This window comes from Peromyscus maniculatus, chromosome 8, assembly GCF_049852395.1.
Source record: "Peromyscus maniculatus bairdii isolate BWxNUB_F1_BW_parent chromosome 8, HU_Pman_BW_mat_3.1, whole genome shotgun sequence".
In the NCBI taxonomy this organism is placed as follows: Eukaryota; Metazoa; Chordata; class Mammalia; order Rodentia; family Cricetidae; genus Peromyscus; species Peromyscus maniculatus.
Genome location: NC_134859.1, coordinates 18,400,875 through 18,540,193, shown reverse-complemented (window position 1 = coordinate 18,540,193; position 139,319 = coordinate 18,400,875). Strand labels below are relative to the sequence as shown.

The 139,319-nt window shown below is 55.0% G+C and overlaps 4 protein-coding genes across 7 annotated transcripts; 3 read left to right on the top strand and 1 right to left on the bottom strand.

The window, feature by feature from the left end:
• The first annotated feature begins 18,400 nt into the window (after positions 1-18,400).
• Positions 18,401-20,138, top strand: LOC143266740 (tryptase beta-2-like). Its single transcript, XM_076577739.1, has 6 exons — positions 18,401-18,441; positions 18,662-18,722; positions 18,874-19,039; positions 19,151-19,416; positions 19,556-19,719; positions 19,795-20,138. Exons 2-6 carry the CDS (start codon positions 18,662-18,664, stop codon positions 19,957-19,959), a joined length of 822 nt encoding a protein of 273 aa, XP_076433854.1. The 5' UTR covers positions 18,401-18,441; the 3' UTR covers positions 19,960-20,138.
• Positions 20,139-31,333: 11,195 nt separating this feature from the next.
• On the top strand, positions 31,334-33,087 carry LOC102914947 (tryptase beta-2-like). Its single transcript, XM_015997533.3, has 6 exons — positions 31,334-31,382; positions 31,603-31,663; positions 31,817-31,982; positions 32,092-32,357; positions 32,499-32,662; positions 32,737-33,087. The coding sequence occupies exons 2-6, from the start codon at positions 31,603-31,605 to the stop codon at positions 32,899-32,901; spliced, it is 822 nt and encodes a 273-aa protein (XP_015853019.3). The 5' UTR covers positions 31,334-31,382; the 3' UTR covers positions 32,902-33,087.
• Positions 33,088-37,011: 3,924 nt separating this feature from the next.
• On the top strand, positions 37,012-41,035 carry Tpsg1 (tryptase gamma 1). The gene is made up of 6 exons (XM_006978957.4): positions 37,012-37,109; positions 37,722-37,748; positions 38,945-39,116; positions 39,693-39,958; positions 40,283-40,428; positions 40,527-41,035. The coding sequence occupies exons 1-6, from the start codon at positions 37,064-37,066 to the stop codon at positions 40,842-40,844; spliced, it is 975 nt and encodes a 324-aa protein (XP_006979019.3). The 5' UTR covers positions 37,012-37,063; the 3' UTR covers positions 40,845-41,035.
• On the bottom strand, positions 41,026-100,555 carry Cacna1h (calcium voltage-gated channel subunit alpha1 H). 4 transcript variants are annotated; one of them, XM_015997530.3, is made up of 36 exons: positions 100,264-100,555; positions 99,655-99,971; positions 64,694-64,805; positions 64,480-64,613; positions 64,192-64,289; positions 62,231-62,390; positions 60,644-60,959; positions 60,408-60,500; positions 58,700-59,489; positions 57,967-58,406; positions 56,118-56,269; positions 55,339-55,524; positions 54,797-54,914; positions 54,510-54,665; positions 54,230-54,320; positions 53,693-53,901; positions 52,278-52,700; positions 51,689-51,789; positions 51,404-51,527; positions 51,255-51,323; positions 50,976-51,160; positions 50,649-50,775; positions 50,332-50,457; positions 50,139-50,228; positions 49,734-49,926; positions 49,376-49,393; positions 48,023-48,174; positions 47,436-47,545; positions 47,155-47,288; positions 46,855-46,925; positions 45,592-45,670; positions 44,524-44,645; positions 44,147-44,392; positions 43,893-44,061; positions 43,573-43,721; positions 41,026-42,854 (listed from the first exon to the last, which is right to left on the bottom strand). In XM_015997530.3, exons 2-36 carry the CDS (start codon positions 99,951-99,953, stop codon positions 41,826-41,828), a joined length of 7,071 nt encoding a protein of 2,356 aa, XP_015853016.1. In that variant the 5' UTR covers positions 99,954-99,971; positions 100,264-100,555; the 3' UTR covers positions 41,026-41,825. The 4 variants fall into 4 exon arrangements, with proteins under 4 accessions (XP_015853016.1, XP_076433638.1, XP_006978864.1 ...); XM_076577523.1 differs by having other exon boundaries at positions 43,893-44,066; positions 44,152-44,392; XM_006978802.4 differs by lacking the exon at positions 49,376-49,393 and having other exon boundaries at positions 100,264-100,554.
• Positions 100,556-139,319: the final 38,764 nt, after the last annotated feature.

The window sequence follows — 139,319 nt, the reverse complement described above, 5'->3', positions numbered from 1 at the left end:
GCACAGATGGACATCCCTTGTCTCAGAGGACCTGTTTCTCCCTCGTTTGCCGTCCCCAGTCCGTTTTGTTTTGTCATTTGAGACAGGGTCTCACTATGCAGCCTTGGCTAGCCTGGAGCTTACTATTTAGACCAGACTGGCCTTAAACTCACAGAGATCCACATGCTCCTGCTTTCTGCTGGGATTAAAGGTGTGTGCCACCACACCTGGCCAGCTGTTCCCAGTCTGGATGGTCCATGTAGGTTTGGAGGCTACTCCACAGCAAGGCTTCCTTTCAGGTTGAGATTCCCACATCACAGCCCCGCTTTGCTTCTCTGCCCCAGTGTGAGGGTCCCAGAGCCAAACACTCCATGTCCTGATGCTAGGCCTACACTACTCTCCCAAGTACCCTGTGTTGTTGCATTTTAAAAACGACCGGAAGGAGTCACATCATACAACAGGGCCCATGTAGGAGGTTTATTGAGGGGAGGGTGGATAAGGGGCAGAGGAGGTGAGCCGAGACCGGTCCCTGGGGATGAGAGCAAAGGAAGAGAGAGAGAGAGAGAGAGAGAGAGAGAGAGAGAGAGAGAGAGAGAGAGAGAGAGAGGTGTACAAGGCCTGCTTTTTATAAGGAAATGTAGCGAATGCACACGGGGGGTGCTCTTAGTGGCCACAGCTGAGGTATATCCTGTCAGGACCCTAAGGGCAGACCAGTACAGATGCCTAAATGCTAACATCCTGACCACCCTGGGGCCCCTGGACTCACATTGTCCCCATGCACAGACGCTCTGTACCCTTAGCGTAAGCACTCAGGACTTGCTCTCACTGTGCGAGGACACGGCCCGATACGAGTCTCCCTTGCTTCCTCCATACTCCCCAGATGCAGACAGCCCTGAGCGATTGGACATGCCGTTTCAGGAGCACTGCCCAAAACTCTAAAGCCCACTCTGGTCTTAGAGCTTGGAGACATCAAGGACTGAGCAGGGACTGTCATTGCTTTCTGGGTCATCTCGGGAAAAGAGCAGGGACGTGTTTCCCCCCCATGACTGGTGGGGCCCTTTCTGGGAGAGGGTATCATGGTGGCTGAAAAAGAGGAGCCTGGCCTGGTTCTTAGGGGGCTGGTGTGCCCACACGAAGGAGCCTCATTCTTCTGCGTAGTGCAGGGAAAGGAGCTGATGCTTGGCAAACCTAGGAATCTGACCCTCAGTATGGGGGCCTAGGCCCCTTAGCTTCCCATATGGGGCCTTGAACTTTCCCCAATGTTCCAAAGCTAACACTGTAGGTAAAACAACTGCCAGAGGACCAGGTGGTGGCGCACACCTTTGACCCCAGCACTTGGGAGGCAGAGGCAGGTGGATCTCTGTGTTTGAGGCCAGCCTGGGCTATAGAGCGAGTTGTCAGCCTGGTCTACAGAGCAAGTCCTGGGATAGCCAGGGCTACACAGAGAAACCCTGTCTTTATCCCTCCGCCCACCAAAAGAAAAGAGCTGCCGGAGGCTGGGAGTGGGTAGAGTACTTGCCTAAAATGCTTGAGGCCCCAGCAATGCATAAAACCAGGCATGGTGGTGCACACCTGTAATCCCAGTACTTGGGAGGTGGAGAGGTAGAGGCAGAAGAATCACAAGTTCAAGGTTATCCTAGGCTGCATACTGAGCTCGAGACCATCTTGGACTACAGAGAACCCACCCACATTTTCCTCACATACAGAATTACTGACCACAAATTGGGAGAGCTTTCCACCAGAGCCCATGCTGGCTCCAGGGCACATCTGATACCAAGATTTGTGGAGGAAACACAAGAAAGAGTTACTGGTGGCGGGATGTGAATGTGGGAGTTGCTGGCAAGCTTCGGGATCCTTGGGCTTCATACTCCCAGCTGCTGCAAAGAACGGGTCCTGGGTTCAACGCCACAAGCTCTGCCTACAGGTGTCTACGAGGGCAAGGGGACATCTTCAGCATGACAAAAGACTTTAGCCAGTGCCAGTGGCACAATGTGCTTGAGTGACTCACAGGAAGTCCCCATTCTTCCTCATCATGTTCATTCTATGCCAGGACACTGTAGACTTGCGTTCTCAGACCGTATGGATAAGGTCACCTGAGGAAGACGGGGCTGGAAAATAAATACCTGCCTCAGCACCCCTCAGCCAGAGCCCTAGCCCCAGCAAGAAGATGTCCAATCAGCCTGATGAGAGGTCAGCAGGCCAGGATGGGGCTGGCAGCAACTAGTCTCATCTAGGGCAGATTCTGAGTTTCCCAAGGAGGATGCCCACAGGCATGGGGCAGTGAACTGAGCGTCAGCTCCATAGTATGTAGGGGACAGGAGGGACAGGGTGGTGGCCTGGTTGGGACTAAACCCAAACCAAGAGAGAGTAATACAAGCTGCAGGGGCCTGAGAAGAGCTCCAGTCAGGGTTCACTTGGGGGATGAGAAGGACGGAGGATTGCAAGGGTGGTCGTGTCCCTGCTGCATACACCTTTCGGTATCTTATTGAGCAGGGCAGTGGGGGTGGGCTGCACTCAAAGGGGACTGGGAATCAGCCAGTTCTGTGGCCAGCTGCAGGCCCCTAATATCGCCAAACAACCACCTGCCTGTGTCCACCCCTGCACCAGCTCCCGGTTCTCTAGCAGAGGCCCACCCTAGGGTCATTGTTCCTTCTCTGTCCCACACTTCAGGACTGAGGGAGGCCGCTGGGGAGGGTGAACCCTGACACCCCTGCACACCTATCTCTGCCGGGAGTGGCCTGGAGGTGGCTTTAAGGGGAAGGGCAGTAAAAGGAAAGGTATTGGGTATTTGCTGAAAGCAAAGCTGGACAAGCTCCCAGTGGGCTGCAGAGCAAATCCTTGGAAAGCGCTCTTTGCTGTTGTTCATTTAGAGGGCCTGTGGGTAGTGCTGCAGGACGTGAGGAGGACACTTGGGGTGCCTGCCTGCTGGGTTTGCAAGGGGCCTGGCCATAGGCAGAAGGCCAGCACCTTCTGGTGCGGGGACTGTTTGGGTTCAGCAGGTAGAAAGCAGCCTTTCCTACTCCTATCAGGGTCATTTTGTTTCTAATTTTATTTCTTTTGGACAAGGGAGATCTATGTGGCCCAGGCTGGCCTCAAATTCCCATGCCAAAGTTCTTGCAGGAGGGTGTTGTAGATGTAACCAACCGTCTTATTAAATAAGAAACACAGAACCAATGTAAAAGAGAAAGCCAAGAGGTCAGAGCTCAGAGCTAAAATATCACCCTTCCTCCTGCGGTGGTCCTAGCTCTCCTAAAAAGAGCTACTTCCTGTGTGTACGTCTTTTCATAGTCTTTTTGTTCTGCCTTCTCATTGGTTGTAAACCCAAACATGTGACTGCCTCGTCACTGTCTGTATGTACAGCCCCCCAAGTCTTAAAGGCATATGTCTCCAATGCTGGCTGTATCCCTGAACACACAGAGATCTACCTAGCTCTTCTACCAAGTGCTGGGATTAAAGGCGTGTGCCACCACCGCCACACTCTGTCTATGGCTCTATTAGCTCTGACCCCCAGGCAACGTTATTTATTAACATACAATCAAAATCACATTTCAGTACAATTAGATTACCACCACAGGGTGTCTACTCTTTTCACTGGCTTTTACTTGCTATTTTACTGGTTGCTGGCAGAATGAAGGTGGATTGCCCAGCAGTTACTCAGACTGCACTGGGTCTGGGATGGGACAGAGAGGGCAGCGGTGGGAAGCAGGGTTTGGGGACCTGGGACCTTTCTACATGAAAACAGGGTGTGCCCCGTGACATGCATACTCAGACTCCGGGCACCCCCCTACCTCCTACAGTCCTACGGGACCACACAGGCTGGGAGTTCAGAAACACAGATGTACCTGTGGAGCACTCAGGATCCCGATAGAAGTGGATCGTATCAATCTATTGCATTCGGCCTGATGCACACTCTGCAGCTCCTGATTCTCAGAAGGCCAGATTATTGGCAGGAGGCCAGATTGTTTCCTGGGGAGTGACCACCTTCCTCAGCCTGTGGAAGCCCCTAGGCCTGTCCAGCAGGATTCAATTCACTGTCCACTCCAGGGTCTTGCATGTATTGGGCAAACACTTTACCACTAGGCTACATCTCCAGTCCTTTTTGACATTCTGAGACAGGCTTGCTAAGTTGGCCACGCCGCCTTTGAGCTCATATGGCCGTCCTCCTGCCTCAACCTTGCAGGTGGCTGAGATGGCAGGCTTGTGCCTCCAGGCCCAGGTCTCTTCTGCTTACTGCTTCTGAGCACATGCACGTGACCCAAGTGTCCTGGCTCTTCCCTTGTGGCTGATACAGTCCGCTGAAGGAATCCACAGGACTTACTAGTCTGGGTACAGGTTGGTGGACATTTGGGCTGTTACCAATTAGGGATCTTAGGAGTAACACTGCTTTCAACAGTTTGTGTTTTGTGTGAACACATGTTTTCTCTTGGAGGAACACCAACTGCAATTGTGGACTCACACAGAATGTTTAATGGATCCAAGGCTCCCAAATCCAGGACCGTGATTACAACCTGTTGACTGTGGCCAAGGCTGGAGTTCTCCTCAGTTCTTGGTATCCACCACCTCCTTGGCTTCAGGAATTCTAGGGGGTTGTTCGGAGTCTCTTCCCAGGTTTTATTTGTGACGGAGTTTCTTTCTGTAGACCAAGATGGCTTCAAACTTGCGGTGATCCGCCTGCCTCAGCCTCCAAGGTGCTAGGCTTACAAACATTAAGTCACCATGGCTAGCTCTGTGTCCTTTCTTTCTTTGGAGATAGAGCCTCATGAAGCCCAGGTTGGCCTTGAACCCCTGAACCTCCTGCCTTCATCTTCTGAGAGCTGGGATTACAGATTTGCATCATTATTCCAGATTTCTTAGTTTCATATTTACTGTTGCTTTGATAAAAACACCTCAACAGAAGTAACTTAAGGGTGGGGGTGTTTGTTCTGGTTCCCAGTTCAAGGTATACTCGGTCACTGTGAGGAAGGCATGGAGGCAGGGGCATGAAGCAAGTAATCACGTGATAGTCACAGTTCAGGAGCAGAGCAACGAATGCATGCTGCCCAGCTCTCTTTGCACAGTTCAGGAGCCCGGTCAGGGAACGGTGCCTCCTACAGTCCGTAGGTCTTCCCACCTAAACCAACACGATAATCCCTCCTGGAATGCCCAGAGGCCTTTCTCTCAGCTGATTCTGTCAAGTTGGAAATCAACACTATCGCATTCAGTTTATTCTGGCCTGGGGAGTCCGACCCAGCGCCTCCCGAGTGTTAGACAGGCACTCTACTAACTGCGCCACACCCCAGCTCTGCTCTCCCCGTTCCTAATTAGCATTTTTTGTCAGGGCTAGCAGTGTACATTTCACCACATGTCCATATTTCCTATTTGCATATCCTTTTTGGTGAATGTGCAAATGTTTTTTATTTTGTTTTTTAATTGCTTCCTAAGCTCTACATAATATATGTCTCAAATCAAAGTCTTCTAAACATTTAAACATTCTATGGAGAGCTATTTTCGTTGTACAGAATGGGGAGGATAGAGGACAAGGGACAGGAGTAGAAGGGATCTGAAAGTTCTGAAGGGTCTAGTCATTTCTCAGTTTGGACCAGAGAGCCGTGGACTCTGTCTGTTGTGGGGACAAGACCACCCGGCCAGCCCTGGGCCTTGTATCTGCTATAAGCTGGGAAGAAGGACAGGTGAGGTCCACTGACAGCTCCCCCCCCCCTCCCCAGTCCTGCTGCATATGGCGGGGAAGAGCTCTTACCTCCTTTTGTCTTCATATGGAGTCTGCAGCCCAGAGTGCCAGGGACCAGCTCAGAGGCAGAACACATTGAGATAGATAGGCTGGACGGAGTGGTCTTCACTGAAACCTGACTTTCTTTTCCCCAGTGTGGGAAGGGGGCAATGCCCCCTCCAGGCAGCCTTCCTGGTTCCTGCAAGACACACTCCCCCACATCTGGGAGTCCAGCTTCAGGGGCTCCTCAGAAAGTTCTAAAAACACCTTCCTCACTGTCCCTATTCCCACATCCAGCCCTGGGTCTTCCTACTCCACCTCAGGTCAGAGGGGTCAAGTCTCTAGCTGCCTGAGCAGGACTTCCTGTCTGGCTGGGGCCTAACGACCAAGGGTGTGGCCAGAATGCGGAGTATAGGACCTTCCTCAGTTCCAAATCTCAGGTCAGAGTTGGAGGGTTCCACTGGCACCCTCTAGATCAGAGATCCCCTCTAGGTGTGGGGGAACTGAGGCTGGGGACAGGTGTTTGGTCCTCCTCCGGTACATGACGTCATAGGGCAGGATGTGGCTGTTTCGGCCCTGCCTGTCCCACAGCCAAGGCTCAGGATGGCACAGTAGGTGCTGGAGGGCTGACTCAGCAGTTAAGAGTATGAACTGCTTTTGTAGACAACCCAGGTATGGGTGGTTTACAACGGCTGTAATTCCAGCTCCAGGGCATCTGATGCTCTCTTCTGGCCTCTGTGAGCATCTGCACTCATGAGCACATATAAGGCTCTCCCCACATCATTAAAAATACAATACATCTTAAAAAAAAGAATGCACACTAAGTGTTTGATCTAGTGATGCATGAGCCCACTCTGGAAGACAGAGCATTGTCTCCCTCAGGAGCAGATCTAAGGAGGGGCTATTTGGGGAGGTAGGCGCTGTCAGCTCATCCCAGTACAGATGTGTCCCCACAGGCCATCCCACCTGGTCCAGGAACCTGATGTCACCTAGTTTTAGGGACGTAGCCTTCATGTAACATATCCCCCAAATCCTGAACCCCAGAGCCATCACAGGTCCCCTTTAGGGCCCTCCCCTGTCCTACTTCCGTTTGCCTCTAATATTAGGGACCTGGTCTCCTCTTCACTCTGTCACTTAGTTTCCCACAAAGTTCTTGACACTCTGGATTCCAGGTCTGCTGTGGAGGAAGAAATTCCATCTGTGCATCTTTGCATTTCCTCAGCAGCCGGTGACAAGTGCGGCCTTTGTCCTCACCGGATGGAAGGACAGAGGGAGGTCACAACCTGGCTGTGGTGACCCCGTCCCAACTATTGGGGTCTCCCAGGGTCATGGACTAAATAAGTCTGCTGTGGACCACAGTGGTAACTTGCTCTTAGGGTCCTGGTCTTCCTGTCTCCGGGATTCTGTACAAGACTGAGGCTGGAGCTGTCTCCTCCTCCAGGCTGCTCACTGGCCTTGGCTGCCCTTTGATCCCAGCCAGGAGGGTTGAGCATGTGTCTGTAAATGATTGCTGGGCTGAGGTGTATCTCTCTGACACACACAGGGATGAAAGCCTAGTGTAGTGCCTGCCCTGTGCCCCTAGCCCAGCCAGTCTGTGGACCTCATATTAGGAGCTCCAGGTTTTTAGGGCTTAACCTTTGTCCTCTCTGATCCCATCACACACACTATATGGCAGGATTCTCAGAAAGTTGTCGTCCCCCCCACATGGACAGTGACAATCCACGGAGAAGAGGATATGAGCGAAGGCACCCTCTTCACATGATTGGGTGTTGCAGGGTGTTAAGGATGTGCACACAGAGCTGTCTGTTAGAGTAGGCAGGCTGGCTGTGTAGAGTCAACCCAGGTCCTCCTCAGGAACCTAAGTCACTGTTCTATTGCTGTGAAGAGACATCATGACCAAGGCACTCATAAAATAATTAATTGGGGGCTTGCTTACAGGGGTTTCATTTGTTTTATTTTTTCAAGACAGGGTCTCTCTGTGTAGCCCTGGCCATCTTGGAACTCACTCTGTAGCCCAAGCTGGCCTTGAAGTCAGAGATTCGCCTGCCTCTGCCTCCTGAGTGCTGGGATTAAAGGTGTGCACCACCACTGCTCAGCTTGATTACAGGTTTAGAGAGTTAGTCCATGATCATTATGGCACAAAAAAGACTATGGTGATGAGCAGTATTTGAGAGTTTTACATCCTGATCTACAGGCAACAGGCAGAGAGAGGGAGAAGGAGAGAGGGAGAAGGAGAGAGGGAGAAGGAGAGAGGGAGAAGGAGAGAGGGAGAAGGAGAGGGAGAGGGAGAGGGAGAGGGAGAGGGAGAGGGAGAGGGAGAGGGAGACTGGGCCTAGTGTAGCTTTTGAAACCTGAAAGCTCACTCCCAGTAACACACCTCCTCCAACTAGACCACACCTCCTAATTCTTCCCAAACAGTTCCACTTCCTGTGACTACGCATTCAAATAAATGAGCCTATTTGAGGCCATTCTCATCCAAACCAGCACACACAGGAGGAGACTCTTCCTGTACAGTGAAAAGCAGACTCCTGGAAGCCTCTAACTCGACCCTTTGGCTGGCTGTGAGGTCGTTTGTTAGTTGGGGACAGATGTTGGTGCCACAGAATTAGTTCCAGAGAGCCAGAGAGATTGGGGGGGGGAGAACACTGCCACAAAAACTGAAATCTTCTGTCTCCAATTGCAGCCCCCTCCCAGGCTAAGAGCACAGGAGAGGAAGGAAACTCAGTGCCCAGAAACAGCAAGGGAAGCCGTGCCGTTGAACTGGTTTAAAAATCGAGCTACTTTTTGAAGAGGCCAATGATGTGTTCATCCTATTTTGGCAAATACCACTGCATATGCTGCAGTATGTATGAGCCCCATTATGCAGGCCCAATTCATGTTGTCTTGTTATGCCCAGATCTCGGGGAACCCTCAAAGACCACCACAGAGACCGAATCCCATATGGAAAAGCAAAGAGCCTTTATTTCAAGCTCAAGCTTGGTATCTCTGTCTGTCCAATGCAGTAGTGAGAGCAGACAGCCCCGGCACTGGGTGGGTGTGGGAGCCCACAGAGGTTTCCCAGTGAGATCAGAGCTTGCCTTACCCAGCAGGACTGCATAAGGGGATGGATTGACCATGTACATGGTTACCAGGTGTTTGGAGGGGTCTGCACTTGGATGTGTGGTATGCTTTGATCTAGCAAGGGGGAGGTCTTTTGCTCTGCCCCTTGGCATTCCTATAAAAAGCCCTTTTGAGCCGGGAGGTGGTGGCGCACGCCTTTAATCCCAGCACTCGGGAGGCAGAGCCAGGCGGATCTCTGTGAGTTCGAGGCCAGCCTGGGCTACCAAGTGAGTTCCAGGAAAGGCGCAAAGCTACACAGAGAAACCCTGTCTCGAAAAACCAAAAAAAAAAAAAAAAAAAAAAAAAGCCCTTTTGAGCCTAGCGGTGAATCCTAGCACTTGGGAGGTAGAGGCAGGCAGATCTCTGTGAGTTCTCAAAAAAACCAAAAAACCAAAGAAAAAAAAGCCCTTTTGAAGAGATAGAAGGGGCAGGTGGATTTTGATCCATGTCCTTCCAAAGCTATCCTGTCTTTCTGTCTGTCTCCTCTCTACTATCTTTCTGTCTACTAATACCTTATGCCTCTCTTCTCCTCTTAGAAACCCTGTAAAAGGTGGGGGTGGGCCCCCACAGGTGGGGTAGGTTTTTTTTTTAATATTTTTAAATTTAACTTTATTTTATGTGCATTGGTATTTAGCCACTTGTGGCAGGGCCCCTGGAACTGAACTTACAGAGAGGTGTGAGCTGCCATGTGGGTGCTGGGAATTGAACCCAGGTCCTCTTGAAGAGCAACTGGTACTCTTAACTGCTGAGCCATCTCTCCAGCCCCCCCCTCCTTTTTTGGGGGGGGGGTAGGGTTTTTATCATGGTAGAGGTTGGGGGTGAGGGGATTTCCAGGGTTCAGGACCCTGATTGGCTGACATTTGTCTAGGGTTATCTTGGCAAAGGGGGAATAGGTGTGTGCTGGGCTCAGGGACATGTGTTGACCTTATCTAATGGTTAGAATGTTTGGAATGTCGGGTACGTTCCCTTAGATGTTGGTCCTTCCCTGGGTGGTGTCAGTTTATGGCTTTTTCCTGGATCCGGGTGCTGCCTGCCAATAAACCGAAACTCAGGCCTACTTTTTAGCTGGTTTTTATTGTTTGTCATGGCAGCAGTGTGACCAAGCTGTCCTGGGTCATACAATCTCACATTTGAATCCAATGCTGGCCAATCCAGAAACCACCTGAGTGGCATTGTCATAGAATTCACTGGAGACCTGCCAGCAGGGGGGCAGCCTCAGACTTGAGCAGCCCTAGGATCTCCAGCAATCCTGTTGTTATTTATAAGGATGTATCCCAGGAAGCCCCACAAATGTCTAATAAAGATGCTGGGTGTGATGGGCTGGAGAGATGGCTTGGCAGTTAAGAGCACTGACTGCTCTTCCAGAGGACCTGAGTTCAATTCCCAGCACCCACACAGTAGCTAACAACTGTCTGTAACTCTAAGATCTGACACCATCACATAGACATACATGCAGGCAAGGCACCAATGCACATAAAATAAAAAGATATTGGATGTGGTGCACATCTGTGGTCTCAGTACTACTGGATGTGGTGCACATCTGTGATCCCAGCACTGCTGGATGTGGTGCACATCTGTGGTCCCAGCACTGCTGGATGTGGTGCACATCTGTGGTCCCTGCACTGCTGGATGTAGTGCACATCTGTGATCCCAGTACTGCTGGATGTGGTGTGCATCTGTGGTCCCTGCACTTGGGAAGCTGAAGCAGGATGATCATGAGTTGGTTGTCAGCTTGGGCTACACAGTGAGATTAGATCTTAAAAAAAAAAAATCTAATAAAGAAGCATTGGGAGACAGGGGACAACTGGTACATGTGTGACATCAGATGAGACAAGCATGAGGACATGGTCCTTTGGGTATGAAGTTCAGGCAGTCAGGGTGTGTGTGTCCCACGTGACATTTCCTCAGTGTCAGTAAAACCTCCAATGGACCACAGCCAGGGCCGGGGGATGGCGCAGCTGGCAGAGAGTGTGTCTTGTAAGAGTGAGGACCTGAACTTGGCTTTCAAGAATCCACATAAAAGCTGGGCACGGCGGCACACCTGTGATCCTGTGGCTGGGAAATGGAGACCTTTGGGCACACGGATGAGCCAGTCTAGGCTAACTGAGCAAACCCTGGGCAAGAGACCTTGTTTAAAAAAATGACACAAGCCAGGCAGCGGTGGTACACGCACGCCTTTAATCCCAGCACAGAGCCAGGCGGATCTCTGTGAGTTCCAGGCCAGCCTGGTCTACAGAGTGAGTTCCAGGACAGGTATCAAAACTAAACAGAGAAATCCTGTCTCGAAAACAAAAACAACAACAACAACACAAAAAGAAAGGAAGGAAGGAAGGAAGGAAGGAAGGAAGGAAGGAAGGAAGGAAGGAAGGAAGGGAGAGAGAAAGAGAGAGAGAGAGAGAGAGAGAGAGAGAAAGAAAGAAAGAAAGAAAGAAAGAAAGAAAGAAAGAAAGAAAGAAAGAAAGAAAGAAAGAGAGAAAGCAAGCCCGAGGTTGACTTCTAACGCACGGAGAGCACACACACACACAGAAATGACGAGGGACAGTCATTATCAGCAACAGCAAGGACAAGCACTTGTCACTTTTCTGACTGTTGGAGAGAGGTGAAGAGACATTTCCCCGGGGTAGTTTTCTGTTGTCTAGACAAATGGAGATCCAGCACCCCAAGATCCCAGCCACATCCCCTGCCAGTGGGTTCCAGACACAGTACACCTAAGTGCCCAGTAACAGCAGTCACCTGAGAACCTCGAGTAGGAGTACAGCAAAATCCATGGCTGCTTTCACGTGCTTTAATGAGCCATAGAGGACGGCTGACTGCACACTGTAGGTGCCTGGGTGGCAGGGGCAGGAGTGGTCAGGGATGGCGATGGGGAGCAGAGGGACAGGGAAGGTGGTAGGACAGGAAGGCAGGGATGCCACCTGGGCAGGAAGCAGTGTGTTGGGAACAGCAGGCATCTGGTTCTTCCCTGACCCTGGAAGTGATTCAGGAGTCCTTGGGGGACATAGTGGTGGGTCCAGGTCCAAGTAATGTGTGACCTGAGTGTAGACGCCAGGTCTGTTGACTGTGCACAGCTGATGCTGATCACATCTACCTGCAGCTAGGTATCTTTTATCTGCATGCAGACCAAAGTCCTCTGGAGTCACCCTAGAGAGAACAGGGGTCAGTACTCTTGTTAAGGCTTGGTAGAGGTGGCAGGAACATGAGGGGACAGGGGATCACCTCTCAGGAGTTGTGTTTTTCTTTCCCAGCACACAGCATGTCGTCATGGACAATATGAACATTGTCCCCTGTGTTGAGACCTTTGTGACACTTCAAATCACAAAGGTGGTCTCCACAATGGGAACTTGCACCTTCCTTAGGGAAATGGCGGTGGCAGTCTTACTGTGGGTGAAAGAAAGATTGTTGTGGTGGGCAGGGTCCCGGGGGCTGGGGTGGGCTCAGCTAACCCTGTTCTCTGGGGAGAATTGTGCTGGTGAGTGTCTCCTTGAACCAGGCCTGCTGCACTAGGCTCTGTCAACCTGGTTTCTTCCTCCAGGATGGACCTGGATTTCTGACCTTAATCAGAGAAGGAGGACATCAGAGAGCCATCTGGTTGGTGGAGGGCAGGGTCAAAGGCCATCATTTGCCCTTAGCATGGCTGACTCCAGCTTAGCTTGGGTAGAAGAGTCCAGTGGAGCCCCTGGTCCTGGACACCGTTCGCCCTGACCTCTGTGTATGGGGAGATTGGATCCTGTCCCAAGGATCCCACCAGGATGCTGAGGTCCAGAGCCAGGGCCTGCTCACAGCCCAGTCCCTAAAGCTCTGCTCTGACTTGTCAAAAAAAAAAATGAAGAGGAGGAGGAGGAGAGCAAGAAGAGGAAGAAGCAGCAGCAGCAACAGTACTTGGGAGAAGAGAAACTGGTGTTGGAGGCACCCAAGGGCCCTGTCCACTCCCACACCACATTTGTGGCCTGGGTGACAGTCCATGAAATGCTGATCTTCCCATAGTTGAGGCCAGCTTCTTTCCTCAGGTGTGTGACATTGTTGATAAGAGCTGTCTCTCTCTTCCTCAACCAGATTCCTACAACACAAATTGATTGTAGCCTCTTCAGACATGGAGAGACTAAGACTTCAGGTACCAAATGGTTTGTCCTAGCTACCCTGGCGTATCCTGGCTTATGGGACTTGAAAGCTCTGTTCTGATACCTTCCCACTTCCTAGGTCTTCAGATTTCTACTCCCCAAGTCAGGTTGTTGGAAGGAAACCCCCAGTGCTGGGGATGTGGCATGACCAGGCCCTCACCTGTCTAGCCCTCAGCTGTCCCTGCCACATACCATCATTGGCAATATCACCCAGCCTATCACCCAGTACAGTGTCCCTGAGGGGAGGTCTATGAGGCAGGGGGCAAGGAGCTAGGGAGACAGAGCTGGAAATGTTCACAGGGTCCTTGAGTTCCATCAGGGTGATGTCTGCCAGATCCTGAACAGTATAGAACTCAGGGTGTGTGATGAACTGGCCCACACAGAGCAGGTGGTTATGGTAATAAAGGTACTACTTGAAATACTGTACTCTAACTTGGTTGGGGTCAGTGATAGTCCTAGAGAGAGGAGAAACCTGTGTCACTGTGAAGCCTGAGAAAGAACCCCTAAGATGCATCCTCTTTGGGCACACTGGGATGATGCTAGAAATGAATAAGGACCATTGTGTGTGCAAGGGGATTAAGATTTAGGGCATTAATTAAATCAGGTATGGTGACCCACACCTTTAATCCCAGCACTTGGGAGGCAGAGTCAGGAAGATCTCTATGTATTTGAGGTCAGCCTGGTTTACAGAGCAAGTTCCAGGACAGCCAGGGCTACACAGAGAAAATCTGTCTCAAAAAACAGATTTATTTTATTTTATTTATTTTTTCATGACAGGGTCTCTCTATGTAGCTTTAGCTGTCCTGGAACTCACATAGACTAGGCTGACCTTGAACTTACAGAGATTCACCTGCTTCTGCCTCCCGAATGCTGAGATCAAAGACGTGTGCCACCACTGCCCAGCCATCACAGACAGTCTTTTTTTTTTTTTTTTTTTTTTTTCTTTTTTGGTTTTTTTCGAGACAGGGTTTCTCTGTGTAGCTTTGTGCCTTTCCTGGAGCTCACTTGGTAGCCCAGGCTGGCCTCGAACTCACAGAGATCCGCCTGGCTCTGCCTCCCGAGTGCTGGGATTAAAGGCGTGCACCACCACGCCCGGCCTCACAGACAGTCTTAATCAGTGGGCCAAAGAAGAAATCACAGGTAAAGCTAGAAAGACAGAGAGATACGCGAAATGAAAACACCAAGATATGGAAACTTGTGGGGTGCTGACAAACCACGGTGAGAGGAAACAAAGCTCCACAAGCGCACACAGAGCACCAAGAACTCAGACAGAGCCCCAGAGGCCAGAAGCCGAACTCTGCACTCACATAAGGAAGGGATAAACCACCACAGGAGAGACTGAAATTCCAAAGCAAGGCGGGGAAGCGAGGCTAGGGAGTGGAGTAACATGTTCCCACACATGTGTCAGGATAAGCAAGTTTGGGGTCTGGAAGGCATGTCTAATGTGGCCATCTCTCAGACATCCATGAGATGACATTACACCAGAATCCATGATGACAAGTTACATCTTGTCTTCTAATGCCCAGTCCAGGTGGCCCTAAGTCATTGGATGACTTTTGTCTCCCTACACCTGGTTTAAATACCTGGTCAACAGCAGAGTTGTAATGGGGTTTTCCAAATGCTCGTATTTTCTCCTTTGGTATTCCCTTGTCTTCAGACTCTCCAAGACTGCTGGCCAGAGCCTGATGCTATTGTGAATGTACTGCATTTGTCCAAAGGCTCTTTGTGCTTAGATGGCAATTATAGATCTGAGGGCAATCCCACAGAGGAGAAATACCCTGGCATCATCCCATCAGGGGCACCTGTTATCATGGGACTCTGTTGGAGACATTGGCCAGCCTTGTCCATGGTGGAGGGCAGATGCATCTCTTCAGGGCCACTCTTCTGCTGCTCTCCATCTGGTAGGATGACAATGAGGAGACAGGGTCCCCAGTGCTGGAGGAAAACTTCTGAGAAAGGTAAGGACCTCCTCCTCCCGTGGCACCCACAGAATAACCAATTTCTATGAGTCCTTGACCCCCACCCCATGACATCAGATTTCTGGTTCCCAGGTAGGGGTAGCCAGGGCTGGGGACAGCTGCACTCTCCTGGCTGAGGCAGATTCCATGCTCCCTGAGGCACATCCTCCTAATGAGAGACTCTCCAAGAGAGGGAGGGTCCTGCTTGTCAAGTGTGGAGCTGAGGCGTGCGCACAGTGGCACAGCACTGTCACACATGGAACACAGCCTTATGAGTAGAGGCTGAGGGCCACCAGGGGCTGGTGTGGAGGCCAACACTGCATCTCGTTTATCTGAGACGCGATCCGACAACCCAGTCCCAGCAGGGAACTCACCCTGTACCCCGGGCTGACCCTGGGGATGGGTGCTATATGGAGCTCTTGAGGTGTCTGCACTTTTGTCCCTTCTCAGGGGACACAGTTAGGAAATACACGTGTGTGTGCACACACAACACACAGACACATACATGTGCTGATGCGGTGCACACGGGCACACACACTGTCAAGTGGGCTCTTTCTCTGGGGAGATTTAAACAAACTCCAACCCCCTCCTCATAAGTGCACTAAGCACGAACCAAAGTATAATTCCGAAGTCAGACTTGGGGAGCCAGTGTGTTTCTTGGACTTGGGTACAGAATGTAGATAGAGGATTACTTATGGGAGGGGACGTGACCCCAAAGCAGCTGTCCATCTAACATTCTCGCCTCAACATTCCCCCTCCCCCAGTTAACCTGCTATGTTCTATATATAGTAGTACCTCCACAACCCATGGGGCTATGTGCAGTTGGGGTACAACTGCATACAAATCAATGGCCAGAGAGACCAATGACCCTCCCTATCCCTCCTTCTATGGAGGAATCAACAGTCAAGCCTGATCTCGGAGGCTCATGTAATCAGTTAGAGCTGTTCTGATGAGGATGCTGGCATCAGGCTGGCAGGTCACCGCTCTACAGCACACACGTGGATGTGCACAACATCCACGCTCACGCACTCATGCCTCATATCCATGTTTCTATAGCTACAATGGAAACTGCAAGCTCTTGGTCACAATTCTCCCCTAAAGGGTCCCCAGGTTTACTTCCTTCCCATCTTGGACTGCTGGTTCTACATCACCCTCCTGCCCCTCCTCCAAGCAAAGAGGAGGGCAAAGGTCACAGGTCATGCACTGGGTAAGTTTAGAGCGCCAGCAGGCCTGGTTCTGCCTCCAGCTCAGAATCTGGGTAGTCCTGCCCTTTCTTTCCATGGGGGAAACTGAGGCTAAAAGTGCAATTACCTGCCACGGTCTCATGTAGAGGGTCTGCCCATCTTGGTTCATCCATTTATGCTTGCTCACCCTGGGGGGTTCTATTACAAGCCCTCCATGTAAGAGTCGGGTGGCCTCGGGGAGCCCCAGTTAGTCTTGCACCTGGGCAGGAGGCCCAGTGGGTGGCCCACAGTCTCCTCCCTGGTCTGGTATGCTCTCTTCTGGAGACACTGACAAGTGTGGCATGAGGCACAAACCAGGCTTTGCAGATAACTCCAGATGGTTGTGGCATAGGAAAGCCTGAGGGTTCTGCAATTGGAAAATAAACTCAGAAGCCAATACGATTTGCTAACACCAGGGGTCTTGTCCTGTGGTTACTTTAACACATCCATTATTTTCAGTTACATTTGGAAAGTTCACATTTAGAGAGCTTTCCACTTTTAGAACATCTTTGATGCCGATCTAGATCATGTTATCTATCATCCTCTTTTTGAGGGGGAAATTTCTCTTCAGATTCCAGGGTAGAGAGATACTAGCAACACATTCTCTCGGCATCTGCGAGGCTGAGAAATCGAGAAAGCCCTGCTTTTTTTTTTTTTCTGTTTTTTTTTTTGGTTTTTTTGAGACAGGGTTTTTCTGTGTAGCCCTGACTGTTGTGGACTCATTTGTAGATCTGGCTGGCTTCAAACTCACAGAGATTCGCCTGCCTCTGCCTCCCAAGAGCTGGGATTGAAGGTGTGCGGCACCACCGCCCGGCTAAGCCTTGCTCTTTGATCTTTGTTTTGAGCCAGGATATTGCTGTGTAATCCAGATCTCAACCATCCTCCTGGGATTACACCTGTGTGGGCCACCACGCTCACCTCCTTACATGAGCTCCTAACTGGTTAATCTCTTGGGCCTGAACCAATCATAATTCCTTGGAATACCCAGATCCACAGCCCCTGATTCAATGGTGCTGGCAGGCCTAACCCTTCTTGGCCCTCCAGGCTTGGAGCCTCCTGTGTGTCCCTAGGAAAACCTCTCCTTGACACCTCTGGATTCCTGCAGTTCCATCTTGACAGCATCCTGTTTGAGAACGCTGGGGGCATCTTGTTAGAGAGGGAACCTGCCTGCCCTGTGCTGTCCAAGGAATATGTCCAAGTTGAATATACTTCTGGGGTGTGCAGAGAATAGGTCCAGGCAGTCCTCAGAGAAACCCAGGCGGCGGCAGTGGGGACCACGGTGGTGATGGACTAGAGCTCAAGGTGAGGAGAGGGCTGTAACCCCTGACCTGCAGGCCAGAGGAGCCAGGTGGTGGGGTGGATGGGCAGGCAGGACAGTGGTCATCCTGGTCCTGGAGGGGTACAGGGGTGGCTACGGTGGAGTGTCTTCTGGGAGGAGGCTGGTAGCCTCTTCTTAGATTTTCCTCCTCTGCAAGTGTTGCCCCTTACTGATGAAATGCTTGATGAAATACTCAGCTTATCAGATGCCCGATAAACAGCCTTCCATATCAGGAGAGCGGGGCAGATAAGGCCCAGGACACACTGCGGGATTTATCTGTAGAGCTGGGTCTGATGGGGGAGCAGGGTCCCTTGGGCTGGGACACTTGGTCCTGTTCCCTGACAAGGCTGATTCCTATTCTGACAAGGTCCCTCATGTGACCCTCTCCCTAAAACTGTCCAGGAAAGCCGAGCCTGAGCCTGAGGACTCGGGGGACTTCAGATGAATGGCACTGTTACCCTTACTCCTTTTGGGGTCGCTCACAGACACTACTATCTCCTGTTCATATCCCTCTTGGGAAATGTGTTAGAGTGTGTCAACTTGTCATTATAGGTGACACTGAGCTAGGAGCTTTTTTGAGACCTCCTCTGAATCCTTGGGCAAGGGACAGGGTCCTCATCTCAACAGTTGGAAGGAGTGTCATCTCGATGATGTAGGGCACTCAGCTGATGGGACCTTCAGTGTGCAGTGCTCTGCCCATGGTGGGACCCCCTGGAATCTCCAATACCAACAGCAGCCCTGGTGGACCCTGAGCAGAGACCAGTTGGATCTCAAACTCTGCCTTCCAATAGCCTGAAACACCAAAACCCCATGCGGGGTGTTTGTTGCTGGTCTTCTGTGATCAATCTGTGACTTGTGGGACTCAGAAGGTCATCTTGGTGGTGGGGGCATTGTTACATGAGGGCCTTTGATCTAAATCATTTCCTTCATGTCTGGATTGGAGGGCGGTATGCCCCTCCTCTCATGAACTCTGGTCTGGGAAAATAAAAGGGCAGACAGAGGACAGCAGGCAGAGTAGAGAGCAGCAGAGACCACCAAGGTAAAGTCCTTTCCCAGAGCCCCTGGCATCTGCTCATCACCCTGAAGCAGAGTGACCAAGCTTGTGACCTTAGTGACCTGGAGCACCAGACCCCAGACTCCCCGGCTGAACCTACTCTCCATTTCACAGGCCCTGGCTCCATTTGGACTCGATTCTCTGCTAACCCCAGTCCAGCCCTGTCTCCCAGCTGGACTCAAGCTGAATTCCTCGCCTCTTCCAGATGCTGAAGCCGCTGCTGCTGGTGCTGTCCCTCCTGGCCAGCCTGTTGCATGCCGCCCCTCGTGAGTTGTGTCTTGAGCCCTCCCTGTCTCTCTCTCTCTGACCTTCACAGGCCACAGGCTATGGGAGAATGTGGAGGATCCCAGGGATAGTTGCTCCTGTACAGGGAGGAGCAAGCCAGGATGCTGAGGTTTTCCCCTTGTCCTGTTGCAGGCCCAGCTGAGCAGCGAGTGGGCATTGTGGGAGGACAGGAGGCATCTAGGAGCAAGTGGCCCTGGCAAGTGAGCCTGAGATCAAAGTCCAACTACTGGAAACATATCTGCGGAGGCTCCCTCATCCACCCACAGTGGGTGCTCACTGCAGCACACTGTGTGGGACCGTGAGTTTGCCTGGGCCTGACACGGGGGTGCGGAGTGGGGGTGGGGGTGGTCAAGATTTCTCCCACAGTCCCCAGTGTTCAGAGCCTCCCAAACAGGGCTGTTTCTTCCAGGAACATCCGAAGCCCAGAGCGCTTCCGGGTGCAGCTTCGTGAGCAGCATTTATACTACGAGGACCAACTCCTGCCTGTGAACCGGATCATTGTGCACCCCAACTACTACTTGGCTCAGACTGGGGCAGACATTGCTCTGCTGAAGCTCAAGGACGCTGTGAATGTCTCCACCCATGTCCAGCCCATATCCCTGCCTCCTGCCGCGGAGACCTTTCCCACAGGGACATCATGCTGGGTGACAGGCTGGGGTTACATTAATAATTCTGGTATGTGTCAGGGATGGCTGCCAGCTAGTTGGGCAGGGACTCGATCTCACCCAGCCCCAACATTGGGGGGTGGACAGGGGTTCCCAAGGCTGGCCAGTCCCTGATGAGTCCCCCAAATGCTGCACCTCTTTCACCGCAGTGCCCCTCCCGCCGCCCTATCCCCTGAAGGAAGTGAAGGTGCCCATTGTGGAAAACAGCCTCTGTGATCAGAAGTACCACGCTGGCCTCTACACAGGGGACAACATTCGCATTGTCCGTGATGACATGCTATGTGCTGGAAGTACTGGGAAGGACTCCTGCCAGGTGGGTCCTGTGTCCTTCCCCCATACCCCACCCCATGCAGTCTCCATATGGAGTACTAGCCCCTGTCTTCCCCAGGGTGACTCAGGGGGGCCGCTGGTCTGCCAAGTCAAGGGTGCCTGGCTGCAAGCAGGTGTGGTCAGCTGGGGTAAGGGCTGTGCAAAGCCCAACTATCCTGGCATCTACACCCGGGTGACGTACTACTTGGGATGGATCCACCGCTACGTCCCTAAGAAATCCTGAGCTGCTTCCAGGTCAGAGGAGAACCAGGCCCTATTGTCTTGAACTGGATGCTTCCTGCCCAGGTGGAACCTCCACCTTCCTGTCCTTCTGCCTCCCCTGTCCCTCTGAGCCCCTGGCCACCCCCATCCCCTCTGCTTCCCACCCCAGGTGACTGCACAGGGTACTCATTAAAGCACTTGTAAACAGCTATGGGGGTTGCTCTCCTCATTGTGGGTGTCACTGGGGGATAATGGAGTACCTTGGCCAGGCTGTGATGCCCTTGCTGTGGGGTCCTAGTCACGTGACTGGCATACCGTAGTGGGGTTGGGCCTCTTACCAGGCCCTGTCCCCGGGACTAACGTCTTTCCACACAAGCTCACTTTCAAAACGTATTTTAAACACATGTCAAACAGACACTTGCTTGCTGCGCATTGGTGGCGCACGCCTTTAGTCCCAGCACTCGGGAGGCAGAGGCAGGAGGATCTCTGTGAGTTTGAGGTCAGTCTAGTCTACAAAGGGAGTTCCAGGACAGCCAAGGCTGTTACACAGAGAAACCCTTTCTTAAAAAAAAAAAAAAACACAAAAACAAACATGTGCTTGTTTAATATATGTGCATGCCAAGGTGCGTGTGTGGAGGCCAGAGGACAACTTTGTACAGTCAGTTTTCTCCTTCTACTTTTTTTTTTTTCTGGTTTTTTGAGACAGGGTTTCTCTGTGTAGTTTTGGTGCTTGTCCTGGATCTCGCTCTGTAGACCAGGCTGGCCTCGAACTCCCAGAGATCCGCCTGCCTCTGCCTCCCGAGTGCTGGGAATAAAGGCCTGTGCCACCACCGTCCGGCCCTTCTCCTTCTACCTTTACGAGGACTCTGGGCATCCAACTCAGGTCCTCAGGCTTTGACAGTCAGCACCTTTACCCACTGACTGTCACCTTGCCTGCCCACAGCTCATTTCTTTTATGTGAGAGACATCATGTCCTTAAGACATGGAGAACAGCATGGACACCTTAAAAGACCCATGTAGGGGCTGGAGAGATGGCTCAGAGGTTAAGAGCACCGACTACTCTTCCAAAGGTCCTGAGTTCAATTCCCAGCAACCACAGGGTGGCTCATAACCATCTGTAATGAGATCTGGTGCCCTCTTCTGGCCTGCAGTCATACATGTTGTATATACATAATAAATCTTAAAAAAAAAAATAAATAAAGACCCATATAGAGGGAAGCCAGACTCACTGCAGCCGGCCCAGGGGATAAAGCATGGCCAGTGCACCCCCACCCTCTGCAGGTATTGCTCAGCCATCTTCACCCTGCAGTGGCAAAAGACATCTCCTTTGCCTCATTGACGGCTCCGTGACCGCCCTGATAGGAACTCCTTGCCATCCTGCCTTCTCATCACACTCTGCATAGAGTCCACGTCATTACTGCCTCTGCTGCCCAGAATCCCACGTGGTGGGGCCTAGGGGTGTAGCTCAGTTGGTGGTATTTGACTAGCAGGCAGGGAACCTTGGCTTCGATCTCCACCATCAATATAAGCAAGTGTGGTAGTATACCCCTGCAATCCTGGCACTGGAGAGGTGGGAGCAGACCAAGAATTCAAGGTCATCTTTGTCTTCAAATTGAGTTTGAGGCCAGCCTGGGATATGTGAGACCCCATCCTAAAAGAATAAAGCTCAAAAATAATTTCGCCTGATGTGGAACCCGCCTTTAATCCCAGCACTCGGGAGGCAGAGCCAGGCGAATCGAGGCCAGCCTGGTCTACAGAGTGAGATCCAGGACAGTAAGATACCAAAACTATACAGAGAAACCCTGTCTCGAAAAACAAAAACAAAAACAAAAAGTTCATGCAGTGGCACATCTGGCTGTTAGAGTGGACTTTACTTTGAGGGGCTCTCAGTTGAGGCTCTCGGGATTTGGGTGTTCATGGCTATTCCTAATCACACAAATGCCTGTTTCTGGAACATTCAGCTGAAGGGAGCTGTTGGCTGGAGAGTGGGCCCCACTGGAGCAGCCATTCCCTGTTGGAATGTCACTTATGTTTCACAATCATATGCCAGCAATGCTGCCCCTTTGCCCCCCTTGTCTTGATTCAGCTTCTGTATTGGAGGTAACATCTGGTGTGGGGTGACATCCACGATTTTACAATTACTGCTGAGGGCTGACCGTTCCCTTGCTTGGATAGAGCCCTCATCCTTGATGGGGAAATGAAGTCAGTTGTCTCATCCAGTGCTTGGTACCATCTTTTGGTGGTGGTGCTGGTGTGTGTGTGTGTGTGTGTGTGTGTGTATGTGTGTGTGTGTGTGACACTCTTAACTGCTGAGCCATCTCTCTGGCCATCTGCTTAGTTTTAATTTTTAATGTCAAACATAATACACATCCACCACAAAAATAAAAGGTAAAGCTGGAACTCGGTTCCTTGTTCCTCCATGCCACCCATCTCACTCTCTCAGGGTCACTGTGGATCCTGCCTGGTAGGTGATGACACTCTGTCTGATAAGTGCTTTTAGCCATTCTTCAGTGGAGGCCATGCAGAGTCGGAGATGGACCAGGATTCTAGTGAGAAGCATCTAGGGCCAGGCAAGGGGTGAGGAGGAAGGGTGGGAGGGGAGAGCAGCCTAGGCTCCTGATGGGCTTTCTCCTTATCTGACCCTGGCAGAGCAGCTCTGCTCAGCTCGGAGTCAGTTGACAGATAAAACTGATCACTGGCTTCACCTCCGGCCATGGGCTACAGGGGTCAGGCCTGAGAGCTTTCAGGGCAAGGCCTGAACCCTCTGTCTCAGCCAGAGGCCATCACCCAGCTGAGCAGGTACTTTAGACAGATGTAGCTCTCAGCTCTGGCTCAGTTATGGGAGATTCTGACTCTCTCTCTCTCTCTCTCTCTCTCTCTCTCTCTCTCTCTCTCTCTCTCTCTCTCTCTCTCTCTGTGTGTGTGTGTGTGTGTGTGAGTGTGTGGAGTGTCTCTAGGGCCAGGCTGCCTGTCCCTTTGCTTTTCTGCCAGGTGGAAACAGAACTCACTCACTCCTGTCTTGCATGGATGGAGCTTTAGTCTGGATAGCAGACCTGGAGTGAGTGTTCAGGGAGCCGGGGAACAGGGTTGTGTGCAGGTGGGGAGATACCAAAAGCAAAAGGAGGTGGGACAGGTAAGGGTCCTGGAGTCCTCTCCTGTGGGGACCTGGGGATAGTTCAGAGGGTCAAGACTCAGGATCTGATTCTGTGAAAACCTGAGTGACGCCAGGCTCCTTGGGTTGGCTGGGATAGCCCTAAGAACACGTGGTTCCCTTCCCTCCACTGCCTGCCCTATGTTGGGATGAACTGGCAGGCAGGTCCTATGTTCTCAACAGTCCCCTCTGAGGTATGCAGCTCCCCGAGGGAGGCCAGTCACACGGGGTGGGCTGAGAGCATGCTTCTTTGACACTAGGTCAAACATTGAGCATGCTCTCTTGAGCCGCAGGACAGGTGGGCACGAAGTAGGCACAATTTGCCCTGTGATGTCACACATCCCGAAGAAGGAATGAGCCACTCTCTACAGCTAGTTTCTCTACATCTAATTGGGGATTCTTTACCTAAAAAGTATCAGGGAGACCCTCCAACCCTGGCCTGTGATTTGGAGCTGGGAGAAGTTCCTGACTCTGGCCGCACCCCTGGGTCAGCTGACCATTAGGCTCCAGATAGACCAGAAGCCCTGCACAGGGTTCTGATTCTGTTTACCTGGGGTGGGGTCAGGAGACTCCAGGCTGGATATGAGAACAGGGACACAGAGGAGGATGTGCCACCCTAGAGGGCTGGGCCTCTCTGAGGAGCCTTGGAGGCTGAGGATCTGGAGAATGGGAGAAGCATGCCCTGAGAACCAAGGCTGCAAGGCCTCCTCTCCACACTGGGGGAAGAGAAGCCCGCCCGGGCTGTGGTGGGGACAGGTGAGCCCCATTCTGTTCCTGTTATTTTCCATGTCCTTGAACTCTGCCCTTGCTGCCAAGGCTGGGTGTAGCCTTTGTGTGAGACAAAGGCAGATGACAGCTCCTCCCTGTGGTGTGCAACAGGATCAGGTGGGGAGCCTGTATCCTCCTCCCTCCAGACCTGCAGCAGGGGTGAGGCCATTCCTACCCCACCCCATGCTGGCAGGTCCTGGGTGGGCAGGGGGAGGGGGGGTCCTGTCTCTGCTGTGGGCAGACACCATGGCTCTGGGGCCCCGTGGCCTCCTACTGCTTCTGGCTGTTCCTGGTGAGTGAGCTGGCTTGGAGTATTTGTATTTGTATCCTGCTCTGGGGTGGGAGTGGGCCTGCTTCCTCCCAGGCCCTTCCCCTGGATCCACCTTATGTTCCATCAGCTGGAGCTCTGAGAGCATTGGGAGCCCTGTGGAGGGATCTGGGTGCTTTGAAGTTTGAGCTTAGGGGGAGCAAAAAGCAAGTTCTTCATGATGGGCCTCTGCTCTGCCTGGGCCCCTCAGCTGGGTAGCTTGGCCATCATTGCTGGGGACAGTGGCTTTTAGTGTGGATGTGGGGGACACCCATAGGCCCAGACCCTGGTGAGACCCTCCTCAGGAGGACCTAGAGGTTGTGAGGGGCAAGGCTGGGGCAGTACTGAGTCCCTCCCAGCTGTTGTTTATGGCCCATGGCTGGTCCCACTCTACCCTGGGCTTAGGATGGCAGCTGGCCAGGCCACTTCCACCTGGCTAGGCCCCACCTATCCGGCTAGACCCTAGCTTTAGCTGCTCAGGGCAGGAACATTCACCTTAGGGCCACCCTGGGACATTGTGGGGACAATGCTTAGGCCCAGAGGACCAGAGTCACTCCCATGGGCAGCTCCCTTAATCCTTCTGTCTCCATCCTTCAGGTATCTCTCAGGAGGCTCTGCAGTCAGGTATGTGCCCAACAGATGTTTCGGAATTAGAGACCGGTCCTGGCACGCAGACCACAGAGGGACAGTCTGTGGTGGGGGAAGGGTGGCCTGGTCTGGGGAGGCCAAGTACTCGGTACGGGCATCTCTGGTGTCCTGGCTGATGGAGCACAGGCCAGCCTCACCTGGGAAGCTGTACCTCTGCACCTCCTCTGTATCTTCGAGAGCTACTCTGCATCTCCTGTGCAACCTGCTGGCCCTGCAGTCTGCCCGATTCTTCTGCTGATGTTGCTCTTGGGAGAGAGACGCGGGGCATCTTGTTAGCCTTCTTACCTGGTGTTCTGGGGTAAGGGATGCAGTCTGCTTCTATTTTTTCTATCAGCGTGGACCCAATTTCCGATTTCACTCTGTCGTACAGACTTAGAATGAAACCCTTCCCTGTGGGGTGGCCTCTGCTTTTCATTCAAAAAATGAAGGTGAAATTTACATCAAATTTAGCCACGATACAGTGTAGCATCTGGTGGCATTTAACACATTTCCAGTGTTTTGTGATATTATGTCTATCTAGTTCCAAACATTAGTCTAAAAAGAAACCCCATTCTCACCAGGGAGGCACCCCTCCCCCACCCCATCCTCCTGGGTCTTCATAGCTCCCAGGACTCTCAGCCCTTTCTCAAGCCCTCAACTCCAGGCAGTAAGCTGCTTGCCCCGGTCCACCAAACTATCTCTCTAAGAGGCCTGCTATACCCTATGGGGAAGTGTTCAGACACCAAGATCCCCGAACTCACTGCATCTAAGGCAGTGGTTTTCAACCTGTGGGTTGTGACCCCTTCCGGGGTCATACAACCTTTTCACAGGGGTCTCCTAAAACCATCTTCATATAAGATATTTACATTGGGATTCCTAACAGTAGCAAAATTACAGCTATTAAGTAGCAATGAAAATAATTTTATGGTTGGTGGTCACCACAACATAAGGAACTGTATTAAAGGGTCGCAGCATTAGGAAGGTTAAGAACCACTCTTTTAGGGCATTGTCATTTCCTGCACCCATAGTGCTTCTGGGGGGAGGGGAACCAGCAGGTGGGGAGGAGAGACATTGGGATTCCCCAAGATACTAAGAGTGGGAATCATGGAGGTCCTAGAGGGGAGGCATTGGTCAGAATGCCAGTCTCTGGGATTCCCTAGCCAACCATGCCTCCTTTGGATCAGGGTGTGGCCAGTAGTGTGTTAGAAACAGCAGGCATCTGGTTCTTCCCTGACCCTGGAAGTGATTCAGGAGTCCTTGGGGGACATAGTGGTGGGTCCAGGTCCAAGTAATGTGTGACCTGAATGTAGACGCCAGGTCTGTTGACTGTGCACAGCCATCAGTCCAGCTGATCACATTTACCTGCAGCTAAGTATCTTTTATCTGCAGACCAAAGTCCTCTGGAGTCACCCTAGAGAGAACAGGGGTCAATACTCTTGTCAAGGCTTGGTAGAGGTGGCAGGAACATGAGGGGACAGGGGATCACCTCTCAGGAGTTGTGTTTTTCTTTCCCAGCACACAGCATGTCGTCATGGACAATATGAACATTGTCCCCTGTGTTGAGACCTTTGTGACACTTCAAATCACAAAGGTGGTCTCCACAATGGGAACTTGCACCTTCCTTAGGGAAATGGCAGTGGCAGTCTTACTGTGAGTGAAAGAAAGATTGTTGTGGTGGGCAGGGTCCCAGGGTGCTGGGGTGGGCTCAGCTAACCCTGTGCATCCTCTTTGGGCACACTGAGATGATGCTAGAAATGAATAAGGACCATTGTGTGTGCAAGGGGATTAAGATTTGGGGCATTAATTAAATCAGGTATGGTGACCAAAACTTTAATCCCAGCACTTGGGGGGCAGATTCATGAAAATCTGTATGTATTTGAGGTCAGCTTGATTTACAGAGCAAGACAGCCAGGGCTACACAGAGAAAATCTGTCTCAAAAAGCCAAAAAGAAAAAAAAAGGTCTATGACCTTTATTTTATTTTATTGTATTTATTTATTTTGGTGACAGGGTCTCTCTATGTAGGATTAACTGTCCTGTTTTATAGACCAGGCTGACCTGGAACTCACAGAGATTCACCTGCCTCTGCCTCCCGAGTGCTGAGATCAAAGACATGTGCCACCACTGCCCAGCCATCACAGACAGTCTTAATCAGTGGGCCAAAGAAGAAATCACAGGTAAAGCTAGAAAGACAGAGAGATACGCGAAATGAAAACACCAAGACATGGAAACTCGTGGGGTGCTGACAAACCATGGTGAGAGGAAACAAAGCTCCACAAGCGCACACAGAGCACCAAGAACTCAGACAGAGCCCCAGAGGCCAGAAGCCCAACTCTGCACTCACATAAGGAAGGGATAAACCACCACAGGAGAGACTGAAATTCCAAAGCAAGGCGGGGAAGCGAGGCTAGGGAGTGGAGTAACATGTTCCCACACATGTGTCAGGATAAGCAAGTTTGGGGTCTGGAAGGCATGTCTAATTGACCATATCTCTGACCTCCATGAGATGACATTACACCAGAATCCATGATGACAAGTTACATCTTGTCTTCTAATGCCCAGTCCAGGTTGCCCTAAGTCATTGGATGACTTTTGTCTCCCTACAAACCTACCTGATTTAAATACCTGGTCAACAGCAGAGTTGTAATGGGGTTTTCCAAATGCTCGTATTTTCTCCTTTGGTATTCCCCTGTCTTCAGACTCTCCAAGACTGCTGGCCAGAGCCAGATGTTATTGTGAATGTACTGCATTTGTCCAAAGGCTCTTTGTGATTAGATGGCAATTATAGATCTGAGGGCAATCCCACAGAGGAGAAATACCCTGGCATCATCCCATCAGGGGCACCTGTTATCATGGGACTCTGTTGGAGACATTGGCCAGCCTTGTCCATGGTGGAGGGCAGATGCATCCCTTCAGGGCCACTCTTCTGCTGCTCTCCATCTGGTAGGATGACAATGAGGAGACAGGGTCCCCAGTGCTGGAGGAAAACTTCTGAGAAAGGTAAGGACCTCCTCCTCCCGTGGCACCCACAGAATAACCAATTTCTATGAGTCCTTGACCCCCACCCCATGACATCAGATTTCTGGTTCCCAGGTAGGGGTAGCCAGGGCTGGGGACAGCTGCACTCTCCTGGCTGAGGCAGATTCCATGCTCCCTGAGGCACATCCTCCTAATGAAAGACTCTCCAAGAGAGGGAGGGTCCTGCTTGTCAAGTGTGGAGCTGAGGCGTGTGCGCAGTGGCACAGCACTGTCACACATGGAACACAGCCTTATGAGTAGAGGCTGAGGGCCACCAGGGGCTGGTGTGGAGGCCAACACTGCATCTCGTTTATCTGAGACGCGATCCGACAACCCAGCCCCAGCAGGGAACTCACCCTGTACCCCGGGCTGACCCTGGGGATGGGTGCTATATGGAGCTCTTGAGGTTCACACTTTTGTCCCTTCTCAGGGGACACCGTTAGGAAATACACATGTGTGTGCTCACACAACCCACAGACACATACATGTGCTGATGCGGTGCACACGGGCACACACACTGTCAAGTGGGCTCTTTCTCTGGGGAGATTTAAACAAACTCCAACCCCCTCCTCATAAGTGCACTAACGACGAACCAAATTATAATTCCGAAGTCAGACTTGGGGAGCCAGTGTGTTTCTTGGACTTGGGTACAGAATGTAGATAGAGGATTACTTATGGGAGGGGACGTGACCCCAAAGCAGCTGTACATCTAACATTCTCGCCTCAACATTCCCCCTCCCCCAGTTAACCTGCTATGTTCTATATATAGTAATACCTTCACAACCCATGGGGCTATGTGCAGTTGGGGTACAACTGCATACAAATCAATGGCCAGAGAGACCAATGACCCTCCCTATCCCTCCTTCTATGGAGGAATCAACAGTCAAGCCTGATCTCGGAGGCTCTTGTAATCAGTTACAGCTGTTCTGATGAAGATGCTGGCATCAGGCTGGCAGGTCATCGCTCTACAACACACACGTGGATGTGCACAACATCCACGCTCACGCACTCACGCCTCATATCCATGTTTCTATAGCTACAACGGAAACTGCAAGCTCTTGGTCACAATTCTCCCCTAAAGGGTCCCCAGGTTTACTTCCTTCCCATCTTGGACTGCTTGTTCTACATCACCCTCCTGCCCCTCCTCCAAGCAAAGAGGAGGGCAAAGGTCACAGGTCACGCACTGGGTAAGTTTAGAGCGCCAGCAGGCCTGGTTCTGCCTCCAGCTCAGAATCTGGGTAGTCCTGCCCTTTCTTTCCATGGGGGAAACTGAGGCTTAAAGTGCAATTACCTGCCACGGTCTCATGTAGAGGGTCTGCCCATCTTGGTTCATCCATTTATGCTTGCTCACCCTGGGGGGTTCTATTACAAGCCCGTGAGGTCCCTGCATAGCCTCCATGTAAGAGTGGGGTGGCTTAGGGAAGCCCCAGTTAGTCTGGCACCTGGGCAGGAGGCCCAGTGGGTGGCCCACAATCTCCTCCCTGGTCTGGTATGCCCTCTTCTGGAGACACTGACAAGTGTGGCATGAGGCACAAACCAGGCTTTGCAGATAACTCCAGATGGTTGTGGCATAGGAAAGCCTGAGGGTTCTGCAATTGGAAAATAAACTCAGAAGCCAATACTATTTGCTAACACTAGCTGTCTTGTTCTGTGGTTACTTTAACACATCCATTATTTCAGTTACATTTGGAAAGTTCACATTTATAGAGCTTTCCGCTTCTAGAACATCCTTGATGCCGATCTAGATCATGTTATCTATCATCCTCATTTTGAGGGAGAAATTTCTCTTCAGATTCCAGGGTAGAGAGATACTAGCAACACATTCTCTCGGCATCTGCGAGGCTGAGAAATCGAGAAAGCCCTGCTTTTTTTTTTTTTTTTTTCTGTTTGTTTTTTTGAGACAGGGTTTTTCTGTGTAGCCCTGACTGTTGTGGACTCATTTGTAGATCTGGCTGGCTTCAAACTCACAGAGATTCGCCTGCCTCTGCCTCCCAAGAGCTGGGATTGAAGGTGTGCGCCACCACCGCCGGGCTAAGCCTTGCTCTTTGATTTTTGTTTCAAGCCAGGATCTTGCTGTGTAATCCAGATCTCAACCATCCTCCTGGGATTACACCTGTGTGGGCCACCACGCTCACCTCCTTACATGAGCTCCTAACTGGTTAATCTCTTGGGCCTGAACCAATCAATTCCTTGGAGTACCCGGATCCACAGCCCCTGATTCAATGGTGCTGGCAGGCCTAACCCCTCTTGGCCCTCCAGGCTTGGAGCCTCCTGTGTGTCCCTAGGAAAACCTCTCCTTGACACCTCTGGATTCCTGCGGTTCCATCTTGACAGCATCCTGTTTGAGAACGCTGGGGGCATCTTGTTAGAGAGGGAGCCTGCCTGCCCTGTGCTGTCCAAGGAATATGTCCCAGTTGAATATACCTCTGGGGTGTGCAGAGAATAGGGCCGAGCAGTCCTCAGAGAAACCCAGGCGGCGGCAGTGGGGACCACGCTGGTGATGGACTAGAGCTCAAGGTGAGGAGAGGGCTGTAACCCCTGACCTGCAGGCCAGAGGAGCCAGGTGGCGGGGTGGATGGGCAGGCAGGACAGTGGTCATCCTGGTCCTGGAGGGGTACAGGGCTGGCTAGGGTGGAGTGTCTTCTGGGAGGAGGCTGGTAGCCTCTTCTTAGGTTTTCTTCCTCTGCTAGAGTTGCCCCTTACTGATGAAATGCTTGATGAAATGCTCAGCTTATCAGATGCCCGATAAACAGCCTTCCATATCAGGAGAGCGGGGCAGATAAGGCCCAGGACACACTGCGGGATTTATCTGTAGAGCTGGGTCTGATGGGGGAGCAGGGTCCCTTGGGCTCGGACACTTGGTCCTGTTCCCTGACAAGGCTGATTCCTATTCTGACAAGGTCCCTCATGTGACCCTCTCCCTAAAACTGTCCAGGAAAGCTGAGCCTGAGCCTGAGGACTCGGGGGACTTCAGATGAATGGCACTGTTACCCTTACTCCTTTTGGGGTAGCTCACAGACACTACGATCTCCTGTTCATATCCCTCTTGGGAAATGTGTTAGAGTGTGTCAACTTGTCATTATAGGTGACACTGAGCTAGGAGGTTTTTTGAGACCTCCTCTGAATCCTTGGGCAAGGGACAGGGTCCTCATCTCAACAGTTGGAAGGACTGTCATCTCAATGATGTAGGGCACTCAGCTGAGAGGGACCCTCAGTGTGCAGTGCTCTGCCCATGGTGGGACCCCCTGGAATCTCCAATACCAACAGCAGCCCTGGTGGACCCTGAGCAGAGACCAGTTGGATCTCAGAACTCTGCCTTCCAATAGCCTGAAACACCAAAACCCCATGCGGGGCATGTGTCGCTGGTCTGCTGCGCTCAATCTTGTGACTTGTGGGACTCAGAAGGTCATCTTGGTGGTGGGGTCATTGTTCCATGGGGGCCTTTGATCTAAATCATTTCCTTCATGTCTGGATTGGAGGGTGGTATGCCCCTCCTCTCATGAACTCTGCTCTGGGAAAATAAAAGGGCAGACAGAGGACAGCAGGCAGAGTAGAGAGCAGCAGAGACCGCCAAGGTAAAGTCCTTTCCCAGAGCCCCTGGCATCTGCTCATCACCCTGAAGCAGAGTGACCAAGCTTGTGACCTTAGTGACCTGGAGCACCAGACCCCAGACTCCCCGGCTGAACCTACTCTCCATTTCACGGGCCCTGGCTCCATTTGGACTCGATTCTCTGCTAACCCCAGTCCAGCCCTGTCTCCCAGCTGGACTCAAGCTGAATTCCTCGCCTCTTCCAGATGCTGAAGCCGCTGCTGCTGGTGCTGTCCCTCCTGGCCAGCCTGTTGCGTGCCGCCCCTCGTGAGTTGTGTCTTGAGCCCTCCCTGTCTCTCTCTCTCTCTGACCTTCACAGGCCACAGGCTATGGGAGAATGTGGAGGATCCCAGGGATAGTTGCTCCTGTACAGGGAGGAGCAAGCCAGGATGCTGAGGTTGTCCCCTTGTCCTTTTGCAGGCCCAGCTGAGCAGCGAGTGGGCATTGTGGGAGGACAGGAGGCATCTAGGAGCAAGTGGCGCTGGCAAGTGAGCCTGAGATTAAAGTCCAGTTACTGGATACATATCTGCGGAGGCTCCCTCATCCACCCACAGTGGGTGCTCACTGCGGCACACTGTGTGGGACCGTGAGTTTGCCTGGGCCTGACACGGGGGTGCGGAGTGGGGTGGGGGGTCAAGATTTCTCCCACAGTCCTCAGTGTTCAGAGCCTCCCAAACAGGGCTGTATTCTTCCAGGGACATCCAAAGCCCAGAGCTCCTCCGGGTGCAGCTTCGTGAGCAGCATTTATACTACGAGGACCAACTCCTGCCTGTGAACCGGATCATTGTGCACCCCAACTACTACTTGGTTCAGACTGGGGCAGATATTGCTCTGTTGGAGCTCAAGGACGCTGTGAATGTCTCCACCCATGTCCACCCCATATCCCTGCCTTCTGCCGCGGAGACCTTCCCTTCAGGGACATCATGCTGGGTGACAGGCTGGGGTGACATTAATAATGCTGGTATGTGTCAGGGATGGCTGCCAGCTAGTTGGGCAGGGACTAGATTTCACCCAGCCCCAACATTGGAGGGTGGACAGGGGTTCCCAAGGCTGGCCAGTCCCTGATGAGCTTCCCCCAAATGCTGCATCTCTTTCACCCCAGTGCCCCTCCCGCCGCCCTATCCCCTGAAGGAAGTGAAGGTGCCCATTGTGGAAAACAGCCTCTGTGATCAGAAGTACCATACTGGCCTCTACACAGGGGACAACATTCGCATTGTCCTTGATGACATGCTGTGTGCTGGAAGTCCTGGGAGTGGCATCTGCCAGGTGGGTCCTGTGTCCTCCCTGGTCCCCCACCCCATGCAGTCTCCATATGGAGTACTAGCCCCTGTCTTCCCCAGGGTGACCTAGGGGGGCCGCTGGTCTGCCAAGTCAAGGATGCCTGGCTGCAAGCAGGTGTGGCCAGCTGGGGTCTGGGCTGTGCACAGCCCAACCATCCTGGCATCTTCACCCGGGTGACGTACTACTTGGGATGGATCCACCACTACGTCCCTGAGAACTCCTGAGCTGCTTCCAGGTCAGAGGAGAACCAGGCCCTATTGTCTTGAACTGGATGCTTCCTGCCCAGGTGGAACCTCCACCTTCCTGTCCTTCTGCCTCCCCTGTCCCTCTGAGCCCCTGGCCACCCCCATCCCTTCTGCTTCCCACCCCAGATGGCCGCACAGGGTACTCATTAAAGTACATGCAAACAGCTATGGGGGTTGCTCTCCTCATTGTGGGTGTCACTGGGGGCAAATGGAGTACCTTGGCCAGGCTGTGATGCCCTTGCTGTGGGGTCCTAGTCACGTGACTGGCATACCGTAGTGGGGTTGGGCCTCTTACCAGGCCCTGTCCCCGGGACTAACCTCTTTCCACACAAGCTCACTTTCAAAACGTATTTTAAACACATTTCAAACAGACGCTTGTTTGCTGGGCAGTGGTGGCGCACGCCTTTAGTCCCAGCACTCGGGAGGCAGAGGCAGGAGGATCTCTGTGAGTTTGAGGTCAGTCTAGTCTACAAAGGGAGTTCCACGACAGCCAAGGCTGTTATACAGAGAAACCCTGTCTTAAAAAAAAACCCACAAAAACAAACATGTGCTTGTATAATATATGTGCATGCCAAGGTGCGAGTGTGGAGGCCAGAGGACAACTTTGGACAGTCAGTTTTCTCCTTCTACTTTTTTTTTTTTTTTTTTTTTTGGTATTTTTTGAGACAGGGTTTCTCTGTGTAGTTTTGGTGCCCGTCCTGATCTTGCTCTGTAGACCAGGCTGGCCTCGAACTCACAGAGATCCGCCTGCCTCTGCCTCCCGAGTGCTGGGATTAAAGGCGTGCGCCACCACCGGCCGGCCCTTCTCCTTCTACCTTTACGAGGACTCTGGGCATCCAACTCAGGTCCTCAGGCTTTGACAGTCAGCACCTTTACCCACTGGCCATCACCTTGCCTTCGTTCATGTGAGAGACATCATGTCCTTAAGACATGGAGAACAGCATGGACACCTTAAAAGACCCATGTAGGGGCTGGAGACATGGCTCAGAGGTTAAGAGCACTACTCTTCCAAAGGTCCTGAGTTCAATTCCCAGCAACCGCATGGTGGCTCACAACCATCTGTAATGAGATCTGGTGTCCTCTTCTGGCCTGCAGTCATACATGTTGTATATACATAATAAATCTTAAAAATAAATAAATAAATAAATAAAGACCCATATAGAGGGAAGCCCGACTCACTGCAGCCGGCCCAGGAGATAAAGCATGGCCAGTGCACCCCCACCCTCTGCAGGTATTGCTCAGCCATCTTCACCCTGCAGTGGCAAAAGGCATCTCCTTTGTCTCATTGACGGCTCCGTGACTGCCCTGATAGGAACTCCTTGCCATCCTGCCTTCTCATCACACTCTGCATAGAGTCCACGTCATTACTGCCTCTGCTGCCCAGAATCCCACGTGGTGGGGCCTGGGGGTGTAACTCAGTTGGTGGTATTTGACTAGCAGGCAGGGAACCTTGGCTTCGATCTCCACCATCAATATAAGCAAGTGTGGTAGTACACCCCTGCAATCCTGGCACTGGAGAGGTGGGAGCAGACCAAGAATTCAAGGTCATCCTTGTCTTCAAATTGAGTTTGAGGCCAGCCTGGGATATGTGAGACCCCATCCTAAAAGAATAAAGCTCAAAAATAATTTCGCCTGGTGTGGCACACGCCTTTAATCCCAGCACTCGGGAGGCAGAGCCAGGCGAATCGAGGCCAGCCTGGTCTACAGAGTGAGATCCAGGACAGTAAGATACCAAAACTATACAGAGAAACCCTGTCTCGAAAAACAAAAACAAAAACAAAAAATTCATGCAGTGGCACATCTGGCTGTTAGAGTGGACTTTACTTTGAGGGGCTCTCAGTTGAGGCTCTTGGGATTTGGGTGTTCATGGCTATTCTTACTCACACAAATGCCTGTTTCTGGAACATTCAGCTGAAGGGAGCTGTTGGCTGGAGAGTGGGCCTCACTGGAGCAGCCATTCCCTGTTGGAATGTCACTTATGTTTCACAATCATATGCAGCAATGCTGCCCCTTTGCCCCCCTTGTCTTGATTCAGCTGCTGTATTGGAGGTAACATCTGGTGTCGGGTGACATCCACGACTTTACAATTACTGCTGAGGGCTGACCGTTCCCTTGCTTGGGTAGAGCCCTCATCCTTGATGGGGAAATGAAGTCAGTTGTCTCATCCAGTGCTTGGTACCATCTTTTGGTGGTGGTGCTGATGTGTGTGTGTGTATGTGTGTGTTTGTGTGTGTGTGTGTGTGTGTGTGTGTGTGTGTGTGTGTGTGTGTCACACTCTTAACTGCTGAGCCATCTCTCTGGCCATCTTCTTAGTTTTAATTTTTAATGTCAAACATAATACACATCCACCACAAAAATAAAAGGTAAAGCTGGAACTCGGTCCCTTGTTCCTCCATGCCACCCATCTCACTCTCTCAGGGTCACTGTGGATCCTGCCTGGTAGGTGATGACACTCTGTCTGATAAGTGCTTTTAGCCATCCTTCAGTGGAGGCCATGCAGGGTCGGAGATGGACCAGGATCCTAGTGAGAAGCATCTAGGGCCAGGCAAGGGGTGAGGAGGAAGGGTGGGAGGGGAGAGCAGCCTAGCCTCCTGATGGGCTTTCTCCTTATCTGACCCTGGCAGAGCAGCTCTGCTCAGCTCGGAGTCAGTTGACAGATAAAAGTGGTCACTGGCTTCATCTCCGGCCATGGGCTGCAGGGGTCAGTTCTGAGAGCTTTCAGGGCAGGGTCCAAACCCTCTGTCTCAGCCAGAGGCCAGTACCCAGCTGAGCAGGCTACTTTAGACAGATGTAGCTCTCAGCTCTGGATCAGTTATGGGAGACTCTGGCTCTCTCTCTCTCTCTCTCTCTCTCTCTCTCTCTCTCTCTCTCTCTCTCTCTCTCTCTCTCTCTCTCTCTGTGTGTGTGTGAGTGTGTGGAGTGTCTCTAGGGCCAGGCTGCCTGTCCCTTTGCTTTTCTGCCAGGTGGAAACAGAACTCACTCACTCCTGTCTTGCATGGATGGAGCTTTAGTCTGGATAGCAGACCTGGAGTGAGTGTTGATGGAGCCGGGGAACAGGGTTGTATGCAGGTGGGGAGATACCAAAAGCAAAAGGAGGTGGGACAGGTAAGGGTCCTGGAGTCCTCTCCTGTGGGGACCTGGGGATAGTTCAGAGGGTCAAGACTCAGGATCTGATTCTGTGAAAACCTGAGTGACGCCAGGCTCCTTGGGTTGGCTGGGATAGTCCTAAGAACACGTGGTTCCCTTCCCTGCACTGCCTGCCCTATGTTGGGATGAACTGGCAGGCAGGTCCTATGTTCTCAACAGTCCCCTCTGAGGTATGCAGCTCCCCGAGGGAGGCCAGTCACACGGGGTGGGCTGAGAGCATGCTTCTTTGACACTAGGTCAAACATTGAGCATGCTCTCTTGAGCCGCAGGACAGGTGGGCACGAAGCACGCACAATTTGCCCTGTGATGTCACACATCCCGAAGAAGGAATGAGCCACCCTCTACAGCCAGTTTCTCTACATCCAATTGGGGACTCCTTACCTAAAAAGTATCAGGGAGACCCTCCAACCCTGGCCTGTGATTTGGAGCTGGGAGAAGTTCCTGACTCTGGCCGCACCCCTGGGTCAGCTGACCATTAGGCTCCAGATAGACCAGAAGCCCTGCACAGGGTTCTGATTCTGTTTACCTGGGGTGGGGTCAGGAGACTCCAGGCTGGATATGAGAACAGGGACACAGAGGAGGATGTGCCACCCTAGAGGGCTGGGCCTCTCTGAGGAGCCTTGGAGGCTGAGGATCTGGAGAATGGGAGAAGCATGCCCTGAGAACCAAGGCTGCAAGGCCTCCTCTCCACACTGGGGGAAGAGAAGCCTGCCCGGGCTGTAGTGGGGACAGCTGGGCCCCATTCTGTTCCTGTTATTTTCCATGTCCTTGAACTCTGCCCTTGCTGCCAAGGCTGGGTGTAGCCTTTGTGTGAGACAAACGCAGTTGACAGCTCCTCCCTGTGGTGTGTGTGCAACAGGATCAGGTGGGGAGCCTGTATCCTCCTCCCTCCAGACCTGCAGCAGGGGTGAGGCCATTCCTACCCCACCCCATGCTGGCAGGTCCTGGGCGGGCAGGGGGAGGGGGGGTCCTGTCTCTGCTGTGGGCAGACACCATGGCTCTGGGGCCCCGTGGCCTCCTACTGCTTCTGGCTGTTCCTGGTGAGTGAGCTGGCTTGGGGTATTTGTATTTGTATCCTGCTCTGGGGTGGGAGTGGGCCTGCTTCCTCCCAGGCCCTTCCCCTGGATCCACCTTATGTTCCATCAGCTGGAGCTCTGAGAGCATTGGGAGCCCTGTGGAGGGATCTGGGTGCTTTGAAGTCTGAGCTTAGGGGGAGCAAAAACCAAGTTCTTCATGATGGGCCTCTGCTCTGCCTGGGCCCCACAACTGGTTAGCTTGGCCATTATTGCTGGGGACAGTGGCTTGGAGTGTGGGTGTGGGGGACACCCATAGGCCCAGACCCTGGTGAGACCCTCCTCAGGAGGACCTAGAGGTTGTGAGGGGCAAGGCTGGGGCAGTACTCAGTGCCTCCCAGCTGTTGTTTATGGCCCATGGCTGGTTCCACTCTACCCTGGGCTTAGGATGGCAGCTGGCCAGGCCACTTCCACCTGGCTAGGCCCCACCTATCCGGCTAGACCCTAGCTTTAGCTGCTCAGGGCAGGAACATTCACCTTAGGGCCACCCTGGGACATTGTGGGGACAATGCTTAGGCCCACGGGACCAGAGTCACTCCCATGGGCAGCTCCCTTAATCCTTCTGTCTCCATCCTTCAGGTATCTCTCAGGAGGCTCTGCAGTCAGGTATGTGCCCAACAGATGTTTCGGAATTAGAGACCGGTCCTGGCACGCAGACCACAGAGGGACAGTCTGTGGTGGGGGAAGGGTGGCCTGGTCTGGGGAGGCCATGTACTCAGCACGGGCATCTCTGGTGTCCTGGCTGATGGAGCACAGGCCAGCCTCACCTGGGAAGCTGTACCTCTGCACCTCCTCTGTATCTTCGAGAGCTACTCTGCATCTCTGTGCAACCTGCTGGCCCTGCAGTCTGCCCGATTCTTCTGCTGATGTTGCTCTTGGGAGAGAGACGCGGGGCATCTTGTTAGCCTTCTTTAGGACTTACCTGGTGTTCTGGGGTAAGGGATGCAGTCTGCTTCTATTTCTTCTATCAGCGTGGACCCAATTTCCGATTTCACTCTGTCGTACAGACTGAGAGTGAAGCCCTTCCCTGTGGGGTGGCCTCTGCTTTTCATTCAAAAAATGAAGGTGAAATTTACATCAAATTTAGCCACGATACAGTGTAGCATCTGGTGGCGTTTAACACATTTCCAGTGTTTTGTGATATTATGTCTATCTAGTTCCAAACATTAGTCTAAAAAGAAACCCCATTCTCACCAGGGAGGCACCCCTCCCCACCCCATCCTCCTGGGTCTTCATAGCTCCCAGGACTCTCAGCCCTTTCTCAAGCCCTCAACTCCAGGCAGTAAGCTGCTTGCCCCAGTCCACCAAACCATCTCTCTAAGAGGCCTGCTATACCCTATGGGGAAGTGTTCAGACACCAAGATCCCCGGACTCACTGCTTCTAAGGCAGTGGTTTTCAACCTGTGGGTTGTGACCCCTTCCGGGGTCATACAACCTTTTCACAGGGGTCGCCTAAAACTATCTTCATATAAGATATTTACATTGGGATTCCTAACAGTAGCAAAATTACAGCTATTAAGTAGCAATGAAAATAATTTTATGGTTGGGGGTCACCACAACAGAAGGAACTGTATTAAAGGGTCGCAGCATTAGGAAGGTTAAGAACCACTGTTTTAGGGCATTGTCATTTCCTGCACCCACAGTGCTTCTGGGGGGGGAGGGGAACCAGCAGGTGGGGAGGAGAGACATTGGGATTCCCCAAGATACTAAGGAGTGGGAATCATGGAGGTCCTAGAGGGGAGGCATTGGGCAGAATGCCAGTCTCTGGGATTCCCTAGCCACCCATGCCTCCTCTGGATCAGGGTGTGGCCAGCCCCAGGTTTCGCATGCAGGAAGTCGAATTGTGGGAGGCCATGCTGCCTCAGCTGGCACATGGCCATGGCAAGCTAGCCTCCGTCTGCGGAAGGTGCATGTGTGTGGAGGGTCCCTGCTCAGCCCAGAATGGGTGCTCACAGCAGCCCACTGCTTCTCTGGGTGAGTGACCTGAGGAGGCCTGACTGCCTGGGTTTACGGGGCAGTGACAGCAAACAGCTTAGCCTGTGACTCACATCCTTGCGTCCAAGATTTCCTCTTCAATAAAGAAAACCACACTGAGGTCCACCCACCTGAAGTGGCAGTGTGCAGCCCCAGCGGGGGTGGGGGTCCCCCCTCCCACATCTGCCAGTGCATGGCAAGGAGCCCTTAACCACCACGGATCTTGAGAGTGATCCTGACCACCTAACCAGCGTGTATTTGGGAGGTATCCTAAACCTAGTCAGCGCAAAGCGCTTCTACGTATCTTGCACGATTCTGGAACTGCTGTTCCCTGTTTTGGGACAGTTGCTGGCCCCCAGCCTGCTGGACACCTTCCAGCCAGAGGTGGCAGGACCCCAGGCTGCTGTCTTGGGCTCTGAGGTGTGAGGCACTGCCAGGCTCAGGCCCAGGGTACACAGTAGCTGTTTCTGTGCCTAGAGCTGAGGACAAGTGGGACATTGGATATTGGCAGAGGTGGGTGGTGGGGAGGTTAGTCGTCGTTTAGGGGTTCACTTAACATCTCTCCCCACTTCCCAGGTCTGTGAACTCATCTGATTACCAGGTGCACTTGGGAGAGCTCAAGATCACCCTGTCTCCCCACTTCTCCACTGTAAAGCAGATCATCCTGTACTCTAGCCCCCCAGGACCACCAGGGTCCAGTGGAGACATTGCCCTGGTGCAGCTGGGCACCCCTGTGGCCCTCTCCAGCTGGGTCCAGCCTGTGTGCCTCCCAGAGGCCTCAACTGACTTCTACCCAGGGATGCGGTGCTGGGTGACAGGCTGGGGCCATATACGGGAGGGAGGTAAGGAGCACTTTCCGAAACCCGCTCCCATGGGGTAAGAGATGGCAAGGGCCACCTGGGGGCAGGGTGGGGGGGCGGGGAGCAGGAGGTACTGGTGCTACCACTGGCTCCTAGTGGCCACATCTGTTCCTCCTAAAAGCCAATCACATATTGGTCTCTGCCAAGATCCACAAGTCTGACCGACAGACTGGGGTTGACAAGGCCAGCACCGGGTCGAGTGGGGTGGGGTTGATCACTGCAGGAGGGATGTGCCCGCCACTTGCTCACTCCCAGCACTGTAGGGCTGGTTATTCAGCTTCCTCCTGAACTTTCTTTTTCTCTCAGAGCCTCTGAAGCCTCCGTACAACTTGCAGGAGGCAGAAGTCTCTGTGGTGGATGTAGAGACCTGCAGCCAGGCTTACAGCAGCCCCAACGGCACCATCATCCAGCCGGACATGCTGTGCGCCCAGGGCCCTGGGGACGCCTGCCAGGTGAGCTGGCTGGGAGCACGGCGGGATCGCACAGCCTGAGGCATGGCGGGGCTCCCCAAGTCTTTGGTATCCCATCCTCATTCTGACCCGGCCTGCAGGATGACTCTGGAGGGCCACTAGTCTGCCAGGTGGCTGGGACCTGGCAGCAAGCTGGCGTGGTCAGCTGGGGTGAGGGCTGCGGCCGCCCTGACCGGCCCGGTGTCTACGCTCGAGTCACTGCCTACGTGAACTGGATCCATCGCCATATCCCACAATTGGGGGGTTCGGGAATACGAGGGCCTGCCTGGATTCCCCTTCTGGCTGGCCTCTTCCTGCCCAGCCTCCTCCTGCTGCTGGTCTCTGGAGTCCTGTTGGTCAAGTGCTGGCTGGGGAAATCCTGGCTAGGCTCCACCTCCCACCCAACTTCAGACCTCTGACTCAGGTGTCACAACCCAAGTGGTTTTTGTTTGTTTTTCAAGACGGTTTCTCTGTGTAGTTTTGGTGCCTGTCCTGGCTCTGTAGACCAGGCCGGCCTCGAACACACAGAGATCTGCCTGGCTCTGCCTCCTGAGTGCTGGGATTAAAGGTGTGCGCCACCACCGCCCGGCTCCAAGCGTATTTCTTAAATAAGTTAGTGTTTATTCAGCTTTGCTTTGCCCCTTCCCTCCCCTTATCTTTGACTTAGGAAGCCAAGTTTTCTGCATCAGATTATTGCGACGTTGAACCTGAATGTGTAAAACAGATGACAAAGCAAACGGATGGCAGATGAATGTCGGGGCCAGAGGCCTGGGATGGAATGGGAAGCCCCGCTCAGTTGGGACTGTGATGTCTTATTGCACGGGCCAGTACTCCTTGGTGATGTGGCCCTTCCCAGGGTCACCGAAAGGTTTCTAGACCATCTAGGAGGATGGAATAGGGTAGTGTGAGAGGAAGAATGCCGAGTGATGGACAGGAACAGGACTGTGAACGAAGGTGAGATGGGATGTGGTGGCTACAGGACCAAGTGTCTGCCCACCAGGGCACAAGGGGCTCAAGCGCGTGCTCCCTATGGAACTCTGTGTCATATGGATGGATCTGTGGTGCCCTCCTGCCCACGAGGAGTTTCTGGTCCTTCCCAGGATGTAGCCTCTCCTCTTGAGACTAACTGACCTGGTCCTGGTACGACTTCAGATGGTGGTGGTTAAAACTCAGAAAAACCCAAACCTGAATCACCACGAGGGAGGCTCGTGGGGCCCGAGGCTGCTCCTGTATCATGGTGCAGAGACTGAATGTCTGCTGCCTCTCCCGGGATGACATCTCCGGGTCCCTTTGCCTCAGTAGGGCCTGAGCCGGGGTCCACTCATGGCCCTGACTGGGGTTACCACCCTGCAGGGAGCCACCAACCTGGATGCCAAATCCCTGTGTATACGCAGCCCAATCTACACAGGCTCATCTCCACTGTTATCTGGGGCAGGGGTGGCTGGGGGAGACCCTGGTTTCTTCAAGGGGGTCTGGGGCACAGTGAGGTACAGTCCTTGCCCTTTCTCTGGGGGGTCACCAGAGGGCACAGAAGGTTCAGTTTCATGGTGTACAAGAGGCACTACAGCCCCCGAAGAGGAAACTCTGGGTTCTGGGGTCACACTTTGGTCACTGTCCAAGAAAGAGTCTCCACCAGGTCCCACCATGTCCAGAGGCTCGAAGGCAAAGTTGGGGACAGTCAGGTGCTCTGCTCGGCAGGAAGCCTGGCCCCAGCGCTCACCCTTGGCTACAGGGTCCCCTCCAGTGCCTGGGCCCTCTGTGGACTCTGGGCAGTCCCTGTGGAGGGCAGCCTCGCAGGACGGGGTTCGGCGCCTCAGGGTAGTATTGCCACCTTCGGCCGCAGGGGGCCGGGAGGAGCCTTCATCCTCAGCGGGAGGGTCAATGGAGATGCAGGGGGGGCTCATCTTCTTCTTCCTCCGTGCTCCGAGAGCGGGCTCAAGCTCTGAGGCCCGGCCCCTTCCCTCCCCGGACTCTAGGTGGCTGTCTCCACTATCCAGTTCCACAGAGGGCCACCGCTGTGCATCCGCCCGGCCTGGTTTGTCCAGGAAGCTCTGAGCATCCACACTGCAGAACCTGTGTGGGTCCCGCCCACTGCCCACTGCCCCTTTGGCAGCAGGGGAGGCTGTTGGGGAGGCCTCTGGGCTGGGGGGCTCTGTAGCAGGCCAGGGGTGGGCTGAGCTGGTGATGTGGCTGACCTCCTCATCTGCCGGGTCTGCTGCTTCAGCCTCCTCTCCTCCCGGGGCGGGAGGGCGGTTAGAGATGCAGCGCTGCCCGAAAGTGTGCTTGCGAGTACGGACACTGGCAGGTCGTGGGGAGCCCAGAGACACCTGCCTCGTGGAGGTGTTTTCAGCAGGCTTTGTGTGGTCTGGCACGCTGTCTTCTCCAGGGTCATCAACCTGCCCTTCCAGGGACTCGGTGTGCATGGCCTCCTGAAAGGACACAGACAGCCAAGTTAAAGACCCTGCCTAGCACCCAGCAGTCAGGCACTTTCTTTACCATCAGGGACCCTGGAAAGGTCAAGGTTGGCAATACCCAGGGTGGCTCTCACCCTCCAGGCTGGTGACTCAGGGTTGGGTGGGACCAGGAGCTGTCCTGACTTTAGCCTTACCCACCGACCTGTGAGACTTCAGAGGATGAATTTGCTACACTGTGGGCACATGGAGAAGAGGCCTGGGGGGGGGGGGGATCTGAGCTCCAAGACAGTCTTCCAGGGCCCAGAGAACTTTACAGGGCCCAGGCCACTTCCTCACTCTTGAGCCCCACATACCCAAAGCCCAACGTGTACCCCAAGAACAGGAAGTTCCCAAGAGCTTCCATATTGCAAGAGGATCTTGTGCCAGGTAGTGGGAACTGAGGGGAAGGGCAGGCAGAGGCTATGGACCAGGCTGGGTGGTACAGGCACATTAGCCACCGTGGGGGCCTGAGGCTTCTGCCGAAGAAAGGGACTCGGAGTCCCATGAGGGGCTCTGCTACCACAGCTGGCCTGGTGATGCTGAGCCACCTGGCTGAGGACTCACCCAGCGGAGATGGAAAACGCCAAGGATACACGCAGGACACGTCCTCTGGGGCCGCAGCCTTGCTAACCACTCCGAATGGGGAAGAGGGACCCTGGGGAGCCCCAAAGTGTGGGATGAGAGTTTCCCTTACCTGTCTGCAGAGTATCCGTGAGAGGCTCAGAGAGCGGGGTGAGAGGGCATGAAGGGGATCGCTGACCCTGGCTGGAGAGGATGCAGCCGACGGGACCTGGAAGGAGGCACGGGGCTCCAGGGGCGGCGAGTGAGCGGAGGTGACCGGGCCTGGGGCGGGGATGCATCTGAACGGTGTGGCCTGAGGACTTGGCCCCCACCTTTCCTCCATCCATCCCTCCCTGCCGCGTTGTCCCGTTGCCCACCCGCCCAACCTCCCAGCCCAGTCCAGTCCCGCTGCCCCGCTGCCCCCGCCAGCACCCATACCCAAAGGGACAGTACCGGTGTAGGTCTCCATCTCCACCTCCTGCAGTGGGTGAGGGTGTGGGGCAGCGGCAGGCGCCACGGGCCGGAACATGTAGCTGTCGTTGGGCAGCGAGAGCATCCTGGACACAGACACTTTACGCACGACCAGGAGGTTTGGAGTGTCCGGCTGGGTCCCCGGGCTTTCCTGTGGTGAGGAAAGCTGCTCATCAGCCCCTCAGTGCCCCCCCCAGAAGCCCCGGGACCACCCTCGGCCCCCCAGGAAGCCTTACCTGAGCTCCAGATGGGGGCTGGGCTGCGGAGCCCTGAGCCATCTCCAGCTCGATCTCGGCATCCATCTCGGCATCCTCGCGGGCCTCCTTGTTACTCTCCTCCAGGTGCTTCATGAGCACGGCCACCACCACGTTGACCAGCACAAACTGGGCAACCAGCACGAAGGTGACGAAGTAGACGGGCGAGAGGGCGGGCAGGTAGCTGAGGCAGTGCTTGTCCTCACGGGCGCATTCCCGGAGTGTGTCCTGGGGCGGGCAGCAGGGTGGGTCATGGCTCCGTCACCCCCGCCCCCGTCACCCTCACCCCTGTCACCCCCGCCCCGGCCCCCGCCCGTGGGAGCCAGGAAAAGGGGCGGGAGGAGCAGCCCCGCCATTACCTTCATGATCCCGTTCCAGTTGTCCCCCGTGGACACTCGGAACAGCGTGAGGAAGGCCATGCCAAAGTTGGTGAAGGTAGCGTGCCTGCTCAGGCCCTCACAGGGGTTGTCCTCGCTGCACTCTGCAAGGAAGAGTCCCGGCCCACTCAGAGCACACTCCTGCCTCGGTGGGACTGGGGCAAGGTCAGCAGACGACGTCCCATGTGGGACTGGCTGGGGCGTGTGTGTTTGGAGCCTGGGGCCCAGGCCCCTGTTCTGCACAGACTTGTCCTCTGCAGACAGCACTAGCTGAGTTCCTAAGCACCCCCAAGCCTTAGTCGTGGCCTCTCTGCTTGTGGCTGGTATGTACCAAGCCATGGGGTTCTCTGGGGCACAAGGTGGCCTGGCTGCCAAGCCTGGCCCCCAGACCTGTCTTGGTAGTCTTGGAGGCAGGGAAGAAATGATATGTAGACACTTGAGGTGAACGTGTGTGATGACTGAGTGGGAGCCGTGCCTGGACTTGGCTCTCTGGGTGGGCAGACAACATTCTGTGACAACCTGCATGGCCTCTGTCCAACTGGGGCACACGAAGGCCCTAGAAGATCCCCACAGCTAGTGGAAGGGCCAAGCAGTTCCCAACATGCCCTAGCCTAGACAGAATGAGGTCTCAGACTTGTCTGCTGTAATAATACAGAAGACCCATCGCTGGCAACCTTTCCTGGGGACAGTGTTCAGGGTGAGGCATGGGGATGTGCCAGTATGTGCACGTCTTCCAGTGCACACATTCACCCCCAGAATGTGGCCCTGCCTGGCTGGCTTGAGTGTGGTCACGTGCATCACACATCTGGGAGCATGCTTCTAAGTGGGCTTGTGTGCACAGGTGTGTACCTGCTTTAAACAGTGGGCTGGCAAGGTGGAGGTGAACAGGCAGTCTGAGGACACACCACAAGGCTCGTGGACTACTTGGTCTAGGCCAGTACCCTGTACTCTCTATAAACCTATGGGGAGGTGTGGTGGGGTAGACACAGGAGCCACCTCTCTGGGGACCAGCATCACCTTGTGGGAGAGGCACAGAGTGGCCACACTCACCTAGTCTCCCAAACAGCTCCACTCCCAGGGCAGCATAGATAAAAAACAGGAGCATGAAAAGAAGACCAAGGTTCCCTACCTACACAAGAGAGAAGTGAGACAATGTCAGCCCCGTGCTGGCCTGCTCTGCCCTGCCCCACCGTTCCCCGCCCGGGGACGAGGGCCCAGCTACAGATCCACCTCCGCCTTGTGGCCTTCCAGGGCCTAGGGCATCTCCATCCTCAGAGGATCTCTGTCCCGGCTCAGCATCCCTCTGCAAGCTAGCTTCTGTTCCCTCCATGGTTCCCAATGCCTGCTTTGTTCTCTCAATTCCTCCTGGGAGCTGCTCTACCCCCTGCCTAGCCCTCAAGGCCTAGAGGGGTCCCACTCCAGGGGTCGTGCCTCCCACATGGAAAGGACACCTCAGAGTCCCAACACTGGGTTGGTGCTCGGTGGACAGGAGCGTCAGCAGGGCATCTCATACAACCACCCGTGAGAATCTGCCAACCCTAGCACCTGCAACACCCTAACGCCAGCATCTGCTCCAGCCCCTATTCAAGGCATTTCCCAGGCCTCCATCACTGACCCCGTGGACAGTAAACATGGTATAAGATGACTCAGATACAGCTCCAAATGCTGCTGAGGCCAGCATGTGTCAGGCTGGATGGAGACAGGTGGTACAGAGGGCTGGAGAGTGGGTGCATGGGTGTAAGGGATCACATGAGCCAGAGGTGGCAGTGGGCAGAGTAAGTGAGTGGGGAGCTGGGGGGATGGGAACATGCTGAGTTGGTGGTCTGTCAACTGGAGGATGGGCACCGGTGCAGGGGTCGCTAGGCCACAGGTTGGGCTGTGGAGCATGTGTACAAGTCTTCCAGTGTGTTCCTGCTTGGTACAGACTGGGCTACAATCCCCGGGATAGGAAGGACCGGGGCAGGGCTGAAGGTATGAATTCAGGATTCTGGTCTGCATGGGCTCAAACGCCACCACCAGAGTCCTCTGCCCATTGACAAGCTCACCTTGGACCCCGCTGGCCTCACTGCGGCCCCTTACCTCCCGTGTGCACCAGCTAGGCAGGCCCTCGTCACTAATGCTCTCGCCCAAAGCCTGAGGCCAAGGTGGGATGCCCTCTCCCAACCTCTTCCAGACCAGCCAAGCCAAACATCTGGGCACGACCCTGGCCTCAGGACAGAGCAAGCAAGCAAGGGGACATGTGCCATGCCCTCCCTGAAGCCTGTTCCCCTGAAGGCTTGTGGTGGCCTTCAGGGGTGCTGGACTCCAACCTACCTGTGGCAGAGCTTGAACCACAGTATCCAGCAGGGCACGCATGCCTGTGGCCATCTTCAGTAGCTTCAGCACTAGGGCAGGAGCCGAACGTCAACAGGGCCAAGCTGACCCAACAGCCCGGGGGTCCCTGAACACGAGTCCCCTTCCCTTCCTATCTACAGTCCAGGGTTCTCTCTGGCTGCAGATGTCCCAGGCGTCAGCTAAAGATGGAGCCTATCTGTAGTCCACTTCCTACTGGGTCTGGGGCCTCCTACTGACAGCCTAGAGAGACCCCGGACAGGGCACACAGAGGCCACCTACCACGGGCGATGCGAAGCACGCGCATGATGCGGATGATGGTGGGGTTGATGGGCAGGGCAGCATTCATCTCAATTTCCTCCAGCGCAATGCCCATGATGGACAGGAGGACTATGGCCAAGTCCAGCTGGTTCCACCTGGCCAGCCATGGGTGAAGCTTAGTGTGGCCATGGCTTGGAGCAGCTGCAGCTCACCCCGAAGGGAAAAGAGCCTTCTCCCTACCACCTGCAGCCTGTCCCAGGCCACCTGTGGCCCCGACCTGCCCTGCCTCCGAGACCACACACCTGTCCTTGAAGAACCTCCGGAACCCAAAGGCCACCAGCTTCAGGGCAGCCTCGAAGACGAAGACAATGGTAAAGACGTAGTTGCAGTACTTGAGGGCCTCATCCAGAGACTGGGGACAGAGGAGAGCTGGCTGAGGTGCCCTGGGGCTCCTCGCTGCCCCATCTCCTTGCTCCCTGAGTGCCAACTCTATGATGCCGGTGGCATGCCCGAGGTCATCACCCAACAACCCCGTGAGCAGGCTGAGGACTTTCGGAAAGGGAGGGACCAGGCTATTTATTCGCTGTCCCCTGCCCCGATGGATAGATGGCATTTTCCATAGGCCAAGTGTATTTCCACCCAAAGACTCTGCTGTAGAGAACCCGTGCTCCCTGAGGGGTGCCCAGAGGGAGGCCCTTCAGCAAAGACAATGGCCCTCAGGCCTGAGGTCCCCGGCTAGCCCCTGTTGCATTGGTGGCCACATCTGCAAGGCAGGGCCCTGGTGAGTTTCAGCCCCTAGTCTTGGGTTGGAGGAACACAAGCTCCGCATCCCTCCCACCCCTGTTGGGGGCGGGGGTTCTTCCCAGTCCAGCCCCCTGCCTCTGGCCACCTTGGGCTGGTTGTAGTGCTCCATGGACATGGTGATGACATTGAGGCAGATGATGAAGGTGATGAAGAGGTCCAGGTAATGGCTGGTGCACAGCGAATGGATGGAGCGGCGCGTATGTGAATAGTCTGCGTAGTAGGGCCGGCGCTGGGCCTCTGTGGAAAAGGGGGACCACTGAGCAACCTGGGTGCTAAGGGACTGCCTGTGCAATCCCCTCCCACCCTACTTTGGCATCCAAAGGCCCTGTCTTCATTTTGGAGTACTAAGTGTGTGGACGGACATGGCTCAGGCTCATGGCTCAGTCACCTGGCTGGGTGGCCCCTGAACCAGTCCCAGGTTGGAGGAGGGAAGATCCTTTTTAGAAAGGCCTGTTCTGGTCAAGAGGTACCTTTGAGTCCGCGGTACCCAGGGAGCAGGACTGGGACCCCCAACAGTGTCCAGGAGGGATGAGCCGCCCCAGCCTCCCTATCTGAGTGCCTGCCCAGACCCCCTTCTTCAGTGGCTTAGTTTGGGGAACAGAGGGACTGTCCTCTTTGCCAACCACGTGCTGACACTGGGGTCTAGACATCTTGCTGCTAAGGTAGAGGCAGCTCCCTGTCTGGGCTCTGCAGGCTCCACTTGGACAGAGATGACATACAAGCCATCCCTGGCCTTCAGGCTTAGCTCTTCCCAGCCTCCAAGGGGCCACCAGTGACCACTTGTGGCCTGGGATGTGTACCCCAGAGAGCCCGTGGCTGAAGTCAGGACAGGAGGCCACCTGGGGTACCCCTCCCCACATGCATCCCCACAGGTTTATCTACACTAGATGCTGTGCCTGCTTGCAGCAGGCCTCTTGTGGGAGCCCAGTGTAGTTAAAGGGTCCCACTGGTGAGGGTTCGAACCACCCTGCACCCCAGAACCCACCGCGGCCTAGAACCACACACAGGGGCTGAAGGCCAAGGCCTGGAAGAGCAGGGTCTGATGGGCAACCATCCCACCCTGGACCCACATGCTTCTCAGCCCAACATGCACTCATTAGCAAACTCAGCTCCAGGCAAGCAGCCAGGGGGGCCGACAGCCAGCTGGGACACCAGAAGGAGCAGCCAGGAGCCCTGGAGTACAAGGATGGACCTTGTCCCCTGGGTACAAAGAGACGTGTGTACATGCTAGCCACGAGGAGGGCCAAGCAAGGGCAGGGGCAGCAACATGAACACTGGCGGGCAAGCCACTGGCCTTCCTCCCACCCCCTGGCAGCGCCCTGGCACTTGTGCCCACCCTGAGGTGGCCCCTGGAGGCCTAGGACACCCATCTTTCCCACTGCAGCAGCAGCAACAGCAGCAGTAGCAGCAGGCTGAGCATGCAGAGCAGGGCAGGTACCTGGGTTGGGGAAAGTGCCTGGAAAAACAAGGACATGTCTGAGCGGTTGTGGTGGGGACACTGTGTGGGAAGAAGCCCTCCTTGCTCCCAAGCTAGGGCCCACTGTCCTGTCTCTCCAATTCATCACGAGGGGTCTGAGAGCGTCCCCTCTGCCTCCTGGGCCCTCACGGGGTATCCTGAATCCTGTCATGGCGGGGCACCCCAGCTGCTCACTCCAGTTGGCCCCTCTTCCAAGGCCTGGCCCCCCATGCAAGGTGGCCACGTGCAGAGCCGTCTGGGCGGGGGCCTGCAGGCCCAGAGCTGGGCGCCACGCAGCATGCGTCCAGGTACCGACCCTCCACCTTGGGGGCCGCCTTACTCCTGCGCCTCCTCTCCAGGCGCCGCAGCCGTTTCTCCTCACGCCGCCGCGCCTCCTCGGCCTCCTGGTGCTGCCGGCACTTGTGGAAGTTCTCCACCACCACGCCCACGAACATGTTGAGCACGAAGAAGCTGACGATGAGCAGGAAGGAGATGAAGTACAGCAGCATCCAGGGGTTGTGGTTCTGCACGGGCTGAGGCACACAAGAAGGGGGGTCCCTGACCATCCGCCCACCTTCCTGCCCAGAAGCCCTCCCCGGGACTGGCCTGTAGGGTCAGACAGAGTGGCCTGCACCGTGGCGGGCCAAGTTCTGGGGAAGGTTTCTGAGATGACCGGCCCCCAATCTCAAAAGGCAGGCAGGACTGGCTCAAGGTGACCCACGAGGGCCGTCCCAGACTTGCGCACCTGCTGGTCAATGCCCACGGCATCAAGACCATCGTACATGATGTTCACCCAGCCATCCTTGGACGACAGCACAAACAGGGACATCAGCGCCTGTGAAGCAGGGTTAAGGGTCACCGGCAGGGTAGGACTGTAGCCATGTCCCCCTACACCCCTAGATACCTCCAGAGCCACACTGCACACCGCCCACACCTACCTGACCCAGGTTGTCAAAGTTATACTTCCGCCTCACCCAGCGGTAGTGGGCGGCATGGCACTCGGCCTTGGTGGTGATGTTCCTGGTATCTGCGCCCTCGCAATAGTAGAATTTGCCCTTGAAAAGCTGACCGGAAAGAGCTGTCAACTCTGGGGGGTCTGGCCCAATCCCCGGCCCACGGACCTGCCTACCTCAAGGCCTCTTGGATTGCACACTAGACGTGCTGACCACCCACCAGGGAGGACAGGACCCACCCCCGCCAGTGGGGAGCGGAGGCCCAGGGTGGGGCAGACCCTGGACAAGCCAGGGCCACACACCTGCACCCCGAGGATGCCGAAGATGATGAAGAAGGCGCAGCAGATGAGGACGATGTTCCCGATGGGCCTGAGCGATGATATCAGCGTCTCTACAACCAGCTTGAGGCCTGGGGCTCGGCTGATGACCCTGCGCCCAGGCAGAGGGATTAACGCCGTTGGGCGCGTCTAAGAGGGCAACCAGCGGGCAGAGGCAATGGCACACGCAAAGGTCCTAAGGGGATGTGACTGTGCGGCTGGAGAGCCATACCGCTGGGGCCAAGGTGGGGCTGGGCTTCTGGGTCCTCTCTGGATGTATATGGGTGCCCCCCCCACCCCCTACACCCCCACCTCAGAGGCCGCAGGGTCCGAAGCAGGCGCAGCACACGCAGGACACCGAGGATCTTGGCACCGCCCGCCGAGGCCATGGCCACGATGATGTCCACCAGGGACACCAGGACAAGAAGCCCGTCCAGCACATTCCAGCTGCTCTGCAGGTAGGCGTGTTCACCCCACAGCAGTCCCAGGGCTACCACCTTGGGGAGGGACAGTCATGTCCAGGCTTGGCAGAGGGTCCCCAGGACAGGGCAGCGTGGGACGGGGACCCGAGGGGGAGGGGAACAGCGGTACCTTCACCATCATCTCTACCACGAAGATGGCTGTGAAGATGTAGTTGGAGACGCTGAGGAAGGCCCTCTCCTGCGGGGAGAGACCAGTGGGAGGTCCAAGTCCTCCTGACCCTGTCCCACCCAGAGGGCCAGCTGCGTTCAGGGACTCACGGTGCTGCCCGGGTCGATGTCTGGCCTCTCCAAGGCAATGGTGATGCAGTTGAGGAAGATGAAGACCAGGACCACGTGGTCAAACATCTTGTGCGCGATGACTTTCTGGCAGGAGACCCGTAGCCTGAGGAGGCAGCCGAGGTCAGAAGACCCCCAAACAGACTCGGTGTCTAGTCTCGCTGCGCGAGGGGACGTGCTTGGCCGTGGGTGGATTAGTCTGGGCTCACTCTACCTTCCTGGTAGGATGCAGCCTCAGGGGCTGTTGTTGGGTTGAAGCCAGCTCACCTGTTCTGCGGTGGGAAGAGGTACAGGGCCCAGGACTCCCGGCTGCGGCACCACTGAGGCGCGTAGGGTTCCAGCACTTTGTGTAGGCGGAAGCAGCAGCTCTGGGGACAGAGACGGATTCCGCGTCACGGTTGTCTCCTCTTGCTGCTTCCTAGCACCCGGCCACCCTGACCCTCCCACCCCGGGGACAGCCTTTCTTGCCACTCCCTGCCCCCTCCGCCTCACCCTCCCCACCTGGGCAATGGGAGGGTGGCCCTGCAGGGAGGCCAGGGGAGCGGAAGAGTTGACTGGCTCCTGAAGAACTATCCTCAGCCAACAGGAGCTGCTTTGTGTAGTGACCACCTCTTCTTCAATCCCAGGCAGTCCCTGACCCTGAGGGGGGCCTGTCCTCCAGGGGCAGGGAGCTCCGAACCTGGGTCAGACAGACTGACGCCTGCCCTGCTCCCTTCCCTTCCCCTGAGAACCACACTGAGACAGGAGCTGAGATAACGATGGGCCTAGGGAGCACTCTGCCTTTGGTCACTCCCAGAGAAGCATGGAAATGGCTCTGAGTACGCAGTCCATGCCCCACCTTGCTTCACCCACTCACATCCTCTATGTCGTCATCAAACTCAGCGGCATCCTCCTTGTGGCTGTCGATGCGCAGGAAGAACTCGCTGGGCAGGGCCACCATCTGCCCGTTGCAGTCATGGAACTTTGCGGGTAGGAGGGCAGCAGGCCGTGGGGGGCACAGGTCCAGAGGGCTGCGGTGGTCCAACGACTCGGCACGCCGCAGCGGGGTGGTGCGGGGCCCAGGCGAGGCTCCCGGGTGGCTTCCCGTGCCGGGTCTGCCATCCTCAGCCTCGTCATCTGTGCTGCCCTTTCCCTCACCAGAGAGCAGAGACTCACGCTCCCCACACTGGCTGCGGCGTTTGAGGCTGGGTGCGCGGCCCAGGCTGTTCCAGCTGGAGCGCCGGCTGCTCCCAGCGCTGTTGGGGCCCCATGGGGCACAAGGGGAGCTGCGGAGGCTGGCCTGGGGGGTGGCAGGGAGTGAGCAGACTGGCGCAGGCCTGAGGTTCACCACACACCCCCGTTTCTGGGATAGGAGGAACTTTCCCAAGGTATTACTGTCAACTGCCATCATGGGTATCTACGAAACACTTGTGGCACGCCTGGCCACGCATGGCTACCCCACCTAGCAAGTACTCTGCCAGGGCACTACCAATGTTCTGTTTTTGGGTAATACCTGACTCAGCTGGACATGGTTAGTGCAAAAGCCCGGGATCGGCCAGGGCTGGCAAAGTGTGACTCTGAGCAGGCTCTGGATTTGCAGAGGCCCATAGCCCAGGTCCCCTGTAGCTTTCCACACCACTCAAGGAATCTCCAGACTCATCCTCACCTCCAGGGTCTCACAGGAGCTGAGCCTTGCTCTCCTTGGCCCCTCTCTGTCTCTCGGGGTCCCTTGGCAACCGACGTGTGCCAGGCTGTGGTAAGTGACTCAATCCAGGGACTCGGATTTCTCCACCCGACACACCTGTCTCATGTTCCTCCTCTCCCCTGATTACTGCCCTCAGATATCTCCTAAGCTCCTCCACGTGGTCTAGCCGCTGCCTCTGTACACCCGGGGGCCCGACCCTTCGCAGGGTCTCAGAAGCCACAGGAACCTATCACCAGGCACTCCGGGTGTGAACAGACGTGAGCTGCCAATGTCCTCCATGACCCATGGACCCTCAGCCTGGCCTGCCTGTCAGCTTCCCAGGTTACTTTTAAATGGCTTCGTCAGTTCCCTTGTTTCTCGGGTGTGCCCTGTGCTCGGCCAGCTTTCATCTTCTACTGTAATTCTGCACAGCTGTAACCAGGAGCGATCAAAACACACATGCACTCCTCTCTCAGGTCTCCGGGGTCATCTCCTGGGAATAACCACCCTGGCTTCCAGGAACAGAATGGCCCCGACTCTCAGTCTCAGAGAGGGCTGGGGTGTCACGAGGGCCCTCCCTTATCTCAGGGGCTGGGGTTGGTCCCTACCAGAGACTTCTGGTCCCCTAGTTGGGGGTCCACAGAGCCACTGCTGCTGTGCTGTGCGTCCAGGAGAACATGGGCCACGTCCAGGTGTGGGGAGCTCTTGGGAGTAGGCATAGGCGTGGCCGCTGTGTGCGTGATCAGAGGAGGCGGCAGGCTGCCCCGGCCCTCTAGGTGCCCATTAGGGGTCACAGCCAGCGAGTACATCTTCATCTCTAGGGGTGAATGAAGGGGCTGTCTCAGCCTCTGGAGGTTCCAGCAGTAGGAACCTACCTGCCAGAACTCGGCCTCAGTCTATACCAGTGGGTCTCAACATTCCTAACGATGTGATCACCCTTTAATGCAATTCCTCATGTTGTGGTGAGGTGACCCCCAAACATAAACTTATTTTTGTTGCTATTTCATAACTGTAATTCTGCTACTCTTATAAATTTTAATGTAAATATATGATTGCAGAATATCTGGTATGTGACCCCTCCCCCCCCACAAAGGGTCACGACCCACAGGTTGAGAATCACTGGTTTACACCATCTAAGCACACACCTGTGCTTTGAAGATCTCTGAGCTTATCGAAATCTTCCTCTAAGTGGGCAGATGTCTTGTCCTCGTCCGTGTCCGACCTGGTGGCATCACCCTGAAGCCATGCAACACAAGGTTCAGTGTGAAGTCCCCACAGCAGGGTCCTCTGCACCCAGCCCAAGCCATCCGCTTGGGAGCACAAGGTGTGTGTGTGTATGGGCCTAGAGGTTGCAGGGCGAACATGTGGCGGGTCTGCCGAGGCGAGACTGCCTCCACGCCAGGCTGTACCCTGTCAAGCCCTCACCTCTGCCTGGAAGCCTTCCACCAGGATGGCTACCAGCAGATTGAAGAGCACGTAGTTCCCGAAGGTCATCAGGGCCACAAAGTAAAGGGCAGCCCAGGAGGAGGTAGAAGCCATGCCGTTGTAGAGGACCACGTTCCAGTCTTCCTGTGTCAGGATCTGGAGGGACACGTTTGCAGGGCTGGAAGCGGCGCTGGTCCCGCAAGGAGCCCCTTGCACCTCCCTGGGGATAGAGCCAGGGCTCTCCACAGTCCCTTGGCTGTCCTAGGGACACCCGGGGCTGGCTGTACCTGGAACACAGTGACGATGGCCCACAGCAGGGAGTCGAAGTTCTTCCTGTCGGGGACGGTGTCTCCAGAGTCCGTCTTCAGGCTGAACTTGCAGCCAAAGAGGTGCATTCCCAGGATGCTGAGGGGGGTGGGCACTGAGCGGGAGGGGCCCGGGACCCCCTCTGCCTGAGTTAGCTACCAGACACACCACACTCTCGCAGTAAGGGCCAACCCTGGGGCTCAACAGTTTTTCTACAGCTGAGAAGGCTTTAACCATTAAAGGGGTGGGCAAAAGGCCACCACAATGCCTTTGGACAGTGGCAAGGACGTCCGGTCTCAGTAGCTTGTGGGATGCTCACTCTCCCACTCCCCCCCCCCCCAAGTGGCAAGACTGGCACACAGAAGGCACTAAGCAAACCCCACTAGAAGCCTGACACCATTCCCAGGGCCCAATTGAGCTCTCCCACCTGGGGACCCCACAGAGCAGAGCCCCACCCGCCACCATGCCTAGTGTCCTAACTCATGTCAGTGCTGCCTGAGGGAGCAGCTTGGGCCCCACCCACCTGAAGATGAAGATGAAGAGCATGAGTAACATGCAGAAGGTAGCCACGTTGTCCATGGTCCTCATGAGCACCACCAGCTGCCGCCGCAGGGCCGGCAGGAAACGCACCAGCTTCAGCACCCGCAGCAGCCGGAATGTGCGGAGCACGGACAAACCACCGTCCGCCTGGCCCACGATCTCCCAGACGCTGTGGGCCGGGATCATAGTATGAGGGTCAGGATGGCCAGTCTGGGAGCGACCATAGCCTCTGTTTAACCCCATAGCGGGGGGCAGGTCCAGCTGCATCATGGTACCCTGGGAACTAGAGTAACCCCATCTGCTGTGGCTCCCGAGCCTCAGGGAAGCTCTGGCTCCCAGCTGTCAGGGAACCTGCTGACAGGGTCTTCTACCCTGGCCTTTCATGCCTGGCTCATCCGTATGTTCAATTCATCCCTTCCAGGTACAAGACCCTACCCTCTGAAGGGATATGGACCCAGTCTCAAGCGTTCCATCATTCTGTGCTTATTTTGCTTTTGCAAATGCCACTTCCCACCTCAGGACCAGTATTCATCTGCCCATAAGCTGGCCCCCACCACAGGCTGACCAACTGTACAGCCTGGACAAGTCTCCAAGGTGGGGATTAGACCTGATGATCTATCACGTGAGTGAGCAGGGTCCTCATGTCTGTCACCCTGCCCACTGTGAATTCCATCGTCAGCCTTCCAGCCATGGCAGGCTGTGTTCTCTGCAGTGTCTACTGAGGCTCCCTAGCCCTCTGCCCTGGGTGGGGATAGGTCCTACCTGATGACAACAACAATGCCATCAAAGATGTTGTAGGGGTTCCGGATGTAGCCCAGCGGCCCACAGGCCAGCAACTTCAGCAGCATCTCCAGGGCGAACATGCTGGTAAACACGATGTTGCTTATCTCCAGTGCATTGGTCAACTCATCAGGCTGTGGGTCAGAAGAGGTGGTCAGGACCCATCATGGTTCCTGCCCTTTTCGGGGCACAGAACCCAGAAGTCAAAGCAAAGTCACTACATCAAGAATGCAAGGGACCAACAGCGACCCAGCCTCTTAGGAAGAGCTGCCTTCTCAGGAAAGGAAACAAAGATCCGAGAATGCCTCCTCTAGATACACAGCCAGTTTATCAGGCTCCCCACCCTCACCCTCCACTAATGATTGCTAGACACAGTGCTGCCAAGTCTCCCAAGACACCCCTTCCTCTGCAGGCCCTGCAAACAGGATAGTTCGGAGACACAGTGCTGGGGCCCAGGATGGGCTATGGAGCCACCAAACAGCAGCGTTGGTATCTACAATCTCACCCACCTCTTCCTCTGCAGAAGGCCTGGGCATGAGTGTGCTGACATTCCTGCCTGTATAAGAGCATGTGCATGCATGTCTGCCTACACCTGTACCATTGCGACCTGCATGTGTGCATATGCACGTACCCCTGCATGCTGGATAGGTCTGTGTGTGTGTGTGTGTGTGTGTGTGTGTGTGTGTGTGTGTGTGTGTACTCTAGCACAACTGGAGCACAAACATGAATGTACTGTACTGGACACCTGATATGTGGAAACTTGCCCAAATCCTCATACTTGTGTGAGGTATGCACCTGCCCCCACCACAGCTGAACCGATGTCCATGTTCACAGGTGAATCTTGTGTGTACAGTGCAAATGCATGTACACTAGCCTCTGTGCACATAGGTGAGCCTTGAGCAGGCACAATGTACATGCATATGAGTAATTTTAATGCACACAGAATCATGCGAGTGTAACATGCATTTGTGCACACTTGTGTACATGTGCATAAGTGACCTGATACCTGCAGTGTTTGCACATAGGTATGTACGCACGGGGTTCTTCAAGATGGAGCTGATTCAGCCTCACCCTAGCACCACTTGCCCAGGCCTGCCTAAGGCCACAGTAAGTGGATTTCCTCTACTTACTCCAAGGTAAGAAAAAGGAACTGAAAAAGCCCAGAGGCCAAAGCCCCAGGAAATCACTCCATTCACTAAATGTTGTGTTGCGCTCCCAGAGCTTCCTGGCCCCCAAGAGTGCCTGTCTTGCTACGCCTTTGCCTTGTTTTCCCTAGTGTGGTTGTCCCTGAGGCTGAGGAAGGAAGAGGGCTTGCAGCATCTAGGCATGGAGGAGTCCCAGGTACCCTCTGATCCTCCTCAAAGGACCAGCCCATGCTGCTGATCCCTTCTAGTCTCTTAGGTCCCGAAGACATGGCCCGGGAAGCTGAGGAAGTTTTGGGAGCCCCTCTCCAGGGAGTCTTGGCGAGAGCTTGCTCCTTGGGATGAGGCAACTGGGTGGCGGCCCTTGTAGTGCTTCTGGGTCCCCTCACTCTCGGGGACTTGCAGTCCCTGATCTCAACCCACCTATTCCTCCCACAGCCGGGAGCTGCTGAACTAGAGTCAAAACGGCATGCTCACCACCCATCAGAAGCCCAGTCAGAGGACCCGTAATTGCTGACTGAATAAAAGTCCCAGGTCAGGGAGCTCCCTAGCTCTGGCGTCAATCCTCAGAAACCCTAGGAAAAGGCTAGGGAACTCTAAGAAGAAAGAGGCCCTGCTTTCTGCTTCTAAAACTGGCACTTATCATCCTGCAACCCCAGCCCTGCTTTGCCCCAGGGGAGGGGGCCCACCTGCTCATGATACTCAACGCCCATGCTCAGAGTGTTGACAAGGATGGCCGCCATGATGCCCCTGTTGAAGTACTTGCTGTCTACGATGCGACGCAGCTTGCCACTGAAGGAAGCCCAGAGGCGGCCTAGTCCTCCCGGCTCTGAGGTTGTCCGCCGTGGCGGCCGCCGCCTCTCACTGCCACGCCCTGGCGTGTCCACTTCACTGGGCTGCTGCACAGGATCCCGGCAATCTCCATGTCGCACATCCTGGGTAAACTCATAGACTCCGTGGGCATCTGAGTCTCCGCTCTCCGAGCCACTGAACTCAAACTCGGGGTCCTCCAGGGCGCTGGCACAATACGGGCAGCTCTTCAGCTCACAGGTCAGCGTGCCCGCCTGGGGGCTGGGCAGGGGGCAAGGCACACTCAGGCCAGACAGGTGGCTAGAGGCTCGGCCTAGTCCTGTGATGGCAAGACACAGGTGTGGTTAGGTCACTGCAGCAGAACCCAGGGCCCCGCTACCCCAAGATTCTGATCTCCACTTCCCCTCCTACACAACCCCCATTTTAGTTTCTTCGTATAGAAAAGGGGAGCCTGTGGACCCTAAGGCTATGGCGAGTCCACAAAACTGGCCTCACAGTTCCTCTTGGGACCAGGCAGGAGCAACGAGATGTGGACCCAGAACACTCGGGACCAAGGACTTGCCTTGCCTGGGTCCCTCCCACTTTCCTTTGCACTGGGGGCTGGGTCCTCACCTTGTTCCCCAACCACATGCTGGATCTTCTCGTAGGGGCTGGGGCTGCCCAGGCTCAGAGGACTGTGTGCTGCAGCCCCCGCGGCTCCAGCGCCCCGTAGGCCCTTGGGCCGTTGGCTGGTGCCACCTTTGCTGTTGACTGTTCCTGAAGGCAGGATGGTGGGATAGTTCATGGTGCCCAAACCTGAGGCCAGCTTGAGACTGGCAGCAGTGGCTATGGAGTGTGCCACCCGGGCTCTTTCCTGTGGCCCCTCCACATGGCAGTCAGCATGGTAGATACTGTGCACAGACTCAGAGTCTGGTGGCCCATGGCCTGGGGATGGCGGTGAGGCGGGCACGCAGGCCCGGACCAACCTGGTGTCGCCAGCACCTGGCTCTGGGCTGGGCCTGCGTGGGCCGCTGTGGCTGAAGTGGTAGTGGTGGTGGTGATGGTGGTGGTGATGGTAGACCAGGTGGTGCACTGACGCGGTGCGTCTGCCGGGCCGCCGCGGCCGCCGCCCGGGGCCTTGGCCGTGCAGGGTGCTGCTGGGGTCCACCTTCTTACGCCAGCGGCTCTGCCAGCGGGTATACAGGCGCAGGCTACGGCGCTTAACCTTGCGGAAGATGTGGCCCACATACTTGAGGAGCTCCTCATAGCAGCTGCCGGGCTCGGAGAAGCTGGCCAGGGTGCTGTCGTTGGACAGATAGCGGGCCCGCTGTTCACGCATCAGCTGGTTCTCCCTCTGCTTTGTCTCCGAGAACTGCGTGGCGATCACCACCAGGCACAGGTTGATCATGAAGAAGGAGCCCACCTGTGGCAGGGGTGTGTGTGACCACCAGCTGTCAGGACTGCTCTGGGCCCCGGGGCCTAAGCACAGTGCTCTAAGCAAGGACATTCCAGGTATTTAATAGGTGGTATAAAAGGTATTCTGCAACTGTGTGGTAATGGGGCAGGGACCCCCTTTGGGATCCTGCATGCAGGACTTCCTGCGCTCAGGTTTGTCCTCAACATACTCTCCTCTGTGGCCACACTGTCCTGTGGGAACCTCCCAGCTGGCCCCTACGGCCCGTTCCCTCCAGCACAGGCCATTCTCGGCTCCCTCTATGTCCTGCCATATGGGCTGTCTGAGAATACAACGGTGTGACATCCCTTCCCTGCTGGGTCCCTGAAGGCAGTTCCTGTGCATCCAGGCATCTGGAAACGTCTGTTTGAGGAACTAACAATGTCCTAACTGAGAACCACAGGACACTGAGGGACAAGAGGAGACTAAATCTGAGACATGGATGCTTCAGGGGGCGCGCTGTGTGTGGTGTGAATGTTAATGGGGACTCATGGGCCAATTAGTGTGGGGGTCATGGGTGCTGTGAGAGACTGCCAGAGATTCGTGGTCACCACTGAGGGCTGTGCTAGATCGTGTTTGCTGTGGGAAGGCTGTGTGAGAGGGCCAGACACAAGGTGGAGGGCTGGGACTGACTGTTGTGTAGCTTCTGGGCATCATCACCTTGGACCGAGGGGCTGCATGGGCCTTTTCCCATCCTGTCTACTTCCTTCCACTGCAGGCTGGGCAGAGAAGGTCCCTGCCTGCCCACCTACCAAAGCCCATCCCAGTAGCTGCCTCGGGGACTCTAGGGGGTCCAGAATGAGTGACAGGGGGAGGGGCAGGGTACGGCTTCTTCCCCCCCCCCCATCAAGTGCAGGATGCCCACCCGCCGATCACACCCACACTCACAATGATGAGGAGGATGAAGTAGATGAAGTTGTAGAACGAGTGGGCATCCATGACGTAGTACATGATGTCCACCCAGCCCTCCAGGGTGATGACCTGAGGAGGCAGGCAGCTGGACATGGGTCCACGGTCTCCAGCTCCCGAGGGTAGCAGTGCACGTTACACCCCAGCGTGGGTGCCTTTCTCAGGGGTCACCATCCCACACCCCCCAGGGATCCGCAGGCTATCCCAGCGTGTACCTGAAAGATGGCGATCCACGCATAGCCGATGTTGTCGAAGTTGATGGCGCCATTGTGAGGGTTGAATTCCCCCGAGCGGCACACGTTGTAGTACTGGTTCCAGTTGATGCAGGCATTGCGCCCAGCACCCCCATCCTCGGCCTGTGGCTGCCCGTAGGCCTCCCAGCCAAGCGTGCACTGCACACGGAGCTCGCGACGGCTGGGGATGTGTGAGCACTTCTGCATGCCATTGTCGCGGCGCGAGGAGCAGATGAAAGGGTTCTCCTCACCCTCCTCCGTTTGGTAGTATGGACGCAGGAAGGTCAGGTTGTTGTTCCTGGGTTGCAGAAGGTCAAGGCATGGGCTAAGGGGTTCCTAGGCCGAACACCACTCCCCCATCTGCTTATCCAGTCTCACTCAGAGCTGCTGATCCCACATGCCCATCAAGATAGCAATTCCTCCCTAGCCCTCAACTGGGCCCTAGACTTGAGATGTCGAGGGAAGAGGTCCCAGGTACACAACGTGGTACCTAGGTCACTGCATTATCGCTGCTTCAGTGACTGACGGGCTATGCCTGAAGCATCCCAAGGCCTCTGGACCCACCCTCACTCCCTTCCCAGGGTGCCTACGACATCTTTCCCAACAGTGACTTCTCCTGAGTGGGGCCTGGCAACGTGGGCCAGGCCGTGTGTCTCCACAACTGCAGGCTCCCCGGAATCTCCTCAGAGACCCACTCCCTTCCTCTCTCCCAGCCCCCATATTCCTCTCCATGGACATCTCAGAAGCTCTGAGACCTTGGCCTGGGGGTATCCATCCTAGGGGCTCAGTGCTCAGGTATCTGACAGTTCATAAGAGGCTGACAGTTCATAAGCAGGGTCTAGTGAAGAGCGAGAGCCCCCCAGCACCACTGTCGCTTTCCAGGGAAGCCCTAGTGGGTCGTCAGCCTTGGGTTACCTGTCCTCTAATGCTACAGCATGGGGCCCGGGATGAAGGGGATGGACACACCCCCATTCCCACGAAGCAAATGCCATGTTGGCACAAGGGTGCCTACACTGAGGAAGCGCTTGCTTGAGTCAGGTGGATGCAAGGGAACATGGACAGAGGGCAGCAGCCACTGGGGATACTGTGCCAGGAACTGGCAGACAGATGAGCGCAGCATCTTACCTCAGGCAGGCCTCTGGGGCTAAAGACACCTGGTATCAATCCCTCACATCCACTCACAGAGAAAAGAGGAAGTGGCCTCTACCCAGGCTGCCCCTGAACTAACAAGCCTATGTCTTCATCTCCGCCTTGACCCTGTCTCCGGGGACGGTACTTGCACCTACTATGACCTGTCCTGAGGAAAGCTGAGCGCCCTAGGACCTCACCACAAATTAGGACCCAGGTTCACTCTATGGGTATTCAAGGACGGAACGCCTTGGTGGTGTGGCCTCATACCAGGGTGGGGCAGAGGAACAGTCTCGGGAGGAAGATCCCTTTGGGGATGGGGCCTGCAGAGGGGAAGGCCTGAAGAGGGGAAGGCCCGAAGGGATGAGTCAAGAGATAACATTTCGGGGTCACGGCTGCCTAGGTGGGTGGAGCCATACAGCGTGGGCGGGGCCCCCACACCTGACAAAGGCGCTGTCCAGGAAGCAGCGGTTCCGCAGCAGGCCAGCCCAGAGCTGGACCCCGACGATGCCGAAGATGAAGAAGACGAAGAAGCAGAGCAGAAGGACATTCCCAAGCATGGGCAGTGTGTCCAGCAGCAGAGTGACCAGGATCCGCATGCCTGAGGGAGGCAGGGCTGGTGCTCAGCACAGCCAAGCCCCGGCAGAGGGCCTGGGGGTGCTTCCCCTCAAGCCCTGCCCGCCCGCCGCTCACAAATCCCTATCGAGGCTATCTGTGTGCCAGGGTCAGGAAAGGCCTGATGGACCCCCAGAGGGGAGTCAGGTTGCGGCCCCAGACAGCCAGGGCGAACCTGTCCCTGTTCCATCTCATCACATAGCATCCCCAGGGCCTCTCGTGGACCAGTGAGAGAGCCAGTGCAGCGCCTGTGGGGACCCCAGCACACTGGGCTCTGAGGCTGTGCTGGGAAAAGGGGCTTTCTTATTTCCATCGCAAGAGCAGACCTGCAGGGCCCTGTTATAGGGAAGGCATGGGCAGGTGCCATATCTCAAAGCAATCTTGAAGTTCCTTTTCCTGGGTGGTGTATGAACTTGAACAAGTCTAGGAAGTGGGTCAACAGTGGCCTCATCCTGGGTCCGCCCCTCTCAGTCATCCAAAGAACGCAGCTCAAAATCTGCACAGGGCCAGCCTAGGCTGTGGGCAGAGCACTGGGTCATACAACTAGGTCAGAGATGGAAACATAGTTTTGAGGAATCCTGAGAGGGGTGGCCATGGAATGGGGGCCCTTGGGTCACGGGGGTGGGTGGGAATGGGGATGGGGGTGGGGTAGTCCAAGCTGATGCAGGGTTAACATTTCAACTGGAAACCAAATGTCTTATGGGGCAGCAACCAACTAGGTCATATGATCACACCACCCTGGGTCATCATGTGATCTAGGGGTCAGAGTCGAGCCAAAGTAGGTAGTCGGACAGCTCTGAAGGTTCTGGGGTTGCTGTGAGAAACAGGTAGCCCTGTCTAGGAAAGAATTCCAGAGTTACCTGGACACTTAACCTGAGCATTTTGAATGGGAGTGGACCTGGGTTTCATCTCTGCTCCGGTACAAAGGTCGTCCAGGTAGAGGAGTCGTGGGCCCTGCTGAGTCACACTGAGCACACAGGGTGCTAGGCCGAGCCCTCAGAACCACACATGTCCCCTCACTTCACACTCTGCTGTCCTTGGGAAATATACTCTGTACTCCATTGGTATAAAGGGAACCTGGGGCTCAGGGAGGTTTGGTAATGTGTCCAATGTCACACAGCATTTGAGTTGTATCTGATCCCAGAAGTCATAGCTAGGCAGGTAGGTGGAAGGGTCAGTGTGGAGGTAAAAATGTTCAGATTAGGCAGCTGAAAAGGGGGTGTGTATGCCCAGGTAGACCTGGAACCACACCTGTTCAAGCATGTATACACACACCCCGCACAGCTCCAAGGGTGTTGCACCTCCCACCCTCAAACTGAACACCTGAATTTAGCTACTAAGAAAACACCTCAACTACCCCTAAATGCAGGCAGACAGCCGGCATCTGGACAGGGCCACGTCCCAAGCACAGCCACGTGACTTCCTGCGTGTTTTCCCTCCATGTGTCGTGGGAGCCTCAGGGCTTAGCTCCTTTCCTTTGCATGGGAAGGATGGGTAGGGGGCTGCAGAGCACCCCTGCCGTAGCCCAGCCCCTCACATGAGCTCCACCTGCCTCAGACACCACTGGGCAGCGGTGTAGCTGGGAACCTTCTCAGCCCCCAGTCTCACCCCAGACGCTATGCAAACGATGGGGCTCAGAGCGGCTCCCCTGGCTAAGGACTGGGAGTCTCCATCACCTCCCAGCTGGCACTACCCTAGAAGGGCCGAGTCTGCTGGCATCTAGGCAAGCAGTGGGGCCAGCAGGACACACAGGCTGATCTCTTACTCAAGACAGGAGAGACACTTACTAGGGACCCGATTGATGGCGCGGAGGGGCCGCAGCACACGCACCGTGCGGATGGCAGAGAGGCTCACGTTGTGTCCGTCCAGAGAATACTCCATCATACTGGGGGAGCAGGGGTACTCAGGAAGGAGAAGAGCCCAGGAGCCCATGACTCTGAGCCCGTCACCCACCGCCCCACAGGGGCCGACAGTTCGTGCACATCGTACCCAGCAAGGCCGCCTGTCAAATCCTAGCCCCTCCCAGGTCTCAGCCCCAAGGTCAGCCCTAGGACTCCCAAGCAGAGGCTGCATACCCCGCCATGACAATGAAGAAGTCCAGCCTGTTCCAGGTGTCGCCCAGGTAGCACTTCTGCCCAAAGAGCCCCAGAGCCACCATCTTGATAACCATCTCCACAGCAAAGAAGGCAAAGATGAAGTCGTCAAAGGCCTGGAGGGAAGGGGGTCGCGATGAAGGAGCAGGACACACGTGGTACCCTCTTGGCCCTCCTCACAGTTCTCCACGCCTACCTCCAAGATGCTGCAACGCTCTGAGCGGCACTCGACATCCTCGCAGGGCCGGAACATGCCGAGCGTCACGCAGTTCAGCATGATGACCAGCATGCTAACGTGCTCGAACCACCTGCGGGCTGTGCGTTAAGGGCCATGTGCAGCAGACAACCCCACTCCGCCTCCTCCCAGGCGCTCCCTCCCACATGCATGCAATCAGTGGAGTGGGCCCTAGCTCTCCCCAGCCTGAGACAGGGTTCAGCCTCGTGTCAACAGTGCAGGCAATAACACCACAACATGACCAGCAGGTGGCGCCACTGCACCATGCTGGCTCCTATGACTCTCGAGAGACCCAAGTTCTCCCAGGAAGGAGGTCACTGCCCCCTGCCCCTGCCTCATACCCCAAGACGGCCCTGGAAATGCTGCAGTGAGCCAGTGGTGCCACATAGGAGGCCCAGATGAGGACATCAAACACTCCGGAGCCTGGCAGCCTTAGTGAGGGTCAAATACACAGGGCATGGCCAGAAAGGCCCGACGATGACAGCTGGGACAGGAACTGACGAACATGTGGTAGGAGACTGACTCTCCTGAAGGTGACCTTGAGCAGGTCTTGCACCTCTAAGTCTGCATGGGTTGGTGATCAATGAAGTGCCCACGGAGAGGGCAGCACAGAGCTCCACCAGCACGCATGTATCTATGCCCCAAACAGGAGCACCATCAGCTCAGCATGGGGACACAGGCTGGCGTTTGTTTGGTCTGTGGCCACAATCCACAGAACCAGTACCAGCTAAAGCAACAACCTGTCAGAGATACAGAGACGGAATAAGCTGGGAGACATCCTTATGAGGGGCAGGGCTGTACTACCCCCCATCCACAGGGGCTACCTGGGAGCTGAGGAGCGGGGAGGGTTAGGCCATTCTCCGAATGCTCTTCTTGCAGTCCTGACCCTGACCCCTCTCACACTCACGGAGCTGGGCCCCCCAGCCCACACAGGCAGTGTGCTCTGTGGTGCCAAGCTACCAATGTAATTACACGCTCCTGCTGAGAGCGTCATAATTACACTTAATGGGTTCAGCAGTAACAAGTGCCTCTGCCATAATGGGGCTGTGGAAAACAGAAATCAGCCTCCTGCTAGCGCAGCACCGGCCTGCCTCCGGCGGGCAACACGGTGCTCCCAGGCCACAAGACTGTAGAGTTCTCGCCCTCGGTGCTTCTTGCCCTGTGGCTCCAAGTGGCTTCTGCACACCCCTCGCCCAGCAATCCCCAGCTCTGCCAAGCTCATTCACAACACCACGCTATGCTCTTCTCCAGCTGGACGGACAAGGGGGACAGAGGGCGGGCGTTCCGGGCTGGCCTGTGGTTCCAGTGGGCATCCTCATGTGGCTCAGTGGTAGGCTAATTTCCAAGGCGAGGGGGTACCGCTCTGGGTCGAAGACAACGGGCTAGCGGAAGCAGCACAAAGCCGTGGGGGACAGGTACCCCGTTACACTGGTCAGCAAAGGTCACCAGTAGGACATATGGTCAGACCAGACTAACAGGCTCCCAGGCCTGACTGGATTCTGAGTCCACCAGGTGCCACGCCTTTCCGAGCCTGCCTGCCACCAATGGAGGGGGTAACTGTCCCTCCCTTGGCAAGACCAGGCCCCACACTCCGACCCCTCCCAGAAGAGGCCGCATCAGCGGGAGACAGGCTTTCCAGCTCACCCTAGCTATCCCCACCCACTCAACTCCAGAATCCAGGACGGAAGCCTGCTTCTTGACTTCTCTGCCCATCATTTGGTTTCTCCCAGGCTTGGTCCACATTCATCAAGGAAGACCAAGATGGACTCTTCTCCAGGCTGGCTTGCCTGGACTGTCTCCAGAGTCTAGAGTCCACCTACTGCGTAACCCCAGGCCCCCAGCTACTACCTTCACACACAGCTGCTGCCAAGACTGACACCAAGGCTGGAGTATGGCCTCCCTGAGTGACTGCTGCTTCTGGACAAGAGGCAGGCCTGGGCATCTGTGGGACAGGGGACACTTGCATGGGGCCTACCAAGACCCCTGACCCGGTGGGGCAGTGGATCAGATCCCAAGTCCAGGGCTGGTTCGGACCAGGCACAGACCTCGGACCTGCCTAAGCAGAGAATATTTCAGAGCTCCCTACAACAGCAAGGACACACCTCACGTGTCACACTGCCCCCTGGCCATGCTCTGTGGGCAGCTAAGCACAGGCGGCATCAACTGGTCACATCACGTGGAGCCGGGTGACTTCCAGAGGCTTAATTACAACAGATAGATTTTCTGGGTTTAATTAAAATTCCTGCAGGCTTTGAACTGACTTCTACAAATGAGAATCAATTTCCATGGGGGTTAGAGAAAACCAAATGGATATGAGAACAGGAGGTGGTGCTGGTAGAGTCCTGGGTCTGAATCCAGCCAAATGGACTAATGTGCTCCTTCCTTGGGGGGGGGGATGTCACTCAAAAGGCAAGAACCCACTCAACTCTGAGGCTTAGCAAGCAGCAAAGGTCTGAGCAACAGGCCAAGAGAGAAGCTGAACAAGGGGTCTGAGGAGATCCCCCCCCCCCCCGAATGGTAGGGTCCTGTGGTTGGAGACCATAAAACACATAGTACCTAGCTACCCTGTTGGCTGCCACTCCAAACTTCTGCCTGGCCACCTCTGAGTCTGTGCACTTTGGAAGGGCGCAGATGCCTTCCCATTCTGCACCACACCATGGGGCCAGGATTCCAGCCAGCAGCCAGCAAAGGGAAGGTCCGTCCATGGGGACTTCAGAACATTAGCCAAAGAAACCTTCTCTAGGCTCTCCAGACTGCCTGCTTTGGACATAGCCTCCCTGGGAGAGCGTGGAACACAAGGCTACCCCCACAGCAAGGTCCCCCTCTCCTCAGCTGTACAGGAAACCCACACCGGGCTCATGACAGAGTCCACAGAAGGGTCCTCAGCCCACAGCTGGGTGGTCTCCAATGCACCCCCAATAAAACCCCCAAATGCAGCCCTAGTGAACCTGAGTGAGGACACTGGATGGAAGGCAGGGTGGCGGTTGCTGTCCGTGGTGCTGAAACAGCTGTCCCACCTGGGGCCCATTCAGGGTGAGCATCAGACTGGGCGGGCTAGGCTGGGGAAGGGGTGCACACCATGGAGGGGGGTATCCCTCACTGGAACAGAGCGGTCCTTCTGGAAACACACCTTGGATCTGCCCTTCCTCACTCAAGGGAAGCAGGAGGAAAACGCGACACACGGCTCTGCTGAGAAAGGTGGTGACTTGTCACGATCCCTTTCCTAGCAGAGGCGAGGAAGCTTACAGGGTCCTTGCCCATGTGTGCAAGAAGATGAGGCCACACCTAACCTGCCGACTGGGGTGGCCACTGTCACTTCTATGAAATCACCAAGGCCCGGCAGCTAAAAGTCTCCTGCCGCTTGCTTGGTTAACTTAACGAGCTGTTGGCTCCCCACAGGTGACAGCCCCAGCTGATCTCCAGATGGAATACAGTCAGTCCCTCAGAGTGCAACTGTATGACAGGATGGTACGGCCCAATGTGAACCTGTACCCCCAGATCCCAGGCTTTATGAACACCCAGCTTGGCCCAGCCCCCATGTCTGAGGGCTGAGAGTCCCTGGGATTCCCCTCACCCCACCCTAGTGACTCACGTCTAGACTAGAGTCGGAGGGTGGGAAATCTGCCCCGATTCTACTGTAACTGCCCCTCTTTGGGCCTCAGTTTCCCCACCAGTCACAACACTTCGATATATGCAGACCCTTCTGGTACAGCACCAGCAGGGCCTCAAGTCCTCCTGACATGTGCTCAGCCCCTGGGCTGGGTTTCTGAGGATCACCACAGTGTCATCCCGCACAAGGTGGGTGGGACAGAAGGGTGCCGCCACAGAAAAGCGGGGCAGTGGCAGCAGTGAGGACTGCAGTTCCTAAATCAGTGAGGCAGCCAAGGCCCCGGAGTCCCACATCTCATACCACTGGGCAGTGTGGCCAATGCTGTCTGGGGCGGGGGTCAGGAGTCTCCAGGTGTGGCTGCCGCCTGGCTTCCATTGGCAGAGTGGCCCCCACGCAAGACAAGGACTCAGGATTCCAACCAGGGCTCCCTGCTAGGTGGTGCATGAGATCAGAGGATTAGCTCTGAGCTGCTCCAGCCCCGCCCGCCAGCCCCCAGAGCAATCTGTAACAGCCAGCTAAGCTCCATTAGGCCAGATCCAGAACAGCTTGGCTTGCGTGCGTGTGAGAGGCTGGGCAGGAGGGGGAGACGGCTGGAGGACCCACTATAAGAAAAGAGGACAGGCGGTCAGCACCACACTCACGCTTCCTGCCTTGGGCGTCTGGGGCTTCCCTCTGCAGGGACCCCTGGTTTTGTAGCGCCCTCCTTGTCCTGGAGTCTGGAGCCTTCCCTCTGTTACTCTGCAGCACGAAGCCCCACACACCATGCTCACCACGGCGGCCCCTCCTGCCACCGTGTTCTCAGGGGCACGTGTTCTCAGGGGCACTCAACCTTACTTTTCCAATTGGTTCAAGAAGAAAGGGACATGTTTATTCATAGTGAAGGACTCTCCTCAAAAAAGACAGCCCAGGCCGGTGAGGAGGTGAGTCTGCCAATGAGTCCTCCTACACTTCATGGGAGCTGTCCGTCTCTGCCGGCAGAATAACAGCTTCAGGTCCAGCATCAAATAACCCCCCTGGGCAGGTAGCTACGGGGCCTGGCATACAGTGGGCAGTGAGTACCTACCCACCACAGTCCAACTGCCCCAGCATGGCCTTCCTGAGCCTCTTTTCTTCCTGGCCCTTCTCTCTCTATGACAATGGGATCAGAACACACGAGTCACCCTGAAGTCTATACAGCCATCGTGGTCGGGGAGGCCCAAGGGCTTCTGGCCCAAGCACCGGGGCTCCCTGTGTTGAAAAGAAGTTAACGTGGCAGAGCTTCTGGGCAAGTGTGAGTGGCTCAGCACGCACGTGGTATGTAGTCTGTTCAAAGAAACGCTGCTGCTGTATGAATTAGGACACAATGACATGAGGGGGGCAGAGGAACCGGTAACAAGAAGTTAGGGAAGGCACACAGTCCCATCTAGGGAAAACGTCACAATGCAGAACTGGCCCTGGATGATGTCCATTCCCTACATGCATGTGAAGGAAAGCCAAGCGGGGCCATCACTCATCCATGGGCACATGCATAAGGTACAAAGTGGGAGCCCAGAGGGATGGCAGAAGCAGCCACTCGGTTTTAGCTCCCTTCATCTAACCCCCCTATCACATCTTTTGACTTTTTGTGCTGAGGACCCAGGTACTAACTACCTCTGCTCACGGAAGTGTTACACCTTCAACAAGGAATGCTGGGCTCCTCCAACGGGAGGCCACACCACAGCACCCTCCGGCTGGCAGATGGCAAGGAGACCTCACCTGGACCTCTCCAGGGGCCAGGCCATGAACTCTCGGTGCAAACAGATGACAAAGCAAAGGGTGGGGAGGCACACCTGCCCTGGACTGCCAGCCCAGTTAAGCTGACTCTTCCCACACCCGGGTGGAGTGTGTGAGGGGCTCCAGGTGCCATGCTGAGTGACCTCCAGGCCCCTCACTATCTGTGCCTCAGGCAGATCTTCTGGTCCTGGGGCTCTGGGAGCCTGGCAGGGCCTGGGACGGGTCTCCTGGGCCGAGATCATGCATCAGGGGAGGAAGCAGATGTGGGAGGCCCATGGACATGACTGTGCTCCGTGGAAGCTGTTTTTTCCACCTGTCCCCGCCAGTATCCTCTTTGGGGTCAGCAGGGCCCAAGAGCCCAGTGGTTAGCTCACACGGGATGGATGTGATCCTATAGGTCCCTTGGCCAGCTGACTGAATAGGTTAATTAGCTAGTGATCACTCTGTGGCAGTGGGCATGGCTGTGGCGAGGTGTCTGAAAATCTTAGGAGTCTCCAAAGGGAGACAGGAGCCATCCACTGGATGATGACACACTCCGGGACAATTGTACATGTGTACTGTGCTATGCACCTTCACCCTGGTGAGATCTCCAATTCTGGGGACCCTAACATCTTTCATCCTTACCCTTCTTGGGCTGTCCCTCATCCCCAGGGACTAGCATCTACCCCTGCTCACTCCTTAAAAACCTTAGGTCCCACACTCAGCCCCAAATAACTGGGTACCACAGTGCCATCTCTCACAGTCCATTGTGAGCCAGAGACATCCCTCCGAGAGGTCACAGATCTGTCCTTGTTCCTGCCATGACACCACTCCTCAACCCATCTGAGCTGTCTCTAAAGCAAACCACTGATAGAGGCATCTGTTCAACATCCTGCTATGTGCCCTGGACACATTCCAAACCAGAGCCCTGTATGGCCTAGCCCTAGGGAAGCAGCGCTGGATTCCACCTTGCCCTGGCTGCTCCAGGGATCCAGCCCTCCGCTACTCCCTATAATGACCTTTCCAGCCCGTAGGGTGGCCCTCCCAGTATCCCTGGAAGTTATTATGGATGGAGCCTGAGCAAGTGACTGCTGGAACCTCTGCTGATGCACAGAGTCCTTCTTGCTAGACACCTGGCAAGCTTAACACAGGTGTCTCTGGCATCCACCCTAATTTGGACATTCTAGGAAGAGGCTCTGAAGGGCAGGCAGGCTGCCATCAAGTAGAACTTGAAGGGATGCTAGCTATACCAGATAAGTGAGCTCTGCTACCCTTACATGCTCCTCCATGACCCCCACCTTGGATTGGCTCCCTACAGATGGGCAGGACAGAGTGCTGTAGCTGAGGAAACATGGTCAACCGTAGCCCCACAAGGAACCCCAAAGCTGGTCCAGATGTTCTAGCTACCTCACAAGTCAGAGTAGGTGGGGCCTTATTACTCCTGGGGGAGTCTGCAGATAGATATCTGAGTATGGCCATGTCCTCCAGCCTACATTGCTAGCCATGACCTCTGTGTATGAGGACCTCAAAGAGCTCCCAGACCTCTGGGTCTGCAGGCTGCCTTCTTCCCCAGGAGGAAGTGGTGGAAATCCCAAACACTTCTCACAGACCGAAGCCCAGGGAGCTCTCTGTGGGCATTTGTCCTGGTCTCCTGTGAGGTCTCAGAGGCGGGAACACTCACTCTGCAGGGTATGCTGATTGAAGGAGGTTTCTCTTTATTCCCTGAGGCTGTTGCCATGCCAACAGCTGATAACAAGGTGAGGAGGAACCTGGAGACCCAATTAGGGCAAAAGCAGAGGGGATTCCCCAGCCCAGCTCCATTTCCAGAGGTTTCCATCAGCCCTGTCCCAGCTCAGTCACATTCCTGCTGGTCTTACGAGGGGAGGTGGTGTGTCGAGGATCCATATTTACGTCTGGGATTTGGGAAGAAAGATGGGGATGGCAGGAGGGGCCCAGGGACAAGGAGGCCCTGTCGGGGTCATCAGAGTGATCCCAAACAAGGAACACTGGCATGGGTGGCAGCTTCCTTTCCCAACTGCCCCTCCTTGAGGGGCACAGTGTGCCCCATCCCCACATCAGATCCCTGTACCTGGGCCAGCTAGTTTTACCCAGAGCTTTCCAGAAGTGGACTGTTCAATGTTGTGTGCAGATCTGTCCCAGCTACCACAGGACCAGCTCTACCCCCACGCAGGCCCCTCCCTCTGCCCGTGGAGGGGCGGTGTGCAGCAGTTATTGAAGGTTACCCAGGTCTGGATCTCTCGGTCCTCCCTCCATCAACTCAGGAGGCCAGGAGGCCTCCAGAGCTGGGAGACGTGGGCTTGGATACCAGGGGCTGAGCCCCGGCACCAGCTGCTCAGGGCTCAGTGATGCTAGCAGCCATCACCGAAGACAGCCACCCGAAGATGACGACTCTGGCTCCACGAGGCTCAGAGTTTGCCCCAGAGACAGGTTGGAGGGAGACGGGTGGGATAGAGTTGGTGCAGTGTATCACCTCTGTCCAGGGCTCAGGGGCTTGGGGTTGGCCCTGTTCTCCCATCACCAGCCTTTCTAAGCCCCACCCCCACGCCTCGCCAACCTGCTTCCTGCTCTCAGCTCCTACTCTAGGAGACCCTTTTTACCTCTATCCCCTCCCCCCCCCCATGGCCTGGCCCAGGGAACATGGCCTGGGAGCCTGGGCCTAGGCCTGCGTGACTCACGCAGGCTGGGCTGAGCTGGGGCTGGGGGTGGGGAGTGAGGGCAGCGGACCAAACATGGAGCTGTTTGTTCTCCAGCTGCCTGCTCCGCTCGGGGTCACCCAGGGGAAGGGGGGCAGGCTGTCTGTGGAAGAATACTTCCTCCTGAAGCTAGGGTGTGGGAGCCTCTCCCCACTATAGCCCCTTAAAGAGGAGGTGGGGAGGGGAAAGACACTCTCAATACTCAGCTCTAGCTTCCAGAACATTCGATCTCATCCTCACCCTCCCCTGTGCCCTAGGAAGCACTTCGCCCTCCCAGTCCTTTGACTAGTAACAACCAGGGTGAGCTGACACTCCCCAGGGCCTGGGCAATGCACAGCAGCCCCACCCCCACCCCAGCTCATTGCTGCGGCCCTAGCTAAAGTGTGTGCCTGGTTGTCGGCCACAGGGGCAGGCTGGGATGGTGGGGTACCCAGAGCCAGGCTTGGATACCAGGCATGTACCCACAAGCCCATGTGTATACTACTATCTGCTCTAATGTGCTATACATGCCTCACACACACACAACAGGAGCACTTGCACTGCACATGTAAACACACCCGGAGGTCTTCAAAGGAGGGCAGAGCCCCAGGCCTTCCCAGGCCCAGTCCCCCTATCCTCAGGGGCTGACACTGTGGAGCCTGGCTGAGCACATGCCAATGGCTCTAATTGTACAGTTTTTAAAGCCATGCTAATTAGAAAGTGCGCTAATGTCTCTGCTTAGCTCTTAATAAAGAGCTTGATTCGGGATCTTTTCAAGGGATAATTGAGTGGAAAAGTGCCTGATCCCACCCCTCTAGTGCCTGTGCCTGCAGGAAGGCAGGCTGTGTAGGCGAGAAACCTCACCCAGACTCTGCCAGCCACTTGGCGGCAGCGTACACCGCCGCCCCCCCCCCCCCCCCCCGACAAACACCATGGGGGTGCTGCTCGGAAGGGGAGCCAGGCCCAGCCCATTTCCCATATTTCCAGACTCTCCTGGTTGATCCTCATGAGCACTAGTCACAGCAACAGCTTCCCCCCCCCGCCCCCCCACCCCCCCCGCCCCCCCACCCCCCCCCCGCCCCCCCACCCCCCCCACCCCCCGCGCCTGCCCCAGCTGCTCCTTAGACAACCCCCACCCCCCTCAGGGCTACCAGTTTTATCCTGGGAGAAAGTGAGAGGGCCTGGCTTGACCTCCGCCCAGCAGGGTCCCCAAAAGCATTCTGCACACCCCACTCGAACCCCCCCCCCCCCCCCCCCGCATCTTGGCAGAGAAGGATGGACGGTAGACAAAAGAAACAGAGCCAGGTGATCCCTGGGAAAGATGACTGCCGGCCCACAGGGATGGGCTTTCAGGGACCGCTTTGCTGGAATTCTCTGGGCCAGAAATAACTGCCTGGGCCTCGCTGCACAGCTGCCTACAGCTCAAATTAGTGACCCCAGGGGATTGGACACTCCTTCCATGGGAACATGGCCGGGTCCTCTTCTTCCCCTCCCCCACCGCACCCCCACCCCCAGGGTCTGCTCCTTTCTGCAGAACGGTGGCGAGCCTGTCTGGATGGGGCCCCCCGGGTGGCTTCTGTCCTCCATGGCTGGGCAGTCAGGACAGGGCTGGCATGGGAAGGTACACAGCAGGGTCCTTCTGTGGGACCTGGAACTGACTGTCGTAGCCCGTGGGACCCTATGGTGTCTGGGCCTGGAGGCTGAGAAGAGGCTCAGGGGAAGGGTCACACACAGGGTGTCTTAGAGTCGGCAGCACTGTCTGTCCCTTTCTGCCCAGGCTGCCCTGCCCAGGACCCTGCCTTAGTCCTGTCTCTGCAGCCTTACCCCGTTCCACAGAGTGCCTACAGAGGATACAGAAAGTTATTCCGGGAGGAGACACTACCAGCGACCACATTCTTGTCTGCAAGGCTCCCCTAAGCCACGCCTCTCTGTCCCCACCATATGCTCAGCACACAGGCTGTCCTCTGTCCTCTCTGAGGGTTTATCTGTCCCTCAAGGGATGGAGGGGCTGGGTGGTCCATGAGGGCAGGTGCACAACTGCCCCTCTGCTGGCTAGGGGCGGGAGCCTCTCTGGGTGGGCCTCAGCTCCCCCGGCCACGCGGCTGAGTCCCTTCTCTTTTCTACATACTGCCAGTGACACAGTCATCTCCACCTTCATGTGAAAACCCAGCTCACACTTGAGACCTAAGGGGTGTGTGTGTGTGTGTGTGTGTGTGTGTGTGTGTGTGTGTGTGTGTAGGGGGCGGGGGCTGTTGCAAACACAAATTTGTGTCTACATGGGAGCTGGGGTCCCAGGCACACAGGGAAAGGGAACAGGTAGGGCACCTTGTGGCACAACGGCTGTCATCCACGGGAAACTCAGAGCCCTGCAGCGGGCTGTGTTACCACTAGGTCCTTGCCCCCCACCCCGCCCCCATCCATCCATGCAAAGCCTGGCTATCCCCACCAGTGTTGCCTGGCAACCAAGTATTTATTTAAAAGGGAGACCTCGCAGTAATGCCTACCACCAGCCTGCTCTCCCAGCCTGGTGTGAACCCCTCTCCAGCGCTTGGCTCCCACACCCTCCGAGACATATTGCTTTGTCTGTCCCTGGACTTCGAGTCCATGCTACCCCGATCATCCGCTTCCTTGCAACCGTAAAGGCACCGGGGGACAGTGGGCCACACTTTAATAACGAATTGTACTTTTCCAGCAGGGTGGAGAGCAGCCGCTCTGTTCACAGATCCTGCCAGCTTGCCAGACTCAGGAGCCTCCTGTGCCTAGGACCCCCTAGCGACTCACACTTCACGGGCACCTATGCATAAGATCCCAGATCTCAGGGTGTAGTGAGTCAGGGCCTCTTGGGCTGCTCGGTTACGGGGAGCTCCATACTGAGGCTATGCGCCATCCCAGGATGTGGAGGCCAAGGCCCAGCTGGAGTCCTACATCCTAGTGGACACCATCTAGAACCTTCATGTCCCAGGGACTGGTAGCGAGGTTGGCTCCTGCCCTCCCGAGGAGCCCTAAGCCTAGCTGGGTGCTGAAAGACAGAAACACAGGCTATTAAACGCTGCCCAGGCTCCAGATGCCAGACCTGCTGCCCATGCAGAGCTCTCCAGAGTCCCTATAACTCTTGGGGGCCCCTCACCCTCTCTATCTACCAGGCTTTGGTTCAGACCTGTTTGTGAAAAGGTAACTCATTCTCCCGCCTGGGCTGGGACTGCCCGGATCTGTGTGACAGGCTGCCAGACAGTGCCACCTCTCTCAGTGGACACATGGCAACATCAAAGCGAGAGGATACCTCGCCATGTCTGTCACCTCTAGGTACCCCCTCTCTGGTACTCCGGGAAGTCCTGCCTTCAGCAGGCCTCAGCTATGTTGACCCTCACCGCAGACCCCAAGCCTGGTGCCGCTTTCCGAAGTCCACACAGGGACTGGCCCCGTCTTCACGGCACCTGGCCTATGTCCCAAAGGCTGCTCGGGCTGGGGATGAACTAACTGGCTTTGGCCTTGTCCCTGTCCTTCACCAGCAGCCACGTTATTAATAGTGGTGACATTTTAAAAAGATGGCCCCGACCCCTGGAAAGTCTGATTTCAAACAGAAGCTTGGTTTCCCAAGGTCACTGCTTCATCCCCGAGGCCAGGCTCTTTGCTACCTGGGCGTCAGTCCCAGCATGACATTTATACACTAAGTTCTCAGCAGCTCTGTTCCAAAGTTCAGAGCCATAAGCCCTCTTCTTCCCACTTTGGGAAGCCACTGCCCAGGCGCCGAGTTAGCTGGGCCAGGATGGCCCAGAGGTAGTTCGAGTCCCACGCACCGACTCAGGTGTGACCCAGTGGTAGGTGAAGAAAAAAATGGAGTCCTAGCCTCCAGGAATACCCAGTCCTATCGGGCACAAAGTGGAATGGGAGGGGGTGGAACCTTCTGGAACTGGGGGCTTGCACACAACACCTCTCAGTCTGGAGCCTGCAAACCGGGGAAAGGGTATGCCAGGGAAGGCTTCTGGGGGCGGGCAGCTGACTCCTGTGTTCACAAGTGCAGAGACTGTGTGCGCAGGTAACTCCAGGGACCTTACTCTCATAACCTTCTGTCCTGCAAAGGCCTCCATTTCTAGTCCTTTCCAGTTCTAACACATGGCTGGATGTTTCAACTGCTGAATCTGAGGGCAAACAACAATTCAGTCCACGACAGGTGGCCACCTCCTGCTAAGGCCCAGTTATCCTGGGTAGGCCAGTCCCTCTCAGGTAGAGTATTATGGGATAGCTCCAGGACTAGGAACTTGAGATGTGCGGACACAGGGTCTTGGAATAGAGTAAAATATGGTTCAAAGCAGGGCCTTTGTTCATTGTGACAGGTCCTCATGGGAAGAAATCAGGGCACAGATCACGTGAGGATGGTGGTGTGAGGACACAGGAAGTAGACACCATCCATAGAACTTGACATCTCTGGACTTGCAGCTTCTGGGGTCTTGAGATGGTAACTTCTGTCGCAGCATTTATATAACAGGCCCTGTAGATATAACATGTCCTGGTGGAAAAACCAATGCTCAGGGTATATCACCTGCCAGGTCACTGATAACGGGGCCTGGCTAACCCCAAACCCCCCATCAGTCATTCTTTGCCCACTGCCCCAGAGAACTAGGTCATGCACAGTCCTGTGCTCATGGGCCTGCCACACCCTGCAGGGACAGGGTCCTTCTGGGCTCAGCCCACCTTGCCTTATCTCAGGAGGAGTCAAACTCACGGGCACCGTGGGGCCACTCAGACACATCACAGCTACGCCACGTGCACTGCACGCACCCCAAGTCGGTGAGGGCTACCCGCCAGGCACTAATTAGAGCTCCACGTGGCTTGCCTGAAGAACAGTCAGGGCGGCTCCAGCACAAATATTTCAAACCGCATGGTATTTGTGTTTAATGGGATGAGATTCTCTAAGCCTAGAACCCAGCTGAGCCATTATGCCAGCCAATTTGCAGACAAGTGGGAAGCACAGTGCACAGGGCCTTACATGGCTCGGCCACATAACTGGAGGGGAAGCCGGGTGGGCTCAGCACAGCCTGCCTGCTGGACCCAGAGACCGAGCCCACCTTGGCCTGGGAATGTTGCAGCCTTGGGCCTTAGGGGGTGGTCACGCTGGGGGGTACAGGAGAATGGGGAGGGAGTCACGGCTGACCCGAGACTGGAGCCAGCCACTACACTCAGTGACGCCCACTTCTCTTTTTGCTTTGGTAACCTCTACTCAGCCTCCAAAGCCAGTCTCAGGAAGGGTTCCCGGGGAAAGCAGCAAAGTCCATTACAGAGGACCCACTGCACATCAGGGATGTGCTGCAGGTCCACAGGCCTGAGCGTGAACGGACAGGGGCTGCCCTTCGTCAAGCCAGGAGCAGGGGACAGTGAAGGACAAACTACGATACGCAAGCGGACGCAGGACGAGGCTCGGAGAGGAAGTGGCGAAGGAGGGAACCTTGCTGTTCTCTCGGTTCTCTCTCTTGATCACCACCAGCCCTGTGATGGGATCGGTGGGAAGCTCTGCGGGCCCAAGTTACCACCCGCATTGGACTTCACAGCACAAACCCACAAACGCATCTACTGGGGGAAAAAAGGGCCTCCTGGGCCTCCTCAGAGACCCCCGCCTCCTCCAATAGTGGGGTGGGGGCACACAGAGGAGTCCTTACAGCAGGACTTTACATTGGGACTGCAGACACAAACATGGTAAGGCCTTGGTCACGAGAGGCATATTTGGGAGTGTGTGCACTTATGTGAGTGCACACACACTCTCTTTCCTCTTCCCTCTCACCTCCCCCCTCTCCACAGCAGGCCCCCCCAATGCAGGGACTGGCCACCCTGCAAGAATTGCAATTCCCCTGCGGCCACCAGGAGCTAGGTGCCTCTCACTGGCTGCCTGCCTGCCCACCAGCCTGTTGACCGCAGACCTGGACCCCAGGGAGTCTCCTGGCCAGTGCCACACCAATTTGCTGGGTCTGGCTCCCCTCCAGCTACCCATGTCTCAATCGATCCCCTAATAACTCGATCCATTATGTTGGAACAGGATTCTTGGAAACCAGCAGGAAAAGGAAGCTCTGAGAATCGTCTGAGTCATTTTTTTTTTTAACTAACAATGGGGCACCTCTCCCCCCCGCCCCCCAGTGTGGCAAGCTGCACTGCCTCCGCGTGTTCTAGAAGATGCTGTGTGATACCCTTGCCGGGAGAGGTGGGTCAGGACAGCCTTGTGCAGAGCAGGGTCTTCCTAATGAGGAGAATGAAGCTCATTCCTTCTTCCTCTCAAGCTGGCCCCATACCAGCTTCCAAACCAGCAAGGCTGATTGGCCCTGTGGCTCTGGCTACCCACAGCTGGGGAATCCTGGTGCTATCCCCCTCCCTGGGAGCCAGGGAGACACCCCCACACACACCCGCAAATTGGAGGATGAGCTCAATTTACACTTGGCTGTGGGAGTGTGTTACTCATGGCTCTTGGGCTCCTTACAGTCGGTACTGCGCACCCCAGGGTCCGGCACCTAACAAAGAAGGAGGGAAGCTGTGCCCAGCCCTCTCCATGGCCTCAGAAACCCTAGGCAACACAGCCAGGCCTAAAAACCCAACCCAGGGAGGCAGAGACATGGCCCATGTCCTGGGTGATGGGGGGGGGGGGGCCGGGCAGGGGTGAGGCTCTCAGGCTACAAAAATACCCGGGAATTCTCGGCGGCACAGCAGCATGATTCCTCCCCTCCCATGCCTTGCTCCTCCACAAGCCACGGTTCTCCACCAGGCCAGATGGCCGAGACCCCAAAGATTAACAAGCAATGCTCCTGCTCCCAGTGAATCTCTGTGTTTAGGAAAAAACAGCCATTTTTTTTTTTTCAAGAAAGAATGTATTAACACACAAGGTGTTATTTTTAAGGGGATTTTAAAGTGAACTGGTCAGTCATGAGTTTTCAATTTCCCAGTTTTAAGATTTGCTTTTCAACTATGCAAGTGTGTGTCTGTGCCTGTGTAGGTATATGCACATGAGTACAGCTGCCCTTGGAGGGCAGAGGTGTCGCATCCCACGGAGCTGGAGTTACAAGGGGCTGTGAGCACCTAGATGTGGCCGCTGGGAACCAAACTCGGGTCCTCTGTAAGAGCAGTGCATGCTCTTAGTTACGGAGCCATCTCCCCAGCCCCAAACCTCCGAGTGTTTAAATATCATTAGCATAAACCACCAGGACCTCACTCCAGCTGCTAATGGGTCCTCATTTACCTTCATATCCTGACAGGGTCCCGAGACCCTCCCTGAGTCTGAGAGTCGCTGTCTCGAGGGCTGGGGAGCGGGTGCAACCTCGCCAGAGGACACAGGCTCAGACATGAGCGACCCCATCGTATCGGGGCTCCGGTTCACTCTAGCGGCCTAACTGGGCTTCCCAGCACCACCCCCCTTGGTACCAGCAAAGAAGACTCCTCCCTCCCACGGGCCCAGGGTTCCTAGGAGCCACTAAACTCATCCATCTGCAGCCTCAGAACATAAGCTCAATAGCTGTACCAGCTCGATACCCCAACATCCCCAGGGGTCTCCATGCTGCTCTAGGCAGGTGTCTCCACCTCCTTCAGACACCAACTGCTTAGCATGATGTCCCTCCCTTAATGTCCCTAGGATGTCTCTGAGGTCTGGCCTGAGGTTGAATATATCACCTCAGGGCAGACCAGGCTGATGATCCCCTAGCTCTGCTTAACCCCAGGAGTTGGTCAGTCTCACAAACATCCTTTAGGCTCCAAGATGATCCCCAGGGGGACACGGAGCACCGGTCTGGGCTACCGGTAAGCTACAAGCAAAGAATTCCAAATGGGGTGTCAGGCTGCATGCTGTCCACCAATGCAGCCCCTGTGGGATGGCTGCCTGTCTGTCCCCGCAGCAGCAGTATAAAGCAGGCTCCAAGGAAGACGGCCGCTTTAATAATAAATTGCTTAATTAGGGAACCTCCAGGCTCCCATGAGGAGCCAGCGCAGTGTGGAGCACCAGCTTGAGGGATGTTACCTGCTGTTCCCACATCTTGGGGATCCCCCCCCCCATGCTAAGAAGCTGATGCTGCAAGATTCAGCATACACTGTAGGTACGATCCTGCCTGCATCCCACAGAGAGGTAGGCTAAGCCCCACTGCAGGAGCTACCCCGGCAGAAGGAGAGCCAGGAGGATGACCTAGAAGGGGTATCTCATAAGGCGGGATAGCTATCCTAGACCTGAATGTGGCTCTAGGCTCTGCTAGGCAAGGTGGATGAGGAAAAACCCAGGGCTAGCCTGTGGTCCCTCGAACCACCGTGACAGCCCTGTCCGCTCCAGCCTGGTCTCAACCACACCTGCAGCAACTGAATCCAGAGACAAGGGACCTACCAAGTGGCAAATGTGAGGGGATTGCAGGACCTGAGCCAGCTGGGCCCAGGGGGTTTGACTAGAACCCACTATGTCTGCCCCACCCCGGCCACCTCAAGGCTCCTCGTGGTAGTGGCCCCCTGTCCACAGAACCTACACAGCCTGAGAAATCCCTACGGGTGTGGACCATCCTTACCACCTCTGATATGAAGCCCAGTGTGAATAACAGGGATGAGGTGGAGGGATTCAGGGGACCCACTGCACACTCTGCTCTGCCTGCCCCTGAGTAAGAATGTCTTAAAACAGATGGTGTGGACCAAGATGTCCAGCAGCTGTGGAGCTGGGGTCAGAGGTTAGGATGGAAGCCAGAGTGAGTGAGCACCGAGTGCGGCAGGTCACAGGCCACCTGGGCACCGGATCCCTGCGGGCCTTGTAGAAAACGAAACCCCAGCACACTCAATTCCCTGCCTCCTTCAAGATTCAGATTTTATTTCCAGAAGCTTCCATTAGTCTCTGTTGAGAGGTAAAAAGGTTTGTGAAGAGGTTTCTGGGATCCACTGGTTCCAGGGGCAGGAATCTGCAACAAGCAGGCAGGTTGTGGGGCTCACGAGCACCCTGCTCCATTTAAATGGCCCTGTCCTCGGACCTCGGGGCCCCACCTCTCCAGTTACCCCAGTCTCACGTCATAGAGGCCAAGAGCCCTCCACAGGAAAGCATCTGGGTTGTACAAAGAAAAGCATACACGAAGTATACCCCACTGGGCAGGGGATTCCAGGATACCGCCAAGGAAGGGAATACCAGCCTGGCCAGGAGAGGAGGGGCTAGGTTAGGTAAAGACCTAGAGAGGGGTGGAGGGATGGGGGAGCCTCTGCTCTGGGTGGGTCTGTGGGTATTCTGCGGGGTGGAGAGCTAAGATGCACACAGGGACGGCTCAGCCCCTCAAGAGCATCTTTCAGGCGGCGTCTCTATTTCTTCAGGGCCCGGGACAGCCGAGTCTTGGCTCCTGGACCACCTGGCAGTGACACAGTCCCCTGGCAAGATTCCTCTGGACCCTTCCGTATGTTCTCCGAACAAGCTGTAGCCACAGACACACATATGCACACAGGAGGAGAGGCAAGTTGCCAAGACCTAGTCCCTGCTGTCTTAGAGGACCCAGTTGTAGGTCCTGCTTACAAGGGCTTTTACTCTTTCCCTGTGGCCTCCCACAAGCCTGGGTGGCTGGGCAGGGGTGGAGGTGACAACCCCCGACTCAGTGACATGACAACCAGGAAGACGGCCCAGGGCCTCATCAGACCAGTCACTGCAGAAAGTATTTCCTAAAGTCAAGCAGTCACCATCAATCCTCCAGCGGTCCTCGTAGCTCACAAAGGAGCCAAGAGTGATGGTCTGTTAGGGGTTCCCTGCTGCCTGTTCCCATTTTTGTCTCCCTGGGTTACAGCTGAATGCATCCGGTACTGCTGCCAGATTCTGCTCCCTGCCCTGTGGTTCCACCCAGGCAGCCGGGCTGGCAGGACAGTCTGGCCAGGGCATGACCTCAGATCCCTATCCGAAAGAGGCCTAGACCATGTGGGGCGGGGGCTGCCCCTCACAAAGAGGGCATTGTGGTGGGACCCGAAAGACTGCAGTGTCACTAAGCTGGGAACCCCTGCAGGGTTGGTGACAATACTAGCAGCTGGCAGGGGCAGGGGCTAGGGGCCAGTCTCTGCCCCAGCAGCTCCCGACACACACTCCCGGGGACCCTGCAACCCCTGGACAGCTGGAAGCGGAGGGTGGTGAAGAGGGAGGCGCTGAGGGGCAGGCAGAAACTCCAGCCCAGCACATAAACAGTCTAAATTAGGAATTAAAACATCCCGAAGCCAATTCCAGCCACCATCATCGGGCAGGGTGTATTTCAAAGGAGTAGGAAAACATCTCTGTTTCAAGTCCTAAACTTCCCAGTATGACTCCAGCATGGTGGCCCGGGACATGTGTCCACACACACCTGCATGGGCACAGTCCCATGTGCACATGGACAGATCTGACAAGGACAGGCCTGAGAGGGAGACACACAAAATCCTCCCAGGGGACAGACTGGGCAGGACTGTCCCAAGCCCCTCACACCCACAGCCGTCAAGACTATTCTGTGGCCTCCTGCCAAGGCCAACCCCCACACTGTGGCTTAGCCCAGCTCCTGGTTTCCAGGGGTGGAAGCCCCAGGGCTTGGGAACTGGCCTGCGATGCCCCCGCCCTGTCCCGTGACCGGGGCCACCAGCCCTGGTCCTGCTTCTCCAGGAGAGAAGCCAGGGTGAAGAGCAGGCACAAGGAACCCTAAGCAGCTGGTGGGGGAAGGGCAGCCCCGGGAACAAGGCACCCTTCTGACTGGACTGCGGCTTCTGCAGCCCAAGTTCCAGAGCAGATGGCAGCGGATGGAGCTTCTGCATCCCTCTGCCACATCCTGTCTTGCCTTCCTGACCTGAACGCCTGCAACATTGTTCCCATGGGATCGGGGAGCAGCCCCAGGGAGGGAGGGAGCTCTAAGGTAGAGCTCAGAGGGGCAGCGGGGCTTCATTTACCACAGGTTACCTATGGGCTAATAAGGTAACCAGGTCCAACCAGGCAAATCCTATGATGTCACAGGGGTTGAGGGTCACCCAGTCTGGTCACTCTCTAGGTTGACTCCAGGTCAAGGAGAGAAGACAAGTTGCTTCCTGGGTTGGGAGCCAAGCAGGCCCCGACTCAAAGCCCTGGTATCCCTAGGGGCTTCCATGCTATTATCTTCTGGACTGTGTGTCATGTTTGACGTCGCCTCATAGGCCTGACCTTTGACCACACTCCGTCTGTCTGGCTGCTGTTTTTCCTAACACAAAGCCAGAAACCCAAGCCTCTGACCAGGAGCGCGCACCAGCAGACACAAGTCTTGGGTCACACAGCTTAGCAATGGAGACTCTGTCACTATACCAGGCCAAAAGGGGCAGAAGGCTGCCGACCCTCAGGACCTAGGCGACCAAGGGACATGAGACCTGGTCCCAACACCATCAGCTGCCACCACGGCCCTCAGCTCAGCTCCCAAATCCACCAACACACTGGGATGCTCAAAGACGGTTCGAGTGGCCACCTCAGCCACAGGGGTCATGTCGCTGAAGTGCCTATAAAAAGAGGGATCCTACTGGTATCCCCAAGGTGTAGGTACTGGGCTCCTGGCCACCCACCTGCTGTATCCATCCACTCAATTTTCCAAGGCTCACAGGCCCCAAACCCACCCAGGCAGGCATTAACTATCCAGGATCTGCAGCAGGGACTTGGAGCGGAAGCAGCTCCACTGAGAAGTGCCTAGGAGATCATAAAGCACACCTCTAAGTGTTTCCAGAGATGACCAAGGCAGGGTATGCATGGCAGGGTACATGGGCAGAACCATCCCACAGTCTGGGGACCTAAAAGGAAGAAGGCAAGGAGGATGAAGACCACCCATGCGCAAGCTCTTCTTGTTTCCTGGCCGCCTTTTCCACACACTCCCTGGATAGTCTGCAGGAAGTAATGGAGTCGGCTGACCATGGACTGAAACTTTGGAAGCCATGGACCAAAATCAGTCTTTCTCTACATTGTTTTTTTTCTCAGCTACCTGTCACAGAGACAAGAAATTAACTCACGCAGGAGCCACAGAAGTCCTGGACCAAAGGGGTCACACGCTTACTAACCCCAGAGACTGGGCTGAAGCACAGGCCCTGGCCCTGTGTGAATGTGTCATATGCTCTGCCCTTTCCCACCTGCACCATCTCCATCTTCTACAAGCATGCCTTAGACCAGCAAACTGAAGCTGGGAGAGGTCTGCCTGCAGCTGCCCATCACCCTCCTATCAGCCTCCTTGTGTATGACCATCCCGTCCCTACAAGATGCCCCGAGCACACAGGCCAGCAGGAAGGAGGGCTAGCCACTGACACAACAGCTGACCTTGGCCAGTAGTCAGCTCAGGAAGGGATCATTAAGGATGAGAAGCTGGGTTATCTCAGGCCCATGCCTGGGGTTTATGCCACAGGTCCCTCTCCCTTGAGGGGCACAGAACGTTCCCTTTGTCCTCTCATGGATGCTACTCATCTACTTACTGAATAGCCAAGCCCTTGAACTCAAGGCTCTTCAGCACTGCCCCATGAACTAGCTGTGGGCAGACTTAACCCACACAGCAGTTCTCCAGACTCTAATCCTGACCTATTCCATCAATTACCTGGTGGGCAAGGCACTAGGATTCAGGATGGCCTACTGTATCTCCAAGGCCAACCTGGCTCCATCAAGTTGGCAACCAGGAGGCCAGCAAGGCTACACACTCGGTGGGTGACATCTTATGAGTCCTATTTAGGCCCAGCTTGCACCCTTACCTGCTGGGGTACTTTGGTGTAGGTACTCTAACCCCATCCATGTAGAGTCCCCTCTCTAGCAAAGCCTGAGACACCGTATCTGCCCGCCCCTATCTTGGGATCCCATGTGTGGCCCTAGAGGAAGGGTGAGGCTCCAAGAAGCCTGGTGGGGCTGGGAGCAGCAAGGATCACAATAAGAGGCTTTATGTAAGCAGAAGCGGGCAGCCGGCTCCTGGGGCCAGGCCGGTAAACCAGGAGCTGGCTGGGGATTAGTGACAGGCGTTGCCACGGCAACCCAAGGAGAAGGAAGCATGCCTGGTCTGAGCATAGCTCAGCCTTGCTCTAGCTCCGCAAAGGTAAGAGGAAACCCCAGAGATTCATTAGCAACAGGTTCCCATGGCAACCGCACCAAGCTCATTAATAATTTTTTTTTTTATTCCGAGTGTGGGTGTTGAAATCCTCCCGAGAATGAAGGGAGGGAACGGATGCAGAGCAAACACACGCGCCAGCTACTCCTACCCGTGGCCCAGACGCCACCTGACAGTAACACCTGTCCCCACCCCAACTGGAAGCCGGGACCTAGCCTTCATAGCAGGGGGCAGTCAAGCTCAGGGACCAGAGCCAAGAACCCTATTTCGGACCCACTAGACAGGCTGCTGCACCCAGGAGATGATGTCACACGTCCCGTCATGGCACCGGGGGCCCGGACTCATAGGTGGGGTCAAGGGTTAGCAAGTGGGGCTGTTCTACAAAAGCCCTGGTAGCTTCTCATGAGACCAAACAATGTGACCCAGCGATTCCGTTCCTAGCATCTACCCAGGAGGACTAAACTCAGGGATTCGCACTCAGTGCCGAACCTGCCCATTCACTGCAGCCCTTTCAGCCACAAGTAGAATAACTCGGACACCTGTTAGCCCATGAGCACACAAAGCTCCATCTGCACCTTGGAGCAGTACCTACAAGAGAACACTGGGGCCTGCCTCAGTGTCACAGTGCTCCATCACCAACCCGTGCAAGCCTGTGACCCACTACACGGCACCTCCAGAATGGGGACTGGCGGGTGAAGAAGGTGGTCAGCAGAGGTGGCATGGGCATGGTGCTCCTTTTACGGTGCGAAGCACTCAGAAGCAAACTGCAGCCATGGAGGCCCAAGGGTAAGACCAGGGTGACGGGTGCGGAGCTGCACACTCCCAAGTTACACGCGTGTGTGACGCATGGTCCTCTCCAATAGTACAAGCAGTGCTGGGGTCAGGACTACCTGCTCCAAACCCTGCCCAGTAGCCGCCGCCACCTTCACTGAGTCTCTGGACCCCTGGGTAGAACACAGGGGCTTGGTGAGGTGACCAGGATGCAGACCCCTGGACATGTCACATGCCAGGCAGGCCGGCAGGCAGGAGCTCTTGCCTTCTGCTCTGGACAGCTGACTGAAGACCACTGACTTCTGGGACAGACGGGGCCAGCAGGAACTTGGCAACATTGAGGAGCACACAGCAAACTCCACCAAGCTCATTACACCCACACTGGGTCCCAGACCACCTCGTGAGGTAAAATGTGCTTTCTCGTCCCTAGTGCCACTCAGGCCACTAGAGGCTCAATGCCCCCTTTCTCAGTCCTTGCCAGACTCCGAGAGAGCTTCGAATAACAAGAAATCCCTGTCACTGCTCCTCAGAACCACTTGGTGGGAGCTCACGATCGGGAACATGTCCTTCACAGCAATATGAAGAGAAGGGAGTGGTCACGGAGATCTGGTAATGCAGAACTGAAAGCAAAACTCAGGAGCCCTCTGCAGCCTGTGGCCCACAGCCACGCATACCCCACGCCGTAATAACAGCCCAGTGAGCCAGGCCCAGACAGCCAATTTCCCAATTAGAAGCCACGAGCCCGCCCATGCACAGGGCACAGTGTAGTCCGTTCTTACCCAGCAAATGAGAGGAAAGCAGCTTTTATCTTGACACTTGGAGAAAAAAAGGGACAGTCAGCAGAGGAGGTTGAGGGGGGACACCGGCCTGGCGTCAGGGTGAAGCAGTCGGAGCTATAGCCAGTGTGCACCTTGGGAAGGGTGGTACACACTGCCACCTGAGGATGGAGCTGGGGATACAGGGAGGATGACAAGGACTTGGGCATGAGAAGGGGTGGGGTGGCCTGAAGCCTTATCCCTCTGGCTCTCTGAATGCCCAATGTTGATGCTCCAGTGCTGGAATGCCAAGCACTCCTCCACAAGAAGCTCTACTGAACCAGGCCTTGGTAGACAAGACACTATACGGCTTCCCAGGGCACACCCAGCCTGCCCTTGTGGCTTTGTGCTGGCTGGACCTTGTTCCATTTGCTTGGTGATCCAGATTCAGTGGTGAGAAGCAGGCAAGGTTCTGGGATATTACGGAAGACCGTGGCAGCAGGCCCGGCTTCTGAGACAAACACCATGGCCTGGTATCTGCTACCAGGTGGTGAGCCTTTGTTCCCAGGTCCCGCGGACAAACTGGTTTTGGTGGCACTGTCTGGCTTGGGGAACATTCCTCTTGATGGTGGCACTGGAACGCAGTGGTATGAGGACATCATTCTTGGGCAGCGGCCTCACCTCAAGATAGCACCTTCGCTACAACACACAACCCGCTCCACGGAAAGTCTTCAGGAGACCCCTCCTCACCAAACAGATCAGCACTACCCACCCATGTCACTGAAGAGTGTTTTGCATCCTAGAACCTCCATGGATTCACTGCCTGGAGGACACTCCTGGTGGACTTAGTTTAGGGGCAGGGCTGTGGCTCTGAAACGAGAGGAAGCCATCAATTTCCATGAGGTGGGCTAACACTGGGGAACTGGGGGGACCCATACTTAGAAACTCAACTGGGGCCGTGAGCCCCCACGCCTCCAGGTCTCCTAGCCCTGAGCTACAGTAGCCCACACCCAGCCAGTCACTGACAACACAAACCAACCCCAAACCAACCAACCATGTTGCACAAGGTCCTTTCTACCGGATCTCACGGAAAGGGGTCTGGCAGGGTCTGTTACACAGGCACAATGAAGGCCCAGTACCAATCTGGTGTATGTCACCAACCACTTGGTCCCACCAAGGCTCTCTTAGAGGATGAGGTGGGGAGGCGGCAGCCAGCCCACACCTATAGCCAGGACTTGTTTTGAGGGGAACAAGTCACCAGCAGTCCCAGGACTGGGAGAGGGGCAGAGCTTAGTAGGGACTATCCACATGGGCCACTCTACAGATGAGTAAACTGAGGCTCTGTGGCTGGGGGTAGCCACATCACACTCAGGTAGCATGTGATGACCAATACATCCCCACTGTTCACCTCACAGAATATGGACTAAGGTGTTCCAAGTGGGTACTATCTCACCAGGCCAGGCAACAGAGGCTTCCCAGGACCAGGGTCTGAAGGGCTAACCAGAGATATACCCACACAAGAATGTCAGATGGTACCAATGAGGAGGATCCCACACCCTGGAGGATGAAGGCCAGCTATGTCCACACCACACAACTAAAGTCTCCTAAACTAAAGTGCTTGGGATGAGGTCACCCAATTCCTAAGAGTCAAAGACACAGGGCTGGAGCCAGAGCTCAGCTGGCAGGCTTGCTTAGCTTGCACACAGCCCCAAGTCTGAGTCCCACTATCACATAAACTAGGCATAGTGATCCCAGCACTCAGGAGATGCAGGCAGAGAGATCAAAAGTTGAAGGTCATCCTCAGTTGCATATCAAGTCAAGGCCAGCCTGGGCTACATGAGCAGAGATGGCCCTCCAGGTAACCATATGCCACTAAGCCTGATGGTGGAGTTTGATCTCCAAGACTCACGTGACACAAGGAGAGAACCAACTCCCACAAGATGTCCTCTGACTTCCACATGCGTAGTGGCACACATACACAAAATATAATAAATCGCCAAACCTTAAACCTGGATTTCAAATAAAAAAAGAATACTTTTACTTTGTGTTTCAGTTACTTTCTGGGTAGTTTCATTTACATCTTTTGGTGGAAATACTAATTTCACAGGGCACTCTGAGTTTCCTCCAGCACCAAGACCCAGCCCCAGAGCTGGCCTGCATCACCCACAAAAAGCACCAGAGGAGCTAGGCATGCCTGCACCCACCCCAACATCCCTACTATGAAACTGGCCTGGAAAATGGCCACACATGGCCTCAGCACCTACAGCTGTTCCTTGTGGGGCAAGGAACCAACCTGGGCCCTCACTAATGCAGAAGATGCTGAGTGGCGATGATGATGTAGGAGCCTCTGAAGACCTGGCTCAGTGGGTGATAGTTTCAGGATACTTGCAGGTCCCATCTAGTCACCATAGTAACGTAGCAGAGGCCTAGGCTGTCACCCCCCTGGAAAGGCCTGGAGGTCTTATGGGAAGCGTCCTATGGCCACCCTGAGTCTTGCTGAATCCATGGTGTGGTAGATGTGGGTGGGGATGCAGCACACGCTAACAGTCAAGAGTGGAGGCCTCGGCCAGCCTTAGGCACAGCCAGGGCAAGGGCAGGAGACTCTGGGCTTTCCTCAGCAGCCCAGGAGAGCCTGTCCATTTTAATGAGGCACTAATGCAGGCTGACTCACCAGCCGTCGGCCAGAGGCTGGACTGGTGTCTGCTGCCAAAGACAAAGGGACATGATAGGGACACTGGCGTGTGGTCCTCATGGCCCTCCTGCCCCTCTGTACCTTCCTGAGAGCAGTGGTTGGGCGTCTGGGCAGGGTTATTGTCCCTGTGTCAGATGAGACTGCTCCTCAGAGGATACTCACCAGGCATCCCGGGACCAGAATCCTTAGCCTGGAAAGAGTCCTGCTGAAGAACAGACATCCTCATACTGCTCTGACCCCAGGCCCTCCACAGGGTCCCTAGTTCTCACCAGGCCCTCCACCACCTTCAGATGCATACCTGGGCCCTGCCACATTGCAGATGGGGCCACAGCTTTTCTCAACAGGGGTGTAGCCCTTAACTCGCAGGCTACCTCTCCTGCTTGAAGCATAGAAGAGAGAGGTTGGACATGAACCCCAAGGACACAGAAGTTTTGAGGGTCAGTTATCCTCAAGACACGTGGCCACTAGCCAGGAGGTGCCCAGGACAGCTTCAAGGTGACCACAGTCGCAGGCCATAGCTACTCCCTCCAGTCATCCCTGTTCATACCCACCCACGTCTCCCTAGCCTGATCAATGACCTATCCAGTGGTCTGCCTTAGCCGAGCAGGGCCTGAGTGGCTCCCGGAGGCCCCGGGAGAAACATAATGGTCCATAATGTACTTCCCAGTACTCTCTGAGCTGAGGCTGGAAGCTGGCGGCAGGGTGCCGCTTCAGACTAGAGCAGCTTCCTCCCTGGCCATCTGTGGTCAATACTCCTCTCCATGGACACCAAGAGGGGAACGGTCCTGTTCCTCTGGGGACAGCTGCAACAGCTGGAGGCAGCTAACATCCACGGCCTTAGGGGCCACACTTCCGGGAGCCTGAACCCCACCCAGCTTTCACAACTAACTGGGTGCATCTGTTGTCTCCCCTGCTCAGAAACAGCAGAAAAGCTCCTGAAGGACTGAGACCACCAGGATGGAGAGAGGGCTGAGGAATCCCAGGCGAGCCTCAGCAGGCTCCTTCGTGGGCAGAGTGGTCTGCTGCTCTGTAACAGCTCACCCAAGACCCCCCATTGTGGGCTGACCTGCAGGGGGCACCTTTCAGAAAGCCCCTGGGCTGGATGTGAGTGGCTCAGAGCTCCCTGGAGATCTCCCCATCCATACACCAGACACCTGCAGTAGCCTCTGGGAGGGGCCTCTGACCAGAACAGAGAGCCCCATGCATGGCCCGCCTGGCAGCCCAGGCAGTCAGAAAGGCCGATTTCATGGCTGATTTTCTCCTCTCCCCAGGTGGCCCACCCCTTGTCTTAAGAGCCTGACCCTGAGCATTTGATTTATCCCGAGTGGCCACCTCCAGTTAGCACATCACAGCCTCCTGCCCAGGCCAAGCAGAACGGCTCATCTTCCTCCAGGGGTGGGGCACGCTATGTGGGAAAGGCTCATTCAGGCGTGCATGCATAGAAGGGCACACTCACAGGCACGTGGGCAAGCGTGCCACCAGCTGGGCTGGAGTTCGCTGGCTCTGGAAAAAGCACCACGGGCCAGCAGCCTCAGACAACAGGAACTTACTCCTGGCCAGTCTGGACCAAAAGTCCCCAGTCCAGGCCTCAACAGGGACTGCTTACCTCCAAGGCTCTGAGAAGGCTCTGCCTGGCCTTCTATACCTCCTGGCGTCAGTGACAGTCCTTGTGTTATTCTATGGCTAGTCCAGTCTCTCTCACAGTTGTCACACGGCCTGTCCTCTTCCCAGAGACTCCCATCATTAGGACTGGGGCACCTAGCCCGACCTATCTTCCGCTCAACCAGTTACATCTGGAAAAAGCCCACTGCCAAGTGGTGGCTCCACATCCTGCTGGCCCCAGATTCTGAAGGGAACAACGTTGAGGCCAGCACAGCGACCGAAGCATTATGTGTATAGCCTCCCTTGCCGCTCAGCTGGACGCCACAGGTCCACAGGGAACAAAACCAAGGCCCCCAAGGTCACCTGTCCAGAGAGACAATGCAACTTTGGCACCCCCCTCCACCAGTCCAACTTCATAGGGCCCAAGTCTGCGTACTCCAAAGGTCCCATTACTTCCCAGGAAACCCACTGACCCATCCCTCCTCCTGTCACCACGTCGGATGCTGCACACCCGGTATTGGCCAACGCCACAAGGCTCAGGGAGCCCGGGGTTGCTCGGCCCAGGGGCTGGGAGCAACCCCAGGGGCTGGAGCCTGTGCCCACCAGCCAGAGTTCTTACTAAGTACCTGCTGCACTAGCCTTGTGTACAACAGACGTGGCCAACGGCCTCCTACCATGGCACCACACCAGCCACAGCACCTGCCCATTCAGCACCCTGCCCGTTCAGTACCCAGCCACTGCACCTGCCCATTCAGCACCCTGCCCAACTACTCCATACACACAGGCATCAGAGTCAATTGAGTTTGCTAACCTTCCTGCAGCTACAGGGACCTAGGACCTGAGAGATTCCAGCTCCCCCAATGGTAAAGGCTACTGTCCCCCAACCGGGTCAGGGAACCTCCTTTTAGTTTCATGCCTGTGAGAGGCCCAGAGGCAACCCTCCCCCATACCCAGGGCTCCGCCAGGCAGAGACGAGTACAGAAGAGAAGGACCAGAACAGAGTGGGGTGTCCAGAGCAACCAGCTCTTATACCCTTACAGCCCCTTCCTCAGGTCACTGTCCCAGCTGCACCAACCTGGAGCCTAGCCTGGGGAGGGGACAGTATTAGCACAGTCCAGAGGGAAGAGGACAGGGTAACCCAGCCAACCACTGTGCCTGCCAGGAACATCCTGTGTGCTGCCAGGGTCAGGCGGGCTGCAGCATCCATCTATTTAAACATAGCTGAGCAGAGACTGTGGTCCCCAGGACTGGCCCGTTCCCTGGCCCTAAGCAGGATTCTCCCCACTGTCTGCTGCAGGTCTGGCCAGCTGAGAGGCTGAGGCTTCACGCTGGTGCCATGTTAATAAAACATGGACTCTTTACCTAATGCTCACATACAAGGAACCCATTTCTGTGCCATGGTTACTTCCTCGTGGGAAAACAAAAAACAAACAAAAAACAAACAAACAAAACCCACACAAGTCCCAAGGGACACAAACAGCAGAGGGTGAAGAAATCTGACTGGACCAGGCAGGGCTGAGGCGGTGCCCAGGGGTCTCTTATCAGGAGGTGGTGGTGGGTATGGGTTCAGGAACAGGGGTGCCTGCGTCAAGCCTGATGGACCCCTCTGCAACGTGGGCAGCTGGGAGGAACGGCTCTCATCCTAAGGCAGTCCCTAACTTCTGGAGCGTAAGAGAGGCTTCCAAGTCCAGCCCCCAACTTTGGCAAAGGCTTGGGTAGCCAATGTGTGAAAAAGGAGTCCTCTGGGACCCCTAAAAATCTCCTGTAGCCAAGATCAGCCCGTGCTGGGCCAGGAGGGGTCGACTCCTGACTGTCCAGGGCTTCTCTATCCAAGGCTCACACATCCTAGAGACGGAAGCGGTTAAAGTAATCCGAGGCTGGCTCTCCCCAATCCAGCACCTAATTCAGCATATTCTTCAGCTGCCCCTGGCATCTGCCCCTGCCACCAGAACCCCAATCTCCCTGCCAGCCAGTGCCTAGAGGGATTTGAAAAGCCAGAGATACCAGTCCCGGTAACCACATGGAGCAGTGCCTCAAGTCTTTTCCACAAGGCCCTTCCTGAGAAGATGGTGTGTGGCTTGAGTAGCTAGCCGATCTGTCATTCCAGGTAGGCACCACACTCCGGGTATGGTGCCCAGACCTTCTGCCAACCCTCTTGAGCTGGGGATAGGGCTGAGAGTCAGTGGGTTCCTTTCCTCCTGGTCCCTGGGCCCCTGGACTTCAACCTGTCTGGGCCTTTGTCTCCCATCTCTGACCAAGGATCCAGCCCTACAACCACAACACAAGGTGTATGACCCATACCACACCTTATTTCTGCCCAGGGCTGCGGCCAGCCTTTAATCTCAGGCCTGGAAATTTAACCTGGGCCCACATTTCTTAGGGGTGCCCTAAGTTAGGCCAGGACTGGCCACCCAGGAGAAGAGAGAAGGCTAACGGCTTGCAAGGTGGGGAAGGAACGTTCTGAGTCAGGTCCCCAGAGCTGCTGCCCCTTCCCCAGCAGGCTCAGCTCAGCACCAGGGCCGACATCTGCGTAAACAAAGGTAACGGATTTGCGCGCCTGACCTTGACTGCTCAAGACCGAGGATTGGACTTGGCCACAGGCCACTGCTCTGGATTCATCCCTGTTTGACAGGCCGCCCCATCCCCCGCATTCTTCCACATCCTGACCCTGAACGGGGCGGCTGCCAGCAGCAGCACTGGGAGCCAGGCCCACTGCATGTGAGGAAGCAGAGGGATCTCCCAGACCACCCTGTGTGCTCTTGCAGGCCACAGAGGCGCCCACAGCCTGCATCAGCGGCTTACTCGATCAGCACAGAGCCGAGGTGTCTAAGCATGCTACACAGGCCAAGCCTCCAAAGTATGAGGGCACCAGCACCCACCTCATTGTTTGTCCTGCCGTGCCCTTACGTTCCAGGCTTACCTCAATTTCCCACCAGGCTGGGTTCCTGAGGAACACACTAGATTCCTGAGTCCCCAGGCTGGCCTATTCACCCCTCTTTGAGATCCCGATGCTCCACTTCATCTCACATCCCACACTCCTACCAGCAGGTTTTGGGGATCCAGAACCCTTTCCCCTTTATTCCCCTCCTCCTCCTCCTCCTCCTCCTCTTCCTCCTCCTCCTCCTCCTCCTCCTCCTCCTCAGGTTAGCTGTCTGTTCTCACTTACCTCAGGAGCAGAACCATGGCTCTTGCTGGCCAGTCTGGTTCTGCTATTGGCTTCCTCTCCCACAAACTCAGTGGTCACCAAGTAACTACCACTTCCCTGGTCCTAGTACTAACCACCTCTAGTCCAGACTCTGCACCCTCCAAAGGGCCCGCCCCACCTGCCACAGGCCTAAGGATTCTGGATGGGTTCTGTTGGGGAAGCCTTTGCTGAATGAAGTCACCAAGGCCACCGGTATCAGGAGCCCCTCCCCCTTTACAATCCCTTACAACACAGGGGTTTCAAGGATTCATCCGGGAAAGGGCACAGAGACAAGGGTGGTAGACAAGCCTGTCGTGGTACCCACGTGATTGGTGCCCCGGCTCTCGTCCACTTGAGATGCTGATACTATGAGAAGGGAGCACTGGTCAACCCCAGAATCACCTCTGATTAGGATTAGGAACAAGACCTGGTAGAAGACGCCCCCATCCACGGGCAGCAGAGGTGGGAAATGTTTTTGTTAGGAAGGTGATGCCTTCATTAGGAGGGCAGGACTGTTAGTCCACACAGCTATTCCTGAGCCACACAAGCAGGTCTGGGAGACACAGTCCCTGCCAGAGCAAAGCCTGTCCTAGGATAAGACTCCTCCTCCTAGTCCTTTCTTCATGGACGTGCTTGGCCTCACTGGCATCACGCCCATTTTGTGGAGGGACAAGATGGGAAAGGTGGTATCACGTGGGTATGTGGACCTATCACCTCCTTGATGAGGGTATGAATGACTCTCCAACAGAAGTTTGGGAGACATGGATCTGAGGCCCTTTCCAAGATCTCTCTTCCATCTACCGCTGTCATAACGGTGCCTCCCCTGCCCCGAATGAGCCCCAGAGCCATCCATGGTACACCTCCACCCAGTACAGCCACGGATCAACACATGCTCCAGATTCCCACTCGGTAGATGTTAGCTAGTAGCTCCAAAGGTACAAGGCATTACGTCCTGCAACTCTTCTCCCAGCGATGACCTGCACACACCGGATGCTCAGCTCTAGGACCGTGGGGAAGGCTGACTCCTGAAATGCTGGGTCAGCATTCCTAGATACACACGAGTACCTGTCAAGTCACAGGAAGGCAGCAGCCCTCTGATCCACATCCCATCATCCTACCTGGATCAGAGTGGTGGACACTGAAGGAGATAGCAGCTGTCCTCCCAGGCCAATCAGAATCTCCAGAGTCCACAGAAGCAGATATGGACAGTTAACAGTAGGAGAAGAACCCAGTAAGGTACCAGGTTAGGGACAGATTGGCTAGGGAGGGAGCAACGACCCCCACCTAGGATCCAAGGACCCCCAAGAAACCACAAGGTTCCTCAGGCAGAGTGCCAGCCGAGGCCACAGAAGCATAAGCTACTTAATATCATGGCTCAGAATTCAGGCCCAGGAGTCCCTAGAGGCCCAGTGACCCCCTGTTCGCGTTTTCCTGAGAGCCAGCTCTTGGAGGGTCAGAAACAGCAGAGATGGACCACTCTCAAAGCACAGGATCCGGGGCAAGGACAAAGGACTGGCCCTCCCAGACCAGCACCCTGTGAGTTCCCACTGGGAACACGCATGCCAGGGGTGAGCCAGGTACTGGCACCCACCCTGCAGCTCTGTGCCCTTGCACAGCGCGAAGCATCCATTGTTTAAAAATGTCGGAAGGACTTAGGTTTGTCTAGCCAGGGCTGCAACAAATGTTGAGCTTCTGGGCTAGGCTGGGCCCAACCAGCCCCTCTTCACCCACGTGACCTTGACACGTCCTTCATTCTTGGTTGGTGACTTGAGGGTTTGGTGCCTGTTGTGGGAAAGGAGGGGTCTGAAGGATCCTCCCAGAGACTCTCACTTCCGAATACCCAGGTTCCTCCTAGAGTCTGAACATCCACAGCTCACGTCCCTTAAGGACACAGGACAGCCGGGTGCCCACTCCTGGGCTTCCTACCCCGGGGAGGCCCCAGCTTCCCTTGCTGGGACAGGCAGAGGCACTGCAGGCAGTTCTGGGTCAGGAGCCCGGGGTGGGGTGGGGAGCCAGGGCAGAACATAACCCAGCGGAGCAGGCTACAACACACGGGTCCCGCCCACCTTCCTCTATAAATAAGCCTGTGTAGGAGAAACAGCGCTCTCCCCAAAAGTTCCAGCCCGATTGTATTTTTAAAGAGCAAACTAAATCAATAAAGACAAAGACTGTCCTTGGAGGCTCCTTTGCCACAGGGATGGGAGATACCATCCAGGCAGAACCAGGACCACGTGTACATCGGTACCTTGGCTAGCCATATGAGTTCCAGAAAGGTCCGGGACTGGGAGAAGGTACTTCACTATGTCCCAACGGCCAATAGAAGCTCAGCTGTGGCTGGCAGGCATCTGCAGGGAGGCAGCAGCAGCTGCTTCTCACCTGAGCAAAGCTGACTTTCCCCCACTTTGGAGTTTACCCTCTGGGAAAGACACTATGTCTACTTGCAGGGGAGAATGGAGGCCCAGGAAACATCCTCTAGCCACATGGAACTATACAGTCCTTGTAAAACCCTGACCATGCCAATCACCCGTGGTTTCCCTGCCTCATACAAAGCCACCCCCTCCCAACTCACAGGAATGTAAAGAGCCTCAAAGAGCTTGGAAAGCCTCGGCCCACACGGGCTTCCCCAGTAAGCTGATTCCCCGCCTGGCCAGGCATGTAGCTTATTTTAGGATCTCCCTGAGGCCCAGGTTCACACCCCTACTCCAGAGCCTGGCATCTGCTGGGGGGTCAGACCCATCCCCATGTGGCCAGAGCTCTGAGGAACCCACTCCAATGACAGATGCAGAGTGCTGACTGGGCCAAACAGCCTGGGAGACCAGCTCTTTGTAGGGCATTTCCCTAACTTGGGGATACTCAGAATCTATGCCTGGTTCCCAGGAGTAGAAGAATCGAACTGTGTCTTGAGGTTTACACAGCAAGAAAGATGGGGGAGGGCGTGGCGGGTTCCTGGAAACAGCCAGCAGCTCCAAGACAGGGATGCACTTGAGGGCAGGATGGGCAGGACCCATCTCTCTCCCCTTGGTGGTCTCACCTGCAGGGACAGCCCGGCATTCTCTCCCCCAGCTGGGAGCTCTCCTCATCTTCCTGCCCTCTCTTCCAGGGCTCATAACACCTGAGTCTCTCTTAAGACTCCAAGGGCATCTTCCACTTCGGGTTCACAAAGTCGGCTCAGGCCGGGTGGCAATGTTAGCTCCACAGCCCTCGAAGCCTCACACTCTGCCTACGTGAGCCACCCCATCCCCACCTTGCCTGCACACGGCAACACAAACAATCTTGTTAGAAGTCCTCCGGGACGCAGCAGCCCGGAGAACCAGGGCCGGCCTCAGACTCCGTGCAGCCAGATCCTGGCTGGCAGAGTAAGTCTAGGCCCACTCCAGTCTCCCCCCGTTGGTACAGCCTTGGGAACAACAAACTCCAGCATCAGCACAGGGCTGGCCTCTGTCCCCTCCCTAGGGTCCACAGTAGCACTGCCCAGTGATCTACCGCCACTCCCAGCCACACATCACCTCTCCACCAAGGCCAAGGGGCCCAGTCCCCTCCAGTCTAGATCCTGCAGAGGGGACAGACTGACAGCTGACACACAAGGTCACCCTTTTTCTGCACAGACGGCCAGCCAACCCAGAGGATGCCCACCACCGGCAGTCACCACAGTCAACTGCAGAGGACAAAGACGGCAGGCACTGGAGCCCAGGACGGCTCAGAGTAGGCCACAGCCATAGCCCTGGGACCACCATCCTCTTTTATAAGCAGAGAAAAATCTGACTCAGCCAGTGTTTGGATTGGAGTGAAAAGAAACACGGGCTTTATTACTTTTTTTGGTACAGATTTCTCTTTTGTATTTAATATTTATACAGTTAAACACACAAGGTAGAGAAACATATACACACATTGCTCATTTTGCCTCTGTCTCCGACTCTGCCGAAGAGTGTTTATGGACCCATGTCAACTCCCCTTGGCCCTCCACCCAACCAGCCCAGGAAGGAAGCAGGAGCACCTACAGTCCATCCTACCCTGAAGCTCCGATGAGTTGCTGGGGGGGGGGGGGGGAGGTGCGGGGAGAGCAATACTCGGCATATTTCAGCTCCTCCTCAGAGCTCACCAGGGCAGTCCCCAAAAGGCCACCTTCTGGGGGCCAGAAGCCTCTTCTTGCACCCCAAAAATACTTCCAGCACTGACCCAACCCTGTTCTGGAAGCTTCTCTGAAAGTCTGTGCCCTTGGGCCAATTAAAAAAAAAAAAAAAAAAAGATGCAATCCCTCCTCTCTAGCCAGGCAACTGTGAAAAAGGGGGTCGGGTTCAAAGCTAGCTGCCTCACTGTCCCCTCCCCCCACCCAGCCCCCAGCCGCGCATGACTTAAATCAGCCCCTGAACGGACTTCAGCCTTGGAAGAGTGAGTTCTCAACCAACGTCACTGTCTCTCCTCGGAGAAGAACTAGGGACCAGCCCTGCCTGGCACACAGCGCCCACAGAGCAGGTGGAAAACTTTCTCCCCTTCCAGCCTCCAGCGAGGGTCTTCACACAGGCTCAGGTGTTCGTTTGGAAAGCTAAACAGGCGGGGATTCCCCCCCCGCGCCCCCCCGCCCCTGCCCGTAGGATGCCAGGAGTTACTAACTACCTTCCTTTCCCTTCCGAGTCGGAGGCATCCTCGCCGCTTCTGCCCATACTCTCCCGTCCCAAGATGTCTCTGAACCCAGATCCCACCGGCGAGTTCCGAGGCGTACGTACCCCCACCACCATCTCTGAGAAGAACACTGCCCTAGCACCCCTTCCCAGTCCGCGCCAGATCCCAGAAAGCCGGGGTTCGCAGGGCGTACGCAGGGCGAGTCCCACGCCCCAGTCCCCAGCGCCTCGCCAACCCTGTAAGGATATGGGTTACAAACCAGTCGGAGGCACCAGCTGCGTGGCCGCGTGGTTTGCCCAAGGCAGAAGAAGACCGTGGCCGCCAGTGCCGGGTATGGGACGGGCTGTTCCTCGTCGGCGCCCAGGTCCGCACCACACTCGGTCGCTGGGCTCTCGGGAGCCAACACGCCGGACCCGGATCCTCGCTGATCCTCGCGCCCGGGCGCCCCAGGGCTCGCCGGGGAAGCCCTCACCGGCGCTGCAGGGGCCGGCGGCGAAGCGCCCAGGGGCACCCGGACCTCGTCGGCGGCCAGCGTGCCCTCGGTCATGGTGGCAGAGAGCAGCACCTGCGAAGAGAGGGCAGGCGGTGACCCTGGCCCAGGAACGACGCCCCCGCCCCGCCTCAGGCGGAGCGGAGCTGCGGGAACAGCCGCGGCCGCCGGGATGTCTTTGTCTCTCCTTATTAGAGACAAATGCGCCCCCCGCCCCCTCCCGCCCCCTCCCGCCGGCAAAGGCTGGCAGCCCCACCCCCAAGGCCCAGGCGAAGGGCTGCCGGAGCCCGAGGGGCTCTGCGCCCACAGAGCTCAAGTTCAAAGGGTCCCAGGCGCGCAGTAAGCGCGCGTACCCACCGCGTCTCACCTCGCTCCGGTGGCCAGAGGCGTCCCCGCGGGCATTGCCCGGGCGGCGCTGTCACTGGGGACCCAGCCCGGAGCCCGGAGCTGGGCCAGTACCGCCGCCTCGGCCCGCGCCCCCGGCCCACCCGGCACCAGCTCTCGCGGAGGCTCTGGCTCTGGCTCGCCCAGCAGCAGCAACGGTGTCCCGATGCGGAAAACCGCTAAATGCACGGCGGGGCGGGGCGGGCGCGGACCGCGGGCACGGGCCGGGGGCGCGGCCGAGCCGGAGAGGGAGCGAGCGAGCCCTGGAGCCCGTCCGCGCACAGCGCAGGAAACTTCGGAGTGAGCAGTGGCGGGGGGCGGGGCGGCGGGGGCGGCCCATGGGGCGGGGCCAACGCGGCCGGGGCGGGCCGGGGGCGACCCGCAGGGACCGGGATAGGGACGGAGGGTGGGCGGGGGTCATCAGCCCGGCCCGCCCCCACCCAGACGCACGCTATCCCACGACATCCCCTGCTCCGTCCTTCTCCCGTGCCCGTATCCCGCCTGCCCCAAGTCCAGGACTGGGCGAACCCGGTCCGCGCCCCCCTTCCCGACCTCTCCTCCCGCCCCATACCGTCTCGCGGGAGAGCACGGCAGCAGGGGGCGCTCGTAGAGATGCTCGGGCGAGGGGCGGGGGAAGCGGCACCAACGTCCTTCCCCGCCCCCACTGCGGGGGCGCAGAGCCGGCGGGGACCCCCTCCTTTCCTCGCGCGCCGCCCCTTCCCTTGGCTGCTAGGGTCGGCTAGGGGGCGGGGCTCAGCAGGCGTGGGAGGCACGCCGTGACCATGTCAGCGAGGCGCGTGCCCTTCCCCCACCGCGTGTGTCTTGGGTGTGCCGGGGCGCCAGTGTCCTGGCGCGCGTGGGCGACGTGGGGCGCGATGCACGACGCGACACCGATTGTCCTAGGGCAGTCGGGGGGCTCCGGTACGCAGCTCCCCCCCACTCCTCCCAGTTTCCGCAAACTTGCCGGTACCCATCCCCCTCCCCCCCTCTCGTGGGGACTGGAGCTCACGGAAGGACCTAGTGAAGGAGTGCAATCCGAATGGGGCCTCCTAGCACCCGCGGGCGCACAGAGAGTATACCCTGAGCTTATGAACCTCCCTTCATAGTCCTCTGGTTGTACGCCCCTTGTCCCAAGGAGGCATGAGCAGAGGGGCTGCTCCCCCCCCCTCTTCCACCGAAGGTATGCAGGGGTTTTTGCTTTCTCACAATTACTACTCCAGGGTCATAAAATTCCAGCTCCTAGGTGTGTATCCACTCAAATTTCAACCAACAAGGGGCTCTTTCACCTTCACTCCAGGCCCTGCTACTGGGAATGATCGCTCTTGTAGACAAAGAGCAGCCTCCTTCTCTCTGCCCTGGGGCAGCTGGGCTCTTTGGAGGGCCAGAGCTACATAGTGCAACCCCAGACCTGGATGGGGCCCTGGCAGGGTGGGCTGCAGAGAAGTGGAGTTTGCCGTGTATGTATGGTTCTGGAGCTTTGGGAGGGTCTCACACCTGGGCCTGGGAAGGGCATCAGCTGGAGGAAAGGGATGGAAGGCGAGAGCTATGTCCTCTACGTAGGTCCAGGCGGGGCAGTCCCCTGGGCCCAGCAGCACCTCGTCTTGTATATGTGAACTTTTCAAGAAAAGGAAAACATTTACTCTATTTTAATGCTCCTACTTACCAATGGGTGGCTGCGGCTCATAATTAAGGTCCTCAAAGAGCAATTAAGGACCTAGCCACCCAGCAGAGGGACCAGGGAGAACCTAGAACACAGCCTTGAACACAGCCGAGAGAAGTACGAAGAACTGGGGGCCAGATCATGCCAACGCAGGGTCCTGGCCACGGTTGCTGGTCAGCCTGCGGCTTTCCTTAAACCCATGGTTAAAGGTTAAGATGAAGTTCAAGGTTCTGCGGTGGTTTGCTTGAAAAGCAGCTGGAGGCCGATCAGGTGTCAGGCCCTGATTGGAACCGAAATCACGATTGAAGTGACCACTATAAATCTTACCCTTGTTCCTGGGAGCTTCAGTCCGGTGGGAGGCAGGCTGTGAACAAGTGGATGGATGGAGGAGACAAGTATCTGTTGGCCAGAGCAAGTGCCTCAGAGGTCAAGACAGACTTCCTGGAGGGTAAGGAACGGAGAATCGGAGAACTCTCCAGCATCAAGGCCCCTATGCAAAGGCCCTCTTGAAACAGGAGTGGCTGGGAAGTGGTTGGACACAAGCCGAGCCGGAGGGGTCCTTGCAGAGGTCAGCTGTAAGAAGGACGAAGTGGGCCAGAGCTGACTTTCTACAGGGCCCCATGGAGCCTGGAGGGAGGAGCTTCATGTACCCTAGAGTTGAGGGCTCTCCCACCCATCTCTGTTACACCCTGCTGTTCAAATTCCTGTAGAAGAGAGGGCCCCAGACTTGTATGTGTTTGTATATGTATGACTGAGCCCTTTCCCCAGCCCTGGCTGTGGACTTTTGAACCATTAAAATAAAGCGAGCTGGGCACTGGTGGCGCACGCCTTTAATCCCAGCACTTGGGAGGCAGAGGCAGGCAGATCTCTGTGAGTTCAAGGCCAGCCTGCCTCGAACTCTACAAAGTGAATTCCAGAACAGCTAGGACTGTTACACTGAGAAACCCTGTCTCAAAAACGAAAAATAAATAAATAAAATAAAAAATAAAAAATGCCCACAGCCAGCAGAGCCCCTGTATGGACCAGATGCGGGGGCACCTACAGTGCGATTTACATCTCGGGCAACTTCTCCCCATGTCTCCTCCCCTTCCCACTCTGTCAAGCCTTCTGAAGACCTTCTGTATTGTCTTTATCGGGTCTCATGTCCCTGGGCTGATACTCTGTCTGCTCAGCATCCTGTGGCAGTGGTCATTTGTGGTGGCCTTCTACACCTGAGCACCCATTAGCCCAAGATAATGTCCGAGTTGCTGCATGGGGTGAGCATGTCCACGTGACACAGACTTGCCTTCAGGAGAGGAAATGAAAAGCAGACACTGCTCAGATATGAGATGAGAAAAATCGGGTTCAAAACAATGAACACATAATACATTCACGTGGCGAGCAAGGAATGAGAGAGACAAGCATAGGACAACTTGGAAGTTGGCGTTAAAATTGTTTAATTAAACCGCACAGAGTGTTCAGATGCATTTTAAAATCCTCCAGGCCTCTGGAAAATTTGCTTCTGCTTCTTGCTCTTTCCTGTGTGTGTGTGTGTGTGTGTGTGTGTGTGTGTGTGTGTGTGTGTGTCTGTGGTGCGCGCCTGCGTGTGCGTGTGTATGCAGAGCTGCTGCTTGACAAAGAGCTGAGGGCTGGAAGGGGAACAAATAACCCGGGAATTCGGCCAATAGGAACCTCGGGGCTATGATCGTGGAGATCACCGGCCCCTCCACCCAGCAGTTCACGGTCAGCTGAAGGCAGACTGGCCCCCAGTGGGCAGTGGGGATGCCTTCACCCCAGCCTGCGGGCAGGCACCTGTCCAGCTCAGAAGGAGCCCTTGGCACCCACCCCCACCCAGCTGTAGCTCCTCAAGACCTTCCATTCTGACTTCACGGGGCTTCCTCCTCCCCTTCACACACCCATGTCCCTCCTGACATTCCCAGTGGTTCATATGCTGCTTGGGTTAGGTCTGTGCTTGGAGCCTTGGACTGCATCTTCCGTGAATGAGTGGGTACCTGAAGGGACACTAGCCCACTTGAGCATGTGCCCTGGCAAACCTTGCCCTATTCCCCCGTTCCTTCTGCCTTGCTAAAAAAAAAACCGTTGGATCACATTCCTACAGCTAGCCACCAAGGTCTATTCCCTTATTTGGCCACTTCCTCCTCCAGAGGCTGACTACCAAGGTCCAGCTATCATAGTATTGAAGTCCAGCAATCAAATTCTCCCTTTGGCTCACCTAATTAACACGCCCAGTTAAAAATAAACACCTCACCCTAACATGAGATTTCCCTTGTACCTTTATAAACTGCTGTTTTCCAATGGGCCACGTCTGACTCCTCTCTATCCAGAGACAGTCCTTTGTCCCTCTGGGACAAATACCCCTTCCCCCATTCCCTTGTTCCCTTCCTCTCTCTCTTCCTCTGTCTCTTGTGCTTGTCCCTTATTCCTGCCCTCTGTCTCTGGGGCAAATAAGTCTCCTTTGTGCTGAGAACTTGATGCTGTTCTTTTACAGCGCCCACACCTGGGCACCAAGTACCCTGCCTTCTCTCAGCTGTCTCCATCAGAACAAGGCCAGTTGGCCCTTCCATGCTTCCAGCCCTGATTTCACCTGCAGGTAGGTCCCCCCAACTCAGGGGGCCTTGGGGTCCTCTTGGATTCTCCCAGCAAAGCTTCTGCCGCCTAGCAGCCCAGCCCTCAGAGCCCTCACCTCCATGTCCGCTAGGCCAGGTGTGTCTGAAGGTCCTGTACAGTGTTCCTGTGGTTGCTCCTTTTTATGTATGAACCCCAGACACACTCCTATCCTCCGGTGGGGTGGACAGGAAGTAGTTACTGTGTGAGTAGGTAATAGTACAGCAATGTTCAGGCTCAGAGAAGCGAATGGGATCACCAAGCAGGTGAGTAGCCTTGGCTAGGTGTCCATTGAGCTATGATAGAGTTGAAGATCTTGAGTCCACACCCTGCCTTCCCTAAGGGTGCCAAGCAACTCTGAAGCCCCGTCCCCAGGAGTGTGGAACTCAGAGTGGGGGAGCACCTTAAGGTTGCCATGGGTTTTAGCCTCCTTACCTCTCTGGAAAGAGGATGTATGGGATGGGGGGGGGGGGTCAAGCAAGGCATTGGAGACAGTATATTCCCTGAGTGGCCCTGAGATGGCCCTGTGGACTGACTAGTTTTGTGTCAATTTGGCACAAGCTAGAGTCATCAGAGAAGGGATGAGAAAATGTCTCCATAAGATGGGACTGTAGGCAAGCCTGTAGGGCTTTTTCTTAAGTAGTGATTGATTTGGGAGGGCCCACATCAATTTTGGATGGTTGTGGATGGTGCCACCCCGGGGCTGGTGATTTTGGGTGCTATAAGAAAGCAGGCTGAGCAAGCCGTGGGAAGCAAGCCAATAAGCAGCTCCCCTCCATGGCCTCTGCATCAGCTCCTGCCTCCTTCATGAATTTCTGTCCCCACTGCTTTTGACGATGAACTATTACATGGAACTGTGAACTGTGTTATATGGAACCCGTTCCTCCCCAAGTTGCTTTTAGTCATGGTGTTTCATCACAGCAATAGGAACCACAACTAAGACAAGTTGGCATCAGGATAGTGTGGTCTTGCTGTGACAGACCTGACCATGTTGTCTTGGGGAGGACTGTGGAAGGCTTTTGGAACCTTGGGCTAGAACAGCCATTGAGTGTTGAGAGCTCAGTGGGATGTTCTGTGGGAGCCTGGAAGATAAGAGTGTTGAGGGCAGTGTGGATGATGGAAGCCTGGCTTGTGAAGTTTCAGAAGGAAGCAGAGACTTGCGTGTGTGGTGAGTCTGTGGTGTCTGGTCAGCTGGGGCTGGATAAGAAGAGACCAGCGTCATTGAGGTGGAGTCTTCTGGGAACTGTTTCCTCAGGGTCAGCACACAGAAGCTGTGTTCTAGAGGAGGCCAAGGTTGGACCTCCTGCTGGCAGCCAAACTTGGTGGTGTAAGAGTCACCCAGGTGGTAGTGGTTTTGAAGATATGAAGGGGTCACGGAGAGCAGCTGAGGCTTGGCACTGTGTGGCAGGGCTGGAATCCCCGAAGAGAGCCCAGGAAAAGCTGTTGGTGAAAATGCAGCCCAGTTGTAGCAAGAGACTTCAGCATTTTTGAGATGCCAGTACCATGGGATGACCACCAGCAGCAGCAGCAGTGGAATGGAGCCAGCTGGAGCCTAGAAGACAAGCTGTGTGCACTGCAGAGGGCAGAGCCAGAGAAGTGACCCAAGCCGCTTGGAGGAGCCCAGAAGATCACGTGTGAACCCCAGATAATTGGGCATTGAGTTATTTACACTGTTGGCCTTGAACTCAGAGATCCACCTGCCTCTGCCTCCCGAGTGCTGGGATCAAAGGCATGCGACACCACTGCCCGGCATGGTTCTTCCCTCTTGAAGAAGGTATTTGACTTTGTTTTGATTTTTACAGTAGCCCACTGCTGAAAGACTTGGAACTTTTAAAAGAGATTTTGGGTTTTTAAAGAGATTGAATATTTTAAAGAGACTTAGTATTTAATGTGTTTGAATTTGTAAAGACTGTGGGATTTTTATGTTTTATGTTGTGATATTAATATTAAAATGCCATCTTGGGGATAAATGAGAAAGGAAAGGTTCTAATTGAAATGTTTTGTGTTTGTGTGTCAACACAAACAAGAGGTCAGTTGTACTGACTAGTTTTATGACAACTTGACACAAACCTGAGTCATCAGAGGACGGAACTTCAATTGAGAAAATGTCTCCATAAGATAGGGCTCTTAGGCAACCCTGTAGGGCACTGTCTTAATCAGTGATTGGTGGGGAGAGCCCCGCCCATTGTGGGTGGGGCCATCCCTAGGCTGCTGGTCCTGGGTTCTGTAAGAAAGACTGAACAAGCCATGGGAAGCAAGCCAGTAAGCAGCACCCCTCCATGGCCTCTGCATCAGCTCTACATCCAGGTTCCTGCCCTATGTGAGTCCCTGCCCTCACTGCTTTTGATGATGAACTGTGATATGGAAGTGTGAGTGAAATAAACCCTCTCCTCCCCAAGTTGCTTTTGGTCATGGTGTTTGATCACAGCAGTAGTAACCCTCACTCAGACAAACTATGTTTTCCCGCCAGCTGGTCTATGTGAGCTGAACTTGGAGCTGGATGAACCAAGAGCTTTGTTCCTGCAGTCTAAACACTTAGCCATGATGCCTATCCCCTCAGACCAGCAAGGCTCTTGCTTCTCCTGACTCCTTGTGGCATCCTTCCTGCCACCCTGGGAGCAAGTAAACGCTTCCCTCAGACCACTGTCACCAAAGGTCTGTCCTAGCCTAGCTGTCTGGAAACCAGACTCAACATTGCTCTGCTTGGTGTCCAGGTGCGGGAGGCCAGCCTGGGGCCCTTGGGCAGGAATGGGCTTTCAGAAGAAGCAGCCGGCCATGCTAATCTCTGGCTGGACCCAGCTCTGCCATATCTTGGCTGCGTGGCCTTGCACAAATGTTTTGACCTGAGAATTAAATTTCCTGCATTGGAAAACAATCCTCATCAAATGGCAGGTGAGGGTAAAATGGCAGGTCTGAGAACAGCTAAGCGTGGAACTGTGACAGAATGTCCACACAGAAATGTGTTCATGAGCAGCTCCAGCAGCACACTTCACAGTAGCCTGGAGGTGAAAACTGCCAGACGTTCAGTAGACACAGAGATAAGTGGAATGTGGCCTCTCCACAGGGCCAGATATTGTTCAGAAGGTGGAGCCCCAACATGTGAAACAGCCCTTGAAGATGCCCCTACTTCAAGAAAACAGCCAAACGCAGAAGACAATATCCATGGCTTTGTGTATATGAGATTATCAGAACCTGTAAAGACACAGAGACACAGCCAGCTATGGCCTCCAGAAGAGGAGGGGTGACAGCAGTGGATGGGGGACCCTTTGTGAGGGATGGAAGGCTCTGAGAGGATGGCAGTGACCGAATATGCTGAAGCCCATAGATTGCATGTCTGAAGGAATCTTGACTCTGTGAGGCTTTGGATGCTGCAGGAAAGGGGCAGGCTGGACTTGAATCCTCACTGGGGAGTTGGAGCCCCTGGGGTACAGCCTCTGTGGGAGCTGTTTGAAGTATCTCTGTCTTAGGCAAGGGATCCAGGGTTATAGCCTGTCCTGTGGGTCTTTGGGGTCTCAGGAGTTATGAAAGCTGGGAGCTGAGCTGCAGAAACATCTGGCCAGCCAAATGGAGTGGACCTTTGGGAATTCAGCTCAGGCTGTGAGCTTGCAGACATTGGAGGGGCTGTGGGAAACACAGGCAGATGCCAAGCTCTGCTGATGGCTGGCTCTGCCCAGGCTGGGTGCCTGCCCGGTCCCTCTACAGCAGAAAGGGAAGGCTGAGCCCTTGCAGATCCACTCACAGAGCTCCTTTGTCCTGGGCGTGACCTTTTTCACAGAAGGATGCCCAGAGGTGCACATGGAGATCACTCAGTCACAAGACAAACAGACTGCCATACCTCCTCAAGATTTCAGACACCGATGCTCTGGGAAGAGGTCCGTATCCTCCAAACACTGGCCTAGTACCCAGACAGGGTACCACATACACTAGTGACGTCCCTGTAATATGTGTCTACATGTGGCCCTAGATCCTTAGCTCATCCAACCCATAGACCCAGCCTGATTGCAACCCTGAAGGTCACGACGGCCACTTGAGCCAAGAGAGTTGGGGAGAGAAGGCCACAGAGAGGGGCCACCCCTGCCTGTGACCCTGGAAGGACAGCTGGGGCAATAGTGACAGCATCCCAGGGAGTCAGGCTTGGCTCCTGCTGAGTGCATGGAGGAATGGGTAACACTTCATAGCTTGGCTTTTGTTGTAGAGACTGACCAGGAGGCACAACCGGTTTAGAGCCCACATAGGCAGGCAGGCCAAGAGTCCAGGTGAGCAGTCGGAGGTCAGCAGGCTCCTGGGCTGCAATGCTCTGCCCAGCTGGGCGTCTAGGCAGACTGTCTCTGACTCATGTCTCTTTCATACAGTCACCCCCAGGGATGTTTTCTATCTTTACAGCTAACTGAGTTAAGTCATCAGCTGCCAAATATTTGAACAGCCTCTCTAGGGATGCCCTCATCCAGCTGTGACAAAGGTCAGCACCTGGGGCACCCACCCAGCTGCAGCATCAGCGGATGGTGGTAGTAGATGCTTGTGTCTGCCCAGCCACTGCTGAGGCTGGCTCCTTGGCCTTGTTTGAGGGCTCCGACACCATTTACATAATTTATTGTAAATCATTTGCTCTTTGTTTAATGTTCTGTTGATTCTACTTAATACTGGTTTCCTCAGCTGGCCTGCTTGGGTAAGACACGGACTTCAGGGAAAGAGAGCTACACCCAGCACAGCGGATGTGGGCAATCAGGGCAGCCACAACGGGCATCCCCGGAACAATGGTGTACTGGGTTTGTGGAACAAACATCATGTGTTGACTACCCATTCCCCAGCTGTGTCAGAAGCCTGTGGTGATCCAGCTGTGGCCAGCACCCCTGTTAGGTCCTTCCTTCCCAGTAGATTGAATGGGGTTGATAGGAGATCCAGAGTCTAGAGCCCCCAACAGAGGCAATGGCAGTCTGCCAGGATGCTCAGGTTCGGCAAAGAATACCTCATTCACATTAAAACCTTGAAAATGACCAACGAGTTGGAAGGCTAGTTATCAGGGACGATAGTGGCAACTAAGCAGATGAGGATGCTTGGTGTGGCTGGGGCCTTAGGGGAGGTTGAAACATAAAAGGTAGTGTCTAAGGGCAGGGGACACTGAGTTAGGGGAGGCTAGGGAGAAAGCCCACACACTGGGAGGGGCAGTGAGCTGGGTGTGAGTGTCCCCCCAAGGACCAGATGAGGAAGGCTTGGTCTCTAGAGTAGGTGAGTAAATCCTGAGGGCTCGGATGCCATCCGTTGATTGATCTCTTGATGGATTCTTAATCTGCTGGCATTATTGGGAGGTGGCCAAAATTAGAGGAGGTGTGTTACTGTGGGTGTGCCTGCTTGCCTGTGTCCCCCTTCCAGACCTCCCTTTCCCTCCCCCTCTCCCTCCCACATCCTTTCCTGGCCATCATAAGGGTAAGAGCTCTGCTCTGCCACACCCTCCTACCACCACGCTCTGCCTTCCTTCAATCCCAGAAACAGACCAGCCGCTTCTGAGACGAAACCATATGCCGAATAAGTACTCTCTCCTCTAATCTGTTTCTCTTAGGTATTTATAACAAAGACAAACAACAACAACAAAGCCTGACTAACAGCAGGGTTTGCAACACATGGCAGCCTCTTTGGAAGACCGTGTGGCAGTTTCTTAGGGTGGGAAACACATCCTCACCCATGAGCCTAGGCAGGCACTGTCACATGATGACCTAAATGTCCAAGGCAGTCCCTTAGACAATACCCAATGCCTGGCCCGTCCCCAATGAGTCACCGCTCTGTGGCATAGGACAGGATGCAGCATACAAGGAATGAGTGAACTGTTGGCATAAACCACAGGTGACACCAAAGGCAATCGTGCTGAGTGAAAAACGCCAAACAAGAAAGAGTACAGTGTGCTGATTTCTCTGTGTCGTTCTAGAAAATGCGAGCTGACCTGCAGTGACAGGAAACAGGTGGGCAGCCACCTCGGGGTTGGAGAGGAGGAAGGCATCAGAGCTTGCCAGTGACAGATGTTTCCACCATCTTCATGGAAGTGGTGGTTTTATAGATGTACACGTGTCAAACTTCAAATGTGTACATTGCACTTGATTACATCTTAGCAAAGCTCTTTGTGCTCAAAAAAAAAAAAAAAATCCCCCTCACCAGGCCTGCTGGTATAGGCCTGTCTTTCCAGCTACTGGGAAAGCTGACACAGGAAGATCTAAAGTTCTGGGCCAGCCTGGGCTACAGAGGGAGTTCTAGGCCAGCCTGGGCAACTTAGTGAGATCCTGTCTCAAAATTAGGGCCATGGGTGCAGCTCAGTGGTAGGAAGCTTGCCTTGCATGGGCAGGGTCCTAGGTGTGGGATGCTGGGTATGCACACACAAAAGAAATAAGATAGCTTCCCAAATTCAAAGAATTGGATGCCTTATAGCCGTGCATTTCCGGGTTTGTAAAGTCTTCTTCAAGGCTGAGAGTCCAAAAAGAGATGTGTCTAGGATTATAACATGGGAGAAAGGACTCACACAGGTGCAGGGAGGAAGCTGGGCTGTTGGCTGTCGGCCCTGTGTCCTGGAGCCTCATCCTGCCTGCCTTGCTGGGGCCCCTGGTGGCCTGAGCCCTGGCTGTGGATTCCCGATCAGCACAGCGAGTTCTTGGAGATGTTCTCGTCATAGACCACACACATCCTCTCATTGCACAGTGTCGTCTATCTTCCTGGATCTGATCCTTCTGTTGATGGCAGTTTCAGAGATGCAGCCTGTGCTGGGCCATGACAGGCCTAAGCGATGCCATACAGAATTCCAGAACTCTGGATCATCACTCTTAGGGCAGAGGCTCCAAGCCCTCTGGGCCTTTCAGTCCCTAATGCGTGGTCCTGGGCTTATGCAGATCTTACAGAGTCCCAGTGTGAGGCAGCAGAGTATGTTCCCATAGACTACAGCCCTGGGAGGCAGCTGCAGACAGAACCAGCAGCTCCACTGAGGTGGCTGAGCCCTCTGCCCCCAAAGCCCTATGTCTCTTCCTGCCATCCACCGGCCTGCTCCACTCTTCCATGATAAGCCAACTCCTCATTCCTCTAAAGGGACGCTGAGGCCCAGTGAGAAGAAGGTCATTCTGTTAGCTGATGATGGGGACCAATGTTCTGGGTGGGAAGGGATGCAGTCTGCCCAAGGCCTCTAATCCAGGTGAGAATGTGGTCAGTAGTTAAGGTGAGCGTGCCTGAGACACCCAGGCAATGCTTGCTCTGTACTGAGACCCTTCCTTCACAGTCAGAGAAGACCCCAGAGCAGTATCATCTGAGGGCAGATGGGGAGATCCTTAACCCTTCCAAATCAGGGCAGAGGTCCTCCCTAGTCCTCCCCTGAGTCAGGTGAAGGGGGAGGGGGCCCTCTCTCCTACCACTCATATCAGCAGGCTGACTTTGCCTTTTGAAGGGAGACACTTCTCCAGCCTGAAATTAGGTGACCCTCCCTGCCACCTGGCTGTGGCATCTGACTGCTGTAAGGGGTAAGAGATGCAAGAAGCCCAAATTCAAGTCCAGACTGGCCCCAGTGGCAGGAGCACTGAGCTTTGGTATTCCCTTCCATGAAATGCAAACAACACTCCCCGCCCCGGGACCCCACCATCTGAAGGTCCTGAAAGCAAGCTTCGTCTTACATTTACCACAGTGCCTTCCAGGAGCCTTTGCATTTGCTGTCCTGTGTCTGCCACACAGTGTCACCAACTGGAGCACTTAGAACAACAGAAGTCAGCTCTATCGTGGCTCTGGAGGAGGACTCTTTTCTGTCTCGGTATTCCTCATCTTGAAGCCTCATGGCTCAGCCTCTACCTTCCTTTCTTGGCACTTGACCTTCTCTCTGTGCTGAAGACCTGCCCAGATGTTCCCAGGTGATCCTCCCTCAAGATCTTTAGCTTGATCATGCATGCCAAGATCCTTTTGTCCAACCCTGTGATCGCCATAGGCTAACAGGGCTAGGATGTGGGCGCATCTCCCAGGGACCACCATTCATCCGAAGGCAGCCTCAGACTGAGAGTTCTTGGGACTCTTGCCAGGCCAGTGTGGCAGTTCAGCTCCCCAGCTATCAGGAAGTTGCTCTGAGTCCAGCCGAGGGCCTCCTAGTTATCCAGCTCCTGATTATCCAGCAAATGCTCACATTGTCCGCGGAGATCTGGCCCCATTCAGACTTGTTCACAAACCTGGTGCACAAAGCCTGGTGTGTGGCCTCGGGAAAGGCCTGAAGCTGCACAGGCTTCCCCGGGGAGATGCTCTTGCTCGATGTATATAGATTGCCTTTGTTGCCACTTCCTTATAGCTGTATTGAGCGGCTGCTGCAGCCACCTGGCAGATGACCTCCTTGTGTTGCCAGGACTGGCGTCTTCGCCCTCTTTTTATTTTGTCTTAGCTGGAACACGGACAGCAGCCTCATCAATGTTTAACGTCTGTGCCAAGACAAGTGTCGTCGTCGAGCTTGCTCTGTGTCCCCAGGGCATGTGCTTGGCCCAGGGGTTGGGGGACTGGCCATGTTGGTAGCTGTGGGTCTGTGGAACTTTTAAATCTGCAGTGGAGACTCGTCAAGTCTGGGACCTTTGGGGATGCCCCAGGATGAGTCCAGGAGTCCCAAGGACCACGTAACCACCATGTAACCAAGGTTGATGTGAAATCTGCTCCAGTAACATCCAAAATGCCAGACATGTTGGATAAACAGATAAACATTACCTCAGGGGCCAGATTTATTAGAAAGGGAAGAAAATCTCCACAGAACCAGACAGACAGCCTGATGTCTGTCCTGATGAGTGAAGAAGGTGTGGGCCAGGGGCTGAAATCGGAATCCTCAGCAATAGGCAGCCTGGAAGAGGTTCACACTCAGGCATGGTCTGTTTTCCTCAGGCTCTGGGTGGGAGAGAATGTGGTCTCTGGAAAATTGTCAGCCTGTGCTTGACAAAGGTTTATGAACTCACACCTCTAGGACTGGAACTCCTCCAGCTACAAAATTGAGAAATCCACAGAGAAATTGATTCCTAGCCAGTGATTCCCCAAAGCCACGGTACGTGTGATGTCACAGCTTCTCAGGGGGACAGCCCTCCAGCCAGGCCTGACCTCACAGCACCTGGCGGATGACTTCCTTGTGTTACCAGGATTGGTGTCTTCTCCTTTGTATCCACCAGAAATAAGAGCCAGCTGGGCTGAAAAATCCCAGCAGCAAGTTGAAAATTAGGAAAAACCACAAATTAAAATCCTATGGACGGGGAAAAAAATACCACAGAGGAAGAGGCATGGACAGACAACTGAACTGCAATCTTTGAAGGAAAAAAGTGAACAGATGGGTTAGTCCGCTAATTGAGCGCGACTGGTGAGAGAATTAGTGAACTGGAAGATGAAGATGGGAAATCACGCGCCCCCCCCCCCCCCCCAGTGCACGGGACAGCTAGAACATTCGAAGAAGAGCAAAGAGACCTGGAGCATGAGGACCAGGCCCCACATGCCTCTAGAATGAGCCGTACAGGGTAGTTGGGGGCCGTCATGGGCTTTTGTAACAGTGCTTTGCTGGGACAGCTTCGTCCAGCTGCTCGCACACTGTCTCAGTCACTCACGTGATAAACGGTGTTCCTACTGAACCAAGGGAGCTGAAGAGTTGCAGCCGGCCATCTAGACCATAAAGTCTGCGAAGTTTTCTATCTGGCTCTTTCCAGAAGTCAGTAAGCTGCTCTAGAAGAAGTTCTAGAAAGAAGATAAAGAGTAAGTGGAGACAAGTGCTGAAGTGAAGGCTGAGAATTTTCCAAAATCAAATGACTTCCATGAGTCCTCAGATTTTAGAAATGAAAAGAGCCCTAAACATCAGGAACATTCAGGCTCACCAAGGGGAGCTACAGGGCCCCGAGGGAAGCCAGGAACTGAATGCCAAGTACTGAGGAAGGCCTGTGGCCTTGAACAGCAGGTGGACCTGACTTGGGGGTGTAGTCATGTGATTCTAGCTACTCAGGAGGCTAAGGATGAAGGCTCATGAGTTTCAGGCCTGCCTGAGCACTTCGGTGAGTCCCCACTTCAAAATCAAAAACAAAACGAAGGAGAGAGAGGAATCCAGCTCACCGGCAGAGCATTTGCCTAGCACGTGTGAAGCCCGGGTTCAGTCTCCAGCGCTGGATAAAATGGCAAATGAACGCACAGCGTACAGAGAGAATCCACGTTTGGTACCAGTCTCATACAACTGCAAGGAGGAACGCAGAGGCTTCCCACAAGACAAGAACTCCCCTTTCAAGATAGAAGCTGCACGTGACATTGACAGAGGAAACAGCAAAACATGTTCTCCAAGTCCTAAAGGAGGACCAAGAGCTCGATGAGCCAAGACACTCACAGAAGCAAAGACTCGAGGACAGTTGTGCCCAAGTTAATTTACACACTCTGTGCCTTTTTTTTTGTTTTTGTTGTTGTTGTTTTGTTTTGTTTTTCAAGACAGGGTTTCTTTGCGCCTTTCTTGGAACTCACTCTGTAGCCCAGGCTAGCCTCGAACTCACAGAGATCCGCCTGTCTCTGCCTCCTGAGTGCTGGGATTAAAGGCGTGCGCCATCACCTGGCCTCAATGCACTTTTCATCAAACCCCCAGCAGGTGTTTCTTGGGCTCTGAGGGGATGGCCCTACATTTCAGCTACGTGAACGAAGAGCCAACAGCAGCTAAGTCTTCAAGAAAGAATTGTAAAGGAAGAGACCATCCATCAGATTTCAGGGCTCGTGGTCAAGGCTAGCTAGCTAAAGCTAGAGAACAGAGAGCAGGGGCGGGGCGTGGTAGAACCAATAGCAAGAGCAGTCTACACAAGCCAGGCACATGGCCTGAGTAGAGAAGTCACGCCGTGATCAGGGGAGTGGAGGTGCCACCAACTCAGCAGGTGCTTTAAGCAGGTGACACAGCCCTGTGTGGGAGCAGGTTCCTCTGAGCCAGTGGGTAAACCTTCAGGAAATTAGTAAGCTGCTTGTTAAACACAGCCACCGGTAAGAATTACGTTATGCAAACTTACAATTAGTGCTGGGGCTGAAAGAAGCTTCTGTTTGATGAGCATCATTTGTGGCAGGCTGAGAAGCAGCTCCGCAGTGGATCTCATCTAGGGTTAGTGAGCACACACCTGGTGGAGAAAGAGCTCGCCTGGTGGGGTGAGGCACTGTTCTCAGACTGTGGTCCTCCGATCCAGGAGCTAGGCGAAAACCAAGGGAGGTGGTCTGTGAGACTCAGCAGACTAGGTGGGACACAGCCAAGAGCATCCCCAACTGCCTATCTGTCGATTGCTGGCTACATGTGGTTCATCTCAGGACCCATTTGTAAGCTACAGTGTGCGTGCAGATGCTTGCCTGCTTTGCTGGATGGTGTTCACACCTAGACCGAAGTGGCAACTCACAAAGACGATGCCAAGTGTGCCTCGTTTCCAGAAGTTTGCAAACACCCAAAGCCTAAGGATGCTGTGTTACTGCCAAGGGTGGTGAAGGCAAGGTTCCCTTTCCCTGCTTTTTAGGATATATAAAATATATCATAGTTTGGAAGTTGCTTTTAAACAGAAATAGGTCCAGTTCTCAAGGTCCCTTCCTGCGTCCTTTACCGCCACCCCCTCTGGCCTTGTCACTCTAGGCAGAGCACACAGAATGGAAACTCCCAGGCTCAGCCCATCCTGTGGGGCAGGCTAGGTCCCTAGAGCAGCGACAGATCTTCCATCTCTCTCTTTCTCGTCTGTTCCCACCAGACAGATCCTTGGGGACTAGAGGGGACATTTCCTTCCTGTCCAATCTGAGCAGGAAAGCAGTGCTGGGAGGGGACCCACAGGTAGAGGAGCCCCTAAGAGCCAGGTCAGCACTGTGAGAGACAAGCACAGCCCTGCCTCCAGATCTCTCCCTCTCCCAGGCTCCTCCCTGACCCCACCTCCGTGCCAGACCCCTCCTCTGCATACAGGCCCCTCACTCACTTCGTCCCTGCCCGAAGCCCCCTCCTCCATCCCATCCCCCAGTCCCCACTCAAGCTGATGAGCTTGGCAGGGGCACAGAGAGCCAGCCCTGGTCCCACACAGCCTCGGAGAATCGATCCAATTGTAATTGGGACTTGGAAGAGGTTTAATATTTAACTGGATTAAATATTTAAACAGGAGGAAGCTGGCAGCCAGTGTGACAGCCCGGAAGATGTGGGGGACAGGTCCTGAGATTGGAGCACCCCGTCTGGAGAGGACACTCAGATTCTGCCTCCATGTAAACGGCGGGCTCTCAAAGTCTCCTTTGAGGGGCGATTTGACCTCAACTCAGGTAATTGTCGGAGCTTAATTTGGTCACTGACTGAGCACAGCTGAACAGGACCCTCTTCACCTTGGTCTATGACCCCACCTATCAGTTCTCAACTCAGAGCTGGCAGATGGCATAGGATGGGTGAGCACCTCAAATTCGGAGCCAAGAATGCTGGGAGGTTTGAGTATTATTCTGGGTGAAGCCTAGACCATCATCGTATCGTCCAAGTCATGGTCTGTGTTCCTCTTAGGACAAAGATGAACACCAGACCTCATTGTTATTCCCTCCACCCTTTTTTACAGACTGGAAATGCTTTGTCTTTAGCCTCTGGACTGGGAAGGACAGCCTGTCCCTAAAGGTGTCCCCCAAGGGATGGCAGAGCTGGGCAGGGCCCTACAGCATCCTGGTCACATGTTCCCACTCTGCAAGGTCCGATCCCTGCTCTGTAGAGAAAGCTGTCCATCACATGTCCGGGATTCCCCTGGGCCTCACCACCTCTGCTAGGTCAGCTCCCTTCGAGCTAGAAAGCCACTCTGGAGTGCCTGCTACTGGACACTTCCCCTTGCCTGCCTAGCAGCCTGGCACTATGACTGTGGGACCCTATGGTGTTTGTTCAGGTCACCCTGATGGCTGCTTCTGCCCCTCACACCCGGTATGAACTGTCAGCTCTGTGAGGAGGAAGTGAGCAGATGCTCACCTATCTTGATGCCTTGAGAAGACAAAGCCTGTACACTAGGTCTGGGCTTGAGCATACCAGTTTAGACCCCAGAGCATGACCAGGGCTGAAGAAGAAGAGGAGAAGGAGGAGGAGAGGGGCATGGGAAGTTGAGAACCCGGGGCTATCAGGTGCCTGGAATGCAGACCTAGGTCAGCTGGCCTCCTGGCTGCGTGACCTCAGCAGGTGACTTTCACACAAAGCCCTCAATTCCCACCCCGGTAAGTGGGTTTAATAATCATCTCTGTGCAGAGGGTGGCCACTGGCCAAGTGCTCTGCTGGAGCCTCCATGCATGGGTCCTGGATCATCTTCACGGGGTTTCCTGCTAAGGGAAAGGCAGACAAAGGAAAGCTGGGCAAAGTCAGGGCTGGCAGAAGGAGGCCACGCAGTTGGGGGAGGTGTCTGTGACCTGTGCCCCCCTCCCCAACCCCAGCTTCCCTTAAGGCACTGGACATCTGGGAGAAGGGCCTGACCCACATTCCTCGATGCTTCTGGCCCTGGCAGCTCCCTTCCAGCAGCTGGTTCCTTTGCACTTGGAGGTCTGTGCCTTTTATGGAATATCTGTCCTCATTCTGGGCTCTGACCTTTGAGCAAAAGCCCAGCCCCAAGGTCTTGCCCTAAGGCTTCTCAGAGGCGACAGGCAAGGAAGGGAGAGAAAGGACCGGAGTCACACAGGCAGATGGGAGGGAGGCTGAGGACAGGCCCCGGGCCTGACGGGGGCTGCTCTTTAGGCCCTGACCCGCTCTTTTCTATCAGCTGCTGGGCAGCCATCCGGCCAGGCCTGAGAATGGACCCTGTCCCCCAGGGTACCTTGTCCAGTTGGTGACCACGATGGGGCAAGGCCCAGGCAGCTGCAGGCGAAGGCTCACCTAGGAGAGTTGCTGCAGCTGGAGGGCAGACCGAAGCAGAGTCCTTTGGTAGGGCCAGCGTGATGGACAGGGCCGTGCGTGACTCATGGCAAGTATGTGCCCTGGGATTGGGCTTCAACTTGCTTAGGGACAAGGCTAGGCTGTACTGACTCTGTCTTGCCTGGTGTGTGCAGGTACAGGACACCAGCTAAGGTAAGTAGATGGAAATATGGCATGTAGATGGGTAGGAGGATAGGAGGGTGGATGGGCAGGTGGATGGATGATGGTGGGTGGGCAGTGGATAGGTTTTTGCCACCCTGGCCATAGGCTAACCCAGGGGATACCCAGCTGGCATTACGTTTAGATAACTGAATATAGCCATCAAGTCTGTCTACTGGGAAAGTGGGGACACATGGCAGCCTGGTCTGTGAGCTGGGATGTGTGGTCCTGCAGAGCTGAGGCTACCTCATTCCACCTAGTGGAGGATGTGGGCTGATAGGTAAACACACAGAGCCTGTTCAGACTTTCTTGGGTTTTCATAGTAGGAGTAAAAGGCCTGATGAGACAGACCTGAAAGGGCAGCCCAAGCCCTGGCTGGGCCACTCTGCCCTATAGCAAGCCCTGGCTTGGCCATGAGCGGCACACCTTGACTAGCTTAGGTGACTCCAAGTAACCTTCTTTGAGCTTGATACCGAAGGGTATCATGGGTCATCTGGACATGGTGGATGCCTCCCAGGCAGGCTGCAGTCTGGACGTTCCTGGGTAGACCCTTGTCACAACCAAAGCTGATAAGCAGAGACTGTGGTGCTCAACTGGCCCCCAGAGGGGCAAGGAGGAAACATGAGGTCTTCACAGCATGTCTGCGTTGGCAAACCCCTAGAATGTGCTTAGAATGTGCTCGTCTTGTGTGGCCCATGCTCGGTGAGCACGTGGATGCTGTGACCCCGTGGGTGCTGTGACCCTGTATGTGTGTGCATGGCCCACATTGCAGCCCCACACCAGGCCCTGTCTCCTCCTCTCTGCTCTGCCTCAAGGCCTGTCCGCCGTTGCTGGGCTGCTGTTGTGGCCTCCCCCGCTTTCCAGTGGGTAATAACTCACAGTGTTTGATCCAATGAGAAAAATGCTTCCAGAAGAGCTAAGACACAGTTCATCTCTCCTGCTCAGCCTCAACTGCCAGGGTAGAGGTGGGAGGGCATGAGCTGGGCCAGGCGTGGCTGAGGGGCTCTTCTCTGTGGGAACGCAGGTCCCGGCAGACGGGGCTCAGGTTAATTATCACGTGACGGGATGGAGCTACCAGAGTTCTGAGAATGGAGGCTGCTCCCTGCCCCCACGAGGGTTGCTGCATTCACTTTGAAATTGACTGTTAGTGCAGATACGGAGGTCTGAAAGCCGTGAGGCTCTTTCAAGGCTGGAGATGCTGGTGCCAGGTCCATGAGGAAGGGGCCTCACCCATGTTCACCCTGTGCTATGTTTGAATCTTGGAACATCACATAGTTGTAGAATTTTTCCAATCTACCAAGTAGCCCTAAGTGGGGGGGGGGGGCTGCAGTTGGGCCCTAGGTAGCTCAAGGAATAGGGTAGCCGTGGTGGTCTGTCCTTTACCCTTGCCTCATCAGCCTCTGGCCCTCCCCCAGGGATGTCAACACTCTGTGGGCAGGAGAGTGTGATCCTGGAACTCCAGGCCTGCAGCTGGTGTCTCTGTCCCTGGGTTAAACCAAGACCAATGTGCAGGACCTCGGAGACTTCTATGACAAATGGTCAGGAACAGCAGACACCTGCTGCCCCGCCCTGGAACCCAGAGGTCCAGCAAAGGTGTGGCAGGTTTTCACAGCTCCAGTAGTGCCGAAGCAGAGTCTTCTGGCCTTGCCCATGGCCACGTGACTCTGTCTTTTCCTCTGTTGTCATACCCCGCCCTCCCTGTACCAGCATGCTCCTGCCTCTTAGGGGGACAATGTCACTGGACTTGGGGCCACTCAGATAATCCACGCGATGATCCCGGATGATCCTGGCTTAGGAGCTTCAAGCAATAATGACATCTGCTGAGATCCCTTTTCCATAAGATCACATTCCCCAGTCCGAGGGGCAAGCCTCACACATGTCTTTTGGAGGCCACTGTCCCACCCTCCCGCTCTCTTGCTCTCCCAGCACTGTTCACAGGCTCATTGGAAGTAAATGTATAAGATGTGACTCTCCAGCATGGCCAGAGGTAGCCTCGGGCTTCAACCTGTATCATGTCCAGTGGACAGTGACCGAATATGGTCAGTCCTGAGTGCTGTGACCGCCATTACCTGGCATAGGCAGAGCAGAGTCAGTGATTAAATGGATTCTGAGAAACTGGAGCTCTTTCGGTTTCTATTCCGGCACACGGGATGAACCGTTTCTGAAGAATCTCACATTTAACCCTTGGGGCACTCCTGTTTTCAGACCCCACCCCCAAACTATGAATTGGTGGCTGCAGGAGAACTGTACTTGGCATGACCTCTCTGCAGGTGGTGTTTTCTGGTAAGTATGGTTCCCTTCTTCTGCCACCAAACACATTCCTACTCAACCTTCAGACTTCCACGAGGACTGTACCCTTAAAATGTAGTTACTCTTGAAGACACCAGGAAAGATATATCAGGGCAGAAAGTGGCCCCAGTCCTGACAGTGTGGGGCCTAACAGGGAGGGACTTTGTGGGGTGACATGGAGGGTTGATTTGGCCTGCTGATGTGGCTACAGGCATCTGGGCCAAGGTGGGGTTCCTCTTTACTGTTCCCTCAGCTGCTCGCAGTGGTCCTGGGCCGGGCTTTGGGTAGGAACTTTGGATGGCCAACCCCGCTGCCTCTGAATAAAGAGGGCTGCATGACTGTGAGCTGGGGGGAGGGGGCTGCATAGGTGGCTGTGACTCTGTCCCTCCCCCACAAGGCCTCCTGCCTCCATCATCATCTCGTCCTCCACAGGTTCATCTCGGCTCTTTGTAGACATGTGGAGCCTGAGTGGCCTGGCCGAGGTCTCCACGGAAACAGCCGTGGTGACCAGCTTGTGGGCGGCTAAGCCGAGGGCCTCATGACACCACCCAGAGGAATAGGCTGTCTAGAGCCAGGCTGCCCAGAGGTTAGGGACCAGTTTAGACAAAGGGAGGCTAGGCCCAGAGACTGGAGACAGCAAGGAGACCCCTTCCACACGCAGCCTTTGGCTCCAGGCCCAGAGGTCTTGACAAGCAGGTAGGTGTCCCCATGTCAGCCTGTGCTCTGACATCCCGGCTAGGGCATCCCAGCCTAGACGGCTTCTGAGAGCACTGCCCTGGAGCGAGGCTTCTGGAACCTTCTACTCATTTAATAAGCATGTGACCTGTACCCATGTGTGCCAAGGGCTGCGCTGGCTGCTGGGGGGCGGTAACATGGGCAAGCTGGCTCCATCTTGGTCCGTGGGGCTCATGCTGAAAGGCTCCCCAGAGACACAGACTCAAAGGCCTCCGCGACTAGCTGAACCGTCCTCTATATACTTGCTACTGATTTTTCATCACCATAGGAAACATAGGATGGCTGGGACAGAGAAGGAGGGCTAAAGTTTTAATGTGCCCCCAGCTGTCCCTCCACCCCTGGGGTAGAGGTCATGTCTCCTTAAACTACAGTACCCCGAGAACTACGCAGACGACTCATCCTGGGCTGGGGGTAAATGCCAGCAGGTCTCCTGCTCCCCCCTAGACAGGCAGAGGCGTTGCTTGGCCTGGCGCAGCCTGAGCTCAGAACACAGTGTTTGGTTTCCAGGGCTGCCGGCCTGGTAATGCAAATGTCGGTTCTGTTTCCAACAAACAGTCACAATCCTCAATCTGCCTGGAGGAGCCCAGAAGCCCTGGTGAGACAGCCACACCCACTGCCTCCCATGAGTCAGCTGCAGGGCAGGGTCCCGTCCCTGTCCCCCCACCCCCCCATCCCTGTCCCCCACCCCCCGCCCTGACTCCCACTCCCAGAGTCACCTACGGTCCCACTGCAGGATTGATAGATGAAGATCTAGACACACACCGGGGGCCTAGAAGACCATGGTGAGGCCGGGATCTGAATGGGTCAGCCTGGGCTTCCAAGGATCTGCCCAAGGGTCCTCAGGTTCTCAGGACAGGGTATAGGGGGTTGTCACAGCTTCCTCTCACAGGATTGGGGCATCATCTGAGGCCTATCTTCATCCCAGGTCACCTGGCAGGGAACAGACAGGCCACAGCAGAGCCTAGACTTGGCTCTGGCCTCCCTGGAGGCTAGGTCCGGGGCAGCGGGCAAGGACTAAGGGGTAGACACGGCCATAGAACTTCTGACTATGCAGATGAGCTGGCCTTGGCCCCCTCTTACTTCTCTGCCCAAGGCTGAGGGTGGGGACCAAGGGTACAGGGTGAGATAGGAGCAGGGCCTGGGGTACAGAGGCTACTTAGAGTATCCACCCCTATTCTCTCGCACTATCGCGTGGATACTATGGTCTGCCCCTGCCCTACGGGAACAGGCAGTGGAGAACACAGGCAGCACTTATTGCAGTACACAGTAGGCGCTCACTGACTGCTACCTGCAGTCTGCGTGTGTGGACACAGCCAATAGTGAGACTCTTTATCTCCCTACCCTCACTGCAGGCCCAGACGGTGGCCTCTCACCCAGGAAGCTTTCCTGGGACCTGAAGATGTCATGATGCTCTGGGCCAGCTTCAATAAGTGGCATTTGGAAGAGACAAGGTGGGAATCGATCCTGGATCTCAGACCTGCTACTGAGAGGGCTTGAAAGGCATCCCAGAGGTTAAAAAACAAACAACTTCAGTGCATTTGGGGGGTTCTCTTGCCCTCATCAGCTTTATTAATCAACAATATAGCTAAGCAGCCTTTTCCTGGGGCCAGCCTGAGTTTGTTTAGGCCCTTGTCCAGGAAAATAACCCCGCTGAGATCCCCACTGTGCCTCCCACGCTCCTTGTAACTCAGAGGTGTCCAAGAAGTTGGACCAGGCCTCTACTTGATGGTAGTCCCTCTCATGCACCCACATCGGAAGTGTAGACTGCCCCCCAGGCCTTTGCATCTACTGCTCCTCCCCCAAGTGGAGCCCTCCACTTCCTGTCCCCTGTGACCTTTCCTGTCACTACCCTCAGGGATCCACTGGTTCCTTATGATCAGGGACAGGATCCTTATCATAGGTATCCTGTCACCTGATGTATTCTTGACTCTCTAGTGGCATTCCTGGGGGGTCAAATGGTCAGGAAGCAGGCGAAGCTGTTTTAGCCCAGGTGGACAGGAAAGTGGAGTTCACAGATCATTGAGTGCTGCGGGGCCGAAGCATGGCAGAGGGGGTCCCAGTTGGTGAGGCCTGCAGAGAGAGAGTGTCCTCTGTCCCCAGAGCTCTTCACAATGGTTTAGCTATGTCACACTGGGTCCTAGTCCTGGCCAAGGCCCAATGGTGTAACCCTAAGTGACAACGGGGTCACCTCCTGGAGCATGGGCGACTTTGCATTCTGAACCCCCACAGGTCGATGTCATGATGTCTTTAATTGGAGCCTCACACCCATCCGGTGATCTTCAGATTGTCACACGGGTGGAGGGCATGCCACCCCTGGTCTAAAATTGGGTTTTCACTTCTCGGAGTTGTGCAATCTCTGATTGGGGCCAATAGCTGCGGATTGGATCGTCACGACCTCTGGGCGTCAGTTTCTTCACCCAGAATGGCAAAGACTGCCCATCCCCAGGGCTCCTTTGGAGGCTTAGGTGAGACCAAGAAGCTCTGGGTGGGGTAGGGCAGACACTGGGAGAAATGGATGCTGTGTGTAGGAGGTTGGAACCGTAGATGCTCCTTCCTACCCAGGCAGACATGCCTGGTCCCCCTGCCCCTCTCCTACTGCAGCCCAGAATCCACCCCGAGCGACAGAGAAACGGGTTTGACCAGGGCAGACATTGGGGCAACTTCCCTCCACTGTCCCCTCCTGGCCTGGCCATCTGGGCCCACGGGCAGGAGTGCTGAGCGGAGACAGAGATGGCTGCGTGGGCGCAGGGGCTCAGGCGCGCAGGCAGGGGGTTGCCAGGCAACAGCCACGCGCATCCGGCCCGTCTCCTGCACCGAGTGGCTGGATGAGCACAGGTTCCAACCAAATGTAGGAGCTCTGCTGCGGGCTGAGCCTCGCTGTTGCTCAGGGCAGCAGGGGCAGGAGGGATTCCTGACAACTCTTTTTGGTGCCCAGAGTGACCACCCTGGAGGACAGTGATTATAGTCCGGGTCCTGAAATACCCACCGCTCTCCTCAAGTTCAGCCCTCAGCAGAGGGGACAGCGTTCCCAGAGAAGATGCTGTAGCTCAGAGTTGGGATGGAGACAGGATGGCCTGACTCCATGTCTCCCACCCCCAACCTTGGTGGGACACAGAGGCTTCTGTTGGACCCGGAACGACACCAGATGCTGATGTCGCTCTGCCTGGACCAGGGTGAAGAGAAACCCAGACTGGTTCCAGCCTATCCTGGGCTGCCTGGAGTAGAAATCAGGCCTCAGCAGGCAGCCTCCCTGGAACATATTTTGAGCTGAACTCTGCCATGAAGAGACTAGAGGGGAAGTTTATGGCCGCTAACCTCTGTAGGCTTAAGTCTCCCCAAAGTACACAGGGCGTCTAGGGTAGCCTGGTGGACCCCCAGTCTAGGAAAGCCCAGAGCTGTTGCAGGCAGTCAGACTTGGAACTCCTGGGCTACAATAGAAATGTGGGGCTAGGAAGAGATCTGAGCACTACCTGAAATCTAGGGGAAGGCAGTTGGGAATCCAGTTGGTTGGTGTAGAAGTCAAGGAGTGTGGATATTGCATGTTGAACTCATGAAACAGACTCCCCAACCCCTGAATTGAACTGAACTGTTCAGCGGGGAAACCTGGGGACTGAGAAGTCTGTCTGTGTACACTTCTATGATCTGTCCACTCTCCGACTCAAGACAGTGGTCAGTATTCCCCACACTTTGGTCTTGTTGACCCCTTGAGATGTGTCCAGGACTAGATACTGAGCCCTTTGTGTGGGTGGAGCTCAGGGCTCTGGCTGTAGCCTTCACTGGAATGACCTCCCCCTCCTACATACCTCACACCCCATAGGCAATGATGAGCCTCTTTTCCCCCACCCCACCCATCTGGGAGCCTGATGTCCTCTATGCATCAGCAGAGGCACTTCCCCCGAGTGACCCTGGCCCTCACACCATAGTGATTTAGTCTACTCCCATACTCTCATGCCCAGCAGACCGCTTTGCCTCCAGCTGTGGCTGCCATATGCCACTGAGTGGAGTCAATCACAGCTCTGGCCCCTCTGCTGTCTGCCCAGAGTAGCTCAACCAGGTCTGTGTCCCAGCTCTGCCAGCTTCCGACTCGGCGCTTTGCAGAGAGACAGAAGCAGTGGGAGATGGCAGGGCTAGGGTGTGGGTAGGAGGAGCTTTCTGACGAAGCCGGCCTTGAAGGAGGTCAGTGCCCCAGAACTCCTAGCTGGCCCTGGTTCCCAGGTCTAAGCCATGTTGGGTACGATATCTCCAGACCCCTGGCCCTGGGTCTGCTTGTCTGCAAGCACTGTTTGCCGCTAGCAGTGAGCATCCGTGACCAGCAATTCTTCATGGCCTGCAGTCATTTCTCTTGCCACCTGACTGTCCAGGCTCCTTCCTTCTCATGTCCTCATTCCCCATATGTGACATTGAAATCCTATGACTCCAGGATCTACTCTATCTTGGGGCACTATCTAGAGCCAAGCCTCACCCCCATCCCTACAGCCCCTGCCCCAGAAATTTGAACACAGTGCCTGCCTAGTAGGATCTGCAGAGCTGCCGGAAGATTTGTATAGATACACAGACTAGGTCCTGCTGAGACACCAGGGTTCTGGAGGGGCAATATCCTCCTGGAGAACCAGCCCACAGCAAGGAGAGGATCTCAGAAGGGCCAAATGGCTTGGAGGTCCCTGGAGGAAGTCACCATTCTGTTGCAGTCTAAGCCATGGGCCTGGCTTGGGCAGGAGGACTCTTTATCATCACTAAGCCCCGGGGATAAGGAATCCTTTTGGGGCAGTGATGTTTTATTAGCTACCCCTTCTGTTGGAAGAGTCTCAGATGTGGCTACAATTGATGATGGTCCCTTAGTGAGGCGTGGGATGTCATCTCATCTCTCCTGCCAAGGATCTTGGAGTCATGGCTCTTCTCCTGGCTGAGAATGCCAGAATCAACAGCCAAGGCCTCCTAAGGATTCTGAGGATGGGAACTGGGGTCTCATCCAGAGCAGCCCTGACACAGGTACCCTCAAAAGCTAGTAGGAGACAAAGAGACACAGATTCACACTCCCCAGGGAGCTAGGGTGTCCTCTTTACTATATATACATTGTGGGCAAGATTCTCGGGTAACATGTCTGTGCTGACCTATCCTCTGACCCTGCAGAATGTCCAGACTGGATCAGTATCTATCCATAGAGTGGTGGCCCCAGCTGGCCCCTGAGCCTGCAGCCTGTGTCTAGGACCCTACCCATTCTACATCCAGAGTGAGTGCCTCCAAATGCCTGGAGTTCTTTAGTCATCCTTTTAAGCCCTGTGGCCGCAGAAGCTGGGCACCTATTCTCTCGGACCATGCCCCTTCCTGTTATGACTTGTCCCATCCTGCTCCTGTGCTGGGAGTCCCACAGCCTCAACCCTCATGGAGACCCTCTGTGTTCCCAATCCTAGCAACTGTGACCTTTCAGAACCACTTTTACTGGCCACCAAGCCTGGAGTATCCTGTGCCTGGCTGTGGGTTCAGACAGTGGTGACTGAGGAGGGAGCTGGCCTGGCAGCTGCCTCACTGAACTTTGACTTTCCCTGTGGCAATTATCCCACGGCAAACCCCATTAGATCTCTCACACACCACTGAAGAGTTTAAAAATAATTCATCACAGATCTTGTTGGCTGAAGTTCAAGGCAGGTGCTATGTACTCGATTGAGAATCAGCCGTCTGTCACGTGAATGGCTCACCTCTAGTGAAGGCTGGGGAGTTGTCCAAGGTGGGGACAAGGACCTTCCTGAGAGAGGAGGAGGCAGATTCTTCCCTTTCTGGGTCCTTTATTTGTTCCTGATGTATGGAAGGGTCTCACTGCTCATAATTGTACCTTGGCATCCATTCTTTTCTTGTATGTGTTTGTGAGATTATATGTTTGTGCATGTAGTTATGTGTGCACATGTATACACATGTAGAGGTCAGAGATCAGTATCTGGTATCTTTTTTGGCCACTCTCCATCTTATTTTGTGACAGTTTCTCATTGGATATAGGATTCATCAGTTAAGCCTGACTGGGCAAGGCCCAGGGGTCCTCACATCTCTGTTTCCCCAGAACTGGGATTATAGTAAATGCCACCATGCCCGGGTTTTACATTTGAAGTCTGTTTTGTCAGATGTTAGAACGGCATCCTGCTTGCTTCTGGATCCCGTTTGCCTGAGTACTTTCCTCCACCCTTTAAGGTGGTGCCTGACTTTAAATCTAAGACAGCATTCCAGAAATTGGATTTTGTTTCTTTAAGAGTGAGTGCCCTATCTGCATGTATCCCTGGAGGCCAGAAGAGGGCATCAGATCCCACTATAGATGGTTGTGAGCCACCATGTGATTGCTGGGAACTGAACTCTGGACCTCTGGAAGAGCAGTCAGTGATCTTAACCTCTGAGCCATCTCTCCAACCTGGATTCTGTTTCTTTCTTTCTTTCTTTCTTTCTTTCTTTCTTTCTTTCTTTCTTTCTTTCTTTCTTTCTTTCTTTCTTTCTTTCTTTCTTTCTTTCTTTCCTTCCTTCCTTCCTTCCTTCCTTCCTTCCTTCTTTCTTTTTTAAAGATTTATTTATTTATTATGTATACAGAAGAGGGTGCCAGATTTCATTACAGAGAGAGTCACCATGTGGTTGCTGGGAATTGAACTCAGGACCTCCGGAAGAACAGTCGGTGCTCTTAACCTCTGAGCCATCTCTCCAGCCCTGGATTCTGTTTCTTAATCCATTCAGCTGGCCTGTCTTTGGATTGGAGAGTTGAGAGCATTAACATTTAAAGTTATTATTGGAAGGTGTGTGTTGACTGCAGTCTTTGTGTGTGTGTGTGTGTGTGTGTGTGTGTGTGTGTGTGTGTGTGTGTGTGTGTTTTCTTAATTGTGCTTTGTATTTCATTAATTATGACTTCTATTTTTTTCACCTAGAGTTTCCTGGATGTACTTATTCTTCTCTATGGTTCTAAGTGTTTCTTAGTTTAGTATTCTGTTTAGCATTTTGCTATTGGTGGATAAGATTTTTAAGACTGGATCATGGGAAGCTTCTTTTTATCCTTCAGCTACAGCAGACAGTTTTGCTGGTTACAATAGTGTAAGCTGGCAGCTGGTTACAATAGTGTAAGCTGGCAGTCATGTCTTTTAGAACTTGGAAAGTTCAGGGCTCTTCTGACTTTCAGAATTTCCATTGACAAACCAGCTGTTATCCTGATAGGTTTTCCTTTATATATGACTTATATTTTTTCTCTCGTGCAGCTTTCAGTGTTTTTTCTATGTTCTGTACATTTAGTGTTTTAACCATGATAAATAAACCTGGGGGAGTTTCGTTTCTGGTCTTGTCTAAGTTGGGGGGGGGGTCAGTGTGGTTCCTCCTCCTTCTTTTAAGAAAGGGTTTCTCTGTGCAGCCCTGGCTGCCCCTGAACTCCCTCTGTAGACCAGGCTGGCCTCAAATTCAGAGATCCTCCTGCCTCTGCCTCCCGAGTGCTGAGATTAAAGGCGTGCGCCACCACCCGGCACCTGTGTGCTTCTTGTGTCTGTATGGGTGTCTTATTTTAGTTTGGGGAAGCTTTCTTCTCTTACATTGTCAAAGATCTGCTCTGTGCCATTGTCCTGGGATTCTTCTCACTCGTCTACGCCTAGGATTAGAAGATCTGGTCTTGCGGAAGGTCTTCCTTTCCTATGCTTTGTTTATCTTTGCTTTAGATCCTCTGCTTTCCATTCGATACCTGTTTCCATCTCCTGTTTGACTCGCTCTCCTGGCCAGGCTGCCCCTGAGTTTTCGTTTCCATCTTCTCTTCTCCTGTGTGCTCCTCAGTGTTTTCATTCCTCTGAATTCATCCTGAATTACCGTCATCATTTCCTTCAGCTGGGTATTTGTATTTTCTTGAACACCGCTGAGGTGTTTTTATTATCCTCAAAGTTCAATGAAGCATTTGTGTCTTCTTGAAATTCTTTGATAAAGTTTATGGTTGTTCTTTTAAACTCCGTGTCCTGGGTTCAGCTCGACGGCTCTCTTTAGGCTATGCGTCTGTAGGAGCAGTGGGTGTGGTGGGAGACATGCTGTCTTGGCCATCCATGCTGGTTTTGTTTTTATGCTTTCATCTGGATCCTGGCATCTTTTCTGAGTTGTGTTTGGTGTGAGAATCTGCCCTGCCTTAGATTGGACCAGGAGCAGCATGACCAGAGCTGGTGGATGAGCTGTTTAATTGGACCAAACAAAAATGACTCCCAAACCATGGGTCCGGAGCTTGGCCTGTGGGTATAGAGATGCATGCCCAGGTGTATGTGGATGACTGAGCTCAGATCCTCACGTTTGTGTGGGAAACACTTGACTGACTGAGCCGTCTTCCAGCCCTCACATCTAATCTTTGGTTGGCTTGATGCACTTGCTCCCTTTCCTGGACTATGGGACTCTATAGTGGGTGGCCAGGGTCTCAGTCTCTTGTTGCTCACTGCTATGTGCGAGGAGTAGGAAGTTGGGGATAAGGATTTGAGTCTAAGCAGGCTGAGGTGTGGGTGACTGTCAGTTGGAGAAGATGCTTGTATCCTTGACAGACCTGGGGCTTCCAGGACTGATGATGGAGAGGGACACCAAGGCAGGGAAAACCCACAGGTAGATGTGGAATGCGTGAGCAGGTACCCCAACTCATGGGCTCTTGGGTAGTCTGGGCAGACAAAAGGGGCTTTCAGTGGCAAAGTCTGGCAATGGGGGACTGGATTGCCCCTCCCCCGTGACTCCCCAGGCCTGGTGAGCAGTTTACTGACTGAGATACAGAGGTGGATGGTCTTCTGTCTTAGAACCAGACCACGTTCCCAGAATGCACCATGGCTTTTTGTATCCCCTTTCTGGCTAGTACTTGGGCCAAGGGAGGGGAAGTCTCTTCTAGATTGTTGAAAGAACATCCAAGGCCATTTCCAGTTAGCACTCTTGCCTCACCTGTGCAGCAGGCAGGGCTCACTACTCGCACCCAGGCCTCCTGATTCTATCCCACACACTCCTTCCCCTGCCACACCACGCTGCCAGCCCACCAGCTGGCCAATGGGCTTGCGAAGCCCCAGCCCATCCAAGGTAGGGCATAAGTCAGCTCTGAGCCAGCAGGAAGACCCCAGGAATCACAAGGGCAGGGAAGATCTTCCCTGGTTGCCACAGGAGGGTGCACCCTGCAGGGCCCTGCCATACTCCAGGGTCACACTTCAGTTTCCAGAACCATGGAGCATCAACTCCTGCTGCTTTAAGCCACCAAATCTGTGGGGCTGGCCTGGAATGTCTCTAGGAACTGGTGTGCCACCTTAATAAATGTCACTCTGGTCTTTAACATGATGAGGTAGAATATAGGGTGGGAGGTGAAAGTGAGGGGAGACCCAGGGACAGGCAGGATGGTGTGGGGGGGTTGGAGGTGGAGGAGCAGGCAGGACCCATCTCCCAGAGGTCTCTGCAGACAGAGAGTAGAGGGAGATGGCTTCTACTTGGGGTGCAGCCATGACCATGGGGTCAGAATGACCAAGGAAGGGACCAGTAGGGGCATAGTAGACTGGAGCATGGGAGACCAGGGCAGAGCAGATTTGGGGTGACCTTGAGCCCGTAGTACCCCTAAGGGACCAGCCCCTATGCATCTGGAGTCAGGGCACGAAGACTATTCCCGGCCAAAGCTGATTCCCTGAGCACCCTTGCTGTTCAGAAAAGCTCCATTTACAATAATGCACAGTGCATTAGCACCAGGGAGGGGTCTGCTGCCAGCCTGCCCTGGCGTCTTTACAAGCCCTTTGTGTCTGCTGCCGCTGGGCTATTTCAAGCCTGATGAGAGGCCTCCAGGGGGAGGTCTTGTTAATGGGGAGCAGCCAAGGCCACACCCCCATTCCTCTGTGGTAGCTCCACCCTAGCCCTGCCCTAGTGGTGAGAGGCCCTCCCTGCCCCGATTTGCTGCTTCTGGGGCCATATCTGCATTTCGCCGCTGTGTGCAGGAGTCTCCCTGCCCCTGTGAGGGTGGATGTTAGCCTAGTCCCATAGTCAATGGCTCGAGGATGTGTAAAGTAGACAGTGAGGTCCTGCGTGGATCTGGGGGTTCGAGCAGTTCATTGCTGCCTTTAATGTTGGTGCCCAGAGAATACCTGGTCCATGGAGGGAATGCCACATAGTCTGAGAATTGGCTATAGCCAGTCATTGGTGCAAGTGGCAGATGGTAGTTATGGATATTTCCTACCGAGGGCGCATGGGCAGGAAGCTCTGTGCTTCCCCATTGCTTACCAAGGTCTACTCCCTTCCTGGCCTTAGGGCTGGGCCTTAGGCAGGACACAAACAGAGTCTCTCGGGCAGCTTTTCAACCTCAGCAGGTGGGTGTGGCCATTGGCACCTAGAGGTGCCAACAGGGTAGCCTGGCCTTGGTGGACACAGGAGATCCAGCAGCTGAGTGGCCCTGGGCGTGGCTCTGTCACCACCCTCCTTCTTTTCAGCCTTCTAAGAACTCAGGACTCAGGGTGGGGCCTCCCTGCATCTCTCACCAACTGATGTGGCCTTTTGCAACGGCTCCTTGGACATCTGGAAGCCCACCTTTTCCTCATCTTCTTCCAAGGCTAGCCCTGCTTCGCCAGGGCCTGGCTGCCTGGAAGGGACATCAACGTGTTGGAGCTAAGTTGACATGTGAGACCACCAGGTAGAGACAGGAAGTCTGAAAGATTGCAGAGGGAAGATGTGAAGGAAGGAGCAGGCCAGCTCCCGCCCCCCTTACCCTCCCCTCCCCGCCCAGGAAGATGGGACAGCCACCTGACATTCCCTGGTCATTTCCTAGGGTCCTGCTTGGGACTGGGTGGTGGGCTATTGGAGCATGTGGCCAGGTCCTAGCTCCAAGCCCTGTCCCCCACCCCGACTCCTGACGTCTGTCTCTCCTTCAGCTGCAGCCCCTGCAGGTCCTGCACCCGGCAGTGGAGTCCTCTTCTGCAGCGCTGGGTGCCTAGGTCTCTCTTAGCGGGAACATTTATTGTGTAATATGTACAGCTGTGAACAGGGCATTTGCACAGCCATGTACAAATCTGTGTGAGCATGTTCAAGGTTGCATTCAGGACAGTGTATGTGTGTTCAGGGCTCTCTGCCCGGCTGTGTGGTTGTGTACTGCGGTGGGAAAGGCTTTCTGGTCCCCTCCTTTGCCTTGCTAATCCCTGACCAGTTCCTACACGGGGATATTGTGCTCTACTCTCTACCTTAAAACAGCCAAGGAGTGTGTGGAAGGAAAACTCTTCATTCTGCCCTGTCACTAACACCCTGCTTCCAGTCCCCTCCAGCCCAGACCTCAGGGTGCATCTTGTGCATCTTGGGCCACTCTGTGACAGCTCTGCTTTGGGGTCTAGTGAACAAAAAGTGGAGCTACTCTTGAGATGTTGCCCACCCCACCCCCCATCGGAAGGCGTGGAGTTCCTTCCTGTGCTCTGTTCCTTCACTTCAGACCTGTGCCAAAGAGGTGACAGGGTCAGGAGAGCCCCAGGGACAGCATCTTCAACCTGTGGCTTCATCCAGAGAGCACAAGGTAACAAGAGCCCCCTGAGCAGGGAGGAGATGGTGAGGAGATCAGGGGCCCAGGCTGGCTCTGTGGGAAGGAAGCAGTGTGGGGGAGGGGCTCCTGTGTGGAGGTCAAAGCCAGAAGATGTTGAAGGCTGGCCTGGGACCAGGGTAGTGAGCATGTGAATGGGGACTGGGTGGTATGGACAGCTTGGCCAGGAGGATGGAGATTGGTCCAGTGGCCTGCTGTCTCCTCCTGCACTTAATGGGTGGTTTTCTCCCTCCTTGTGGGGTCTTGAACTTTTGAGTGCTCCTGGTTCAATCAGCTAAATGGCTCTAGGCCACAGCCACGGCTCCCGAGAGGATCTTTGGGGGCACAGCATGTGAATCTAGTTGACTTTCTTTGTGTCTATTTTAAGGGGCTCTTTGGACTAAGTGATGGGTGGAGCCCAGACCCTCTTGTCTATTTCTGTCCCTGAGTGGTGGGCACAAAAGAGCTGGCCTAGGCTCCTGGACCATCATCATCCGTGGGCCCCATCACTCCCAGATGCACTTGGCAGGGATCCCCGGGTGTCCTGACTTCAAGGCAGCGCTGTGCCCTTCACCTGCCATCTCCTTATAGGGCAGAACCAGAGGGTGGGGGAGGGAAGGCCAGGGCAATGGGGAGAGGCCAGGACAGTAGGGAGAAGCCCGCCATCCCAGCCTCTTCTCAGTGCCTGCCCTCCAAACGACCCTCAGGCCCTTATCTCTCACCAGCACAGCCCTAATCTGCTCTGCTGTGACAGCATCTTTTGGAAGACGTGGGGCCTCTTAATATCCCTGGGGCTGAGAGCTCCCAGTGCTACCCCATCCCCCTCAGCTGCGATAATCAAGGTCGCAGGGCTGCTGTCACTGTTGGAACCGGAGGCATGCCTAGCCAGCGTAGCGGCTGCTGAAGCCTGCTAGGTAGAAACGTCGAGCTAGCTGACCAGAGGTCTGGATCGGGGTGTCCCTAACGACTAATATCATGACGATGGAGGGGGCCAGAGGCCTTGGGTTCCCCACTGTGAGTGGGTTCCATTCTTGTTCTCTCCGCTGGGTCCAGGGACAGAAGTGTGTCCCACTCTCTCACCATCTCCGAGGACCCCAGTCTTGTCTAGCTCTCTGGGGAGGGTAGAGTGGGAGATCCTGGGATTGGACAAGCGCCTAGGCTTGTCTGGTGGGGAGGCAGCGTAGAAGTGTGGGGGGTGGGTCCAGTGCCCTCTGAGCCCATGCAAATAAGGGCTTTGGAGGCTCCTTCCAGGGGACCATATGGCTGGGCTAACCACCACCAGGTATTGGCCTTGGGCTGTCTTCATGGTGGTCACACTCCGCTGATAGTGTCTGTCCTAGGAAGGTGCCATGAGCCCCCAAAAGCCTTCCAGGCTGGGTCGGCCCCTCAGCACTGGTAACCTTGGCCAGCTGTGCCGACAAGCCCTGTGTCTCAAAGCCCTGGGGTGACCCAGGCTCCCGAGGACCTGTGAACTAAGCGAGGCCCAGGTGATCTTGCATGGTCTCCAGACAGGAATGTGACCACTCTCGTCCCCTGGTCAATGTAGAGATTCTTTACTTTGTGTACTGCTGACCTTTCATGGCTGGTAGGTCTCCAGGAAGGTTTTCAAAGGCTCTGCCAGCTCCTTCTGGATCAACTCCATCGTGTGTGTGTGTGTGTGTGTGTGTGTGTGTGTGTGTGTGTGTGTGTGTGTGTGTGTGTGTATGCACGCATGTGTGCATGCACTCTCATGTGTGAAGGGGAGGCTGGCCCATGTCCTCTGGGATGATGGTCTTACCCAGCTGTTGAAGGCAATGTATCTTCCTTGCCCAACCCAGGCCCCTCAGCCTACATGGGTCCACTCTACTGAGTGGACTCAGGTCTGTGCCCCTGGGGACTTTTGAGCCTCATGAGATGTCTCTGTGCCTGGAAATCTGTCCTCTGCACCCAGTTTCACAGTTCATGTGGCCCAGAACCTGCATCTAGGATGCTACGGGGATGTCCAGGCCCCTCACCGCGGTGCCCTGGAGAGGAAACTGGGACCCCGAAGAGACCAACAGGAACCCATAGGACACCTGTCAGCTTTCCTCTCTCTGCACAGGGACTTTCCCTGGGGACCATGGGTGGGCAGAAACCAGCAGGAAGTCTCTCCTGTTATCCCCCACGGTCCCTGCCTAGCTGTAGCCCCACCAGCAGGCGTGACCAAGTGGCACAGGTTCCTATTCTGAGACTTGGGGGTGTGAGGGTGGATGGAGCGCGGGCTTCTGACTTCCAGTCCTGGAGAGGGATGGTGAGGCTAGAGGTGGACACACACCCATGACGACGAGGCCCAGCTTCTGGGCTGGCCTCTGGGTGCATCCCTCCCCTCGTCTGTTGCTCAGCTGAGGAACACAGTCCCAGGAGGTCACAGAGGCTGCGGCTGGGCCACTCTGCATGAAGAACACAACAGAGTGAGTCAGGGTTTACAGGAAGCCGACGTTCCCAGGGCCGGCAGGCTGAGTCTTCCCTTGCTGGGTACCAGCTGCTGCGTCCTTTACTCTACCACCCCATGATAAAGGGTGCGGAGGCTGCTCTGTTGGGGGCTTGGAGAACGCGCCAGGCTCTGGCTGGGGAGGGTTTTTTTGTGGGGGGAGCTAGGATGCCTATCTCTCTGGGCTGCTCACACTTTGTCCCTGGGGCAAGCACTGGAGCCGTAGCTACACTTCAGGGTGCCTGGGAATATGCCCACACAGCTCCCGTGTAAGCTAATGTACTACCTCTCTGAGCCTCAGTTTCCCCATCCAGACATTTGGGATGAGGAAGGGAAGGGAAAGCCTAGTGGCCACTGTGTAGTACTGGCTGGAGATGCCCTTTCCGCTGGCCTCTGAGCCTGCAGGGCCAGGTCGAGTCAGGTGGGGTGACCGCCCACCCGCCAGGACTCAGCCTAGCAGCTTCCAGTAAGCTAGCCCATCCCAACCCTGCCCAGGCAGTCTCAGAGTCTCTGCTAAATCCTCTATTTAATTTTCTTCTCGGGGAATTGTAGGAGGTTTTGCAGATAAAGCTGAGCTGATAAAGTAGGGATTTGGCTGTTCTCAAAGGCAGTGGGCCCCGGGCACTGTCTCACAGGCCCATCGGGTATGAGGCAGCTACACCTGTAGGGATATGTTCCCCCTGGCTCCCCAGTACAGGAAGCCCCTGGTGCACCATGAGGAGAACCCCCTGGCCGTTAGATCTAGGCTTCTGTATATTCCATAGACTCCTTCTGGCTGCATGGGCAGTTGGGGCCAGCCAGGGTGATGCTGGCCTACAGAGAACCCCAAAGCCCCTTTTTGATGGAGACCAGGGCCAGTCCTCTCTGGAGCCACCTCCTCCTTTCAGTATGGCAGCACCTTTCCTGGCCGTCCGGCCTCTGCCCAGCGCCCACAGTTGGCTCTAGGTCAGGCCTCCTGTTGGCATGGCATTTGAAACCTCTCACTCTCCTGGGTGTCACCTTTGACTGCGTCCCTCCTGTCCCAGCTGGTTCCTCTACCACATCCTGACAAGTAACTGCCTGTGTCCCGGCGGTGATGGCAGGCTCGCTCCCTGCCTGCCTTTCACCATATATGTGTCTCTGTGTGCTTCGAATGTGTGTGTGATCCCAGATACCCTATGTCCTTGGAGAGGAATCCTCACTCTGGCTCTGTTTGCCCTTCTGTTAGGTGTAGGTCCCTATCTGCTTTTTTTTTTTTTTTTTTTTGTGATGTGTCTTTGGACAAAGTTTGCTGCAAATGGTTGTTCCCTGTCCTTTCTGAACCTCTTTCCTTGATGTGGATTTATTTCCTATGGTTGTATTTCAAAGCCTAGCATTGCTCAGTGGCTGGGCGGTACCTGTGAATCTTGCCTGTAGAGCTGAATGGCTTGCTGAGATGCTCATCAAAGGCCCTGGGGGCTCTCCCCAGCCCTGTCTGTACTGGTTTCCACATTGTGATATGTTTTCCTATGTGGTGAGTGTGGTGGTAGTTGTTTAGGTTGGTTTTTTGTTTTGTTTTGTTTGTTTGTTTCAAGACAAAAATCGCTGTGTAGCCCTGGCTGTAATGGATCTCACTCTGCAGACAGTGCTGGCCTAGAACTCAGAGATCCACCTGCCCCTGTTTCCCCAGTGCTGGGAATTAAAGGCGTGTGCCACCACCTGGCCTAGGTTGTTATTTTTAAGGTGTGGAAAGGTGTAACTCAAAGCCCCTCCTTGAAGTGCCATGGTTTTGGTTTTTGGGTTTTTTTTTTTTTTTTTTTTTTTTTTGGTGGTACCGAGGATGGAACTCAGATCTTCGTCCATGCTGGACACTGGCCCTGCCAGCTTCATTCTGTCTCTTTTGTTTCTTCTCATTTCTAGACGAGGTTTTCCTAAGTTGCCCAGGTTGACTTGAACTTGTGATCTTCCTGCCTTATTCTTCCCAGTAGCTGGAATTCCAGGCAAGCTCCATCAGCCCTGGCAAGACTTTCTTTTCTATGTTTTCAAAGCCATGCATGGTCTTGGATATTTGTGTGTGTATGGTATATGTATGTGGGTGTACATGCTTACATGTGCATGCACATGTGTGTGGAGGCCAGTATTGACCTCTTGGTGTCTTTTTTCAATCACTTTTCCACCTTTTTTTTTTTTTTTTTTTTTTTTTTTTTTTTTTTTTTTTTGAGACAAGGTCTCTCACTGAACCTGAAGCTTTAATGATTGACTAAACTGGCTGTCTGGCAAGCTCCATGAATCCTCCTGCCGCCTGCCTTCCCAGCTCTGGGATTAGAGGTGTGTGCTGCTACACACAGACTCTTACAAGGTTGCAGGGACCCAGACTCAGGTCCTCATGTTTGTGTGGCAAGCCGTTTACTGACTGAGCCACCTCCCCAGGCCAAGCTTTGGTTCTCAACATGTGGGTTGTGACCCCCTTGGGGGGGTCGCATATCAGATATTTATATTACGATTCATAACAGCAGTAAAATTACAGTTATGAGGTAGCAACAAGAATAGTTTTGCGGTTGGGAGCCACACCCTGTGGAGCTGTATTAAAGGGTCGCAGCATTAGGAAGGTTGGGAACCACTTCCGGTCCCAGGCTGAGATTTTTAAATAAGTGTTTGTTTTCACACAGCCTTGCTGCTGTGGCTGGGAAGCCGCTCATACGAAGTGCATCCATGAGGTGGAGACCTTCTGAGTGCCAGGCTGAGTCTCTCTGGATCCCTGAGGTGGACACAGCTGTCTGGACTACAGCCACACACAGCTAGCCACCTTCAGGCAGGTGACCTGGGCCACACACGCCTCATCTCACAGTCCCTTGTCTGAGTCTTGTCTCCCTACAAGAGGTAGGCAGGGTAGAGTCTGTGGATATGCCTTCCCCGGTGTGGTCACGGCTCGGGGAAACAGGAAAGAGTCAAGTAGGAGCGAGACATCCATCCATCAGCCTCCTGGCCCTTCCGTGCCAAGTGGGGAGGCTCAAGCCCAGTGCCTACCTCAGCTGATGAGCAGAGCACTGGACTCAGCCCTCAGCATGCGGTCCGTTCCATATCTCCTTGCTTCGTCTCATCCTCTAGGACATTGGTTCTCAACTTGCTTCTTCATCCTCATAGTCCTCCTCCTCTTTTTCTTCTTCTTCTTCTTCTTCTTCTTCTTCTTCTTCTTCTTCTTCTTCTTCTTCTTCTTCTTCTTCTTCTTCTTCTTCTTCTTTTCTTCTCCTTCTCCTCCTTCTCCTTCTCCTTCTTCTTCTTCAAAACAATGTTTCTCATGTAACAGCCCTGGCTGTTGTGGAACTCACTATGTCGACCAGGCTGGCCTTGAACTCACAGAGACCCGCCTCTGCCTCTGGCATTAAAGGTGTGTGCCACCACCGCCTGGCCAGTTCTCAACCTTCTTAATGCTGTGACCCTTTAATACAGTTCCTCATGTTGTGACTCCCCCAACCATAAAACTATTTCATTGTTACTTCATAACTGTAATTTTGTTACTGTTATGAATCATAATGTAAATATCTCATATGCAGGATGTCTGCTATGGGACCCCCAAAGGAGTTGCGACCCACAGATTGAGAACCACTACTTTGATGTCTCTGAAGGGAAGCAGGGCTTTCACAGTGGTCCAGGGAGTCACCAGGGGAGGGGTACACCCCCAATATCCTGCATAGCTCTTTCCTATCGTTGTTCAGACCTGGACTTGAGGACTCTTCTTCCCAGAAGTCCTTGGCTGCCTCCTCCTGCGAGCTTCTCGCCTGTACAGCACAGACATCTGCCCACTGCGGCACTGGCTAAGGGATGCCAAGGAACTTTGGATC

Coding starts and splice junctions, on each gene's coding strand:
- LOC143266740 (XM_076577739.1), top strand. CDS start 18,662: ATGCTGAAGCCGCTGCTGCTGGTGCTGTCCCTCCTGGCCAGCCTGTTG. Junction 18,723..18,873: donor CCTGTTGCATGCCGCCCCTC/GTGAGTTGTGTC, acceptor GTCCTGTTGCAG/GCCCAGCTGAGCAGCGAGTG. Junction 19,720..19,794: donor CTGGGAAGGACTCCTGCCAG/GTGGGTCCTGTG, acceptor TGTCTTCCCCAG/GGTGACTCAGGGGGGCCGCT.
- LOC102914947 (XM_015997533.3), top strand. CDS start 31,603: ATGCTGAAGCCGCTGCTGCTGGTGCTGTCCCTCCTGGCCAGCCTGTTG. Junction 31,664..31,816: donor CCTGTTGCGTGCCGCCCCTC/GTGAGTTGTGTC, acceptor GTCCTTTTGCAG/GCCCAGCTGAGCAGCGAGTG. Junction 32,358..32,498: donor GGGTGACATTAATAATGCTG/GTATGTGTCAGG, acceptor CTTTCACCCCAG/TGCCCCTCCCGCCGCCCTAT.
- Tpsg1 (XM_006978957.4), top strand. CDS start 37,064: ATGGCTCTGGGGCCCCGTGGCCTCCTACTGCTTCTGGCTGTTCCTG. Junction 39,117..39,692: donor GCAGCCCACTGCTTCTCTGG/GTGAGTGACCTG, acceptor CCCACTTCCCAG/GTCTGTGAACTCATCTGATT. Junction 39,959..40,282: donor GGGCCATATACGGGAGGGAG/GTAAGGAGCACT, acceptor TTTTTCTCTCAG/AGCCTCTGAAGCCTCCGTAC.
- Cacna1h (XM_015997530.3), bottom strand. CDS start 99,953: ATGACCGAGGGCACGCTGGCCGCCGACGAGGTCCGGGTGCCCCTGGGC. Junction 60,960..62,230: donor CTGGACAGCGCCTTTGTCAG/GTGTGGGGGCCC, acceptor TCTGCAACCCAG/GAACAACAACCTGACCTTCC. Junction 55,525..56,117: donor GGCATTGTTGTTGTCATCAG/GTAGGACCTATC, acceptor CCCGGCCCACAG/CGTCTGGGAGATCGTGGGCC.